The sequence below is a fragment of the Lathyrus oleraceus genome, chromosome 1 (genome assembly GCF_024323335.1).
Source record: "Lathyrus oleraceus cultivar Zhongwan6 chromosome 1, CAAS_Psat_ZW6_1.0, whole genome shotgun sequence".
NCBI lineage: Eukaryota > Viridiplantae > Streptophyta > Magnoliopsida > Fabales > Fabaceae > Lathyrus > Lathyrus oleraceus.
The window spans coordinates 155,884,077-156,028,255 of NC_066579.1; the positions used below are offsets into that span (position 1 = coordinate 155,884,077).

Here is a 144,179-nt window from a genome sequence, read left to right on the forward strand (position 1 = left end):
AGCTGACAAAGCGAGATGATGTACAGATAACTCAGCCTGTAGCCTTCGCTTTAATCCCTCTTTTGGCTGGATCGCCCTTTCAGGTTTTCAATCCACCAGAATACCCATTTTTGCCTAAGTCGCCCTTGCGGGTTTTCGACTTACCGGGTGTACCAATTCTTTTCATTTATATCCCTAATTTTTGCCCGAACCTTTTCTTTCTGTTTTTTGGTTCGCCGGGATGCCCTTTTTTGCCTGGACTCTTTTGTTCTTTTTGTCCAGCGGGTCAATTTACGCGAAGTATTTTTTGACTACATCTGAGTTAACAGGGGACGGAAAATCTTCACCGTCCATTGTTGTAAGCATCAAGGCTCCACCGGAGAAAACCTTCTTCACAACATATGGACCTTCATAATTAGGAGTCCACTTGCCCCTGTTGTCGGTACCGGGAGGAAGGATCCTCTTCAAAACTAGATCTCCAGTTTGAAATGTCCGAGGACGCACCTTCTGATCAAAGGCTCGCTTCATCCTTCTCTGATATAACTGCCCATGGCACACAGCTGCTAGCCGTCTCTCTTCGATAAGGCTTAACTCATTAAACCTTGTACGAATCCACTCGGCTTCGTCCAGCTTGACATCCAATAATACCCTTAGAGAAGGGATCTCCACTTCAACTGGTAGGACTGCTTCCATACCATACACAAGGGAGTACGGGGTTGCCCCGGTCGACGTACGTACTGAAGTACGGTACCCATGCAAAGCGAAAGGCAACATCTCATGCCAATCCTTGTACGTAACGACCATCTTCTGCACAATCTTCTTGATGTTCTTGTTAGCTGCCTCTACAGCACCATTCATCTTTGGTCTGTAGGGAGAAGAGTTGTGATGTTCAATCTTGAAATCTCTGCAAAGTTCTTTCATCATCTTGTTATTGAGATTCGAACCATTGTCAGTAATGATTCTCTCGGGAACCCCATAACGACAGATGATCTCTTTCTTGATGAACCGGGCAACCACTTGTTTGGTAACATTAGCATAGGAAGCTGCTTCCACCCATTTGGTGAAGTAATCAATCGCAACCAAAATGAAGCGATGTCCATTTGAAGCAGTTGGTTCAATCTTCCCAATCATGTCAATGCCCCACATGGCAAACGGCCAAGGCGAGTTCATGACATTCAACGGGCTTGGTGGTACATGCATCTTGTCAGCATAAATTTGGCACTTATGGCATTTCCGAGCGTATTTGAAGCAATCGGATTCCATAGTCATCCAGTAATATCCGGCTCTCAATAGTTTCTTGGACATTGCATGACCACCAGCGTGGGTACCAAACGAACCCTCGTGCACTTCTTGCATCAACATGTCTGCTTCGTGTCTATCCACGCATCTGAGCAAGACCATGTCAAAGTTCCGCTTGTACAGCACATCATCCTGATTCAAATAAAAGCTTCCAGCTAGCCTTCTCAGGGTTTTCTTGTCATTCTTCGATGCACCTTCAGGATACTCTTGAGTCTTGAGGAAGTTCTTGATGTCATAATACCACGGTTTCTCATCAATCGCAACAACAGACTCGGCTGCAAACACATACGCAGGCCTCTCGAGTCGATTCACAGCAATATGTGGCACATGATTCCACCAATGAACTTTTATCATGGAAGATAAAGTAGCCAAAGCGTCGGCCATCTGATTCTCATCCCGGGGGACATGATACAATTTCACCTTCTTGAAGAACGTCAGTATTCTTCTGGTGTAATCTCTATACGGAATCAAATGCGGCTGGTTCGTATTCCAATCTCCATTGACCTGATTGATCACTAGAGCAGAATCTCCAAATATGTCAAGCGTTTTGATTCTCAAATCAATGGCTTCTTCTATCCCCATGATACAAGCCTCATACTCAGCTTCGTTGTTGGTGACATCAAACGTCAATCTGGCAGAAAAAGGCATATGAGCACCTTTAGGATTGATCAACACTGCACCAACACCATTACCATTCACATTGACAGCCCCGTCAAACATCAGGGTCCACTTGTCGTCCGGATCTGGTCCTTCCTCGACAAGAGGCTCGTCACAATCTTTCATCTTAAGATACATGATGTCTTCATCAGGGAATTCAAACATCATAGGCTGATAGTCGTCGATCGGTTGTTCGGCGAGATAGTCTGACAAAACACTACCTTTGATAGCCTTCTGTGACGTGTACTGAATATCATACTCTGTTAAGATCATCTGCCAACGGGCAACACATCCAGTGAGAGCCGGCTTCTCAAAGATGTATTTGACTGGATCCATCTTAGAAATCAACAAGGTAGTATGATTCAGCATATACTGCCTCAGTCGGCGAGCAGCCCAGGCCAAAGCACAGCAAGTTTTCTCAAGCTGTGAATATTTGATTTCACAGTCGGTAAACTTTTTGCTAAGGTAGTATATGGCATGCTCTTTTCGACCAGACTCGTCATGCTGCCCCAATACACACCCCATCGAAGTCTCTGTGACTGATAGGTACATTATCAGCGGTCTCCCTGGAACTGGAGGGATCAGGATTGGAGGTTTCTGTAAATACTCTTTTATCTTGTCAAAAGCTTTCTGACAATCATCATTCCACTTGATCGCCTGATTCTTTCTAAGCAATTTGAATATCGGTTCACACGTGGCAGTTAGGTGAGATACAAACCTTGCAATGTAGTTCAATCTCCCTAAGAACCCACGAACCTGCTTTTCTGTTCTCGGTTCAGGCATCTCCTGAATAGCTTTGACTTTAGCTGGATCAACCTCAATCCCTTTCTCACTGACGATGAAGCCTAACAGCTTCCCTGATCTTACACCAAACGTACACTTGTTTGGATTCAGCCTCAGTTTGAACTTGACCAACCTGTCAAACAACTTCTGCAGATTTACCAGGTGCTCCTCTTCGGTCTGCGACTTCGCAATCATATCATCCACGTACACTTCAATCTCTTTGTGCATCATGTCATGAAAGAGAGTCGTCATTGCCCTCTGATAGGTAGCACCGGCATTCTTCAGCCCAAATGGCATCACCTTATAGCAGAACGTGCCCCAAGGTGTAATGAATGTCGTCTTTTCCATGTCTTCTGGCGCCATCTTAATCTGATTATAGCCCGAGAAACCGTCCATGAAAGAGAATACCGAGGATTGAGCCGTATTATCCACCAATACATCAATGTGAGGTAATGGGAAATCATCTTTCGGACTCGCCCTGTTCAAGTCCCGGTAATCGACACACATCCTGACTTTGCCATCCTTCTTCGGCACAGGAACGATGTTGGCTACCCACGGCGGGTAAGTTGTTACTGACAAGAAACCAGCATCGAACTGCTTCTGAACCTCTTCCTTGATCTTCACTGCCATATCAGGACTCGTTCTACGAAGCTTCTGCTTGACCGAAGGACAATCATCTCTGAGAGGTAGTCTGTGAACCACAATATCAGTATTCAGCCCAGGCATATCTTGATAAGACCAGGCAAATATCTCCATGTACTCTCTCAGCATCTCAATCAACCTGCTCTTGACCTCAGGTTTCAAAGCAGCCCCAATTTTGATCTCTCTTCTGGCGTCCTCAGTACCAAGATTCACAATCTCCAATTCCTCCTGATGAGGTTGGATGACCCTTTCCTCCTGCTTCAACAATCTAGCCAATTCTTTCGGGAGTTCACTGTCTTCATCACTCTCCTCTTCGGCTTGGTAGATGGGATTGTCGAAATCATACTGAGCCATAACAGATTTGTTCATAGCGGATGCCATAAGATCATTTCTGCATGTTGATGCTTTATTTTAGAAAAAGAGTTCAAGAAAGTCACAAAAACAAAAACATTGCCATTTTTATTTTTTTGAAAAATGAAAAACAAAATAGAAAGACAGGGATCACAAAATTGTTTGCAAAACGTCCTTTATTAGTGATAAACAATGAAAACATGTGGCCCTACAATGAACCACTACGTCTTGGGCAGAACGTAGGGTTATGTGCAGAATGAAAAAACAAAAGAAAATTACTCTGTCTGAATAGTAACTTGGACTATATCCTCTGTCGTCCAGTTGTTGATCACTTCCCCTGGCGCACTCGGGCGGACCCAGCAGTCGAGATCACAATCGCTGTCGACATCTTCACCCTCAGTAGCAAAGACATCACCATGATTCATCAGCCCAGCGCTGGTGAAGGTACTTGGACCTGCTGCCCCCTGTTCCGCTCGGAGAGGCTCATAACCGATGCCAAACTTATCTTCTTTGACAGGCAAGTCCACCATCTTGCCCCAACCCTCAGCTCTACCAGAGTTAACCACTTCCTTAGCTTGCTTGTAAGAAGTGATTGAAGCACCCGGCTTCCTCTGCTCAGCGTAGGCCACCTTCTCAATAGCCACCGTCTCGAACGCCTGGCACAATGTTTCGTGGATCTCGCCATCCACCTCAACATATTTGAATGAGGACAGATGACTCACCAGAATGTCCTCTTCGCCACACACGGTCACAATCTGACCGTTCCAGACGTATTTGAGCTTCTGGTGGAGAGTCGATGAGACTGCTCCTGCTGCATGGATCCATGGACGTCCCAGAAGACAACTGTAAGCAGGCTGGATGTCCATGACATAGAAGACAATGTCAAACTCCTCCGGACCTATCCTTATAGGCAAAGTGATTTCACCAAAGACAGAACGCTTGGATCCATCAAATGCACGAACCACTAGGTCACTTGGCGTCAGTACAACCCCTTCAACCGGTATCTTCTTCAGGATTTGCTTCGGCAGCACGTTCAACGAAGAACCGGTGTCCACCAGGACATGAGACAGCACAGCCCCCTTGCACTCCATGGTGATGTGCAAGGCCTTGTTGTGATTCCGCCCCTCAGGTGTTAAATCAAGATCTGTGAACCCCACGCCGTGTCGGGTAGTCACGTTAGCAATTACACCTTCAAGCTGATTGACAGAAATCTCCTGAGGTACATACGCCATATTTAACATCTTCAGCAAGGCGTCTCTATGTGCCTCAGAACACAACAGCAGAGAAAGAATGGAGATTTTGGAGGGAGTTTGATTGAGCTGATCTACAATCTTGTAGTCACTCTTCTTTATTATCCTCATGAATTCCTCCACGTCCTTTTCAAACGAGCCACCAGGCACATTCGCTTGAGCAGGAACTTCATCAACAACGGCCTGTTTGCCCTTAGCTTTAGCAGATGCCTCAGCATTGGCATCCCTCAACTGTTGAGGCGCAAACAGCCGACCACTACGGGTAAAGCCTCCGGGTCCACCCACGTTGTCCACAGCAGGACTCACAACGACCGGAGCTTTACTAACAGGTGCATAAATCGTCACAGGCGCTTGACTCGGAGGCTTAACCTTGTTCTCAGCTCTCCTGTTGCTTCGATAGGCATTATCATACCTCCAAGGCACAGCATTATTATTCTCGGCCCTTCTAACCGGAGCGACGATTGTTGTCGGAATATTGGTGGAAACTGGTGTGGAGATGGTAACTGGATTACCACTGGTCGTAGGCGCACGCCCTTCAGCTGGCTTGAAGAAAATAGTGACAGTAGACACTGCCCCATGATCTCTGTTATCAGCCCTACCAAACTGAACACGGCCCTGATCCATCAAACCCTGGATGCTAGCCCTCAGTAATTCACACCCATCCTCTGACTCTTCACAGCCCAAACAGTCTCTATCACAGCCCGGATGAACTCCACTATTCAGCAGACGGTCTTTAATTACCAACAGAGAGGTCTGAATCTCATCCACACTGATTACCAGATCTTCAGATTCAACCCCTTCAATACAGTTTACCCGGTGAGCGCCATGCGCGGGCATGGGATTGTTCACAACATTCGGCATAGGGGAGAAATTGATCGTCTTAGAATCGATCAGATCTTGGACTTTATGCTGAAAAGCCCGACATTTCTCAATATGATGTCCTGGTGCCCCTGAATGGAAATCGCACCGAACATTTGCATCGTACCCAGGTGGCAAAACGGTTGGTGGAGCCATGGTTCTCAACTCCACGAAACCCAATCTGAGCAACTCAGGTAGAAGCTCAGCATATGACATAGGTAGCGGGTCAAACCTTCTATCCGGTTGCAGCCTCTGCCTCGGCTGATACGGACGTTGTTGCTGTTGTTGTTGTTGTCTTGGTTGTTGAGGAGGTGGACGTTGTTGCGGTGCAGGGATGGTCACTGCAGCAACCTGTCTATACTGATGCTGATTTCTGTTCGGCCCTCGGCGATGCTGAACAGCACTGGTTTCACCTTCTCTACGGCGAGGTGCCCCAGAGAAAGGTTTCTTTGATGAAGAGGAACCCACGTCATTGATCTTCCCGGCCTTGATCAAGCTCTCGGTTCTTTCACCGCAGATTACCACATCAGAGAAGCTTCCGAATGGGAAACTCCCCATTCGGTCCATGAACACTCCCTGCAGTGTGCCAATGAACATATCAGTCAACTCCCTCTCCAGCATAGGGGGTTGAACTCTGGCAGCAAGCTCACGCCACCTCTGGGCGTATTCTTTGAAGCTCTCATTATTCCTCTGGCACAGACTCTGCAGCTGAGTCCTGCTCGGTGCCATATCCATATTGTGTTTGTATTGTCTGAGAAAAGCTTCTCCCAGATCCCTCCAGCATCGGATAGAGTCTCGTTTGAGTTCCATGTACCAATCCAGAGATGCCCCAGATAGGCTATCTTGAAAGAAGTACATCCACATTTTCTCGTCATCTGTATATGCCGAGATCTTCCGATAGTAGGCCTGCACATGAGTGCGAGGGCAAGAAGTACCGTTGTACTTGTCAAAGGTGGGCGCTTTGAATTTGTGGGGAATCCTCAGACCTTCGACCAACCCCATATTCGCGACATCGAACCCAAGAGAGTTCTGGCATTCCATCGCCCGAATCTTTTCAGCCAGGGCATCGACCTTACGATCTCTATCTTCCATTCTAGCAACATCACCATCGTCCTCTCCCATCATTGTGAACATGTCCTCTTGTCTATCAACAAAAGGAGCTGGATGACGCGCCGGAGCCCTGGTAGCTCTGGCATTAACCTCTGCAGCAAGAGGCTGACCATCAACCCTTATACCCCTGAGTTCTTCTCCAGTGGCGTAACCATAAACAGGAGCAGCAGCAACGTTGACATTCTCATAACCGGGTGGAGCAACGGGTGAACCACGGTTAGACGCCGGAATAACCGTTTCCTGTCTCTGAACCAAAGCACGGAGCTCCTCCTGACCCTGAGCAACCCCTTGCATCATCGTCAAAAATTGGGCCATGTTCGCCCTCATCTCAGCCATCTCAGCCTGAACCTGATCCATGCTTCTTCGCTGATTGAGTCTTGTAGAATACCGGTGCGGTCTCTGATCAGCTATCCTGCCTGACACAGGAACCAGAGTGAGAAGTCCGAACCAGAACACCTGTTATGCAACATGTTATGATTATGATGTTAATGCATATGATGCACATGATAATGATCATTTCTCAGGCCTTCAAAGAGTCTGATTCATCTTCGAAAAAAAGCGATCTGCAGCAACGGCACAGTATACAAGAGCAATGAGTACCGAGTGAAACCAACAATTTCATCTGTAAATGAGCACCTGGATCTATCAGTGAACAGACTCCGGAATGTACCTGAGAAATGATATGCATGCAGAGATCATTTTTTTCTTTTTTTTTTTCAAATTTTTTATTGATTCTTTTTTTTTTGTTGATTGCGTTTCTTTTGAAAAAATAAACATGCTATGATGCACATGATGCAGACACGACTGGCAAGCTGTGCATATCTGGACACAGGACCGCAGCTTCGGCTCGAACTCTGATCACAACCCTCTGAAACCCCAAAGTCAACTGGTCAACTGCCATCTGAACCCAATCTGAGGAACCGAGTCACCAACGGAGCAACCTTAAATTCAGCCCAAGGGTTCGAAATAAACGGAACCCTCTGATCAATACCGGGGTCAAACCTCCGGCGTCCCGAAATAACGATCCATAAATCCGACTTATAAATATGACTCTGATCAACGGAACCAAAAGTCACCATCAAAGTCACCATTAGAACATGCATCTGTAAGAATCACCCTCCCCTCACAGGTAAATTCTAATCAGGTCACCCTAAGGCGGATAATAGTCTCAACAATCGGGCAGAGATACTCAATGGGTTTGCCCTTTCGGGTGTGCCATTGTAGCTCTCCTGAGATCGTCTAGACCAAAGATCCGGGAAATGATCGGTCACCAGAGTCAACAGCCCAAAAGAGATAACCCAACCAAAGTGGAAAATCCCACTGGAAGAGCATTTCTCAGATGAACCTCGTCCGGCTTGTGGTATGTCACGTCGCAACATCATGCCCAACCGACATGTGAGCGACGCGAGACCACGCTAATCCTAGGTGTATACTCGGGCCTGGGTTTTAGCCCCACTCAGAACACCCACCCCAAACAGAGGAACCACCTGCACAGAGAACAACTCAATGATAGTATGATGCATGCAAACATAAATGCAAACAATAAATGCAAACAATAAATGAAATGAATGCAATAAATAACAGCAAAAAGCAACCAAGGCCCTAACCTAGAGAGCGCTAGGAGAGACTCGCTTAGGGAAGATGGACCAGCACAGGTCAACTTCTTAATAGTCCCCAGCAGAGTCGCCAGCTGTCGCATTACGCGAAAAACCGGCGGGAAAACAAGAACAACAGAGCCGCCACCGTGCGTTATTTATCCCAAAAGAGGGAAAGGAAACGCTCAGAGTAAACCTGGAAAAAGTGTGGTCTCGCGACCAAAGAGAATGGGATCGGGAGTCGGTTATGCGAAGGGAAGGTATTAGCACCCCTACGCATCCGTCGTACTCGACGGGATCCACGCAAAATAGGAAGGGAAATGGTTGCTAAAACACTGCTCACACACACTCACACACTGGCTGAAGGAGACACAAGAAAACAGACTGAAACTGACTCGGCAGGATATCGCATCCTGGGCCTACTTAGTCTATCAAGCATAGACATCAGAGTCTAAGTAGTTCGGACTGAGGAAACGACACATGCTCGCTAGGATATCGCATCCTATGCATACGTATCTCCTTTGGACGAAGGAGAATCAGAGCATTCGTAGCTCGGCTAACACGCACACAAACAAACACAGGCAAAGGCAAACGTGGAGCCTGAATGCCAATCGCTGGACTTACATCAGCATCCGAACCAAAAACGCACTCAAAAGGGCAAACATGGAGCCCGACAACCAATTGATGGGATTATGTCGGCATCCGAACCCAAAACGCACTCGAAAGGGCAGACATGGAGCCCGACAACCAATTGATGGAATTATGTCGGCATCCGAACCCAAAACACACAACAACATGCAACAAGAAGAAGGGTCTCGATTGCAACTAGGGCAAGAGAATGGGAAGGTCTCAATCGCAACGAGGGCGAGAGAAAAGGATTAGTGTTAGTCGTTAGTCAAAACTCGGCAAGACATCGCGTCTCGTGCCTACGTATCTCATCTGGACATGAGAATCAGAGTTGCCGTAGTTCGGCCAAACTATTCCTGTTGGTTTGTGTTTTTTAAGTGGACAACGTCACTACGCAATCTACCTGATGCTCGACCTTTGGAGACTTACTCACCTGTAGCAGAAGGAGTTGACGTATCCTTAAGAGGGGATAATGTTTGTTTGTGTTTTAGGAAAGCTCAAGCAAGAAAGGAAGTCCTATACGAAGGAACCGTGCTACCTTAATTGACATGCGAACGAGACTACGCGGAGTCTAGCAAACCTAGGGGATACAATCACACCACACAAACATATACAACATGAAATAAACACACCAACAAGGGGCTCAAACATCAGGGTTAGGCTTTAGTCGAGGGGTCATATCAACCTCAACAAACAAGCCTCTGTATCGGGGTCAAGTTAGCTCTTAACCTTGCCATTGAGAGGCTAAGGTGAAGCTAGATGAAAGGTGATGAGGGGTGTGCCTCATTGCTTCTATCTCAAGTCAGAGAGAGCATCAGACAAGGGAGCGTGGGTCCAGAATGGGGGGACCCTTCTACGCTCAGGACATAGACTCGACTGTACGATGTACAAGATCTTGGGCTTGGATCTCAATGCTACAACCATGTAATGGGAGCAAGGAGAAGACTCACGGAATAGTGGGGGATAGATTGCTTATCCCTACCTTCCACCAATTGCCTCAAATGAGGACTTTCCCTGCTTAGGACAAATATAAACATACACAAGCATTGCCTCTTAAGGAGGACTTCAGACAGTTTTGCCCGGCCCGGTAACAGCCGGGTCTCCAGACTACATGAAGAAGAAGGTTCTATACCTCAATGCCAATTGCTTATAAGCAAAGCAATGCAAGTTCTTAAGAGAACTGAGCAACTAAGTGTACCTGTACAAAAGTCAAACAGAATCAGTATCTACTTTCACAAACAGACAACAATATAATGACCAATTAACAATCCCAATGATGTGCATAGCACAAGTCCATGTGGACCAACATCCTACAAAACAGATACATTAGTCATATGTGTCAAGTAACACAATCCAAAATGTGGAGCAAATTCCTTAATCATTAACTCCTTAACCTGAAAAGGCACAATCAACTTCAAATGTAAGTAACATGACCACTAGGACTAGCCTAGGGTCAAAAAGATGGAAAAATGTTAAAACAGCAACCAATTCATGATCAAAGTCAAGCTATTTCAATAACAAAGGGATCCCAATTGGTCCCATATCCAAACTATGTACACATTTCAATCTATGCCACATGGAAGGCAAAAGGTGCAATATTAAACCACATACAAGCAACCAGCAAGATCACATCCAAATAAATGCCAAAATGGCACCAAAAAATCCACAAAAATTACATTCTAACCAGAAGGCATTCAGCAAGCCACATGTTAATTTTCAAGTCATTTGGACTAGTAGATCAATAGGAATTAATTACACATAACAAGGCATGCAAAAACAACATCAAATGAAGCCTACAATTATGCACCCACTTCAATCTAATGGTAAACAGTAATGGTGCATTATAAATCAGTAGGACCAAAGCCAAATGCTACATTAATGTGTTGGGAACTATGTCATCAATTTTCATGGTCATTGGACAAGGCATGAGAATATGGCAACATGAATAAGAATGTGTCACTAGCTAGGTTCAAAAATGATAAGCCGCAAGGAAAAATATGAATCAAATCGAAAATGGATTGTAAAAATCCACAAAAATTCACAGGGGATGTTAACATGTTAAACAAGCTTCATGCAAAAATTCAAGGCCATTGGCCAGAGGGAAGCATGGTAAACAATTAGGGGAATATAGCCTATCAAACTATGTCACATATTTACACATCCAAATTCAATAATTCATATATAATAAACCATAGGCCTAAAAATTACCAAACCTATGTCAAAAAATCCAGGAGGATGTCAAGAATCAATATCTCAAATTTCACTTAGTTTGGATTAAGCATGTGGTCTCTATAATTAAAATGGCAAAGCATATGAAAATGGTATACATTAAAGATATCTCTAGGTCAATTTATATTTTTCCAAGCAACATTTTTAATTTTGTATCTATAAAATAGTAGAGAAAAAATGATGATTAACAAAAAATCTTTGAATTTTTTTGGATTAAAGTTGGCCATTTTGTGATTTTTAGAAGTTTTTAAATAATTATTTAATATTTATTTAAGATTTATTTGGATTTATTTTAATTAATTGTGACAACAATGACACAGATGTAATTATTAATACTGTAGCCAAAACGTTGCCGTTTAGTTTTAATGTGGTGGCAGGCTTTGATTGGTTCTGGCAATCCAAAAACACTAAAAAGAATTGAAAACGGATGGAAGCAGATCGAAATGCATGAAATTTCCAGCCAGCTTCTTCTTCTTCGCGCGTGGCCGGTGTGTTCTTCAACGGCAAGAACGGTTTCGAGCGATTCTTAATGAAAATGCATGAACCACATACCGACCGAACCGGCACGATCTCAGGAAGTCAAATATGTAATCGATTTCGTCCATAAATTACTACACAGAGCGAATCGAACAAAGGAAATCAACGCATCTAAACTTAAATTGACAATAACTCATGCAATCTTCCATGAAATTACAATCTATAAATTGATACGCAATCTACAATAAGTGTTCTACAATATCCCTATCACAATTTGACAAATGATGATGAGCGAAACTTGACCTTCTTGAGTGCAGTACCGGCGCCGTTGCGATTTCGAGCTCGAGATGCGGAAACAGACGTTGAATACGGTTGTAGAAGATGAATGATGATCGGAACGCAGCTCGGTAGTGTTCGAATCCGCCGATTTTATCAACTGTTATGGAAGAAAGCAGGTTTCGCCACGGTTGCGATTTCTTGATGCTCTTCCCACGAATTGATGGAACAGGAGTATGATTCCACCTGCAAAAAACAATCTACACCAGAAACTACAGAAGAAATGAGGAATTCTTGATGAATTCTCAAAAATTGTGAAGAAAAATTTGTGAGGTTTTTGAGAGAATTTGCTTTTTGAGAGCTTTTTCTGTTAGATTGAAATTGAGATTGTGAAGGAAAAATGATTAGTTGTGATTAGTCTTCAAATTCTGTTAGAGATTAATATTATATACCAAGCACTTAAACCATTCCTTAATGATGATTAAGCAAAAAATGGTGATTAGTGCAAATGAGCTTATGTCATGCATTTGGAATTTTGGCTCTTGATCATTAGAAGCTTCTTAACAGCAAATTAACACTTTGAGCAAACCACAAATATCATTTGGGAGCTGTTGGTATAGGCCTTATTTTCAAATTCCCAATATTTTCCAATTTCACCATGTGATGGCTTATGTGTCCATTTTTTCCAATTCATTTTCAAACCCAATTCTCAAACCACAAGGCCTAGGCATGTTGTGAATATTCCAACAAATTTCAAATGCCATTTGTGAGGTGTTGTAAAAATCCCCTCTCAAAAATTCCAATTATTTCACAAGTTGGACGATTTTGCCCCTGGTTCAATTAACAGTCCAGTTGAAAAGTGACTTTTTGCATTGGCCATTTTTGGAAAAAATCCAATGATGCACCCTTGAAGTACATGTCAAATGGAGTTTGTGCATATAAAGAACTTGCAATTTGGACAAAGTATGTGGTAGTTATGGCCTCCTGATTACGGGTCTTTTCTGAAATTCACTGAGCCATATCTTGCAAACCGTACATTGGATTTTCAAGTTCTTGGACTTTTTGGAAAGGTGAGAGCAAGATCTACAACTGTCATGTTGAACAATTTTTCATTTGAAGCTTCCTTGGACTTCTGTTTTTGAGGTCAAAACTTTCCATTTTTGGAAACTTCAGTTACAGGTCACCTGCTATTTTTGGCAGTTTTTGTCCTGACTTCAATTCCTTCAACCTTGGTCTTTGATATGCCAAATGAGACTTATATGGACATGAATGAGGCCTTTCAAACCATTTCCCACCTTCCAATCCATAAAATCAGGCACAGTTGACCACAGTTGACTTTCTAAGGTTTCTGGTTGACTGAACAATGACTGGTGACTCCTGAGCATCCAATCTTTGGCCAAACCACTTCAAAATGATCCTTGGACCATATGAGCTTGAGAAATCAACCCTAGGGCCTTGTCTCAATGAAAATGGCACTTGCTTGTTTGACTGACTGATTCTCCTGATCAGTTGACCTGATTCATCAACTGAGCTTGCACTTGGGCAAATGGACAATGCAATGTTATGCAGTGGACATTGTTAATGCTATGACCTAATATGAAATGAATGTACAAAATGGTAGGGTGCAAATTTGAGGTGCTACACCCACCAACAACAAAAAACAAATACAAAGAAATAAATAAAGTGAGGAACAGAGACAAAGAATGATATAAAAAAGAATTATAGAGGTTAATTGTTTTATTTTTGAAGAGAGGGATACATGATTTCTTGAAAACAAACTTGATATGATTTTTCTTTATTTTGAGAAAAATATATGTAAATTGTTTAGCTCATATGTAATATTGAGAAGATTATTTACCACTTACAAACTAATAAAACATGGGTCAATATTTTTAATGAATCGAGTAAGCGTTTGTAGTCCAACGGTTAGGATAATTGCCTTCCAAGCAATAGACCCGGGTTCGACTCGCGGCAAACGCAATGTGTTGTTTTGGTGTATCACAAACGTCCCCCAAATTAAACCTGGTCGCAAACTCATTGCTTAGTAATCACATACTTTTATTCTAAAGTCCATGTTATATTTTTGTGAAGAAAATCTTACCATGAAAAATAAGATGACACCTTAGTTATCTCTTGCGTCCAAAAAAGATAAGACAATGCAAGGCATATGACTTATTACCTTTTTTCATAAATATTGGTAATCATTATAATTCTATTTAGAAAAATATTCTTCCTAATCCAAAATCTTTTCCCAGTTATAATCAAGATTACTTAAAGGCTTTAACATCCATGCATTGCTTAGTAATCACATGCTTTTATTCTAAAGTCCATGTTATATTTTTGTGAAGAAAATCTTACCAAGAAAAATAAGATGACACCTTAGTTATCTCTTGCGTCCAAAAAAGATAAGACAATGCATGACATATGACTTATTACCTTCTTTCATAAATATTGGTAATCATTATAATTCTATTTAGAAAATTATGTATGTTGTTTAAGCAATCAATCAGTAACCTTAACATTAAGTGTTTTCACCTTCTGCATTCTGATACACGCTCATAAATCTTGACATTATCAAAAAATAACCTAACTCTTTGGATAAAGTTTTTTCTTATTTTCTTTCTTATAGCACATACCAATTTATATATGTAGGACACGTATTTAATGATGCATACACATTTTAAAATAAAATGCAATCTTTAGTACAAACAACTATCTTATTATAATTAATGCCAATGAATTGCAAAAAAAAAAAGTTGAGCTTCATACGTTTTACGAGGGAACATATTATTGTCGGTTAAAAAATTTCTTACCAAAGTTAACAAGTTGTTAAAGTTCTCTTTAGAAGATCCATTTTTTAGGTTGATGTTTTACAATATAAAGAACGATTACAATCACGTGAACTTAAAATACCTAGCATGCAACATTTTATAAACATTACTTCCAACCTCTCAAATTTTTATAGACAATCAAAAGTTCCTTATCAACTACATGCACAAGCTTATTAAAACGATCAAATTCATGCATATCTTTTTTAGAAAATATTAGATGTATATATCTTCTTTTATTGTTGGATCTAGTTTTTTCTTATGAATAGTGTATCCACCAATATTTGTATAACAACACTCTAAAAAAAGAGCAAATAGTTTCAACGGACCTGCTTTTCTATGCATGATCAACAACAAACATAAAGAATTCTCTCAACCCATCTTCGTATTCTTATACATAAATAAGACATGATACCTACCAACAACAAAAAACAAATACAAAGAAATAAATAAAGTGAGGAACAAAGACAAATAATGATATAAAAAAGAATTATAGAGGTTAATTGTTTTTTTTTTAAGAGAGGGATACATGATTTCTTGAAAACAAACGTGATATGATTTTTCTTTATTTTGAGAAAAATATATGTAAATTGTTTAGCTCATATGTAATATTGAGAAGATTATTTACCACTTACAAACTAATAATACATCGGTCAATATTTTTAATGAATCGAGTAAGCGTTTGTAGTCCAACGGTTAGGATAATTGCCTTCCAAGCAATAGACCTGGGTTCGACTCGCGGCAAACACAATGTGTTGTTTTGGTGTATCACAAACGTCCCCCAAATTAAACCTGGTCGCAAACTCATTGTTTATTAATCACATACTTTTATTCTAAAGTCCATGTTATATTTTTGTGAAGAAAACCTTACCATGAAAAATAAGATGACACCTTAGTTATCTCTTGCGTCCAAAAAAGATAAGACAATGCAAGGCATATGACTTATTACCTTTTTTCATAAATATTGGTAATCATTATAATTCTATTTAGAAAAATATTCTTCCTAATCCAAAATCTTTTCCCAGTTATAATCAAGATTACTTAAAGGATTTAACATCCATGCATTGCTTAGTAATCACATACTTTTATTCTAAAGTCCATGTTATATTTTTGTGAAGAAAATCTTACCAAGAAAAATAAGATGACACCTTAGTTATCTCTTGCCTCCAAAAAAGATAAGACAATGCATGACATATGACTTATTACCTTCTTTCATAAATATTGGTAATCATTATAATTCTATTTAGAAAATTATGTATCTTGTTTAAGCAATCAATCAGTAACCTTAACATTAAGTGTTTTCACCTTCTGCATTTTGATACACGCTCATAAATCTTGACATTATCAAAAAATAACCTAACTCTTTGGATAAAGTTTTTTCTTATTTTCTTTCTTATAGCACATACCAATTTATATATGTAGGACACGTATTTAATGATGCATACACATTTTAAAATAAAATGCAATCTTTAGTACAAACAACTATCTTCTTATAATTCATGCCAATGAATTGCAAAAAAAAAAGTTGAGCTTCATACGTTTTACGAGGGAACATATTATTGTCGGTTAAAAATTTCTTACCAAAGTTAACAAGTTGTTAAAGTTCTCTTTAGAAGATCCATTTTTTAGGTTGATGTTTTACAATATAAAGAACGATTACAATCACATGAACTTAAAATACCTAGCATGCAACATTTTATAAACATTACTTCCAACCTCTCAAATTTTTATAGACAATCAAAAGTTCCTTATCAACTACATGCACAAGCTTATTAAAACGATAAAATTCATGCATATCTTTTTTAGAAAATATTAGATGTATATATCTTCTTTTATTGTTGGATCTAGTTTTTTCTTGTGAATAGTGTATCCACCAATATTTGTATAACAACACTCTAAAAAAAGAGCAAATAGTTTCAACGGACCTGCTTTTCTATGCATGATCAACAACAAACTTAAAGAATTCTCTCAACCCATCTTCGTATTCTTATACATAAATAAGACATGATACCCACCAACAACAAAAACCAAATACAAAGAAACAAATAAAGTGAGGAACAGAGACAAAGAATGATATAAAAAAGAATTATAGAGGTTAATTGTTTTATTTTTGAAGAGAGGGATACGTGATTTCTTGAAAACAAACGTGATATGATTTTTCTTTATTTTGAGAAAAATATATGTAAATTGTTTAGCTCATATGTAATATTGAGAAGATTATTTACCACTTACAAACTAATAATACATCGGTCAATATTTTTAATTAATCGAGTAAGCGTTTGTAGTCCAACGGTTAGGATAATTGCCTTCCAAGCAATAGACCTGGGTTCGACTCGCGGCAAACACAATGTGTTGTTTTGGTGTATCACAAACGTCCCCCAAATTAAACCTGGTCGCAAACTCATTGTTTAGTAATCACATACTTTTATTCTAAAGTCCATGTTATATTTTTGTGAAGAAAACCTTACCATGAAAAATAAGATGACACCTTAGTTATCTCTTGCGTCCAAAAAAGATAAGACAATGCAAGGCATATGACTTATTACCTTTTTTCATAAATATTGGTAATCATTATAATTCTATTTAGAAAAATATTCTTCCTAATCCAAAATCTTTTCCCAGTTATAATCAAGATTACTTAAAGGCTTTAACATCCATGCATTGCTTAGTAATCACATGCTTTTATTCTAAAGTCCATGTTATATTTTTGTGAAGAAAATCTTACCAAGAAAAATAAGATGACACTTTAGTTATCTCTTGCCTCCAAAAAAGATAAGACAATGCATGACATATGACTTATTACCTTCTTTCATAAATATTGGTAATCATTATAATTCTATTTAGAAAATTATGTATGTTGTTTAAGCAATCAATCAGTAACCTTAACATTAAGTGTTTTCACCTTCTGCATTCTGATACACGCTCATAAATCTTGACATTATCAAAAAATAACCTAACTCTTTGGATAAAGTTTTTTCTTATTTTCTTTCTTATAGCACATACCAATTTATATATGTAGGACACGTATTTAATGATGCATACACATTTTAAAATAAAATGCAATCTTTAGTACAAACAACTATCTGATTATAATTAATGCCAATGAATTGCAAAAAAAAAAGTTGAGCTTCATACGTTTTACGAGGGAACATATTATTGTCGGTTAAAAAATTTCTTACCAAAGTTAACAAGTTGTTAAAGTTCTCTTTAGAAGATCCATTTTTTAGGTTGATGTTTTACAATATAAAGAACGATTACAATCACGTGAACTTAAAATACCTAGCATGCAACATTTTATAAACATTACTTCCAACCTCTCAAATTTTTATAGACAATCAAAAGTTCCTTATCAACTACATGCACAAGCTTATTAAAACGATCAAATTCATGCATATCTTTTTTAGAAAATATTAGATGTATATATCTTCTTTTATTGTTGGATCTAGTTTTTTCTTATGAATAGTGTATCCACCAATATTTGTATAACAACACTCTAAAAAAAGAGCAAATAGTTTCAACGGACCTGCTTTTCTATGCATGATCAACAACAAACATAAAGAATTCTCTCAACCCATCTTCGTATTCTTATACATAAATAAGACATGATACCTACCAACAACAAAAAACAAATACAAAGAAATAAATAAAGTGAGGAACAGAGACAAATAATGATATAAAAAAGAATTATAGAGGTTAATTGTTTTTTTTTTAAGAGAGGGATACATGATTTCTTGAAAACAAACGTGATATGATTTTTCTTTATTTTGAGAAAAATATATGTAAATTGTTTAGCTCATATGTAATATTGAGAAGATTATTTACCACTTACAAACTAATAATACATCGGTCAATATTTTTAATGAATCGAGTAAGCGTTTGTAGTCCAACGGTTAGGATAATTGCCTTCCAAGCAATAGACCCGGGTTCGACTCCCGGCAAACGCAATGTGTTGTTTCGGTGTATCACAAACGTCCCCCAAATTAAACCTGGTCGCAAATTCATTGCTTAGTAATCACATACTTTTATTCTAAAGTCCATGTTATATTTTTGTGAAGAAAATCTTACCATGAAAAATAAGATGACACCTTAGTTATCTCTTGCGTCCAAAAAAGGTAAGACAATGCAAGGCATATGACTTATTACCTTTTTTCATAAATATTGGTAATCATTATAATTCTATTTAGAAAAATATTCTTCCTAATCCAAAATCTTTTCCCAGTTATAATCAAGATTACTTAAAGGATTTAACATCCATGCATTGCTTAGTAATCACATACTTTTATTCTAAAGTCCATGTTATATTTTTGTGAAGAAAATCTTACCAAGAAAAATAAGATGACACCTTAGTTATCTCTTGCCTCCAAAAAAGATAAGACAATGCATGACATATGACTTATTACCTTCTTTCATAAATATTGGTAATCATTATAATTCTATTTAGAAAATTATGTATCTTGTTTAAGCAATCAATCAGTAACCTTAACATTAAGTGTTTTCACCTTCTGCATTTTGATACACGCTCATAAATCTTGACATTATCAAAAAATAACCTAACTCTTTGGATAAAGTTTTTTCTTATTTTCTTTCTTATAGCACATACCAATTTATATATGTAGGACACGTATTTAATGATGCATACACATTTTAAAATAAAATGCAATCTTTAGTACAAACAACTATCTTCTTATAATTCATGCCAATGAATTGCAAAAAAAAAGTTGAGCTTCATACGTTTTACGAGGGAACATATTATTGTCGGTTAAAAAATTTCTTACCAAAGTTAACAAGTTGTTAAAGTTCTCTTTAGAAGATCCATTTTTTAGGTTGATGTTTTACAATATAAAGAACGATTACAATCACATGAACTTAAAATACCTAGCATGCAACATTTTATAAACATTACTTCCAACCTCTCAAATTTTTATAGACAATCAAAAGTTCCTTATCAACTACATGCACAAGCTTATTAAAACGATAAAATTCATGCATATCTTTTTTAGAAAATATTAGATGTATATATCTTCTTTTATTGTTGGATCTAGTTTTTTCTTGTGAATAGTGTATCCACCAATATTTGTATAACAACACTCTAAAAAAAGAGCAAATAGTTTCAACGGACCTGCTTTTCTATGCATGATCAACAACAAACTTAAAGAATTCTCTCAACCCATCTTCGTATTCTTATACATAAATAAGACATGATACCCACCAACAACAAAAACCAAATACAAAGAAACAAATAAAGTGAGGAACAGAGACAAAGAATGATATAAAAAAGAATTATAGAGGTTAATTGTTTTATTTTTATTCTAAAGTCCATGTTATATTTTTGTGAAGAAAATCTTACCAAGAAAAATAAGATGACACCTTAGTTATCTCTTGCCTCCAAAAAAGATAAGACAATGCATGACATATGACTTATTACCTTCTTTCATAAATATTGGTAATCATTATAATTCTATTTAGAAAATTATGTATCTTGTTTAAGCAATCAATCAGTAACCTTAACATTAAGTGTTTTCACCTTCTGCATTCTGATACACGCTCATAAATTTTGACATTATCAAAAAATAACCTAACTCTTTGGATAAAGTTTTTTCTTATTTTCTTTCTTATAGCACATACCAATTTATATATGTAGGACACGTATTTAATGATGCATACACATTTTAAAATAAAATGCAATCTTTAGTACAGACAACTATCTTCTTATAATTCATGCCAATGAATTGCAAAAGAAAAAGTTGAGCTTCATACGTTTTACGAGGGAACATATTATTGTCGGTTAAAAAATTTCTTACCAAAGTTAACAAGTTGTTAAAGTTCTCTTTAGAAGATCCATTTTTTAGGTTGATGTTTTACAATATAAAGAACGATTACAATCACGTGAACTTAAAATACCTAGCATGCAACATTTTATAAACATTACTTCCAACCTCTCAAATTTTTATAGACAATCAAAAGTTCCTTATCAACTACATGCACAAGCTTATTAAAACGATAAAATTCATGCATATCTTTTTTAGAAAATATTAGATGTATATATCTTCTTTTATTGTTGGATCTAGTTTTTTCTTGTGAATAGTGTATCCACCAATATTTGTATAACAACACTCTAAAAAAAGAGAAATAGTTTCAACGGACCTGCTTTTCTATGCATGATCAACAACAAACTTAAAGAATTCTCTCAACCCATCTTCGTATTCTTATACATAAATAAGACATGATACCCACCAACAACAAAAAACAAATACAAAGAAATAAATAAAGTGAGGAACAAAGACAAATAATGATATAAAAAAGAATTATAGAGGTTAATTGTTTTATTTTTGAAGAGAGGGATACATGATTTCTTGAAAACAAACGTGATATGATTTTTATTTATTTTGAGAAAAATATATGTAAATTCTTTAGCTCATATGTAATATTGAGAAGATTATTTACCACTTACAAACTAATAATACATCGGTCAATATTTTTAATGAATCGAGTAAGCGTTTGTAGTCCAACGGTTAGGATAATTGCCTTCCAAGCAATAGACCCGGGTTCGACTCCCGGCAAAAACCTGGTCGCAAATTCATTGCTTAGTAATCACATACTTTTATTCCAAAAAAGGTAAGACAATGCAAGGCATATGACTTATTACCTTTTTTCATAAATATTGGTAATCATTATAATTCTATTTAGAAAAATATTCTTCCTAATCCAAAATCTTTTCCCAGTTATAATCAAGATTACTTAAAGGCTTTAACATCCATGCATTGCTTAGTAATCACATACTTTTATTCTAAAGTCCATGTTATATTTTTGTGAAGAAAATCTTACCAAGAAAAATAAGATGACACTTTAGTTATCTCTTGCCTCCAAAAAAGATAAGACAATGCATGACATATGACTTATTACCTTCTTTCATAAATATTGGTAATCATTATAATTCTATTTAGAAAATTATGTATGTTGTTTAAGCAATCAATCAGTAACCTTAACATTAAGTGTTTTCACCTTCTGCATTCTGATACACGCTCATAAATTTTGACATTATCAAAAAATCACCTAACTCTTTGGATAAAGTTTTTTCTTATTTTCTTTCTTATAGCACACACCAATTTATATATGTAGGACACGTATTTAATGATGCATACACATTTTAAAATAAAATGCAATCTTTAGTACAGACAACTATCTTCTTATAATTCATGCCAATGAATTGCAAAAGAAAAAGTTGAGCTTCATACGTTTTACGAGGGAACATATTATTGTCGGTTAAAAAATTTCTTACCAAAGTTAACAAGTTGTTAAAGTTCTCTTTAGAAGATCCATTTTTTAGGTTGATGTTTTACAATATAAAGAACGATTACAATCACGTGAACTTAAAATACCTAGCATGCAACATTTTATAAACATTACTTCCAACCTCTCAAATTTTTATAGACAATCAAAAGTTCCTTATCAACTACATGCACAAGCTTATTAAAACGATAAAATTCATGCATATCTTTTTTAGAAAATATTAGATGTATATATCTTCTTTTATTGTTGGATCTAGTTTTTTCTTGTGAATAGTGTATCCACCAATATTTGTATAACAACACTCTAAAAAAAGAGCAAATAGTTTCAACGGACCTGCTTTTCTATGCATGATCAACAACAAACTTAAAGAATTCTCTCAACCCATCTTCGTATTCTTATACATAAATAAGACATGATACCCACCAACAACAAAAAACAAATACAAAGAAATAAATAAAGTGAGGAACAGAGACAAATAATGATATAAAAAAGAATTATAGAGGTTAATTGTTTTATTTTTGAAGAGAGGGATACATGATTTCTTGAAAACAAACGTGATATGATTTTTCTTTATTTTGAGAAAAATATATGTAAATTGTTTAGCTCATATGTAATATTGAGAAGATTATTTACCACTTACAAACTAATAATACATCGGTCAATATTTTTAATGAATCAAGTAAGCGTTTGTAGTCCAACGGTTAGGATAATTGCCTTCCAAGCAATAGACCCCGGTTCGACTCGCAGTAAACGCAATGTGTTGTTTTGGTGTATCACAAACGTCCCCCAAATTAAACCTGGTCGCAAATTCATTGTTTAGTAATCACATACATTTATTCTAAAGTCCATGTTATATTTTTGTGAAGAAAATCTTACCATGAAAAATAAGATGACACCTTAGTTATCTCTTGCGACCAAAAAAGATAAGACAATGCAAGGCATATGACTTATTACCTTTTTTCATAAATATTGGTAATCATTATAATTCTATTTAGAAAAATATTCTTCCTAATCCAAAATCTTTTCCCAGTTATAATCAAGATTACTTAAAGGCTTTAACATCCATGCATTGCTTAGTAATCACATACTTTTATTCTAAAGTCCATGTTATATTTTTGTGAAGAAAATCTTACCAAGAAAAATAAGATGACACCTTAGTTATCTCTTGCCTCCAAAAAAGATAAGACAATGCATGACATATGACTTATTACCTTCTTTCATAAATATTGGTAATCATTATAATTCTATTTAGAAAATTATGTATGTTGTTTAAGCAATCAATCAGTAACCTTAACATTAAGTGTTTTCACCTTCTGCATTCTGATACACGCTCATAAATCTTGACATTATCAAAAAATAACCTAACTCTTTGGATAAAGTTTTTTCTTATTTTCTTTCTTATAGCACATACCAATTTATATATGTAGGACACGTATTTAATGATGCATACACATTTTAAAATAAAATGCAATCTTTAGTACAAACAACTATCTTCTTATAATTCATGCCAATGAATTGCAAAAAAAAAAGTTGAGCTTCATACGTTTTACGAGGGAACATATTATTGTCGGTTAAAAAATTTCTTACCAAAGTTAACAAGTTGTTAAAGTTCTCTTTAGAAGATCCATTTTTTAGGTTGATGTTTTACAATATAAAGAACGATTACAATCACGTGAACTTAAAATACCTAGCATGCAACATTTTATAAACATTACTTCCAACCTCTCAAATTTTTATAGACAATCAAAAGTTCCTTATCAACTACATGCACAAGCTTATTAAAACGATCAAATTCATGCATATCTTTTTTAGAAAATATTAGATGTATATATCTTCTTTTATTGTTGGATCTAGTTTCTTCTTGTGAATAGTGTATCCACCAATATTTGTATAACAACACTCTAAAAAAAGAGCAAATAGTTTCAACGGACCTGCTTTTCTATGCATGATCAACAACAAACTTAAAGAATTCTCTCAACCCATCTTCGTATTCTTATACATAAATAAGACATGATACCCACCAACAACAAAAAACAAATACAAAGAAATAAATAAAGTGAGGAACAGAGACAAATAATGATATAAAAAAGAATTATAGAGGTTAATTGTTTTGTTTTTGAAGAGAGGCATACATGATTTCTTGAAAACAAACGTGATATGATTTTTCTTTATTTTGAGAAAAATATATGTAAATTGTTTAGCTCATATGTAATATTGAGAAGATTATTTACCACTTACAAACTAATAATACATCGGTCAATATTTTTAATGAATCGAGTAAGCGTTTGTAGTCCAACGGTTAGGATAATTGCCTTCCAAGCAATAGACCCCGGTTCGACTCGTGGCAAACGCAATGCGTGTTTTGGTGTATCACAAACGTCCCCCAAATTAAACCTGGTCGCAAATTCATTGTTTAGTAATCACATACATTTATTCTAAAGTCCATGTTATATTTTTGTGAAGAAAATCTTACCATGAAAAATAAGATGACACCTTAGTTATCTCTTGCGACCAAAAAAGATAAGACAATGCAAGGCATATGACTTATTACCTTTTTTCATAAATATTGGTAATCATTATAATTCTATTTAGAAAAATATTCTTCCTAATCCAAAATCTTTTCCCAGTTATAATCAAGATTACTTAAAGGCTTTAACATCCATGCATTGCTTAGTAATCACATACTTTTATTCTAAAGTCCATGTTATATTTTTGTGAAGAAAATCTTACCAAGAAAAATAAGATGACACCTTAGTTATCTCTTGCCTCCAAAAAAGATAAGACAATGCATGACATATGACTTATTACCTTCTTTCATAAATATTGGTAATCATTATAATTCTATTTAGAAAATTATGTATGTTGTTTAAGCAATCAATCAGTAACCTTAACATTAAGTGTTTTCACCTTCTGCATTCTGATACACGCTCATAAATCTTGACATTATCAAAAAATAACCTAACTCTTTGGATAAAGTTTTTTCTTATTTTCTTTCTTATAGCACATACCAATTTATATATGTAGGACACGTATTTAATGATGCATACACATTTTAAAATAAAATGCAATCTTTAGTACAAACAACTATCTTCTTATAATTCATGCCAATGAATTGCAAAAAAAAAGTTGAGCTTCATACGTTTTACGAGGGAACATATTATTGTCGGTTAAAAAATTTCTTACCAAAGTTAACAAGTTGTTAAAGTTCTCTTTAGAAGATCCATTTTTTAGGTTGATGTTTTACAATATAAAGAACGATTACAATCACGTGAACTTAAAATACCTAGCATGCAACATTTTATAAACATTACTTCCAACCTCTCAAATTTTTATAGACAATCAAAAGTTCCTTATCAACTACATGCACAAGCTTATTAAAACGATCAAATTCATGCATATCTTTTTTAGAAAATATTAGATGTATATATCTTCTTTTATTGTTGGATCTAGTTTTTTCTTGTGAATAGTGTATCCACCAATATTTGTATAACAACACTCTAAAAAAAGAGCAAATAGTTTCAACGGACCTGCTTTTCTATGCATGATCAACAACAAACTTAAAGAATTCTCTCAACCCATCTTCGTATTCTTATACATAAATAAGACATGATACCCACCAACAACAAAAAACAAATACAAAGAAATAAATAAAGTGAGGAACAGAGACAAATAATGATATAAAAAAGAATTATAGAGGTTAATTGTTTTGTTTTTGAAGAGAGGCATACATGATTTCTTGAAAACAAACGTGATATGATTTTTCTTTATTTTGAGAAAAATATATGTAAATTGTTTAGCTCATATGTAATATTGAGAAGATTATTTACCACTTACAAACTAATAATACATCGGTCAATATTTTTAATGAATCGAGTAAGCGTTTGTAGTCCAACGGTTAGGATAATTGCCTTCCAAGCAATAGACCCTGGTTCGACTCGTGGCAAACGCAATGCGTGTTTTGGTGTATCACAAACGTCCCCCAAATTAAACCTGGTCGCAAACTCATTGTTTATTAATCACATACTTTTATTCTAAAGTCCATGTTATATTTTTGTGAAGAAAATCTTACCATGAAAAATAAGATGACACCTTAGTTATCTCTTGCGACCAAAAAAGATAAGACAATGCAAGGCATATGACTTATTACCTTTTTTCATAAATATTGGTAATCATTATAATTCTATTTAGAAAAATATTCTTCCTAATCCAAAATCTTTTCCCAGTTATAATCAAGATTACTTAAAGGCTTTAACATCCATGCATTGCTTAGTAATCACATACTTTTATTCTAAAGTCCATGTTATATTTTTGTGAAGAAAATCTTACCAAGAAAAATAAGATGACACCTTAGTTATCTCTTGCCTCCAAAAAAGATAAGACAATGCATGACATATGACTTATTACCTTCTTTCATAAATATTGGTAATCATTATAATTCTATTTAGAAAATTATGTATGTTGTTTAAGCAATCAATCAGTAACCTTAACATTAAGTGTTTTCACCTTCTGCATTCTGATACACGCTCATAAATCTTGACATTATCAAAAAATAACCTAACTCTTTGGATAAAGTTTTTTCTTATTTTCTTTCTTATAGCACATACCAATTTATATATGTAGGACACGTATTTAATGATGCATACACATTTTAAAATAAAATGCAATCTTTAGTACAAACAACTATCTTCTTATAATTCATGCCAATGAATTGCAAAAAAAAAAGTTGAGCTTCATACGTTTTACGAGGGAACATATTATTGTCGGTTAAAAAATTTCTTACCAAAGTTAACAAGTTGTTAAAGTTCTCTTTAGAAGATCCATTTTTTAGGTTGATGTTTTACAATATAAAGAACGATTACAATCACGTGAACTTAAAATACCTAGCATGCAACATTTTATAAACATTACTTCCAACCTCTCAAATTTTTATAGACAATCAAAAGTTCCTTATCAACTACATGCACAAGCTTATTAAAACGATCAAATTCATGCATATCTTTTTTAGAAAATATTAGATGTATATATCTTCTTTTATTGTTGGATCTAGTTTTTTCTTGTGAATAGTGTATCCACCAATATTTGTATAACAACACTCTAAAAAAAGAGCAAATAGTTTCAACGGACCTGCTTTTCTATGCATGATCAACAACAAACTTAAAGAATTCTCTCAACCCATCTTCGTATTCTTATACATAAATAAGACATGATACCCACCAACAACAAAAAACAAATACAAAGAAATAAATAAAGTGAGGAACAGAGACAAAGAATGATATAAAAAAGAATTATAGAGGTTAATTGTTTTATTTTTGAAGAGAGGGATACATGATTTCTTGAAAACAAACGTGATATGATTTTTCTTTATTTTGAGAAAAATATATGTAAATTGTTTAGCTCATATGTAATATTGAGAAGATTATTTACCACTTACAAACTAATAATACATCGGTCAATATTTTTAATGAATCGAGTAAGCGTTTGTAGTCCAACGGTTAGGATAATTGCCTTCCAAGCAATAGACCCCGGTTCGACTCGTGGCAAACGCAATGCGTGTTTTGGTGTATCACAAACGTCCCCCAAATTAAACCTGGTCGCAAATTCATTGTTTAGTAATCACATACATTTATTCTAAAGTCCATGTTATATTTTTGTGAAGAAAATCTTACCATGAAAAATAAGATGACACCTTAGTTATCTCTTGCGTCCAAAAAAGTTAAGACAATGCAAGGCATATGACTTATTACCTTCTTTCATAAATATTGGTAATCATTATAATTCTATTTAGAAAAATATTCTTCCTAATCCAAAATCTTTTCCCAGTTATAATCAAGATTACTTAAAGGCTTTAACATCCATGCATTGCTTAGTAATCACATACTTTTATTCTAAAGTCCATGTTATATTTTTGTGAAGAAAATCTTACCAAGAAAAATAAGATGACACCTTAGTTATCTCTTGCCTCCAAAAAAGATAAGACAATGCATGGCATATGACTTATTACCTTATTTCATAAATATTGGTAATCATTATAATTCTATTTAGAAAATTATGTATGTTGTTTAAGCAATCAATCAGTAACCTTAACATTAAGTGTTTTCACCTTCTGCATTCTGATACACGCTCATAAATCTTGACATTATCAAAAAATAACCTAACTCTTTGGATAAAGTTTTTTCTTATTTTCTTTCTTATAGCACATACCAATTTATATATGTAGGACACGTATTTAATGATGCATACACATTTTAAAATAAAATGCAATCTTTAGTACAAACAACTATCTTCTTATAATTCATGCCAATGAATTGCAAAAAAAAAAGTTGAGCTTCATACGTTTTACGAGGGAACATATTATTGTCGGTTAAAAAATTTCTTACCAAAGTTAACAAGTTGTTAAAGTTCTCTTTAGAAGATCCATTTTTTAGGTTGATGTTTTACAATATAAAGAACGATTACAATCACGTGAACTTAAAATACCTAGCATGCAACATTTTATAAACATTACTTCCAACCTCTCAAATTTTTATGGACAATCAAAAGTTCCTTATCAACTACATGCACAAGCTTATTGAAACGATCAAATTCATGCATATCTTTTTTAGAAAATATTAGATGTATATATCTTTTTTATTGTTGGATCTAGTTTTTTCTTGCGAATAGTGTATCCACTAATATTTGTATAACAACACTCTAAAAAAAGAGCAAATAGTTTCAACGGACCTGCTTTTCTATGCATGATCAACAACAAACTTAAAGAATTCTCTCAATCCATCTTCGTATTCTTATACATAAATAAGACATGATACCCACCAACAACAAAAAAAAAATACAAAGAAATAAATAAAGTGAGGAACAGAGACAAAGAATGATATAAAAAAGAATTATAGAGGTTAATTGTTTTATTTTTGAAGAGAGGGATACATGATTTCTTGAAAACAAACGTGATATGATTTTTCTTTATTTTGAGAAAAATATATGTAAATTGTTTAGCTCATATGTAATATTGAGAAGATTATTTACCACTTACAAACTAATAATACATCGGTCAATATTTTTAATGAACCGAGTAAGCGTTTGTAGTCCAACGGTTAGGATAATTGCCTTCCAAGCAATAGACCCGGGTTCGACTCCCGGCAAACGCAATGTTGTTGTTTTGGTGTGTCACAAACGTCCCCCAAATTAAACCTGGTCGCAAATTCATTGCTTAGTAATCACATACTTTATTCTAAAGTCCATGTTATATTTTTGTGAAGAAAATCTTACCAAGAAAAATAAGATGACACCTTAGTTATCTCTTGCGTCCAAAAAAGTTAAGACAATGCAAGACATATGACTTATTACCTTCTTTCATAAATATTGGTAATCATTATAATTCTATTTAGAAAAATATTCTTCCTAATCCAAAATCTTTTCCCAGTTATAATCAAGATTACTTAAAGGCTTTAACATCCATGCATTGCTTAGTAATCACATGCTTTTATTCTAAAGTCCATGTTATATTTTTGTGAAGAAAATCTTACCAAGAAAAATAAGATGACACCTTAGTTATCTCTTGCCTCCAAAAAAGATAAGACAATGCATGGCATATGACTTATTACCTTATTTCATAAATATTGGTAATCATTATAATTCTATTTAGAAAATTATGTATGTTGTTTAAGCAATCAATCAGTAACCTTAACATTAAGTGTTTTCACCTTCTGCATTCTGATACACGCTCATAAATCTTGACATTATCAAAAAATAACCTAACTCTTTGGATAAAGTTTTTTCTTATTTTCTTTCTTATAGCACATACCAACTTATATATGTAGGACACGTATTTAATGATGCATACACATTTTAAAATAAAATGCAATCTTTAGTACAAACAACTATCTTCTTATAATTCATGCCAATGAATTGCAAAAAAAAAAGTTGAGCTTCATACGTTTTACGAGGGAACATATTATTGTCGGTTAAAAAATTTCTTACCAAAGTTAACAAGTTGTTAAAGTTCTCTTTAGAAGATCCATTTTTTAGGTTGATGTTTTACAATATAAAGAACGATTACAATCACGTGAACTTAAAATACCTAGCATGCAACATTTTATAAACATTACTTCCAACCTCTCAAATTTTTATGGACAATCAAAAGTTCCTTTTCAACTACATGCACAAGCTTATTGAAACGATCAAATTCATGCATATCTTTTTTAGAAAATATTAGATGTATATATCTTTTTTATTGTTGGATCTAGTTTTTTCTTGCGAATAGTGTATCCACTAATATTTGTATAACAACACTCTAAAAAAAGAGCAAATAGTTTCAACGGACCTTTTTCTATGCATGATCAACAACAAACTTAAAGAATTCTCTCAATCCATCTTCGTATTCTTATACATAAATAAGACATGATACCCACCAACAACAAAAAAAAATACAAAGAAATAAATAAAGTGAGGAACAGAGACAAAGAATGATATAAAAAAGAATTATAGAGGTTAATTGTTTTATTTTTGAAGAGAGGGATACATGATTTCTTGAAAACAAACGTGATATGATTTTTCTTTATTTTGAGAAAAATATATGTAAATTGTTTAGCTCATATGTAATATTGAGAAGATTATTTACCACTTACAAACTAATAATACATCGGTCAATATTTTTAATGAATCGAGTAAGCGTTTGTAGTCCAACGGTTAGGATAATTGCCTTCCAAGCAATAGACCCGGGTTCGACTCCCGGCAAACGCAATGTTGTTGTTGGTGTGTCACAAACGTCCCCCAAATTAAACCTGGTCGCAAATTCATTGCTTAGTAATCACATACTTTTATTCTAAAGTCCATGTTATATTTTTGTGAAGAAAATCTTACCAAGAAAAATAAGATGACACCTTAGTTATCTCTTGCGTCCAAAAAAGTTAAGACAATGCAAGACATATGACTTATTACCTTCTTTCATAAATATTGGTAATCATTATAATTCTATTTAGAAAAATATTCTTCCTAATCCAAAATCTTTTCCCAGTTATAATCAAGATTACTTAAAGGCTTTAACATCCATGCATTGCTTAGTAATCACATGCTTTTATTCTAAAGTCCATGTTATATTTTTGTGAAGAAAATCTTACCAAGAAAAATAAGATGACACCTTAGTTATCTCTTGCCTCCAAAAAAGATAAGACAATGCATGGCATATGACTTATTACCTTATTTCATAAATATTGGTAATCATTATAATTCTATTTAGAAAATTATGTATGTTGTTTAAGCAATCAATCAGTAACCTTAACATTAAGTGTTTTCACCTTCTGCATTCTGATACACGCTCATAAATCTTGACATTATCAAAAAATAACCTAACTCTTTGGATAAAGTTTTTTCTTATTTTCTTTCTTATAACACATACCAACTTATATATGTAGGACACGTATTTAATGATGCATACACATTTTAAAATAAAATGCAATCTTTAGTACAAACAACTATCTTCTTATAATTCATGCCAATGAATTGCAAAAAAAAAGTTGAGCTTCATACGTTTTACGAGGGAACATATTATTGTCGGTTAAAAAATTTCTTACCAAAGTTAACAAGTTGTTAAAGTTCTCTTTAGAAGATCCATTTTTTAGGTTGATGTTTTACAATATAAAGAACGATTACAATCACGTGAACTTAAAATACCTAGCATGCAACATTTTATAAACATTACTTCCAACCTCTCAAATTTTTATGGACAATCAAAAGTTCCTTTTCAACTACATGCACAAGCTTATTGAAACGATCAAATTCATGCATATCTTTTTTAGAAAATATTAGATGTATATATCTTTTTTATTGTTGGATCTAGTTTTTTCTTGCGAATAGTGTATCCACTAATATTTGTATAACAACACTCTAAAAAAAGAGCAAATAGTTTCAACGGACCTGCTTTTCTATGCATGATCAACAACAAACTTAAAGAATTCTCTCAATCCATCTTCGTATTCTTATACATAAATAAGACATGATACCCACCAACAACAAAAAACAAATACAAAGAAATAAATAAAGTGAGGAACAGAGACAAAGAATGATATAAAAAAGAATTATAGAGGTTAATTGTTTTATTTTTGAAGAGAGGGATACATGATTTCTTGAAAACAAACGTGATATGATTTTTCTTTATTTTGAGAAAAATATATGTAAATTGTTTAGCTCATATGTAATATTGAGAAGATTATTTACCACTTACAAACTAATAATACATCGGTCAATATTTTTAATGAACCGAGTAAGCGTTTGTAGTCCAACGGTTAGGATAATTGCCTTCCAAGCAATAGACCCGGGTTCGACTCCCGGCAAACGCAATGTTGTTGTTTTGGTGTGTCACAAACGTCCCCCAAATTAAACCTGGTCGCAAATTCATTGCTTAGTAATCACATACTTTTATTCTAAAGTCCATGTTATATTTTTGTGAAGAAAATCTTACCAAGAAAAATAAGATGACACCTTAGTTATCTCTTGCGTCCAAAAAAGTTAAGACAATGCAAGACATATGACTTATTACCTTCTTTCATAAATATTGGTAATCATTATAATTCTATTTAGAAAAATATTCTTCCTAATCCAAAATCTTTTCCCAGTTATAATCAAGATTACTTAAAGGCTTTAACATCCATGCATTGCTTAGTAATCACATGCTTTTATTCTAAAGTCCATGTTATATTTTTGTGAAGAAAATCTTACCAAGAAAAATAAGATGACACCTTAGTTATCTCTTGCCTCCAAAAAAGATAAGACAATGCATGGCATATGACTTATTACCTTATTTCATAAATATTGGTAATCATTATAATTCTATTTAGAAAATTATGTATGTTGTTTAAGCAATCAATCAGTAACCTTAACATTAAGTGTTTTCACCTTCTGCATTCTGATACACGCTCATAAATCTTGACATTATCAAAAAATAACCTAACTCTTTGGATAAAGTTTTTTCTTATTTTCTTTCTTATAACACATACCAACTTATATATGTAGGACACGTATTTAATGATGCATACACATTTTAAAATAAAATGCAATCTTTAGTACAAACAACTATCTTCTTATAATTCATGCCAATGAATTGCAAAAAAAAAGTTGAGCTTCATACGTTTTACGAGGGAACATATTATTGTCGGTTAAAAAATTTCTTACCAAAGTTAACAAGTTGTTAAAGTTCTCTTTAGAAGATCCATTTTTTAGGTTGATGTTTTACAATATAAAGAACGATTACAATCACGTGAACTTAAAATACCTAGCATGCAACATTTTATAAACATTACTTCCAACCTCTCAAATTTTTATGGACAATCAAAAGTTCCTTTTCAACTACATGCACAAGCTTATTGAAACGATCAAATTCATGCATATCTTTTTTAGAAAATATTAGATGTATATATCTTTTTTATTGTTGGATCTAGTTTTTTCTTGCGAATAGTGTATCCACTAATATTTGTATAACAACACTCTAAAAAAAGAGCAAATAGTTTCAACGGACCTGCTTTTCTATGCATGATCAACAACAAACTTAAAGAATTCTCTCAATCCATCTTCGTATTCTTATACATAAATAAGACATGATACCCACCAACAACAAAAAACAAATACAAAGAAATAAATAAAGTGAGGAACAGAGACAAAGAATGATATAAAAAAGAATTATAGAGGTTAATTGTTTTATTTTTGAAGAGAGGGATACATGATTTCTTGAAAACAAACGTGATATGATTTTTCTTTATTTTGAGAAAAATATATGTAAATTGTTTAGCTCATATGTAATATTGAGAAGATTATTTACCACTTACAAACTAATAATACATCGGTCAATATTTTTAATGAACCGAGTAAGCGTTTGTAGTCCAACGGTTAGGATAATTGCCTTCCAAGCAATAGACCCGGGTTCGACTCCGGCAAACGCAATGTTGTTGTTTTGGTGTGTCACAAACGTCCCCCAAATTAAACCTGGTCGCAAATTCATTGCTTAGTAATCACATACTTTTATTCTAAAGTCCATGTTATATTTTTGTGAAGAAAATCTTACCAAGAAAAATAAGATGACACCTTAGTTATCTCTTGCGTCCAAAAAAGTTAAGACAATGCAAGACATATGACTTATTACCTTCTTTCATAAATATTGGTAATCATTATAATTCTATTTAGAAAAATATTCTTCCTAATCCAAAATCTTTTCCCAGTTATAATCAAGATTACTTAAAGGCTTTAACATCCATGCATTGCTTAGTAATCACATGCTTTTATTCTAAAGTCCATGTTATATTTTTGTGAAGAAAATCTTACCAAGAAAAATAAGATGACACCTTAGTTATCTCTTGCCTCCAAAAAAGATAAGACAATGCATGGCATATGACTTATTACCTTATTTCATAAATATTGGTAATCATTATAATTCTATTTAGAAAATTATGTATGTTGTTTAAGCAATCAATCAGTAACCTTAACATTAAGTGTTTTCACCTTCTGCATTCTGATACACGCTCATAAATCTTGACATTATCAAAAAATAACCTAACTCTTTGGATAAAGTTTTTTCTTATTTTCTTTCTTATAACACATACCAACTTATATATGTAGGACACGTATTTAATGATGCATACACATTTTAAAATAAAATGCAATCTTTAGTACAAACAACTATCTTCTTATAATTCATGCCAATGAATTGCAAAAAAAAAGTTGAGCTTCATACGTTTTACGAGGGAACATATTATTGTCGGTTAAAAAATTTCTTACCAAAGTTAACAAGTTGTTAAAGTTCTCTTTAGAAGATCCATTTTTTAGGTTGATGTTTTACAATATAAAGAACGATTACAATCACGTGAACTTAAAATACCTAGCATGCAACATTTTATAAACATTACTTCCAACCTCTCAAATTTTTATGGACAATCAAAAGTTCCTTTTCAACTACATGCACAAGCTTATTGAAACGATCAAATTCATGCATATCTTTTTTAGAAAATATTAGATGTATATATCTTTTTTATTGTTGGATCTAGTTTTTTCTTGCGAATAGTGTATCCACTAATATTTGTATAACAACACTCTAAAAAAAGAGCAAATAGTTTCAACGGACCTGCTTTTCTATGCATGATCAACAACAAACTTAAAGAATTCTCTCAATCCATCTTCGTATTCTTATACATAAATAAGACATGATACCCACCAACAACAAAAAACAAATACAAAGAAATAAATAAAGTGAGGAACAGAGACAAAGAATGATATAAAAAAGAATTATAGAGGTTAATTGTTTTATTTTTGAAGAGAGGGATACATGATTTCTTGAAAACAAACGTGATATGATTTTTCTTTATTTTGAGAAAAATATATGTAAATTGTTTAGCTCATATGTAATATTGAGAAGATTATTTACCACTTACAAACTAATAATACATCGGTCAATATTTTTAATGAACCGAGTAAGCGTTTGTAGTCCAACGGTTAGGATAATTGCCTTCCAAGCAATAGACCCGGGTTCGACTCCCGGCAAACGCAATGTTGTTGTTTTGGTGTGTCACAAACGTCCCCCAAATTAAACCTGGTCGCAAATTCATTGCTTAGTAATCACATACTTTTATTCTAAAGTCCATGTTATATTTTTGTGAAGAAAATCTTACCAAGAAAAATAAGATGACACCTTAGTTATCTCTTGCGTCCAAAAAAGTTAAGACAATGCAAGACATATGACTTATTACCTTCTTTCATAAATATTGGTAATCATTATAATTCTATTTAGAAAAATATTCTTCCTAATCCAAAATCTTTTCCCAGTTATAATCAAGATTACTTAAAGGCTTTAACATCCATGCATTGCTTAGTAATCACATGCTTTTATTCTAAAGTCCATGTTATATTTTTGTGAAGAAAATCTTACCAAGAAAAATAAGATGACACCTTAGTTATCTCTTGCCTCCAAAAAAGATAAGACAATGCATGGCATATGACTTATTACCTTATTTCATAAATATTGGTAATCATTATAATTCTATTTAGAAAATTATGTATGTTGTTTAAGCAATCAATCAGTAACCTTAACATTAAGTGTTTTCACCTTCTGCATTCTGATACACGCTCATAAATCTTGACATTATCAAAAAATAACCTAACTCTTTGGATAAAGTTTTTTCTTATTTTCTTTCTTATAACACATACCAACTTATATATGTAGGACACGTATTTAATGATGCATACACATTTTAAAATAAAATGCAATCTTTAGTACAAACAACTATCTTCTTATAATTCATGCCAATGAATTGCAAAAAAAAAGTTGAGCTTCATACGTTTTACGAGGGAACATATTATTGTCGGTTAAAAAATTTCTTACCAAAGTTAACAAGTTGTTAAAGTTCTCTTTAGAAGATCCATTTTTTAGGTTGATGTTTTACAATATAAAGAACGATTACAATCACGTGAACTTAAAATACCTAGCATGCAACATTTTATAAACATTACTTCCAACCTCTCAAATTTTTATGGACAATCAAAAGTTCCTTTTCAACTACATGCACAAGCTTATTGAAACGATCAAATTCATGCATATCTTTTTTAGAAAATATTAGATGTATATATCTTTTTTATTGTTGGATCTAGTTTTTTCTTGCGAATAGTGTATCCACTAATATTTGTATAACAACACTCTAAAAAAAGAGCAAATAGTTTCAACGGACCTGCTTTTCTATGCATGATCAACAACAAACTTAAAGAATTCTCTCAATCCATCTTCGTATTCTTATACATAAATAAGACATGATACCCACCAACAACAAAAAACAAATACAAAGAAATAAATAAAGTGAGGAACAGAGACAAAGAATGATATAAAAAAGAATTATAGAGGTTAATTGTTTTATTTTTGAAGAGAGGGATACATGATTTCTTGAAAACAAACGTGATATGATTTTTCTTTATTTTGAGAAAAATATATGTAAATTGTTTAGCTCATATGTAATATTGAGAAGATTATTTACCACTTACAAACTAATAATACATCGGTCAATATTTTTAATGAACCGAGTAAGCGTTTGTAGTCCAACGGTTAGGATAATTGCCTTCCAAGCAATAGACCCGGGTTCGACTCCCGGCAAACGCAATGTTGTTGTTTTGGTGTGTCACAAACGTCCCCCAAATTAAACCTGGTCGCAAATTCATTGCTTAGTAATCACATACTTTTATTCTAAAGTCCATGTTATATTTTTGTGAAGAAAATCTTACCAAGAAAAATAAGATGACACCTTAGTTATCTCTTGCGTCCAAAAAAGTTAAGACAATGCAAGACATATGACTTATTACCTTCTTTCATAAATATTGGTAATCATTATAATTCTATTTAGAAAAATATTCTTCCTAATCCAAAATCTTTTCCCAGTTATAATCAAGATTACTTAAAGGCTTTAACATCCATGCATTGCTTAGTAATCACATGCTTTTATTCTAAAGTCCATGTTATATTTTTGTGAAGAAAATCTTACCAAGAAAAATAAGATGACACCTTAGTTATCTCTTGCCTCCAAAAAAGATAAGACAATGCATGGCATATGACTTATTACCTTATTTCATAAATATTGGTAATCATTATAATTCTATTTAGAAAATTATGTATGTTGTTTAAGCAATCAATCAGTAACCTTAACATTAAGTGTTTTCACCTTCTGCATTCTGATACACGCTCATAAATCTTGACATTATCAAAAAATAACCTAACTCTTTGGATAAAGTTTTTTCTTATTTTCTTTCTTATAACACATACCAACTTATATATGTAGGACACGTATTTAATGATGCATACACATTTTAAAATAAAATGCAATCTTTAGTACAAACAACTATCTTCTTATAATTCATGCCAATGAATTGCAAAAAAAAAGTTGAGCTTCATACGTTTTACGAGGGAACATATTATTGTCGGTTAAAAAATTTCTTACCAAAGTTAACAAGTTGTTAAAGTTCTCTTTAGAAGATCCATTTTTTAGGTTGATGTTTTACAATATAAAGAACGATTACAATCACGTGAACTTAAAATACCTAGCATGCAACATTTTATAAACATTACTTCCAACCTCTCAAATTTTTATGGACAATCAAAAGTTCCTTTTCAACTACATGCACAAGCTTATTGAAACGATCAAATTCATGCATATCTTTTTTAGAAAATATTAGATGTATATATCTTTTTTATTGTTGGATCTAGTTTTTTCTTGCGAATAGTGTATCCACTAATATTTGTATAACAACACTCTAAAAAAAGAGCAAATAGTTTCAACGGACCTGCTTTTCTATGCATGATCAACAACAAACTTAAAGAATTCTCTCAATCCATCTTCGTATTCTTATACATAAATAAGACATGATACCCACCAACAACAAAAAACAAATACAAAGAAATAAATAAAGTGAGGAACAGAGACAAAGAATGATATAAAAAAGAATTATAGAGGTTAATTGTTTTATTTTTGAAGAGAGGGATACATGATTTCTTGAAAACAAACGTGATATGATTTTTCTTTATTTTGAGAAAAATATATGTAAATTGTTTAGCTCATATGTAATATTGAGAAGATTATTTACCACTTACAAACTAATAATACATCGGTCAATATTTTTAATGAACCGAGTAAGCGTTTGTAGTCCAACGGTTAGGATAATTGCCTTCCAAGCAATAGACCCGGGTTCGACTCCCGGCAAACGCAATGTTGTTGTTTTGGTGTGTCACAAACGTCCCCCAAATTAAACCTGGTCGCAAATTCATTGCTTAGTAATCACATACTTTTATTCTAAAGTCCATGTTATATTTTTGTGAAGAAAATCTTACCAAGAAAAATAAGATGACACCTTAGTTATCTCTTGCGTCCAAAAAAGTTAAGACAATGCAAGACATATGACTTATTACCTTCTTTCATAAATATTGGTAATCATTATAATTCTATTTAGAAAAATATTCTTCCTAATCCAAAATCTTTTCCCAGTTATAATCAAGATTACTTAAAGGCTTTAACATCCATGCATTGCTTAGTAATCACATGCTTTTATTCTAAAGTCCATGTTATATTTTTGTGAAGAAAATCTTACCAAGAAAAATAAGATGACACCTTAGTTATCTCTTGCCTCCAAAAAAGATAAGACAATGCATGGCATATGACTTATTACCTTATTTCATAAATATTGGTAATCATTATAATTCTATTTAGAAAATTATGTATGTTGTTTAAGCAATCAATCAGTAACCTTAACATTAAGTGTTTTCACCTTCTGCATTCTGATACACGCTCATAAATCTTGACATTATCAAAAAATAACCTAACTCTTTGGATAAAGTTTTTTCTTATTTTCTTTCTTATAACACATACCAACTTATATATGTAGGACACGTATTTAATGATGCATACACATTTTAAAATAAAATGCAATCTTTAGTACAAACAACTATCTTCTTATAATTCATGCCAATGAATTGCAAAAAAAAAGTTGAGCTTCATACGTTTTACGAGGGAACATATTATTGTCGGTTAAAAAATTTCTTACCAAAGTTAACAAGTTGTTAAAGTTCTCTTTAGAAGATCCATTTTTTAGGTTGATGTTTTACAATATAAAGAACGATTACAATCACGTGAACTTAAAATACCTAGCATGCAACATTTTATAAACATTACTTCCAACCTCTCAAATTTTTATGGACAATCAAAAGTTCCTTTTCAACTACATGCACAAGCTTATTGAAACGATCAAATTCATGCATATCTTTTTTAGAAAATATTAGATGTATATATCTTTTTTTATTGTTGGATCTAGTTTTTTCTTGCGAATAGTGTATCCACTAATATTTGTATAACAACACTCTAAAAAAAGAGCAAATAGTTTCAACGGACCTGCTTTTCTATGCATGATCAACAACAAACTTAAAGAATTCTCTCAATCCATCTTCGTATTCTTATACATAAATAAGACATGATACCCACCAACAACAAAAAACAAATACAAAGAAATAAATAAAGTGAGGAACAGAGACAAAGAATGATATAAAAAAGAATTATAGAGGTTAATTGTTTTATTTTTGAAGAGAGGGATACATGATTTCTTGAAAACAAACGTGATATGATTTTTCTTTATTTTGAGAAAAATATATGTAAATTGTTTAGCTCATATGTAATATTGAGAAGATTATTTACCACTTACAAACTAATAATACATCGGTCAATATTTTTAATGAACCGAGTAAGCGTTTGTAGTCCAACGGTTAGGATAATTGCCTTCCAAGCAATAGACCCGGGTTCGACTCCCGGCAAACGCAATGTTGTTGTTTTGGTGTGTCACAAACGTCCCCCAAATTAAACCTGGTCGCAAATTCATTGCTTAGTAATCACATACTTTTATTCTAAAGTCCATGTTATATTTTTGTGAAGAAAATCTTACCAAGAAAAATAAGATGACACCTTAGTTATCTCTTGCGTCCAAAAAAGTTAAGACAATGCAAGACATATGACTTATTACCTTCTTTCATAAATATTGGTAATCATTATAATTCTATTTAGAAAAATATTCTTCCTAATCCAAAATCTTTTCCCAGTTATAATCAAGATTACTTAAAGGCTTTAACATCCATGCATTGCTTAGTAATCACATGCTTTTATTCTAAAGTCCATGTTATATTTTTGTGAAGAAAATCTTACCAAGAAAAATAAGATGACACCTTAGTTATCTCTTGCCTCCAAAAAAGATAAGACAATGCATGGCATATGACTTATTACCTTATTTCATAAATATTGGTAATCATTATAATTCTATTTAGAAAATTATGTATGTTGTTTAAGCAATCAATCAGTAACCTTAACATTAAGTGTTTTCACCTTCTGCATTCTGATACACGCTCATAAATCTTGACATTATCAAAAAATAACCTAACTCTTTGGATAAAGTTTTTTCTTATTTTCTTTCTTATAACACATACCAACTTATATATGTAGGACACGTATTTAATGATGCATACACATTTTAAAATAAAATGCAATCTTTAGTACAAACAACTATCTTCTTATAATTCATGCCAATGAATTGCAAAAAAAAAGTTGAGCTTCATACGTTTTACGAGGGAACATATTATTGTCGGTTAAAAAATTTCTTACCAAAGTTAACAAGTTGTTAAAGTTCTCTTTAGAAGATCCATTTTTTAGGTTGATGTTTTACAATATAAAGAACGATTACAATCACGTGAACTTAAAATACCTAGCATGCAACATTTTATAAACATTACTTCCAACCTCTCAAATTTTTATGGACAATCAAAAGTTCCTTTTCAACTACATGCACAAGCTTATTGAAACGATCAAATTCATGCATATCTTTTTTAGAAAATATTAGATGTATATATCTTTTTTTATTGTTGGATCTAGTTTTTTCTTGCGAATAGTGTATCCACTAATATTTGTATAACAACACTCTAAAAAAAGAGCAAATAGTTTCAACGGACCTGCTTTTCTATGCATGATCAACAACAAACTTAAAGAATTCTCTCAATCCATCTTCGTATTCTTATACATAAATAAGACATGATACCCACCAACAACAAAAAACAAATACAAAGAAATAAATAAAGTGAGGAACAGAGACAAAGAATGATATAAAAAAGAATTATAGAGGTTAATTGTTTTATTTTTGAAGAGAGGGATACATGATTTCTTGAAAACAAACGTGATATGATTTTTCTTTATTTTGAGAAAAATATATGTAAATTGTTTAGCTCATATGTAATATTGAGAAGATTATTTACCACTTACAAACTAATAATACATCGGTCAATATTTTTAATGAACCGAGTAAGCGTTTGTAGTCCAACGGTTAGGATAATTGCCTTTCAAGCAATAGACCCGGGTTCGACTCCCGGCAAACGCAATGTGTTGTTTTGGTGTATCACAAACGTCCCCCAAATTAAAATAACCTAACTCTTTGGATAAAGTTTTTTCTTATTTTCTTTCTTATAACACATACCAATTATATATGTAGGACACGTATTTAATGATGCATACACATTTTAAAATAAAATGCAATCTTTAGTACAAACAACTATCTTCTTATAATTCATGCCAATGAATTGCAAAAAAAAAGTTGAGCTTCATACGTTTTACGAGGGAACATATTATTGTCGGTTAAAAAATTTCTTACCAAAGTTAACAAGTTGTTAAAGTTCTCTTTAGAAGATCCATTTTTTAGGTTGATGTTTTACAATATAAAGAACGATTACAATCACGTGAACTTAAAATACCTAGCATGCAACATTTTATAAACATTACTTCCAACCTCTCAAATTTTTATGGACAATCAAAAGTTCCTTTTCAACTACATGCACAAGCTTATTGAAACGATCAAATTCATGCATATCTTTTTTAGAAAATATTAGATGTATATATCTTTTTTTATTGTTGGATCTAGTTTTTTCTTGCGAATAGTGTATCCACTAATATTTGTATAACAACACTCTAAAAAAAGAGCAAATAGTTTCAACGGACCTGCTTTTCTATGCATGATCAACAACAAACTTAAAGAATTCTCTCAATCCATCTTCGTATTCTTATACATAAATAAGACATGATACCCACCAACAACAAAAAACAAATACAAAGAAATAAATAAAGTGAGGAACAGAGACAAAGAATGATATAAAAAAGAATTATAGAGGTTAATTGTTTTATTTTTGAAGAGAGGGATACATGATTTCTTGAAAACAAACGTGATATGATTTTTCTTTATTTTGAGAAAAATATATGTAAATTGTTTAGCTCATATGTAATATTGAGAAGATTATTTACCACTTACAAACTAATAATACATCGGTCAATATTTTTAATGAACCGAGTAAGCGTTTGTAGTCCAACGGTTAGGATAATTGCCTTCCAAGCAATAGACCGGGTTCGACTCCCGGCAAACGCAATGTGTGTTTTTGGTGTATCACAAACGTCCCCCAAATTAAACTGGTCGCAAATTCATTGCTTAGTAATCACATACTTTTATTCTAAAGTCCATGTTATATTTTTGTGAAGAAAATCTTACCAAGAAAAATAAGATGACACCTTAGTTATCTCTTGCGTCCAAAAAAGTTAAGACAATGCAAGACATATGACTTATTACCTTCTTTCATAAATATTGGTAATCATTATAATTCTATTTAGAAAATATTCTTCCTAATCCAAAATCTTTTCCCAGTTATAATCAAGATTACTTAAAGGCTTTAACATCCATGCATTGCTTAGTAATCACATGCTTTTATTCTAAAGTCCATGTTATATTTTTGTGAAGAAAATCTTACCAAGAAAATAAGATGACACCTTAGTTATCTCTTGCCTCCAAAAAAGATAAGACAATGCATGGCATATGACTTATTACCTTATTTCATAAATATTGGTAATCATTATAATTCTATTTAGAAAATTATGTATGTTGTTTAAGCAATCAATCAGTAACCTTAACATTAAGTGTTTTCACCTTCTGCATTCTGATACACGCTCATAAATCTTGACATTATCAAAAAATAACCTAACTCTTTGGATAAAGTTTTTTCTTATTTTCTTTCTTATAACACATACCAACTTATATATGTAGGACACGTATTTAATGATGCATACACATTTTAAAATAAAATGCAATCTTTAGTACAAACAACTATCTTCTTATAATTCATGCCAATGAATTGCAAAAAAAAAGTTGAGCTTCATACGTTTTACGAGGGAACATATTATTGTCGGTTAAAAAATTCTTACCAAAGTTAACAAGTTGTTAAAGTTCTCTTTAGAAGATCCATTTTTTAGGTTGATGTTTTACAATATAAAGAACGATTACAATCACGTGAACTTAAAATACCTAGCATGCAACATTTTATAAACATTACTTCCAACCTCTCAAATTTTTATGGACAATCAAAAGTTCCTTTTCAACTACATGCACAAGCTTATTGAAACGATCAAATTCATGCATATCTTTTTTAGAAAATATTAGATGTATATATCTTTTTTTATTGTTGGATCTAGTTTTTTCTTGCGAATAGTGTATCCACTAATATTTGTATAACAACACTCTAAAAAAAGAGCAAATAGTTTCAACGGACCTGCTTTTCTATGCATGATCAACAACAAACTTAAAGAATTCTCTCAATCCATCTTCGTATTCTTATACATAAATAAGACATGATACCCACCAACAACAAAAAACAAATACAAAGAAATAAATAAAGTGAGGAACAGAGACAAAGAATGATATAAAAAAGAATTATAGAGGTTAATTGTTTTATTTTTGAAGAGAGGGATACATGATTTCTTGAAAACAAACGTGATATGATTTTTCTTTATTTTGAGAAAAATATATGTAAATTGTTTAGCTCATATGTAATATTGAGAAGATTATTTACCACTTACAAACTAATAATACATCGGTCAATATTTTTAATGAACCGAGTAAGCGTTTGTAGTCCAACGGTTAGGATAATTGCCTTCCAAGCAATAGACCCGGGTTCGACTCCCGGCAAACGCAATGTTGTTTTGGTGTGTCACAAACGTCCCCCAAATTAAACCTGGTCGCAAATTCATTGCTTAGTAATCACATACTTTTATTCTAAAGTCCATGTTATATTTTTGTGAAGAAAATCTTACCAAGAAAAATAAGATGACACCTTAGTTATCTCTTGCGTCCAAAAAAGTTAAGACAATGCAAGACATATGACTTATTACCTTCTTTCATAAATATTGGTAATCATTATAATTCTATTTAGAAAAATATTCTTCCTAATCCAAAATCTTTTCCCAGTTATAATCAAGATTACTTAAAGGCTTTAACATCCATGCATTGCTTAGTAATCACATGCTTTTATTCTAAAGTCCATGTTATATTTTTGTGAAGAAAATCTTACCAAGAAAAATAAGATGACACCTTAGTTATCTCTTGCCTCCAAAAAGATAAGACAATGCATGGCATATGACTTATTACCTTATTTCATAAATATTGGTAATCATTATAATTCTATTTAGAAAATTATGTATGTTGTTTAAGCAATCAATCAGTAACCTTAACATTAAGTGTTTTCACCTTCTGCATTCTGATACACGCTCATAAATCTTGACATTATCAAAAAATAACCTAACTCTTTGGATAAAGTTTTTTCTTATTTTTTTCTTATAACACATACCAACTTATATATGTAGGACACGTATTTAATGATGCATACACATTTTAAAATAAAATGCAATCTTTAGTACAAACAACTATCTTCTTATAATTCATGCCAATGAATTGCAAAAAAAAAGTTGAGCTTCATACGTTTTACGAGGGAACATATTATTGTCGGTTAAAAAATTTCTTACCAAAGTTAACAAGTTGTTAAAGTTCTCTTTAGAAGATCCATTTTTTAGGTTGATGTTTTACAATATAAAGAACGATTACAATCACGTGAACTTAAAATACCTAGCATGCAACATTTTATAAACATTACTTCCAACCTCTCAAATTTTTATGGACAATCAAAAGTTCCTTTTCAACTACATGCACAAGCTTATTGAAACGATCAAATTCATGCATATCTTTTTTAGAAAATATTAGATGTATATATCTTTTTTTATTGTTGGATCTAGTTTTTTCTTGCGAATAGTGTATCCACTAATATTTGTATAACAACACTCTAAAAAAAGAGCAAATAGTTTCAACGGACCTGCTTTTCTATGCATGATCAACAACAAACTTAAAGAATTCTCTCAATCCATCTTCGTATTCTTATACATAAATAAGACATGATACCCACCAACAACAAAAAACAAATACAAAGAAATAAATAAAGTGAGGAACAGAGACAAAGAATGATATAAAAAAGAATTATAGAGGTTAATTGTTTTATTTTTGAAGAGAGGGATACATGATTTCTTGAAAACAAACGTGATATGATTTTCTTTATTTTGAGAAAAATATATGTAAATTGTTTAGCTCATATGTAATATTGAGAAGATTATTTACCACTTACAAACTAATAATACATCGGTCAATATTTTTAATGAACCGAGTAAGCGTTTGTAGTCCAACGGTTAGGATAATTGCCTTCCAAGCAATAGACCCGGGTTCGACTCCCGGCAAACGCAATGTTGTTGTTTTGGTGTGTCACAAACGTCCCCCAAATTAAACCTGGTCGCAAATTCATTGCTTAGTAATCACATACTTTTATTCTAAAGTCCATGTTATATTTTTGTGAAGAAAATCTTACCAAGAAAAATAAGATGACACCTTAGTTATCTCTTGCGTCCAAAAAAGTTAAGACAATGCAAGACATATGACTTATTACCTTCTTTCATAAATATTGGTAATCATTATAATTCTATTTAGAAAAATATTCTTCCTAATCCAAAATCTTTTCCCAGTTATAATCAAGATTACTTAAAGGCTTTAACATCCATGCATTGCTTAGTAATCACATGCTTTTATTCTAAAGTCCATGTTATATTTTTGTGAAGAAAATCTTACCAAGAAAAATAAGATGACACCTTAGTTATCTCTTGCCTCCAAAAAAGATAAGACAATGCATGGCATATGACTTATTACCTTATTTCATAAATATTGGTAATCATTATAATTCTATTTAGAAAATTATGTATGTTGTTTAAGCAATCAATCAGTAACCTTAACATTAAGTGTTTTCACCTTCTGCATTCTGATACACGCTCATAAATCTTGACATTATCAAAAAATAACCTAACTCTTTGGATAAAGTTTTTTCTTATTTTCTTTCTTATAACACATACCAACTTATATATGTAGGACACGTATTTAATGATGCATACACATTTTAAAATAAAATGCAATCTTTAGTACAAACAACTATCTTCTTATAATTCATGCCAATGAATTGCAAAAAAAAAGTTGAGCTTCATACGTTTTACGAGGGAACATATTATTGTCGGTTAAAAAATTTCTTACCAAAGTTAACAAGTTGTTAAAGTTCTCTTTAGAAGATCCATTTTTTAGGTTGATGTTTTACAATATAAAGAACGATTACAATCACGTGAACTTAAAATACCTAGCATGCAACATTTTATAAACATTACTTCCAACCTCTCAAATTTTTATGGACAATCAAAAGTTCCTTTTCAACTACATGCACAAGCTTATTGAAACGATCAAATTCATGCATATCTTTTTTAGAAAATATTAGATGTATATATCTTTTTTTATTGTTGGATCTAGTTTTTTCTTGCGAATAGTGTATCCACTAATATTTGTATAACAACACTCTAAAAAAAGAGCAAATAGTTTCAACGGACCTGCTTTTCTATGCATGATCAACAACAAACTTAAAGAATTCTCTCAATCCATCTTCGTATTCTTATACATAAATAAGACATGATACCCACCAACAACAAAAAACAAATACAAAGAAATAAATAAAGTGAGGAACAGAGACAAAGAATGATATAAAAAAGAATTATAGAGGTTAATTGTTTTATTTTTGAAGAGAGGGATACATGATTTCTTGAAAACAAACGTGATATGATTTTTCTTTATTTTGAGAAAAATATATGTAAATTGTTTAGCTCATATGTAATATTGAGAAGATTATTTACCACTTACAAACTAATAATACATCGGTCAATATTTTTATGAACCGAGTAAGCGTTTGTAGTCCAACGGTTAGGATAATTGCCTTCCAAGCAATAGACCCGGGTTCGACTCCCGGCAAACGCAATGTTGTTGTTTTGGTGTGTCACAAACGTCCCCCAAATTAAACCTGGTCGCAAATTCATTGCTTAGTAATCACATACTTTTATTCTAAAGTCCATGTTATATTTTTGTGAAGAAAATCTTACCAAGAAAAATAAGATGACACCTTAGTTATCTCTTGCCTCCAAAAAAGATAAGACAATGCATGGCATATGACTTATTACCTTATTTCATAAATATTGGTAATCATTATAATTCTATTTAGAAAATTATGTATGTTGTTTAAGCAATCAATCAGTAACCTTAACATTAAGTGTTTTCACCTTCTGCATTCTGATACACGCTCATAAATCTTGACATTATCAAAAAATAACCTAACTCTTTGGATAAAGTTTTTTCTTATTTTCTTTCTTATAACACATACCAACTTATATATGTAGGACACGTATTTAATGATGCATACACATTTTAAAATAAAATGCAATCTTTAGTACAAACAACTATCTTCTTATAATTCATGCCAATGAATTGCAAAAAAAAAGTTGAGCTTCATACGTTTTACGAGGGAACATATTATTGTCGGTTAAAAAATTTCTTACCAAAGTTAACAAGTTGTTAAAGTTCTCTTTAGAAGATCCATTTTTTAGGTTGATGTTTTACAATATAAAGAACGATTACAATCACGTGAACTTAAAATACCTAGCATGCAACATTTTATAAACATTACTTCCAACCTCTCAAATTTTTATGGACAATCAAAAGTTCCTTTTCAACTACATGCACAAGCTTATTGAAACGATCAAATTCATGCATATCTTTTTTAGAAAATATTAGATGTATATATCTTTTTTTATTGTTGGATCTAGTTTTTTCTTGCGAATAGTGTATCCACTAATATTTGTATAACAACACTCTAAAAAAAGAGCAAATAGTTTCAACGGACCTGCTTTTCTATGCATGATCAACAACAAACTTAAAGAATTCTCTCAATCCATCTTCGTATTCTTATACATAAATAAGACATGATACCCACCAACAACAAAAAACAAATACAAAGAAATAAATAAAGTGAGGAACAGAGACAAAGAATGATATAAAAAAGAATTATAGAGGTTAATTGTTTTATTTTTGAAGAGAGGGATACATGATTTCTTGAAAACAAACGTGATATGATTTTTCTTTATTTTGAGAAAAATATATGTAAATTGTTTAGCTCATATGTAATATTGAGAAGATTATTTACCACTTACAAACTAATAATACATCGGTCAATATTTTTAATGAACTGAGTAAGCGTTTGTAGTCCAACGGTTAGGATAATTGCCTTCCAAGCAATAGACCCGGGTTCGACTCCCGGCAAACGCAATGTTGTTGTTTTGGTGTGTCACAAACGTCCCCCAAATTAAACCTGGTCGCAAATTCATTGCTTAGTAATCACATACTTTCATTCTAAAGAAAAATAAGATGACACCTTAGTTATCTCTTGCGTCCAAAAAAGTTAAGACAATGCAAGACATATGACTTATTACCTTCTTTCATAAATATTGGTAATCATTATAATTCTATTTAGAAAAATATTCTTCCTAATCCAAAATCTTTTCCCAGTTATAATCAAGATTACTTAAAGGCTTTAACATCCATGCATTGCTTAGTAATCACATGCTTTTATTCTAAAGTCCATGTTATATTTTTGTGAAGAAAATCTTACCAAGAAAAATAAGATGACACCTTAGTTATCTCTTGCCTCCAAAAAAGATAAGACAATGCATGGCATATGACTTATTACCTTATTTCATAAATATTGGTAATCATTATAATTCTATTTAGAAAATTATGTATGTTGTTTAAGCAATCAATCAGTAACCTTAACATTAAGTGTTTTCACCTTCTGCATTCTGATACACGCTCATAAATCTTGACATTATCAAAAAATAACCTAACTCTTTGGATAAAGTTTTTTCTTATTTTCTTTCTTATAACACATACCAACTTATATATGTAGGACACGTATTTAATGATGCATACACATTTTAAAATAAAATGCAATCTTTAGTACAAACAACTATCTTCTTATAATTCATGCCAATGAATTGCAAAAAAAAAGTTGAGCTTCATACGTTTTACGAGGGAACATATTATTGTCGGTTAAAAAATTTCTTACCAAAGTTAACAAGTTGTTAAAGTTCTCTTTAGAAGATCCATTTTTTAGGTTGATGTTTTACAATATAAAGAACGATTACAATCACGTGAACTTAAAATACCTAGCATGCAACATTTTATAAACATTACTTCCAACCTCTCAAATTTTTATGGACAATCAAAAGTTCCTTTTCAACTACATGCACAAGCTTATTGAAACGATCAAATTCATGCATATCTTTTTTAGAAAATATTAGATGTATATATCTTTTTTTATTGTTGGATCTAGTTTTTTCTTGCGAATAGTGTATCCACTAATATTTGTATAACAACACTCTAAAAAAAGAGCAAATAGTTTCAACGGACCTGCTTTTCTATGCATGATCAACAACAAACTTAAAGAATTCTCTCAATCCATCTTCGTATTCTTATACATAAATAAGACATGATACCCACCAACAACAAAAAACAAATACAAAGAAATAAATAAAGTGAGGAACAGAGACAAAGAATGATATAAAAAAGAATTATAGAGGTTAATTGTTTTATTTTTGAAGAGAGGGATACATGATTTCTTGAAAACAAACGTGATATGATTTTTCTTTATTTTGAGAAAAATATATGTAAATTGTTTAGCTCATATGTAATATTGAGAAGATTATTTACCACTTACAAACTAATAATACATCGGTCAATATTTTAATGAACCGAGTAAGCGTTTGTAGTCCAACGGTTAGGATAATTGCCTTCCAAGCAATAGACCCGGGTTCGACTCCCGGCAAACGCAATGTTGTTGTATTGGTGTGTCACAAACGTCCAAAAAAGTTAAGACAATGCAAGACATATGACTTATTACCTTCTTTCATAAATATTGGTAATCATTATAATTCTATTTAGAAAAATATTCTTCCTAATCCAAAATCTTTTCCCAGTTATAATCAAGATTACTTAAAGGCTTTAACATCCATGCATTGCTTAGTAATCACATGCTTTTATTCTAAAGTCCATGTTATATTTTTGTGAAGAAAATCTTACCAAGAAAAATAAGATGACACCTTAGTTATCTCTTGCCTCCAAAAAAGATAAGACAATGCATGGCATATGACTTATTACCTTATTTCATAAATATTGGTAATCATTATAATTCTATTTAGAAAATTATGTATGTTGTTTAAGCAATCAATCAGTAACCTTAACATTAAGTGTTTTCACCTTCTGCATTCTGATACACGCTCATAAATCTTGACATTATCAAAAAATAACCTAACTCTTTGGATAAAGTTTTTTTTATTTTCTTTCTTATAACACATACCAACTTATATATGTAGGACACGTATTTAATGATGCATACACATTTTAAAATAAAATGCAATCTTTAGTACAAACAACTATCTTCTTATAATTCATGCCAATGAATTGCAAAAAAAAAGTTGAGCTTCATACGTTTTACGAGGGAACATATTATTGTCGGTTAAAAAATTTCTTACCAAAGTTAACAAGTTGTTAAAGTTCTCTTTAGAAGATCCATTTTTTAGGTTGATGTTTTACAATATAAAGAACGATTACAATCACGTGAACTTAAAATACCTAGCATGCAACATTTTATAAACATTACTTCCAACCTCTCAAATTTTTATGGACAATCAAAAGTTCCTTTTCAACTACATGCACAAGCTTATTGAAACGATCAAATTCATGCATATCTTTTTTAGAAAATATTAGATGTATATATCTTTTTTATTGTTGGATCTAGTTTTTTCTTGCGAATAGTGTATCCACTAATATTTGTATAACAACACTCTAAAAAAAGAGCAAATAGTTTCAACGGACCTGCTTTTCTATGCATGATCAACAACAAACTTAAAGAATTCTCTCAATCCATCTTCGTATTCTTATACATAAATAAGACATGATACCCACCAACAACAAAAAACAAATACAAAGAAATAAATAAAGTGAGGAACAGAGACAAAGAATGATATAAAAAAGAATTATAGAGGTTAATTGTTTTATTTTGAAGAGAGGGATACATGATTTCTTGAAAACAAACGTGATATGATTTTTCTTTATTTTGAGAAAAATATATGTAAATTGTTTAGCTCATATGTAATATTGAGAAGATTATTTACCACTTACAAACTAATAATACATCGGTCAATATTTTTAATGAACCGAGTAAGCGTTTGTAGTCCAACGGTTAGGATAATTGCCTTCCAAGCAATAGACCCGGTTCGACTCCCGGCAAACGCAATGTTGTTGTATTGGTGTGTCCCAAACGTCCAAAAAAAGTTAAGACAATGCAAGACATATGACTTATTACCTTCTTTCATAAATATTGGTAATCATTATAATTCTATTTAGAAAAATATTCTTCCTAATCCAAAATCTTTTCCCAGTTATAATCAAGATTACTTAAAGGCTTTAACATCCATGCATTGCTTAGTAATCACATGCTTTTATTCTAAAGTCCATGTTATATTTTTGTGAAGAAAATCTTACCAAGAAAAATAAGATGACACCTTAGTTATCTCTTGCCTCCAAAAAAGATAAGACAATGCATGGCATATGACTTATTACCTTATTTCATAAATATTGGTAATCATTATAATTCTATTTAGAAAATTATGTATGTTGTTTAAGCAATCAATCAGTAACCTTAACATTAAGTGTTTTCACCTTCTGCATTCTGATACACGCTCATAAATCTTGACATTATCAAAAAATAACCTAACTCTTTGGATAAAGTTTTTTCTTATTTTCTTTCTTATAACACATACCAACTTATATATGTAGGACACGTATTTAATGATGCATACACATTTTAAAATAAAATGCAATCTTTAGTACAAACAACTATCTTCTTATAATTCATGCCAATGAATTGCAAAAAAAAAGTTGAGCTTCATACGTTTTACGAGGGAACATATTATTGTCGGTTAAAAAATTTCTTACCAAAGTTAACAAGTTGTTAAAGTTCTCTTTAGAAGATCCATTTTTTAGGTTGATGTTTTACAATATAAAGAACGATTACAATCACGTGAACTTAAAATACCTAGCATGCAACATTTTATAAACATTACTTCCAACCTCTCAAATTTTTATGGACAATCAAAAGTTCCTTTTCAACTACATGCACAAGCTTATTGAAACGATCAAATTCATGCATATCTTTTTTAGAAAATATTAGATGTATATATCTTTTTTTATTGTTGGATCTAGTTTTTTCTTGCGAATAGTGTATCCACTAATATTTGTATAACAACACTCTAAAAAAAGAGCAAATAGTTTCAACGGACCTGCTTTTCTATGCATGATCAACAACAAACTTAAAGAATTCTCTCAATCCATCTTCGTATTCTTATACATAAATAAGACATGATACCCACCAACAACAAAAAACAAATACAAAGAAATAAATAAAGTGAGGAACAGAGACAAAGAATGATATAAAAAAGAATTATAGAGGTTAATTGTTTTATTTTGAAGAGAGGGATACATGATTTCTTGAAAACAAACGTGATATGATTTTTCTTTATTTTGAGAAAAATATATGTAAATTGTTTAGCTCATATGTAATATTGAGAAGATTATTTACCACTTACAAACTAATAATACATCGGTCAATATTTTTAATGAACCGAGTAAGCGTTTGTAGTCCAACGGTTAGGATAATTGCCTTCCAAGCAATAGACCCGGGTTCGACTCCCGGCAAACGCAATGTTGTTGTTTTGGTGTGTCACAAACGTCCCCCAAATTAAACCTGGTCGCAAATTCATTGCTTAGTAATCACATACTTTTATTCTAAAGTCCATGTTATATTTTTGTGAAGAAAATCTTACCAAGAAAAATAAGATGACACCTTAGTTATCTCTTGCGTCCAAAAAAGTTAAGACAATGCAAGACATATGACTTATTACCTTCTTTCATAAATATTGGTAATCATTATAATTCTATTTAGAAAAATATTCTTCCTAATCCAAAATCTTTTCCCAGTTATAATCAAGATTACTTAAAGGCTTTAACATCCATGCATTGCTTAGTAATCACATGCTTTTATTCTAAAGTCCATGTTATATTTTTGTGAAGAAAATCTTACCAAGAAAAATAAGATGACACCTTAGTTATCTCTTGCCTCCAAAAAAGATAAGACAATGCATGGCATATGACTTATTACCTTATTTCATAAATATTGGTAATCATTATAATTCTATTTAGAAAATTATGTATGTTGTTTAAGCAATCAATCAGTAACCTTAACATTAAGTGTTTTCACCTTCTGCATTCTGATACACGCTCATAAATCTTGACATTATCAAAAAATAACCTAACTCTTTGGATAAAGTTTTTTCTTATTTTCTTTCTTATAACACATACCAACTTATATATGTAGGACACGTATTTAATGATGCATACACATTTTAAAATAAAATGCAATCTTTAGTACAAACAACTATCTTCTTATAATTCATGCCAATGAATTGCAAAAAAAAAGTTGAGCTTCATACGTTTTACGAGGGAACATATTATTGTCGGTTAAAAAATTTCTTACCAAAGTTAACAAGTTGTTAAAGTTCTCTTTAGAAGATCCATTTTTTAGGTTGATGTTTTACAATATAAAGAACGATTACAATCACGTGAACTTAAAATACCTAGCATGCAACATTTTATAAACATTACTTCCAACCTCTCAAATTTTTATGGACAATCAAAAGTTCCTTTTCAACTACATGCACAAGCTTATTGAAACGATCAAATTCATGCATATCTTTTTTAGAAAATATTAGATGTATATATCTTTTTTTATTGTTGGATCTAGTTTTTTCTTGCGAATAGTGTATCCACTAATATTTGTATAACAACACTCTAAAAAAAGAGCAAATAGTTTCAACGGACCTGCTTTTCTATGCATGATCAACAACAAACTTAAAGAATTCTCTCAATCCATCTTCGTATTCTTATACATAAATAAGACATGATACCCACCAACAACAAAAAACAAATACAAAGAAATAAATAAAGTGAGGAACAGAGACAAAGAATGATATAAAAAAGAATTATAGAGGTTAATTGTTTTATTTTTGAAGAGAGGGATACATGATTTCTTGAAAACAAACGTGATATGATTTTTCTTTATTTTGAGAAAAATATATGTAAATTGTTTAGCTCATATGTAATATTGAGAAGATTATTTACCACTTACAAACTAATAATACATCGGTCAATATTTTTAATGAACCGAGTAAGCGTTTGTAGTCCAACGGTTAGGATAATTGCCTTCCAAGCAATAGACCCGGGTTCGACTCCCGGCAAACGCAATGTTGTTGTTTTGGTGTGTCACAAACGTCCCCCAAATTAAACCTGGTCGCAAATTCATTGCTTAGTAATCACATACTTTTATTCTAAAGTCCATGTTATATTTTTGTGAAGAAAATCTTACCAAGAAAAATAAGATGACACCTTAGTTATCTCTTGCGTCCAAAAAAGTTAAGACAATGCAAGACATATGACTTATTACCTTCTTTCATAAATATTGGTAATCATTATAATTCTATTTAGAAAAATATTCTTCCTAATCCAAAATCTTTTCCCAGTTATAATCAAGATTACTTAAAGGCTTTAACATCCATGCATTGCTTAGTAATCACATGCTTTTATTCTAAAGTCCATGTTATATTTTTGTGAAGAAAATCTTACCAAGAAAAATAAGATGACACCTTAGTTATCTCTTGCCTCCAAAAAAGATAAGACAATGCATGGCATATGACTTATTACCTTATTTCATAAATATTGGTAATCATTATAATTCTATTTAGAAAATTATGTATGTTGTTTAAGCAATCAATCAGTAACCTTAACATTAAGTGTTTTCACCTTCTGCATTCTGATACACGCTCATAAATCTTGACATTATCAAAAAATAACCTAACTCTTTGGATAAAGTTTTTTCTTATTTTCTTTCTTATAACACATACCAACTTATATATGTAGGACACGTATTTAATGATGCATACACATTTTAAAATAAAATGCAATCTTTAGTACAAACAACTATCTTCTTATAATTCATGCCAATGAATTGCAAAAAAAAAGTTGAGCTTCATACGTTTTACGAGGGAACATATTATTGTCGGTTAAAAAATTTCTTACCAAAGTTAACAAGTTGTTAAAGTTCTCTTTAGAAGATCCATTTTTTAGGTTGATGTTTTACAATATAAAGAACGATTACAATCACGTGAACTTAAAATACCTAGCATGCAACATTTTATAAACATTACTTCCAACCTCTCAAATTTTATGGACAATCAAAAGTTCCTTTTCAACTACATGCACAAGCTTATTGAAACGATCAAATTCATGCATATCTTTTTTAGAAAATATTAGATGTATATATCTTTTTTTATTGTTGGATCTAGTTTTTTCTTGCGAATAGTGTATCCACTAATATTTGTATAACAACACTCTAAAAAAAGAGCAAATAGTTTCAACGGACCTGCTTTTCTATGCATGATCAACAACAAACTTAAAGAATTCTCTCAATCCATCTTCGTATTCTTATACATAAATAAGACATGATACCCACCAACAACAAAAAACAAATACAAAGAAATAAATAAAGTGAGGAACAGAGACAAAGAATGATATAAAAAAGAATTATAGAGGTTAATTGTTTTATTTTTGAAGAGAGGGATACATGATTTCTTGAAAACAAACGTGATATGATTTTTCTTTATTTTGAGAAAAATATATGTAAATTGTTTAGCTCATATGTAATATTGAGAAGATTATTTACCACTTACAAACTAATAATACATCGGTCAATATTTTTAATGAACCGAGTAAGCGTTTGTAGTCCAACGGTTAGGATAATTGCCTTCCAAGCAATAGACCCGGGTTCGACTCCCGGCAAACGCAATGTTGTTGTTTTGGTGTGTCACAAACGTCCCCCAAATTAAACCTGGTCGCAAATTCATTGCTTAGTAATCACATACTTTTATTCTAAAGTCCATGTTATATTTTTGTGAAGAAAATCTTACCAAGAAAAATAAGATGACACCTTAGTTATCTCTTGCGTCCAAAAAAGTTAAGACAATGCAAGACATATGACTTATTACCTTCTTTCATAAATATTGGTAATCATTATAATTCTATTTAGAAAAATATTCTTCCTAATCCAAAATCTTTTCCCAGTTATAATCAAGATTACTTAAAGGCTTTAACATCCATGCATTGCTTAGTAATCACATGCTTTTATTCTAAAGTCCATGTTATATTTTTGTGAAGAAAATCTTACCAAGAAAAATAAGATGACACCTTAGTTATCTCTTGCCTCCAAAAAAGATAAGACAATGCATGGCATATGACTTATTACCTTATTTCATAAATATTGGTAATCATTATAATTCTATTTAGAAAATTATGTATGTTGTTTAAGCAATCAATCAGTAACCTTAACATTAAGTGTTTTCACCTTCTGCATTCTGATACACGCTCATAAATCTTGACATTATCAAAAAATAACCTAACTCTTTGGATAAAGTTTTTTCTTATTTTCTTTCTTATAACACATACCAACTTATATATGTAGGACACGTATTTAATGATGCATACACATTTTAAAATAAAATGCAATCTTTAGTACAAACAACTATCTTCTTATAATTCATGCCAATGAATTGCAAAAAAAAAGTTGAGCTTCATACGTTTTACGAGGGAACATATTATTGTCGGTTAAAAAATTTCTTACCAAAGTTAACAAGTTGTTAAAGTTCTCTTTAGAAGATCCATTTTTTAGGTTGATGTTTTACAATATAAAGAACGATTACAATCACGTGAACTTAAAATACCTAGCATGCAACATTTTATAAACATTACTTCCAACCTCTCAAATTTTTATGGACAATCAAAAGTTCCTTTTCAACTACATGCACAAGCTTATTGAAACGATCAAATTCATGCATATCTTTTTTAGAAAATATTAGATGTATATATCTTTTTTATTGTTGGATCTAGTTTTTTCTTGCGAATAGTGTATCCACTAATATTTGTATAACAACACTCTAAAAAAAGAGCAAATAGTTTCAACGGACCTGCTTTTCTATGCATGATCAACAACAAACTTAAAGAATTCTCTCAATCCATCTTCGTATTCTTATACATAAATAAGACATGATACCCACCAACAACAAAAAACAAATACAAAGAAATAAATAAAATGAGGAACAGAGACAAAGAATGATATAAAAAAGAATTATAGAGGTTAATTGTTTTATTTTTGAAGAGAGGGATACATGATTTCTTGAAAACAAACGTGATATGATTTTTCTTTATTTTGAGAAAAATATATGTAAATTGTTTAGCTCATATGTAACATTGAGAAGATTATTTACCACTTACAAACTAATAATACATCGGTCAATATTTTTAATGAACCGAGTAAGCGTTTGTAGTCCAACGGTTAGGATAATTGCCTTCCAAGCAATAGACCCGGGTTCGACTCCAGGCAAACGCAATGTTGTTGTATTGGTGTGTCACAAACGTCCCCCAAATTAAACCTGGTCGCAAATTCATTGCTTAGTAATCACATACTTTTATTCTAAAGTCCATGTTATATTTTTGTGAAGAAAATCTTACCAAGAAAAATAAGATGACACCTTAGTTATCTCTTGCGTCCAAAAAAGTTAAGACAATGCAAGACATATGACTTATTACCTTCTTTCATAAATATTGGTAATCATTATAATTCTATTTAGAAAAATATTCTTCCTAATCCAAAATCTTTTCCCAGTTATAATCAAGATTACTTAAAGGCTTTAACATCCATGCATTGCTTAGTAATCACATGCTTTTATTCTAAAGTCCATGTTATATTTTTGTGAAGAAAATCTTACCAAGAAAAATAAGATGACACCTTAGTTATCTCTTGCCTCCAAAAAAGATAAGACAATGCATGGCATATGACTTATTACCTTATTTCATAAATATTGGTAATCATTATAATTCTATTTAGAAAATTATGTATGTTGTTTAAGCAATCAATCAGTAACCTTAACATTAAGTGTTTTCACCTTCTGCATTCTGATACACGCTCATAAATCTTGACATTATCAAAAAATAACCTAACTCTTTGGATAAAGTTTTTTCTTATTTTCTTTCTTATAACACATACCAACTTATATATGTAGGACACGTATTTAATGATGCATACACATTTTAAAATAAAATGCAATCTTTAGTACAAACAACTATCTTCTTATAATTCATGCCAATGAATTGCAAAAAAAAAGTTGAGCTTCATACGTTTTACGAGGGAACATATTATTGTCGGTTAAAAAATTTCTTACCAAAGTTAACAAGTTGTTAAAGTTCTCTTTAGAAGATCCATTTTTTAGGTTGATGTTTTACAATATAAAGAACGATTACAATCACGTGAACTTAAAATACCTAGCATGCAACATTTTATAAACATTACTTCCAACCTCTCAAATTTTTATGGACAATCAAAAGTTCCTTTTCAACTACATGCACAAGCTTATTGAAACGATCAAATTCATGCATATCTTTTTTAGAAAATATTAGATGTATATATCTTTTTTATTGTTGGATCTAGTTTTTTCTTGCGAATAGTGTATCCACTAATATTTGTATAACAACACTCTAAAAAAAGAGCAAATAGTTTCAACGGACCTGCTTTTCTATGCATGATCAACAACAAACTTAAAGAATTCTCTCAATCCATCTTCGTATTCTTATACATAAATAAGACATGATACCCACCAACAACAAAAAACAAATACAAAGAAATAAATAAAGTGAGGAACAGAGACAAAGAATGATATAAAAAAGAATTATAGAGGTTAATTGTTTTATTTTTGAAGAGAGGGATACATGATTTCTTGAAAACAAACGTGATATGATTTTTCTTTATTTTGAGAAAAATATATGTAAATTGTTTAGCTCATATGTAATATTGAGAAGATTATTTACCACTTACAAACTAATAATACATCGGTCAATATTTTTAATGAACCGAGTAAGCGTTTGTAGTCCAACGGTTAGGATAATTGCCTTCCAAGCAATAGACCCGGGTTCGACTCCCGGCAAACGCAATGTTGTTGTTTTGGTGTGTCACAAACGTCCCCCAAATTAAACCTGGTCGCAAATTCATTGCTTAGTAATCACATACTTTTATTCTAAAGTCCATGTTATATTTTTGTGAAGAAAATCTTACCAAGAAAAATAAGATGACACCTTAGTTATCTCTTGCGTCCAAAAAAGTTAAGACAATGCAAGACATATGACTTATTACCTTCTTTCATAAATATTGGTAATCATTATAATTCTATTTAGAAAAATATTCTTCCTAATCCAAAATCTTTTCCCAGTTATAATCAAGATTACTTAAAGGCTTTAACATCCATGCATTGCTTAGTAATCACATGCTTTTATTCTAAAGTCCATGTTATATTTTTGTGAAGAAAATCTTACCAAGAAAAATAAGATGACACCTTAGTTATCTCTTGCCTCCAAAAAAGATAAGACAATGCATGGCATATGACTTATTACCTTATTTCATAAATATTGGTAATCATTATAATTCTATTTAGAAAATTATGTATGTTGTTTAAGCAATCAATCAGTAACCTTAACATTAAGTGTTTTCACCTTCTGCATTCTGATACACGCTCATAAATCTTGACATTATCAAAAAATAACCTAACTCTTTGGATAAAGTTTTTTCTTATTTTCTTTCTTATAACACATACCAACTTATATATGTAGGACACGTATTTAATGATGCATACACATTTTAAAATAAAATGCAATCTTTAGTACAAACAACTATCTTCTTATAATTCATGCCAATGAATTGCAAAAAAAAAGTTGAGCTTCATACGTTTTACGAGGGAACATATTATTGTCGGTTAAAAAATTTCTTACCAAAGTTAACAAGTTGTTAAAGTTCTCTTTAGAAGATCCATTTTTTAGGTTGATGTTTTACAATATAAAGAACGATTACAATCACGTGAACTTAAAATACCTAGCATGCAACATTTTATAAACATTACTTCCAACCTCTCAAATTTTTATGGACAATCAAAAGTTCCTTTTCAACTACATGCACAAGCTTATTGAAACGATCAAATTCATGCATATCTTTTTTAGAAAATATTAGATGTATATATCTTTTTTATTGTTGGATCTAGTTTTTTCTTGCGAATAGTGTATCCACTAATATTTGTATAACAACACTCTAAAAAAAGAGCAAATAGTTTCAACGGACCTGCTTTTCTATGCATGATCAACAACAAACTTAAAGAATTCTCTCAATCCATCTTCGTATTCTTATACATAAATAAGACATGATACCCACCAACAACAAAAAACAAATACAAAGAAATAAATAAAATGAGGAACAGAGACAAAGAATGATATAAAAAAGAATTATAGAGGTTAATTGTTTTATTTTTGAAGAGAGGGATACATGATTTCTTGAAAACAAACGTGATATGATTTTTCTTTATTTTGAGAAAAATATATGTAAATTGTTTAGCTCGTATGTTATATTGAGAAGATTATTTACCACTTACAAACTAATAATACATCGGTCAATATTTTTAATTAACCGAGTAAGCGTTTGTAGTCCAACGGTTAGGATAATTGCCTTCCAAGCAATAGACCCGGGTTCGACTCCGGCAAACGCAATGTGTTGTTTTGGTGTATCACAAACGTCCCCCAAATTAAACCTGGTCGCAAATCATTGCTTAGTAATGACATACTTTTATTCTAAAGTCCATGTTATATTTTTGTGAAGAAAATCTTACCAAGAAAAATAAGATGACACCTTAGTTATCTCTTGCGTCCAAAAAAGTTAAGACAATGCAAGACATATGACTTATTACCTTCTTTCATAAATATTGGTAATCATTATAATTCTATTTAGAAAAATATTCTTCCTAATCCAAAATCTTTTCCCAGTTATAATCAAGATTACTTAAAGGCTTTAACATCCATGCATTGCTTAGTAATCACATGCTTTTATTCTAAAGTCCATGTTATATTTTTGTGAAGAAAATCTTACCAAGAAAAATAAGATGACACCTTAGTTATCTCTTGCCTCCAAAAAAGATAAGACAATGCATGGCATATGACTTATTACCTTATTTCATAAATATTGGTAATCATTATAATTCTATTTAGAAAATTATGTATGTTGTTTAAGCAATCAATCAGTAACCTTAACATTAAGTGTTTTCACCTTCTGCATTCTGATACACGCTCATAAATCTTGACATTATCAAAAAATAACCTAACTCTTTGGATAAAGTTTTTTCTTATTTTCTTTCTTATAACACATACCAACTTATATATGTAGGACACGTATTTAATGATGCATACACATTTTAAAATAAAATGCAATCTTTAGTACAAACAACTATCTTCTTATAATTCATGCCAATGAATTGCAAAAAAAAAGTTGAGCTTCATACGTTTTACGAGGGAACATATTATTGTCGGTTAAAAAATTTCTTACCAAAGTTAACAAGTTGTTAAAGTTCTCTTTAGAAGATCCATTTTTTAGGTTGATGTTTTACAATATAAAGAACGATTACAATCACGTGAACTTAAAATACCTAGCATGCAACATTTTATAAACATTACTTCCAACCTCTCAAATTTTTATGGACAATCAAAAGTTCCTTTTCAACTACATGCACAAGCTTATTGAAACGATCAAATTCATGCATATCTTTTTTAGAAAATATTAGATGTATATATCTTTTTTATTGTTGGATCTAGTTTTTTCTTGCGAATAGTGTATCCACTAATATTTGTATAACAACACTCTAAAAAAAGAGCAAATAGTTTCAACGGACCTGCTTTTCTATGCATGATCAACAACAAACTTAAAGAATTCTCTCAATCCATCTTCGTATTCTTATACATAAATAAGACATGATACCCACCAACAACAAAAAACAAATACAAAGAAATAAATAAAGTGAGGAACAGAGACAAAGAATGATATAAAAAAGAATTATAGAGGTTAATTGTTTTATTTTTGAAGAGAGGGATACATGATTTCTTGAAAACAAACGTGATATGATTTTTCTTTATTTTGAGAAAAATATATGTAAATTGTTTAGCTCATATGTAATATTGAGAAGATTATTTACCACTTACAAACTAATAATACATCGGTCAATATTTTTAATGAACCGAGTAAGCGTTTGTAGTCCAACGGTTAGGATAATTGCCTTCCAAGCAATAGACCTGGGTTCGACTCACGGCAAACGCAATGTGTTGTTTTGGTGTATCACAAACGTCCCCCAAATTAAACCTGGTCGCAAATTCATTGCTTAGTAATCACATACTTTTATTCTAAAGTCCATGTTATATTTTTGTGAAGAAAATCTTACCAAGAAAAATAAGATGACACCTTAGTTATCTCTTGCGTCCAAAAAAGTTAAGACAATGCAAGACATATGACTTATTACCTTCTTTCATAAATATTGGTAATCATTATAATTCTATTTAGAAAAATATTCTTCCTAATCCAAAATCTTTTCCCAGTTATAATCAAGATTACTTAAAGGCTTTAACATCCATGCATTGCTTAGTAATCACATGCTTTTATTCTAAAGTCCATGTTATATTTTTGTGAAGAAAATCTTACCAAGAAAAATAAGATGACACCTTAGTTATCTCTTGCCTCCAAAAAAGATAAGACAATGCATGGCATATGACTTATTACCTTATTTCATAAATATTGGTAATCATTATAATTCTATTTAGAAAATTATGTATGTTGTTTAAGCAATCAATCAGTAACCTTAACATTAAGTGTTTTCACCTTCTGCATTCTGATACACGCTCATAAATCTTGACATTATCAAAAAATAACCTAACTCTTTGGATAAAGTTTTTTCTTATTTTCTTTCTTATAACACATACCAATTTATATATGTAGGACACGTATTTAATGATGCATACACATTTTAAAATAAAATGCAATCTTTAGTACAAACAACTATCTTCTTATAATTCATGCCAATGAATTGCAAAAAAAAAGTTGAGCTTCATACGTTTTACGAGGGAACATATTATTGTCGGTTAAAAAATTTCTTACCAAAGTTAACAAGTTGTTAAAGTTCTCTTTAGAAGATCCATTTTTTAGGTTGATGTTTTACAATATAAAGAACGATTACAATCACGTGAACTTAAAATACCTAGCATGCAACATTTTATAAACATTACTTCCAACCTCTCAAATTTTTATGGACAATCAAAAGTTCCTTTTCAACTACATGCACAAGCTTATTGAAACGATCAAATTCATGCATATCTTTTTTAGAAAATATTAGATGTATATATCTTTTTTTATTGTTGGATCTAGTTTTTTCTTGCGAATAGTGTATCCACTAATATTTGTATAACAACACTCTAAAAAAAGAGCAAATAGTTTCAACGGACCTGCTTTTCTATGCATGATCAACAACAAACTTAAAGAATTCTCTCAATCCATCTTCGTATTCTTATACATAAATAAGACATGATACCCACCAACAACAAAAAACAAATACAAAGAAATAAATAAAGTGAGGAACAGAGACAAAGAATGATATAAAAAAGAATTATAGAGGTTAATTGTCTTATTTTTGAAGAGAGGGATACATGATTTCTTGAAAACAAACGTGATATGATTTTTCTTTATTTTGAGAAAAATATATGTAAATTTTTTAGCTCATATGTAATATTGAGAAGATTATTTACCACTTACAAACTAATAATACATCGGTCAATATTTTTAATGAAACGAGTAAGCGTTTGTAGTCCAACGGTTAGGATAATTGCCTTCCTAGCAATAGACCCGGGTTCGACTCCCGGCAAACGCACTGTGTTGTTTTGGTGTATCACAAACGTCCCCCAAATTAAAAATAACCTAACTCTTTGGATAAATTTTTTTCTTATTTTCTTTCTTATAACACATACCAATTTATATATGTAGGACACGTATTTAATGATGCATACACATTTTAAAATAAAATGCAATCTTTAGTACAAACAACTATCTTCTTATAATTCATGCCAATGAATTGCAAAAAAAAAGTTGAGCTTCATACGTTTTACGAGGGAACATATTATTGTCGGTTAAAAAATTTCTTACCAAAGTTAACAAGTTGTTAAAGTTCTCTTTAGAAGATCCATTTTTTAGGTTGATGTTTTACAATATAAAGAACGATTACAATCACGTGAACTTAAAATACCTAGCATGCAACATTTTATAAACATTACTTCCAACCTCTCAAATTTTTATTGACAATCAAAAGTTCCTTTTCAACTACATGCACAAGCTTATTGAAACGATCAAATTCATGCATATCTTTTTTAGAAAATATTAGATGTATATATCTTTTTTATTGTTGGATCTAGTTTTTTCTTGCGAATAGTGTATCCACTAATATTTGTATAACAACACTCTAAAAAAAGAGCAAATAGTTTCAACGGACCTGCTTTTCTATGCATGATCAACAACAAACTTAAAGAATTCTCTCAATCCATCTTCGTATTCTTATACATAAATAAGACATGATACCCACCAACAACAAAAAACAAATACAAAGAAATAAATAAAGTGAGGAACAGAGACAAAGAATGATATAAAAAAGAATTATAGAGGTTAATTGTTTTATTTTTGAAGAGAGGGATACATGATTTCTTGAAAACAAACGTGATATGATTTTTCTTTATTTTGAGAAAAATATATGTAAATTTTTAGCTCATATGTAATATTGAGAAGATTATTTACCACTTACAAACTAATAATACATCAGTCAATATTTTTAATGAACCGAGTAAGCGTTTGTAGTCCAACGGTTAGGATAATTGCCTTCCAAGCAATAGACCCGGGTTCGACTCCCGGCAAACGCAATGTTGTTGTATTGGTGTGTCCCAAACGTCCAAAAAAGTTAAGACAATGCAAGACATATGACTTATTACCTTCTCTCATAAATATTGGTAATCATTATAATTCTATTTAGAAAAATATTCTTCCTAATCCAAAATCTTTTCCCAGTTATAATCAAGATTACTTAAAGGCTTTAACATCCATGCATTGCTTAGTAATCACATGCTTTTATTCTAAAGTCCATGTTATATTTTTGTGAAGAAAATCTTACCAAGAAAAATAAGATGACACCTTAGTTATCTCTTGCCTCCAAAAAAGATAAGACAATGCATGGCATATGACTTATTACCTTATTTCATAAATATTGGTAATCATTATAATTCTATTTAGAAAATTATGTATGTTGTTTAAGCAATCAATCAGTAACCTTAACATTAAGTGTTTTCACCTTCTGCATTCTGATACACGCTCATAAATCTTGACATTATCAAAAAATAACCTAACTCTTTGGATAAAGTTTTTTCTTATTTTCTTTCTTATAACACATACCAACTTATATATGTAGGACACGTATTTAATGATGCATACACATTTTAAAATAAAATGCAATCTTTAGTACAAACAACTATCTTCTTATAATTCATGCCAATGAATTGCAAAAAAAAAGTTGAGCTTCATACGTTTTACGAGGGAACATATTATTGTCGGTTAAAAAATTTCTTACCAAAGTTAACAAGTTGTTAAAGTTCTCTTTAGAAGATCCATTTTTTAGGTTGATGTTTTACAATATAAAGAACGATTACAATCACGTGAACTTAAAATACCTAGCATGCAACATTTTATAAACATTACTTCCAACCTCTCAAATTTTTATGGACAATCAAAAGTTCCTTTTCAACTACATGCACAAGCTTATTGAAACGATCAAATTCATGCATATCTTTTTTAGAAAATATTAGATGTATATATCTTTTTTTATTGTTGGATCTAGTTTTTTCTTGCGAATAGTGTATCCACTAATATTTGTATAACAACACTCTAAAAAAAGAGCAAATAGTTTCAACGGACCTGCTTTTCTATGCATGATCAACAACAAACTTAAAGAATTCTCTCAATCCATCTTCGTATTCTTATACATAAATAAGACATGATACCCACCAACAACAAAAAACAAATACAAAGAAATAAATAAAGTGAGGAACAGAGACAAAGAATGATATAAAAAAGAATTATAGAGGTTAATTGTTTTATTTTTGAAGAGAGGGATACATGATTTCTTGAAAACAAACGTGATATGATTTTTCTTTATTTTGAGAAAAATATATGTAAATTGTTTAGCTCATATGTAATATTGAGAAGATTATTTACCACTTACAAACTAATAATACATCGGTCAATATTTTTAATGAACCGAGTAAGCGTTTGTAGTCCAACGGTAAGGATAATTGCCTTCCAAGCAATAGACCCGGGTTCGACTCCTGGCAAACGCAATGTTGTTGTTTTGGTGTGTCACAAACGTCCCCCAAATTAAACCTGGTCGCAAATTCATTGCTTAGTAATCACATACTTTTATTCTAAAGTCCATGTTATATTTTTGTGAAGAAAATCTTACCAAGAAAAATAAGATGACACCTTAGTTATCTCTTGCGTCCAAAAAAGTTAAGACAATGCAAGACATATGACTTATTACCTTCTTTCATAAATATTGGTAATCATTATAATTCTATTTAGAAAAATATTCTTCCTAATCCAAAATCTTTTCCCAGTTATAATCAAGATTACTTAAAGGCTTTAACATCCATGCATTGCTTAGTAATCACATGCTTTTATTCTAAAGTCCATGTTATATTTTTGTGAAGAAAATCTTACCAAGAAAAATAAGATGACACCTTAGTTATCTCTTGCCTCCAAAAAAGATAAGACAATGCATGGCATATGACTTATTACCTTATTTCATAAATATTGGTAATCATTATAATTCTATTTAGAAAATTATGTATGTTGTTTAAGCAATCAATCAGTAACCTTAACATTAAGTGTTTTCACCTTCTGCATTCTGATACACGCTCATAAATCTTGACATTATCAAAAAATAACCTAACTCTTTGGATAAAGTTTTTTCTTATTTTCTTTCTTATAACACATACCAACTTATATATGTAGGACACGTATTTAATGATGCATACACATTTTAAAATAAAATGCAATCTTTAGTACAAACAACTATCTTCTTATAATTCATGCCAATGAATTGCAAAAAAAAAGTTGAGCTTCATACGTTTTACGAGGGAACATATTATTGTCGGTTAAAAAATTTCTTACCAAAGTTAACAAGTTGTTAAAGTTCTCTTTAGAAGATCCATTTTTTAGGTTGATGTTTTACAATATAAAGAACGATTACAATCACGTGAACTTAAAATACCTAGCATGCAACATTTTATAAACATTACTTCCAACCTCTCAAATTTTTATGGACAATCAAAAGTTCCTTTTCAACTACATGCACAAGCTTATTGAAACGATCAAATTCATGCATATCTTTTTTAGAAAATATTAGATGTATATATTTTTTTATTGTTGGATCTAGTTTTTTCTTGCGAATAGTGTATCCACTAATATTTGTATAACAACACTCTAAAAAAAGAGCAAATAGTTTCAACGGACCTGCTTTTCTATGCATGATCAACAACAAACTTAAAGAATTCTCTCAATCCATCTTCGTATTCTTATACATAAATAAGACATGATACCCACCAACAACAAAAAACAAATACAAAGAAATAAATAAAGTGAGGAACAGAGACAAAGAATGATATAAAAAAGAATTATAGAGGTTAATTGTTTTATTTTTGAAGAGAGGGATACATGATTTCTTGAAAACAAACGTGATATGATTTTTCTTTATTTTGAGAAAAATATATGTAAATTGTTTAGCTCATATGTAATATTGAGAAGATTATTTACCACTTACAAACTAATAATACATCGGTCAATATTTTTAATGAACCGAGTAAGCGTTTGTAGTCCAACGGTTAGGATAATTGCCTTCCAAGCAATAGACCCGGGTTCGACTCCCGGCAAACGCAATGTTGTTGTTTGGTGTGTCACAAACGTCCCCCAAATTAAACCTGGTCGCAAATTCATTGCTTAGTAATCACATACTTTTATTCTAAAGTCCATGTTATATTTTTGTGAAGAAAATCTTACCAAGAAAAATAAGATGACACCTTAGTTATCTCTTGCGTCCAAAAAAGTTAAGACAATGCAAGACATATGACTTATTACCTTCTTTCATAAATATTGGTAATCATTATAATTCTATTTAGAAAAATATTCTTCCTAATCCAAAATCTTTTCCCAGTTATAATCAAGATTACTTAAAGGCTTTAACATCCATGCATTGCTTAGTAATCACATGCTTTTATTCTAAAGTCCATGTTATATTTTTGTGAAGAAAATCTTACCAAGAAAAATAAGATGACACCTTAGTTATCTCTTGCCTCCAAAAAAGATAAGACAATGCATGGCATATGACTTATTACCTTATTTCATAAATATTGGTAATCATTATAATTCTATTTAGAAAATTATGTATGTTGTTTAAGCAATCAATCAGTAACCTTAACATTAAGTGTTTTCACCTTCTGCATTCTGATACACGCTCATAAATCTTGACATTATCAAAAAATAACCTAACTCTTTGGATAAAGTTTTTTCTTATTTTCTTTCTTATAACACATACCAACTTATATATGTAGGACACGTATTTAATGATGCATACACATTTTAAAATAAAATGCAATCTTTAGTACAAACAACTATCTTCTTATAATTCATGCCAATGAATTGCAAAAAAAAAGTTGAGCTTCATACGTTTTACGAGGGAACATATTATTGTCGGTTAAAAAATTTCTTACCAAAGTTAACAAGTTGTTAAAGTTCTCTTTAGAAGATCCATTTTTTAGGTTGATGTTTTACAATATAAAGAACGATTACAATCACGTGAACTTAAAATACCTAGCATGCAACATTTTATAAACATTACTTCCAACCTCTCAAATTTTTATGGACAATCAAAAGTTCCTTTTCAACTACATGCACAAGCTTATTGAAACGATCAAATTCATGCATATCTTTTTTAGAAAATATTAGATGTATATATCTTTTTTTATTGTTGGATCTAGTTTTTTCTTGCGAATAGTGTATCCACTAATATTTGTATAACAACACTCTAAAAAAAGAGCAAATAGTTTCAACGGACCTGCTTTTCTATGCATGATCAACAACAAACTTAAAGAATTCTCTCAATCCATCTTCGTATTCTTATACATAAATAAGACATGATACCCACCAACAACAAAAAACAAATACAAAGAAATAAATAAAGTGAGGAACAGAGACAAAGAATGATATAAAAAAGAATTATAGAGGTTAATTGTTTTATTTTTGAAGAGAGGGATACATGATTTCTTGAAAACAAACGTGATATGATTTTTCTTTATTTTGAGAAAAATATATGTAAATTGTTTAGCTCATATGTAATATTGAGAAGATTATTTACCACTTACAAACTAATAATACATCGGTCAATATTTTTAATGAACCGAGTAAGCGTTTGTAGTCCAACGGTTAGGATAATTGCCTTCCAAGCAATAGACCCGGGTTCGACTCCCGGCAAACGCAATGTTGTTGTTTTGGTGTGTCACAAACGTCCCCCAAATTAAACCTGGTCGCAAATTCATTGCTTAGTAATCACATACTTTTATTCTAAAGTCCATGTTATATTTTTGTGAAGAAAATCTTACCAAGAAAAATAAGATGACACCTTAGTTATCTCTTGCGTCCAAAAAAGTTAAGACAATGCAAGACATATGACTTATTACCTTCTTTCATAAATATTGGTAATCATTATAATTCTATTTAGAAAAATATTCTTCCTAATCCAAAATCTTTTCCCAGTTATAATCAAGATTACTTAAAGGCTTTAACATCCATGCATTGCTTAGTAATCACATGCTTTTATTCTAAAGTCCATGTTATATTTTTGTGAAGAAAATCTTACCAAGAAAAATAAGATGACACCTTAGTTATCTCTTGCCTCCAAAAAAGATAAGACAATGCATGGCATATGACTTATTACCTTATTTCATAAATATTGGTAATCATTATAATTCTATTTAGAAAATTATGTATGTTGTTTAAGCAATCAATCAGTAACCTTAACATTAAGTGTTTTCACCTTCTGCATTCTGATACACGCTCATAAATCTTGACATTATCAAAAAATAACCTAACTCTTTGGATAAAGTTTTTTCTTATTTTCTTTCTTATAACACATACCAACTTATATATGTAGGACACGTATTTAATGATGCATACACATTTTAAAATAAAATGCAATCTTTAGTACAAACAACTATCTTCTTATAATTCATGCCAATGAATTGCAAAAAAAAAGTTGAGCTTCATACGTTTTACGAGGGAACATATTATTGTCGGTTAAAAAATTTCTTACCAAAGTTAACAAGTTGTTAAAGTTCTCTTTAGAAGATCCATTTTTTAGGTTGATGTTTTACAATATAAAGAACGATTACAATCAAGTGAACTTAAAATACCTAGCATGCAACATTTTATAAACATTACTTCCAACCTCTCAAATTTTTATGGACAATCAAAAGTTCCTTTTCAACTACATGCACAAGCTTATTGAAACGATCAAATTCATGCATATCTTTTTTAGAAAATATTAGATGTATATATCTTTTTTATTGTTGGATCTAGTTTTTTCTTGCGAATAGTGTATCCACTAATATTTGTATAACAACACTCTAAAAAAGAGCAAATAGTTTCAACGGACCTGCTTTTCTATGCATGATCAACAACAAACTTAAAGAATTCTTTCAATCCATCTTCGTATTCTTATACATAAATAAGACATGATACCCACCAACAACAAAAAACAAATACAAAGAAATAAATAAAGTGAGGAACAGAGACAAAGAATGATATAAAAAAGAATTATAGAGGTTAATTGTTTTATTTTTGAAGAGAGGGATACATGATTTCTTGAAAACAAACGTGATATGATTTTTCTTTATTTTGAGAAAAATATATGTAAATTGTTTAGCTCATATGTAATATTGAGAAGATTATTTACCACTTACAAACTAATAATACATCGGTCAATATTTTTAATGAACCGAGTAAGCGTTTGTAGTCCAACGGTTAGGATAATTGCCTTCCAAGCAATAGACCTGGGTTCGACTCACGGCAAACGCAATGTGTTGTTTTGGTGTATCACAAACGTCCCCCAAATTAAACCTGGTCGCAAATTCATTGCTTAGTAATCACATACTTTTATTCTAAAGTCCATGTTATATTTTTGTGAAGAAAATCTTACCAAGAAAAATAAGATGACACCTTAGTTATCTCTTGCGTCCAAAAAAGTTAAGACAATGCAAGACATATGACTTATTACCTTCTTTCATAAATATTGGTAATCATTATAATTCTATTTAGAAAAATATTCTTCCTAATCCAAAATCTTTTCCCAGTTATAATCAAGATTACTTAAAGGCTTTAACATCCATGCATTGCTTAGTAATCACATGCTTTTATTCTAAAGTCCATGTTATATTTTTGTGAAGAAAATCTTACCAAGAAAAATAAGATGACACCTTAGTTATCTCTTGCCTCCAAAAAAGATAAGACAATGCATGGCATATGACTTATTACCTTATTTCATAAATATTGGTAATCATTATAATTCTATTTAGAAAATTATGTATGTTGTTTAAGCAATCAATCAGTAACCTTAACATTAAGTGTTTTCACCTTCTGCATTCTGATACACGCTCATAAATCTTGACATTATCAAAAAATAACCTAACTCTTTGGATAAAGTTTTTTCTTATTTTCTTTCTTATAACACATACCAATTTATATATGTAGGACACGTATTTAATGATGCATACACATTTTAAAATAAAATGCAATCTTTAGTACAAACAACTATCTTCTTATAATTCATGCCAATGAATTGCAAAAAAAAAGTTGAGCTTCATACGTTTTACGAGGGAACATATTATTGTCGGTTAAAAAATTTCTTACCAAAGTTAACAAGTTGTTAAAGTTCTCTTTAGAAGATCCATTTTTTAGGTTGATGTTTTACAATATAAAGAACGATTACAATCACGTGAACTTAAAATACCTAGCATGCAACATTTTATAAACATTACTTCCAACCTCTCAAATTTTTATGGACAATCAAAAGTTCCTTTTCAACTACATGCACAAGCTTATTGAAACGATCAAATTCATGCATATCTTTTTTAGAAAATATTAGATGTATATATCTTTTTTTATTGTTGGATCTAGTTTTTTCTTGCGAATAGTGTATCCACTAATATTTGTATAACAACACTCTAAAAAAAGAGCAAATAGTTTCAACGGACCTGCTTTTCTATGCATGATCAACAACAAACTTAAAGAATTCTCTCAATCCATCTTCGTATTCTTATACATAAATAAGACATGATACCCACCAACAACAAAAAACAAATACAAAGAAATAAATAAAGTGAGGAACAGAGACAAAGAATGATATAAAAAAGAATTATAGAGGTTAATTGTTTTATTTTTGAAGAGAGGGATACATGATTTCTTGAAAACAAACGTGATATGATTTTTCTTTATTTTGAGAAAAATATATGTAAATTTTTAGCTCATATGTAATATTGAGAAGATTATTTACCACTTACAAACTAATAATACATCGGTCAATATTTTTAATGAAACGAGTAAGCGTTTGTAGTCCAACGGTTAGGATAATTGCCTTCCAAGCAATAGACCCGGGTTCGACTCCCGGCAAACGCAATGTGTTGTTTTGGTGTATCACAAACGTCCCCCAAATTAAAAATAACCTAACTCTTTGGATAAATTTTTTTCTTATTTTCTTTCTTATAACACATACCAATTTATATATGTAGGACACGTATTTAATGATGCATACACATTTTAAAATAAAATGCAATCTTTAGTACAAACAACTATCTTCTTATAATTCATGCCAATGAATTGCAAAAAAAAAGTTGAGCTTCATACGTTTTACGAGGGAACATATTATTGTCGGTTAAAAAATTTCTTACCAAAGTTAACAAGTTGTTAAAGTTCTCTTTAGAAGATCCATTTTTTAGGTTGATGTTTTACAATATAAAGAACGATTACAATCACGTGAACTTAAAATACCTAGCATGCAACATTTTATAAACATTACTTCCAACCTCTCAAATTTTTATTGACAATCAAAAGTTCCTTTTCAACTACATGCACAAGCTTATTGAAACGATCAAATTCATGCATATCTTTTTTAGAAAATATTAGATGTATATTTCTTTTTTTATTGTTGGATCTAGTTTTTTCTTGCGAATAGTGTATCCACTAATATTTGTATAACAACACTCTAAAAAAAGAGCAAATAGTTTCAACGGACCTGCTTTTCTATGCATGATCAACAACAAACTTAAAGAATTCTCTCAATCCATCTTCGTATTCTTATACATAAATAAGACATGATACCCACCAACAACAAAAAACAAATACAAAGAAATAAATAAAGTGAGGAACAGAGACAAAGAATGATATAAAAAAGAATTATAGAGGTTAATTGTCTTATTTTTGAAGAGAGGGATACATGATTTCTTGAAAACAAACGTGATATGATTTTTCTTTATTTTGAGAAAAATATATGTAAATTTTTTAGCTCATATGTAATATTGAGAAGATTATTTACCACTTACAAACTAATAATACATCGGTCAATATTTTTAATGAAACGAGTAAGCGTTTGTAGTCCAACGGTTAGGATAATTGCCTTCCTAGCAATAGACCCGGGTTCGACTCCCGGCAAACGCACTGTGTTGTTTTGGTGTATCACAAACGTCCCCCAAATTAAAATAACCTAACTCTTTGGATAAATTTTTTTCTTATTTTCTTTCTTATAACACATACCAATTTATATATGTAGGACACGTATTTAATGATGCATACACATTTTAAAATAAAATGCAATCTTTAGTACAAACAACTATCTTCTTATAATTCATGCCAATGAATTGCAAAAAAAAAGTTGAGCTTCATACGTTTTACGAGGGAACATATTATTGTCGGTTAAAAAATTTCTTACCAAAGTTAACAAGTTGTTAAAGTTCTCTTTAGAAGATCCATTTTTTAGGTTGATGTTTTACAATATAAAGAACGATTACAATCACGTGAACTTAAAATACCTAGCATGCAACATTTTATAAACATTACTTCCAACCTCTCAAATTTTTATTGACAATCAAAAGTTCCTTTTCAACTACATGCACAAGCTTATTGAAACGATCAAATTCATGCATATCTTTTTTAGAAAATATTAGATGTATATATCTTTTTTTATTGTTGGATCTAGTTTTTTCTTGCGAATAGTGTATCCACTAATATTTGTATAACAACACTCTAAAAAAAGAGCAAATAGTTTCAACGGACCTGCTTTTCTATGCATGATCAACAACAAACTTAAAGAATTCTCTCAATCCATCTTCGTATTCTTATACATAAATAAGACATGATACCCACCAACAACAAAAAACAAATACAAAGAAATAAATAAAGTGAGGAACAGAGACAAAGAATGATATAAAAAAGAATTATAGAGGTTAATTGTTTTATTTTTGAAGAGAGGGATACATGATTTCTTGAAAACAAACGTGATATGATTTTTCTTTATTTTGAGAAAAATATATGTAAATTGTTTAGCTCATATGTAATATTGAGAAGATTATTTACCACTTACAAACTAATAATACATCGGTCAATATTTTTAATGAACTGAGTAAGCGTTTGTAGTCCAACGGTTAGGATAATTGCCTTCCAGGCAATAGACCCTGGTTCGACTCCCGGCAAACGCGATGTGTTGTTTTGGTGTATCACAAACGTCCCCCAAATTAAAAATAACCTAACTCTTTGGATAATTTTTTTTCTTATTTTCTTTCTTATAACACATACCAATTTATATATGTAGGACACGTATTTAATGATGCATACACATTTTAAAATAAAATGCAATCTTTAGTACAAACAACTATCTTCTTATAATTCATGCCAATGAATTGCAAAAAAAAAGTTGAGCTTCATACGTTTTACGAGGGAACATATTATTGTCGGTTAAAAAATTTCTTACCAAAGTTAACAAGTTGTTAAAGTTCTCTTTAGAAGATCCATTTTTTAGGTTGATGTTTTACAATATAAAGAACGATTACAATCACGTGAACTTAAAATACCTAGCATGCAACATTTTATAAACATTACTTCCAACCTCTCAAATTTTTATGGACAATCAAAAGTTCCTTTTCAACTACATGCACAAGCTTATTGAAACGATCAAATTCATGCATATCTTTTTTAGAAAATATTAGATGTATATATCTTTTTTTATTGTTGGATCTAGTTTTTTCTTGCGAATAGTGTATCCACTAATATTTGTATAACAACACTCTAAAAAAAGAGCAAATAGTTTCAACGGACCTGCTTTTCTATGCATGATCAACAACAAACTTAAAGAATTCTCTCAATCCATCTTCGTATTCTTATACATAAATAAGACATGATACCCACCAACAACAAAAAACAAATACAAAGAAATAAATAAAGTGAGGAACAGAGACAAAGAATGATATAAAAAAGAATTATAGAGGTTAATTGTTTTATTTTTGAAGAGAGGGATACATGATTTCTTGAAAACAAACGTGATATGATTTTTCTTTATTTTGAGAAAAATATATGTAAATTGTTTAGCTCATATGTAATATTGAGAAGATTATTTACCACTTACAAACTAATAATACATCGGTCAATATTTTTAATGAACCGAGTAAGCGTTTGTAGTCCAACGGTTAGGATAATTGCCTTCCAAGCAATAGACCCGGGTTCGACTCCCGGCAAACGCAATGTTGTTGTATTGGTGTGTCACAAACGTCCCCCAAATTAAACCTGGTCGCAAATTCATTGCTTAGTAATCACATACTTTTATTCTAAAGTCCATGTTATATTTTTGTGAAGAAAATCTTACCAAGAAAAATAAGATGACACCTTAGTTATCTCTTGCGTCCAAAAAAGTTAAGACAATGCAAGACATATGACTTATTACCTTCTTTCATAAATATTGGTAATCATTATAATTCTATTTAGAAAAATATTCTTCCTAATCCAAAATCTTTTCCCAGTTAATCAAGATTACTTAAAGGCTTTAACATCCATGCATTGCTTAGTAATCACATGCTTTTATTCTAAAGTCCATGTTATATTTTTGTGAAGAAAATCTTACCAAGAAAAATAAGATGACACCTTAGTTATCTCTTGCCTCCAAAAAAGATAAGACAATGCATGGCATATGACTTATTACCTTATTTCATAAATATTGGTAATCATTATAATTCTATTTAGAAAATTATGTATGTTGTTTAAGCAATCAATCAGTAACCTTAACATTAAGTGTTTTCACCTTCTGCATTCTGATACACGCTCATAAATCTTGACATTATCAAAAAATAACCTAACTCTTTGGATAAAGTTTTTTCTTATTTTCTTTCTTATAACACATACCAACTTATATATGTAGGACACGTATTTAATGATGCATACACATTTTAAAATAAAATGCAATCTTTAGTACAAACAACTATCTTCTTATAATTCATGCCAATGAATTGCAAAAAAAAAGTTGAGCTTCATACGTTTTACGAGGGAACATATTATTGTCGGTTAAAAAATTTCTTACCAAAGTTAACAAGTTGTTAAAGTTCTCTTTAGAAGATCCATTTTTTAGGTTGATGTTTTACAATATAAAGAACGATTACAATCACGTGAACTTAAAATACCTAGCATGCAACATTTTATAAACATTACTTCCAACCTCTCAAATTTTTATGGACAATCAAAAGTTCCTTTTCAACTACATGCACAAGCTTATTGAAACGATCAAATTCATGCATATCTTTTTTAGAAAATATTAGATGTATATATCTTTTTTTATTGTTGGATCTAGTTTTTTCTTGCGAATAGTGTATCCACTAATATTTGTATAACAACACTCTAAAAAAAGAGCAAATAGTTTCAACGGACCTGCTTTTCTATGCATGATCAACAACAAACTTAAAGAATTCTCTCAATCCATCTTCGTATTCTTATACATAAATAAGACATGATACCCACCAACAACAAAAAACAAATACAAAGAAATAAATAAAGTGAGGAACAGAGACAAAGAATGATATAAAAAAGAATTATAGAGGTTAATTGTTTTATTTTTGAAGAGAGGGATACATGATTTCTTGAAAACAAACGTGATATGATTTTTCTTTATTTTGAGAAAAATATATGTAAATTGTTTAGCTCATATGTAATATTGAGAAGATTATTTACCACTTACAAACTAATAATACATCGGTCAATATTTTTAATGAACCGAGTAAGCGTTTGTAGTCCAACGGTTAGGATAATTGCCTTCCAAGCAATAGACCCGGGTTCGACTCCCGGCAAACGCAATGTTGTTGTTTTGGTGTGTCACAAACGTCCCCCAAATTAAACCTGGTCGCAAATTCATTGCTTAGTAATCACATACTTTTATTCTAAAGTCCATGTTATATTTTTGTGAAGAAAATCTTACCAAGAAAAATAAGATGACACCTTAGTTATCTCTTGCGTCCAAAAAAGTTAAGACAATGCAAGACATATGACTTATTACCTTCTTTCATAAATATTGGTAATCATTATAATACTATTTAGAAAAATATTCTTCCTAATCCAAAATCTTTTCCCAAGTATAATCAAGATTACTTAAAGGCTTTAACATCCATGCATTGCTTAGTAATCACATGCTTTTATTCTAAAGTCCATGTTATATTTTTGTGAAGAAAATCTTACCAAGAAAAATAAGATGACACCTTAGTTATCTCTTGCCTCCAAAAAAGATAAGACAATGCATGGCATATGACTTATTACCTTATTTCATAAATATTGGTAATCATTATAATTCTATTTAGAAAATTATGTATGTTGTTTAAGCAATCAATCAGTAACCTTAACATTAAGTGTTTTCACCTTCTGCATTCTGATACACGCTCATAAATCTTGACATTATCAAAAAATAACCTAACTCTTTGGATAAAGTTTTTTCTTATTTTCTTTCTTATAACACATACCAACTTATATATGTAGGACACGTATTTAATGATGCATACACATTTTAAAATAAAATGCAATCTTTAGTACAAACAACTATCTTCTTATAATTCATGCCAATGAATTGCAAAAAAAAAGTTGAGCTTCATACGTTTTACGAGGGAACATATTATTGTCGGTTAAAAAATTTCTTACCAAAGTTAACAAGTTGTTAAAGTTCTCTTTAGAAGATCCATTTTTTAGGTTGATGTTTTACAATATAAAGAACGATTACAATCACGTGAACTTAAAATACCTAGCATGCAACATTTTATAAACATTACTTCCAACCTCTCAAATTTTTATGGACAATCAAAAGTTCCTTTTCAACTACATGCACAAGCTTATTGAAACGATCAAATTCATGCATATCTTTTTTAGAAAATATTAGATGTATATATCTTTTTTTATTGTTGGATCTAGTTTTTTCTTGCGAATAGTGTATCCACTAATATTTGTATAACAACACTCTAAAAAAAGAGCAAATAGTTTCAACGGACCTGCTTTTCTATGCATGATCAACAACAAACTTAAAGAATTCTCTCAATCCATCTTCGTATTCTTATACATAAATAAGACATGATACCCACCAACAACAAAAAACAAATACAAAGAAATAAATAAAGTGAGGAACAGAGACAAAGAATGATATAAAAAAGAATTATAGAGGTTAATTGTTTTATTTTTGAAGAGAGGGATACATGATTTCTTGAAAACAAACGTGATATGATTTTTCTTTATTTTGAGAAAAATATATGTAAATTGTTTAGCTCATATGTAATATTGAGAAGATTATTTACCACTTACAAACTAATAATACATCGGTCAATATTTTTAATGAACCGAGTAAGCGTTTGTAGTCCAACGGTTAGGATAATTGCCTTCCAAGCAATAGACCCGGGTTCGACTCCCGGCAAACGCAATGTTGTTGTTTTGGTGTGTCACAAACGTCCCCCAAATTAAACCTGGTCGCAAATTCATTGCTTAGTAATCACATACTTTTATTCTAAAGTCCATGTTATATTTTTGTGAAGAAAATCTTACCAAGAAAAATAAGATGACACCTTAGTTATCTCTTGCGTCCAAAAAAGTTAAGACAATGCAAGACATATGACTTATTACCTTCTTTCATAAATATTGGTAATCATTATAATTCTATTTAGAAAAATATTCTTCCTAATCCAAAATCTTTTCCCAGTTATAATCAAGATTACTTAAAGGCTTTAACATCCATGCATTGCTTAGTAATCACATGCTTTTATTCTAAAGTCCATGTTATATTTTTGTGAAGAAAATCTTACCAAGAAAAATAAGATGACACCTTAGTTATCTCTTGCCTCCAAAAAAGATAAGACAATGCATGGCATATGACTTATTACCTTATTTCATAAATATTGGTAATCATTATAATTCTATTTAGAAAATTATGTATGTTGTTTAAGCAATCAATCAGTAACCTTAACATTAAGTGTTTTCACCTTCTGCATTCTGATACACGCTCATAAATCTTGACATTATCAAAAAATAACCTAACTCTTTGGATAAAGTTTTTTCTTATTTTCTTTCTTATAACACATACCAACTTATATATGTAGGACACGTATTTAATGATGCATACACATTTTAAAATAAAATGCAATCTTTAGTACAAACAACTATCTTCTTATAATTCATGCCAATGAATTGCAAAAAAAAAGTTGAGCTTCATACGTTTTACGAGGGAACATATTATTGTCGGTTAAAAAATTTCTTACCAAAGTTAACAAGTTGTTAAAGTTCTCTTTAGAAGATCCATTTTTTAGGTTGATGTTTTACAATATAAAGAACGATTACAATCACGTGAACTTAAAATACCTAGCATGCAACATTTTATAAACATTACTTCCAACCTCTCAAATTTTTATGGACAATCAAAAGTTCCTTTTCAACTACATGCACAAGCTTATTGAAACGATCAAATTCATGCATATCTTTTTTAGAAAATATTAGATGTATATATCTTTTTTTATTGTTGGATCTAGTTTTTTCTTGCGAATAGTGTATCCACTAATATTTGTATAACAACACTCTAAAAAAAGAGCAAATAGTTTCAACGGACCTGCTTTTCTATGCATGATCAACAACAAACTTAAAGAATTCTCTCAATCCATCTTCGTATTCTTATACATAAATAAGACATGATACCCACCAACAACAAAAAACAAATACAAAGAAATAAATAAAGTGAGGAACAGAGACAAAGAATGATATAAAAAAGAATTATAGAGGTTAATTGTTTTATTTTTGAAGAGAGGGATACATGATTTCTTGAAAACAAACGTGATATGATTTTTCTTTATTTTGAGAAAAATATATGTAAATTGTTTAGCTCATATGTAATATTGAGAAGATTATTTACCACTTACAAACTAATAATACATCGGTCAATATTTTTAATGAACCGAGTAAGCGTTTGTAGTCCAACGGTTAGGATAATTGCCTTCCAAGCAATAGACCCGGGTTCGACTCCCGGCAAACGCAATGTTGTTGTTTTGGTGTGTCACAAACGTCCCCCAAATTAAACCTGGTCGCAAATTCATTGCTTAGTAATCACATACTTTTATTCTAAAGTCCATGTTATATTTTTGTGAAGAAAATCTTACCAAGAAAAATAAGATGACACCTTAGTTATCTCTTGCGTCCAAAAAAGTTAAGACAATGCAAGACATATGACTTATTACCTTCTTTCATAAATATTGGTAATCATTATAATTCTATTTAGAAAAATATTCTTCCTAATCCAAAATCTTTTCCCAGTTATAATCAAGATTACTTAAAGGCTTTAACATCCATGCATTGCTTAGTAATCACATGCTTTTATTCTAAAGTCCATGTTATATTTTTGTGAAGAAAATCTTACCAAGAAAAATAAGATGACACCTTAGTTATCTCTTGCCTCCAAAAAAGATAAGACAATGCATGGCATATGACTTATTACCTTATTTCATAAATATTGGTAATCATTATAATTCTATTTAGAAAATTATGTATGTTGTTTAAGCAATCAATCAGTAACCTTAACATTAAGTGTTTTCACCTTCTGCATTCTGATACACGCTCATAAATCTTGACATTATCAAAAAATAACCTAACTCTTTGGATAAAGTTTTTTCTTATTTTCTTTCTTATAACACATACCAACTTATATATGTAGGACACGTATTTAATGATGCATACACATTTTAAAATAAAATGCAATCTTTAGTACAAACAACTATCTTCTTATAATTCATGCCAATGAATTGCAAAAAAAAAGTTGAGCTTCATACGTTTTACGAGGGAACATATTATTGTCGGTTAAAAAATTTCTTACCAAAGTTAACAAGTTGTTAAAGTTCTCTTTAGAAGATCCATTTTTTAGGTTGATGTTTTACAATATAAAGAACGATTACAATCACGTGAACTTAAAATACCTAGCATGCAACATTTTATAAACATTACTTCCAACCTCTCAAATTTTTATGGACAATCAAAAGTTCCTTTTCAACTACATGCACAAGCTTATTGAAACGATCAAATTCATGCATATCTTTTTTAGAAAATATTAGATGTATATATCTTTTTTTATTGTTGGATCTAGTTTTTTCTTGCGAATAGTGTATCCACTAATATTTGTATAACAACACTCTAAAAAAAGAGCAAATAGTTTCAACGGACCTGCTTTTCTATGCATGATCAACAACAAACTTAAAGAATTCTCTCAATCCATCTTCGTATTCTTATACATAAATAAGACATGATACCCACCAACAACAAAAAACAAATACAAAGAAATAAATAAAGTGAGGAACAGAGACAAAGAATGATATAAAAAAGAATTATAGAGGTTAATTGTTTTATTTTTGAAGAGAGGGATACATGATTTCTTGAAAACAAACGTGATATGATTTTTCTTTATTTTGAGAAAAATATATGTAAATTGTTTAGCTCATATGTAATATTGAGAAGATTATTTACCACTTACAAACTAATAATACATCGGTCAATATTTTTAATGAACAGAGTAAGCGTTTGTAGTCCAACGGTTAGGATAATTGCCTTCCAAGCAATAGACCCGGGTTCGACTCCCGGCAAACGCAATGTTGTTGTTTTGGTGTGTCACAAACGTCCCCCAAATTAAACCTGGTCGCAAATTCATTGCTTAGTAATCACATACTTTTATTCTAAAGTCCATGTTATATTTTTGTGAAGAAAATCTTACCAAGAAAAATAAGATGACACCTTAGTTATCTCTTGCGTCCAAAAAAGTTAAGACAATGCAAGACATATGACTTATTACCTTCTTTCATAAATATTGGTAATCATTATAATTCTATTTAGAAAAATATTCTTCCTAATCCAAAATCTTTTCCCAGTTATAATCAAGATTACTTAAAGGCTTTAACATCCATGCATTGCTTAGTAATCACATGCTTTTATTCTAAAGTCCATGTTATATTTTTGTGAAGAAAATCTTACCAAGAAAAATAAGATGACACCTTAGTTATCTCTTGCCTCCAAAAAAGATAAGACAATGCATGGCATATGACTTATTACCTTATTTCATAAATATTGGTAATCATTATAATTCTATTTAGAAAATTATGTATGTTGTTTAAGCAATCAATCAGTAACCTTAACATTAAGTGTTTTCACCTTCTGCATTCTGATACACGCTCATAAATCTTGACATTATCAAAAAATAACCTAACTCTTTGGATAAAGTTTTTTCTTATTTTCTTTCTTATAACACATACCAACTTATATATGTAGGACACGTATTTAATGATGCATACACATTTTAAAATAAAATGCAATCTTTAGTACAAACAACTATCTTCTTATAATTCATGCCAATGAATTGCAAAAAAAAAGTTGAGCTTCATACGTTTTACGAGGGAACATATTATTGTCGGTTAAAAAATTTCTTACCAAAGTTAACAAGTTGTTAAAGTTCTCTTTAGAAGATCCATTTTTTAGGTTGATGTTTTACAATATAAAGAACGATTACAATCACGTGAACTTAAAATACCTAGCATGCAACATTTTATAAACATTACTTCCAACCTCTCAAATTTTTATGGACAATCAAAAGTTCCTTTTCAACTACATGCACAAGCTTATTGAAACGATCAAATTCATGCATATCTTTTTTAGAAAATATTAGATGTATATATCTTTTTTTATTGTTGGATCTAGTTTTTTCTTGCGAATAGTGTATCCACTAATATTTGTATAACAACACTCTAAAAAAAGAGCAAATAGTTTCAACGGACCTGCTTTTCTATGCATGATCAACAACAAACTTAAAGAATTCTCTCAATCCATCTTCGTATTCTTATACATAAATAAGACATGATACCCACCAACAACAAAAAACAAATACAAAGAAATAAATAAAGTGAGGAACAGAGACAAAGAATGATATAAAAAAGAATTATAGAGGTTAATTGTTTTATTTTTGAAGAGAGGGATACATGATTTCTTGAAAACAAACGTGATATGATTTTTCTTTATTTTGAGAAAAATATATGTAAATTGTTTAGCTCATATGTAATATTGAGAAGATTATTTACCAATTACAAACTAATAATACATCGGTCAATATTTTTAATGAACCGAGTAAGCGTTTGTAGTCCAACGGTTAGGATAATTGCCTTCCAAGCAATAGACCCGGGTTTGACTCCCGGCAAACGCAATGTGTTGTTTTGGTGTATCACAAACGTCCCCCAAATTAAAAATAACCTAACTCTTTGGATAAAGTTTTTTCTTATTTTCTTTCTTATAACACATACCAATTTATATATGTAGGACACGTATTTAATGATGCATACACATTTTAAAATAAAATGCAATCTTTAGTACAAACAACTATCTTCTTATAATTCATGCCAATGAATTGCAAAAAAAAAGTTGAGCTTCATACGTTTTACGAGGGAACATATTATTGTCGGTTAAAAAATTTCTTACAAAAGTTAACAAGTTGTTAAAGTTCTCTTTAGAAGATCCATTTTTTAGGTTGATGTTTTACAATATAAAGAACGATTACAATCACGTGAACTTAAAATACCTAGCATGCAACATTTTATAAACATTACTTCCAACCTCTCAAATTTTTATGGACAATCAAAAGTTCCTTTTCAACTACATGCACAAGCTTATTGAAACGATCAAATTCATGCATATCTTTTTTAGAAAATATTAGATGTATATATCTTTTTTTATTGTTGGATCTAGTTTTTTCTTGCGAATAGTGTATCCACTAATATTTGTATAACAACACTCTAAAAAAAGAGCAAATAGTTTCAACGGACCTGCTTTTCTATGCATGATCAACAACAAACTTAAAGAATTCTCTCAATCCATCTTCGTATTCTTATACATAAATAAGACATGATACCCACCAACAACAAAAAACAAATACAAAGAAATAAATAAAGTGAGGAACAGAGACAAAGAATGGTATAAAAAAGAATTATAGAGGTTAATTGTTTTATTTTTGAAGAGAGGGATACATGATTTCTTGAAAACAAACGTGATATGATTTTTCTTTATTTTGAGAAAAATATATGTAAATTGTTTAGCTCATATGTAATATTGAGAAGATTATTTACCACTTACAAACTAATAATACATCGGTCAATATTTTTAATGAACCGAGTAAGCGTTTGTAGTCCAACGGTTAGGATAATTGCTTCCAAGCAATAGACCCGGGTTCGACTCCCGGCAAACGCAATGTTGTTGTATTGGTGTGTCACAAACGTCCCCCAAATTAAACCTGGTCGCAAATTCATTGCTTAGTAATCACATACTTTTATTCTAAAGTCCATGTTATATTTTTGTGAAGAAAATCTTACCAAGAAAAATAAGATGACACCTTAGTTATCTCTTGCGTCCAAAAAAGTTAAGACAATGCAAGACATATGACTTATTACCTTCTTTCATAAATATTGGTAATCATTATAATTCTATTTAGAAAAATATTCTTCCTAATCCAAAATCTTTTCCCAGTTATAATCAAGATTACTTAAAGGCTTTAACATCCATGCATTGCTTAGTAATCACATGCTTTTATTCTAAAGTCCATGTTATATTTTTGTGAAGAAAATCTTACCAAGAAAAATAAGATGACACCTTAGTTATCTCTTGCCTCCAAAAAAGATAAGACAATGCATGGCATATGACTTATTACCTTATTTCATAAATATTGGTAATCATTATAATTCTATTTAGAAAATTATGTATGTTGTTTAAGCAATCAATCAGTAACCTTAACATTAAGTGTTTTCACCTTCTGCATTCTGATACACGCTCATAAATCTTGACATTATCAAAAAATAACCTAACTCTTTGGATAAAGTTTTTTCTTATTTTCTTTCTTATAACACATACCAACTTATATATGTAGGACACGTATTTAATGATGCATACACATTTTAAAATAAAATGCAATCTTTAGTACAAACAACTATCTTCTTATAATTCATGCCAATGAATTGCAAAAAAAAAGTTGAGCTTCATACGTTTTACGAGGGAACATATTATTGTCGGTTAAAAAATTTCTTACCAAAGTTAACAAGTTGTTAAAGTTCTCTTTAGAAGATCCATTTTTTAGGTTGATGTTTTACAATATAAAGAACGATTACAATCACGTGAACTTAAAATACCTAGCATGCAACATTTTATAAACATTACTTCCAACCTCTCAAATTTTTATGGACAATCAAAAGTTCCTTTTCAACTACATGCACAAGCTTATTGAAACGATCAAATTCATGCATATCTTTTTTAGAAAATATTAGATGTATATATCTTTTTTTATTGTTGGATCTAGTTTTTTCTTGCGAATAGTGTATCCACTAATATTTGTATAACAACACTCTAAAAAAAGAGCAAATAGTTTCAACGGACCTGCTTTTCTATGCATGATCAACAACAAACTTAAAGAATTCTCTCAATCCATCTTCGTATTCTTATACATAAATAAGACATGATACCCACCAACAACAAAAAACAAATACAAATAAATAAATAAAGTGAGGAACAGAGACAAAGAATGATATAAAAAAGAATTATAGAGGTTAATTGTTTTATTTTTGAAGAGAGGGATACATGATTTCTTGAAAACAAACGTGATATGATTTTTCTTTATTTTGAGAAAAATATATGTAAATTGTTTAGCTCATATGTAATATTGAGAAGATTATTTACCACTTACAAACTAATAATACATCGGTCAATATTTTTAATGAACAGAGTAAGCTTTTGTAGTCCAACGGTTAGGATAATTGCCTTTCAAGCAATAGACCCGGGTTCGACTCCCGGCAAACGCAATGTTGTTGTATTGGTGTGTCACAAACGTCCCCCAAATTAAACCTGGTCGCAAATTCATTGCTTAGTAATCACATACTTTTATTCTAAAGTCCATGTTATATTTTTGTGAAGAAAATCTTACTAAGAAAAATAAGATGACACCTTAGTTATCTCTTGCGTCCAAAAAAGTTAAGACAATGCAAGACATATGACTTATTACCTTCTTTCATAAATATTGGTAATCATTATAATTCTATTTAGAAAAATATTCTTCCTAATCCAAAATCTTTTCCCAGTTATAATCAAGATTACTTAAAGGCTTTAACATCCATGCATTGCTTAGTAATCACATGCTTTTATTCTAAAGTCCATGTTATATTTTTGTGAAGAAAATCTTACCAAGAAAAATAAGATGACACCTTAGTTATCTCTTGCCTCCAAAAAAGATAAGACAATGCATGGCATATGACTTATTACCTTATTTCATAAATATTGGTAATCATTATAATTCTATTTAGAAAATTATGTATGTTGTTTAAGCAATCAATCAGTAACCTTAACATTAAGTGTTTTCACCTTCTGCATTCTGATACACGCTCATAAATCTTGACATTATCAAAAAATAACCTAACTCTTTGGATAAAGTTTTTTCTTATTTTCTTTCTTATAACACATACCAACTTATATATGTAGGACACGTATTTAATGATGCATACACATTTTAAAATAAAATGCAATCTTTAGTACAAACAACTATCTTCTTATAATTCATGCCAATGAATTGCAAAAAAAAAGTTGAGCTTCATACGTTTTACGAGGGAACATATTATTGTCGGTTAAAAAATTTCTTACCAAAGTTAACAAGTTGTTAAAGTTCTCTTTAGAAGATCCATTTTTTAGGTTGATGTTTTACAATATAAAGAACGATTACAATCACGTGAACTTAAAATACCTAGCATGCAACATTTTATAAACATTACTTCCAACCTCTCAAATTTTTATGGACAATCAAAAGTTCCTTTTCAACTACATGCACAAGCTTATTGAAACGATCAAATTCATGCATATCTTTTTTAGAAAATATTAGATGTATATATCTTTTTTTATTGTTGGATCTAGTTTTTTCTTGCGAATAGTGTATCCACTAATATTTGTATAACAACACTCTAAAAAAAGAGCAAATAGTTTCAACGGACCTGCTTTTCTATGCATGATCAACAACAAACTTAAAGAATTCTCTCAATCCATCTTCGTATTCTTATACATAAATAAGACATGATACCCACCAACAACAAAAAACAAATACAAAGAAATAAATAAAGTGAGGAACAGAGACAAAGAATGATATAAAAAAGAATTATAGAGGTTAATTGTTTTATTTTTGAAAGAGGGATACATGATTTCTTGAAAACAAACGTGATATGATTTTTCTTTATTTTGAGAAAAATATATGTAAATTGTTTAGCTCATATGTAATATTGAGAAGATTATTTACCACTTACAAACTAATAATACATCGGTCAATATTTTTAATGAACCGAGTAAGCGTTTGTAGTCCAACGGTTAGGATAATTGCCTTCCAAGCAATAGACCCGGGTTCGACTCCCGGCAAACGCAATGTGTTGTTTTGGTGTATCACAAACGTCCCCCAAATTAAAAATAACCTAACTCTTTGGATAAAGTTTTTTCTTATTTTCTTCTTATAACACATACCAATTTATATATGTAGGACACGTATTTAATGATGCATACACATTTTAAAATAAAATGCAATCTTTAGTACAAACAACTATCTTCTTATAATTCATGCCAATGAATTGCAAAAAAAAAGTTGAGCTTCATACGTTTTACGAGGGAACATATTATTGTCGGTTAAAAAATTTCTTACCAAAGTTAACAAGTTGTTAAAGTTCTCTTTAGAAGATCCATTTTTTAGGTTGATGTTTTACAATATAAAGAACGATTACAATCACGTGAACTTAAAATACCTAGCATGCAACATTTTATAAACATTACTTCCAACCTCTCAAATTTTTATGGACAATCAAAAGTTCCTTTTCAACTACATGCACAAGCTTATTGAAACGATCAAATTCATGCATATCTTTTTTAGAAAATATTAGATGTATATATCTTTTTTTATGGTTGGATCTAGTTTTTTCTTGCGAATAGTGTATCCACTAATATTTGTATAACAACACTCTAAAAAAAGAGCAAATAGTTTCAACGGACCTGCTTTTCTATGCATGATCAACAACAAACTTAAAGAATTCTCTCAATCCATCTTCGTATTCTTATACATAAATAAGACATGATACCCACCAACAACAAAAAACAAATACAAAGTAATAAATAAAGTGAGGAACAGAGACAAAGAATGGTATAAAAAAGAATTATAGAGGTTAATTGTTTTATTTTTGAAGAGAGGGATACATGATTTCTTGAAAACAAACGTGATATGATTTTTCTTTATTTTGAGAAAAATATATGTAAATTGTTTAGCTCATATGTAATATTGAGAAGATTATTTACCACTTACAAACTAATAATACATCGGTCAATATTTTTAATGAACCGAGTAAGCGTTTGTAGTCCAACGGTTAGGATAATTGCTATCCAAACAATAGACCCGGGTTCGACTCCCGGCAAACGCAATGTTGTTGTATTGGTGTGTCACAAACGTCCCCCAAATTAAACCTGGTCGCAAATTCATTGCTTAGTAATCACATACTTTTATTCTAAAGTCCATGTTATATTTTTGTGAAGAAAATCTTACTAAGAAAAATAAGATGACACCTTAGTTATCTCTTGCGTCCAAAAAAGTTAAGACAATGCAAGACATATGACTTATTACCTTATTTCATAAATATTGGTAATCATTATAATTCTATTTAGAAAAATATTCTTCCTAATCCAAAATCTTTTCCCAGTTATAATCAAGATTACTTAAAGGCTTTAACATCCATGCATTGCTTAGTAATCACATGCTTTTATTCTAAAGTCCATGTTATATTTTTGTGAAGAAAATCTTACCAAGAAAAATAAGATGACACCTTAGTTATCTCTTGCCTCCAAAAAAGATAAGACAATGCATGGCATATGACTTATTACCTTATTTCATAAATATTGGTAATCATTATAATTCTATTTAGAAAATTATGTATGTTGTTTAAGCAATCAATCAGTAACCTTAACATTAAGTGTTTTCACCTTCTGCATTCTGATAGACGCTCATAAATCTTGACATTATCAAAAAATAACCTAACTCTTTGGATAAAGTTTTTTCTTATTTTCTTTCTTATAACACATACCAACTTATATATGTAGGACACGTATTTAATGATGCATACACATTTTAAAATAAAATGCAATCTTTAGTACAAACAACTATCTTCTTATAATTCATGCCAATGAATTGCAAAAAAAAAGTTGAGCTTCATACGTTTTACGAGGGAACATATTATTGTCGGTTAAAAAATTTCTTACCAAAGTTAACAAGTTGTTAAAGTTCTCTTTAGAAGATCCATTTTTTAGGTTGATGTTTTACAATATAAAGAACGATTACAATCACGTGAACTTAAAATACCTAGCATGCAACATTTTATAAACATTACTTCCAACCTCTCAAATTTTTATGGACAATCAAAAGTTCCTTTTCAACTACATGCACAAGCTTATTGAAACGATCAAATTCATGCATATCTTTTTTAGAAAATATTAGATGTATATATCTTTTTTTATTGTTGGATCTAGTTTTTTCTTGCGAATAGTGTATCCACTAATATTTGTATAACAACACTCTAAAAAAAGAGCAAATAGTTTCAACGGACCTGCTTTTCTATGCATGATCAACAACAAACTTAAAGAATTCTCTCAATCCATCTTCGTATTCTTATACATAAATAAGACATGATACCCACCAACAACAAAAAACAAATACAAAGAAATAAATAAAGTGAGGAACAGAGACAAAGAATGATATAAAAAAGAATTATAGAGGTTAATTGTTTTATTTTTGAAAAGAGGGATACATGATTTCTTGAAAACAAACGTGATATGATTTTTCTTTATTTTGAGAAAAATATATGTAAATTGTTTAGCTCATATGTAATATTGAGAAGATTATTTACCACTTACAAACTAATAATACATCGGTCAATATTTTTAATGAACCGAGTAAGCGTTTGTAGTCCAACGGTTAGGATAATTGCCTTCCAAGCAATAGACCCGGGTTCGACTCCCGGCAAACGCAATGTGTTGTTTTGGTGTATCACAAACGTCCCCCAAATTAAAAATAACCTAACTCTTTGGATAAAGTTTTTTCTTATTTTCTTTCTTATAACACATACCAATTTATATATGTAGGACACGTATTTAATGATGCATACACATTTTAAAATAAAATGCAATCTTTAGTACAAACAACTATCTTCTTATAATTCATGCCAATGAATTGCAAAAAAAAGTTGAGCTTCATACGTTTTACGAGGGAACATATTATTGTCGGTTAAAAAATTTCTTACCAAAGTTAACAAGTTGTTAAAGTTCTCTTTAGAAGATCCATTTTTTAGGTTGATGTTTTACAATATAAAGAACGATTACAATCACGTGAACTTAAAATACCTAGCATGCAACATTTTATAAACATTACTTCCAACCTCTCAAATTTTTATGGACAATCAAAAGTTCCTTTTCAACTACATGCACAAGCTTATTGAAACGATCAAATTCATGCATATCTTTTTTAGAAAATATTAGATGTATATATCTTTTTTTATGGTTGGATCTAGTTTTTTCTTGCGAATAGTGTATCCACTAATATTTGTATAACAACCCTCTAAAAAAAGAGCAAATAGTTTCAACGGACCTGCTTTTCTATGCATGATCAACAACAAACTTAAAGAATTCTCTCAATCCATCTTCGTATTCTTATACATAAATAAGACATGATACCCACCAACAACAAAAAACAAATACAAAGTAATAAATAAAGTGAGGAACAGAGACAAAGAATGGTATAAAAAAGAATTATAGAGGTTAATTGTTTTATTTTTGAAGAGAGGGATACATGATTTCTTGAAAACAAACGTGATATGATTTTTCTTTATTTTGAGAAAAATATATGTAAATTGTTTAGCTCATATGTAATATTGAGAAGATTATTTACCACTTACAAACTAATAATACATCGGTCAATATTTTTAATGAACCGAGTAAGCGTTTGTAGTCCAACGGTTAGGATAATTGCTATCCAAACAATAGACCCGGGTTCGACTCCCGGCAAACGCAATGTTGTTGTATTGGTGTGTCACAAACGTCCCCCAAATTAAACCTGGTCGCAAATTCATTGCTTAGTAATCACATACTTTTATTCTAAAGTCCATGTTATATTTTTGTGAAGAAAATCTTACTAAGAAAAATAAGATGACACCTTAGTTATCTCTTGCGTCCAAAAAAGTTAAGACAATGCAAGACATATGACTTATTACCTTATTTCATAAATATTGGTAATCATTATAATTCTATTTAGAAAAATATTCTTCCTAATCCAAAATCTTTTCCCAGTTATAATCAAGATTACTTAAAGGCTTTAACATCCATGCATTGCTTAGTAATCACATGCTTTTATTCTAAAGTCCATGTTATATTTTTGTGAAGAAAATATTACCAAGAAAAATAAGATGACACCTTAGTTATCTCTTGCCTCCAAAAAAGATAAGACAATGCATGGCATATGACTTATTACCTTATTTCCTAAATATTGGTAATCATTATAATTCTATTTAGAAAATTATGTATGTTGTTTAAGCAATCAATCAGTAACCTTAACATTAAGTGTTTTCACCTTCTGCATTCTGATACACGCTCATAAATCTTGACATTATCAAAAAATAACCTAACTCTTTGGATAAAGTTTTTTCTTATTTTCTTTCTTATAACACATACCAACTTATATATGTAGGACACGTATTTAATGATGCATACACATTTTAAAATAAAATGCAATCTTTAGTACAAACAACTATCTTCTTATAATTCATGCCAATGAATTGCAAAAAAAAAGTTGAGCTTCATACGTTTTACGAGGGAACATATTATTGTCGGTTAAAAAATTTCTTACCAAAGTTAACAAGTTGTTAAAGTTCTCTTTAGAAGATCCATTTTTTAGGTTGATGTTTTACAATATAAAGAACGATTACAATCACGTGAACTTAAAATACCTAGCATGCAACATTTTATAAACATTACTTCCAACCTCTCAAATTTTTATGGACAATCAAAAGTTCCTTTTCAACTACATGCACAAGCTTATTGAAACGATCAAATTCATGCATATCTTTTTTAGAAAATATTAGATGTATATATCTTTTTTTATTGTTGGATCTAGTTTTTTCTTGCGAATAGTGTATCCACTAATATTTGTATAACAACACTCTAAAAAAAGAGCAAATAGTTTCAACGGACCTGCTTTTCTATGCATGATCAACAACAAACTTAAAGAATTCTCTCAATCCATCTTCGTATTCTTATACATAAATAAGACATGATACCCACCAACAACAAAAAACAAATACAAAGAAATAAATAAAGTGAGGAACAGAGACAAAGAATGATATAAAAAAGAATTATAGAGGTTAATTGTTTTATTTTTGAAGAGAGGGATACATGATTTCTTGAAAACAAACGTGATATGATTTTTCTTTATTTTGAGAAAAATATATGTAAATTGTTTAGCTCATATGTAATATTGAGAAGATTATTTACCACTTACAAACTAATAATACATCGGTCAATATTTTTAATGAACCGAGTAAGCGTTTGTAGTCCAACGGTTAGGATAATTGCCTTCTAAGCAATAAACCCGGGTTCGACTCCCGGCAAACGCAATGTGTTGTTTTGGTGTATCACAAACGTCCCCCAAATTAAAAATAACCTAACTCTTTGGATAAAGTTTTTTCTTATTTTCTTTCTTATAACACATACCAATTTATATATGTAGGACACGTATTTAATGATGCATACACATTTTAAAATAAAATGCAATCTTTAGAACAAACAACTATCTTCTTATAATTCATGCCAATGAATTGCAAAAAAAAGTTGAGCTTCATACGTTTTACGAGGGAACATATTATTGTCGGTTAAAAAATTTCTTACCAAAGTTAACAAGTTGTTAAAGTTCTCTTTAGAAGATCCATTTTTTAGGTTGATGTTTTACAATATAAAGAACGATTACAATCATGTGAACTTAAAATACCTAGCATGCAACATTTTATAAACATTACTTCCAACCTCTCAAATTTTTATGGACAATCAAAAGTTCCTTTTCAACTACATGCACAAGCTTATTGAAACGATCAAATTCATGCATATCTTTTTTAGAAAATATTAGATGTATATATCTTTTTTTATGGTTGGATCTAGTTTTTTCTTGCGAATAGTGTATCCACTAATATTTGTATAACAACACTCTAAAAAAAGAGCAAATAGTTTCAACGGACCTGCTTTTCTATGCATGATCAACAACAAACTTAAAGAATTCTCTCAATCCATCTTCGTATTCTTATACATAAATAAGACATGATACCCACCAGCAACAAAAAACAAATACAAAGTAATAAATAAAGTGAGGAACAGAGACAAAGAATGGTATAAAAAAGAATTATAGAGGTTAATTGTTTTATTTTTGAAGAGAGGGATACATGATTTCTTGAAAACAAACGTGATATGATTTTTCTTTATTTTGAGAAAAATATATGTAAATTGTTTAGCTCATATGTAATATTGAGAAGATTATTTACCACTTACAAACTAATAATACATCGGTCAATATTTTAATGAACCGAGTAAGCGTTTGTAGTCCAACGGTTAGGATAATTGCTATCCAAACAATAGACCCGGGTTCGACTCCCGGCAAACGCAATGTTGTTGTATTGGTGTGTCACAAACGTCCCCCAAATTAAACCTGGTCGCAAATTCAATGCTTAGTAATCACATACTTTTATTCTAAAGTCCATGTTATATTTTTGTGAAGAAAATCTTACTAAGAAAAATAAGATGACACCTTAGTTATCTCTTGCGTCCAAAAAAGTTAAGACAATGCAAGACATATGACTTATTACCTTCTTTCATAAATATTGGTAATCATTATAATTCTATTTAGAAAAATATTCTTCCTAATCCAAAATCTTTTCCCAGTTATAATCAAGATTACTTAAAGGCTTTAACATCCATGCATTGCTTAGTAATCACATGCTTTTATTCTAAAGTCCATGTTATATTTTTGTGAAGAAAAGCTTAGTAATCACATGCATGATCAACAACAAACTTAAAGAATTATCTCAATCCAACTTCGTATTCTTATACATAAATAAGACATGATACCCACCAACAACAAAAAACAAATACAAAGAAATAAATAAAGTGAGGAACAGAGACAAAGAATAATATAAAAAAGAATTATAGAGGTTAATTGTTTTATTTTTGAAGAGAGGGATACATGATTTCTTGAAAACAAATGTGATATGATTTTTCTTTATTTTGAGAAAAATATATGTAAATTGTTTAGTTCATATGTAATATTGAGAAGATTATTTACCATTTACAAACTAATAATACATCGGTCAATATTTTTAGTGAACCGAGTAAGCGTTTGTAGTCCAACGGTTAGGATAATTGTCTTCCAAGCAATAGACCTGGGTTCGACTCCCGGCAAATGCAACGTGTTGTTTCCCAGTTATAATCAAGATTTCTTAAAGGCTTTAACATCCATGCATTGCAATAAGATGACACCTTAGTTATCTCTTGCCTCCAAAAAAGATAAGACAATGCAAGGCATATGACTTATTACCTTCTTTCATAAATATTGGTAATCATTATAATTCTATTTAGAAAGTTATGTATGTTGTTTAAGCAATCAATCAGTAACCTTAACATTAAGTGTTTTCACCTTCTGCATTCTGATACACGCTCATAAATCTTGACATTATCAAAAAATAACGATACTCTTTGTATAAAGTTTTTTCTTATTTTCTTTTTATAGCACATACCAATTTATATATGTAGGACACGTATTTAATGATGCATACACATTTTAAAATAAAATGCAATCTTTAGTACACACAACTATTTTCTTATAATTCATGCCAATGAATTGCAAAAAAAAAGTTGAGCTTCATACGTTTTACGAGGGAACATATTATTGTCGGTTAAAAAATTTCTTACCAAAGTTAACAACTTGTGAAAGTTCTCTTTAGAAGATCCATTTTTTAGGTTGATGTTTTACAATATAAAGAACGATTACAATCACGTGAACTTAAAATACCTACATGCATCATTTTATAAACATTACTTCCAACCTCTCAAATTTTTATGGACAATCAAAAGTTCATTTTCAACTACGTGCACAAGCTTATTAAAACGATCAAATTCATGCATAACTTTTTTAGAAAATATTAGATGTGTATATATTTTTTTATTGTTGGATCTAGTATTTTCTTGCGAATAGTGTATCCACTAATATTTGTATAACAACACTCTAAAAAAAGAGCAAATAGTTTCAACCGACCTGCTTTTCTATGCATGATCAACAACAAACTTAAAGAATTATCTCAATCCAACTTCGTATTCTTATACATAAATAAGACATGATACCCACCAACAACAAAAAACAAATACAAAGAAATAAATAAAGTGAGGAACAAAGACAAAGAATAATATAAAAAAGAATTATAGAGGTTAATTGTTTTATTTTTGAAGAGAGGGATACATGATTTCTTGAAAACAAACGTGATATGATTTTTCTTTATTTTGAGAAAAATATATGTAAATTGTTTAGCTCATATGTAATATTGAGAATATTATTTACCATTTACAAACTAATAATACATCGGTCAATATTTTTAGTGAACCGAGTAAGCGTTTGTAGTCCAACGGTTAGGATAATTGCCTTCCAAGCAATAGACCTGGGTTCGACCCCTTAGTTATCTCTTGCCTCCAAAAAAGATAAGACAATGCAAGGCATATGACTTATTACCTTCTTTCATAAATATTGGTAATCTTTATAATTCTATTTAGAAAATTATGTATGTTGTTTAAGCAATCAATCAGTAACCTTAACATTAAGTGTTTTCACCTTCTGCATTCTGATACACGCTCATAAATCTTGACATTATCAAAAAATAACGATACTCTTTGTATAAAGTTTTTTCTTATTTTCTTTTTATAGCACATACCAATTTATATATGTAGGAAACGTATTTAATGATGCATACACATTTTAAAATAAAATGCAATCTTTAGTACACACAACTATTTTCTTATAATTCATGCCAATGAATTGCAAAAAAAAAGTTGAGCTTCATACGTTTTACGAGGGAACATATTATTGTCGGTTAAAAAATTTCTTACCAAAGTTAACAACTTGTGAAAGTTCTCTTTAGAAGATCCATTTTTTAGGTTGATGTTTTACAATATAAAGAACGATTACAATCACGTGAACTTAAAATACCTAACATGCATCATTTTATAAACATTACTTCCAACCTCTCAAATTTTTATGGACAATCAAAAGTTCCTTTTCAACTACGTGCACAAGCTTATTAAAACGATCAAATTCATGCATAACTTTTTTAGAAAATATTAGATGTGTATATATTTTTTTATTGTTGGATCTAGTATTTTCTTGCGAATAGTGTATCCACTAATATTTGTATAACAACACTCTAAAAAAAGAGCAAATAGTTTCAACGGACCTGCTTTTCTATGCATGATCAACAACAAACTTAAAGAATTATCTCAATCCAACTTCGTATTCTTATACATAAATAAGACATGATACCCACCAACAACAAAAAACAAATACAAAGAAATAAATAAAGTGAGGAACAGAGACAAAGAATAATATAAAAAAGAATTATAGAGGTTAATTGTTTTATTTTTGAAGAGAGGAATACATGATTTCTTGAAAACAAATGTGATATGATTTTTCTTTATTTTGAGAAAAATATATGTAAATTGTTTAGCTCATATGTAATATTGAGAAGATTATTTACCATTTACAAACTAATAATACATCGGTCAATATTTTTAGTGAACCGAGTAAGCGTTTGTAGTCCAACGGTTAGGATAATTGCCTTCCAAGCAATAGACCTGGGTTCGACTCCCGGCAAATGCAACGTGTTGTTTCCCAGTTATAATCAAGATTTCTTAAAGGCTTTAACATCCATGCATTGCAATAAGATGACACCTTAGTTATCTCTTGCCTCCAAAAAAGATAAGACAGTTATTACCTTCTTTCATAAATATTGGTAATCATTATAATTCTATTTAGAAAATTATGTATGTTGTTTAAGCAATCAATCAGTAACCTTAACATTGATACACGCTCATAAATCTTGACATTATCAAAAAATAACGATACTCTTTGTATAAAGTTTTTTCTTATTTTCTTTTTATAGCACATACCAATTTATATATGTAGGACACGTATTTAATGATGCATACACATTTTAAAATAAAATGCAATCTTTAGTACACACAACTATTTTCTTATAATTCATGCCAATGAATTGCAAAAAAAAAGTTGAGCTTCATACGTTTTACGAGGGAACATATTATTGTCGGTTAAAAAATTTCTTACCAAAGTTAACAACTTGTGAAAGTTCTCTTTAGAAGATCCATTTTTTAGGTTGATGTTTTACAATATAAAGAACGATTACAATCACGGGAACTTAAAATACCTACATGCATCATTTTATAAACATTACTTCCAACCTCTCAAATTTTTATGGACAATCAAAAGTTCCTTTTCAACTACGTGCACAAGCTTATTAAAACGATCAAATTCATGCATAACTTTTTTAGAAAATATTAGATGTGTATATATTTTTTTATTGTTGGATCTAGTATTTTCTTGCGAATAGTGTATCCACTAATATTTGTATAACAACACTCTAAAAAAAGAGCAAATAGTTTCAACGGACCTGCTTTTCTATGCATGATCAACAACAAACTTAAAGAATTATCTCAATCCAACTTCGTATTCTTATACATAAATAAGACATGATACCCACCAACAACAAAAAACAAATACAAAGAAATAAATAAAGTGAGGAACAGAGACAAAGAATAATATAAAAAAGAATTATAGAGGTTAATTGTTTTATTTTTGAAGAGAGGGATACATGATTTCTTGAAAACAAACGTGATATGATTTTTCTTTATTTTGAGAAAAATATATGTAAATTGTTTAGCTCATATGTAATATTGAGAAGATTATTTACCATTTACAAACTAATAATACATCGGTCAATATTTTTAGTGAACCGAGGAAGCGTTTGTAGTCCAACGGTTAGGATAATTGCATTCCAAGCAATAGACCTGGGTTCGACTCCCGGCAAATGCAACGTGTTGTTTCCCAGTTATAATCAAGATTTCTTAAAGGCTTTAACATCCATGCATTGCAATAAGATGACACCTTAGTTATCTCTTGCCTCCAAAAAAGATAAGACAATGCAAGGCATATGACTTATTACCTTCTTTCATAAATATTGGTAATCATTATAATTCTATTTAGAAAATTATGTATGTTGTTTAAGCAAAAAATCAGTAACCTTAACATTACATTATCAAAAAATAACGATACTCTTTGTATAAAGTTTTTTCTTATTTTCTTTTTATAGCACATACCAATTTATATATGTAGGACACGTATTTAATGAGGCATACACATTTTAAAATAAAATGCAATCTTTAGTACACACAACTATCTTCTTATAATTCATGCCAATGAATTGCAAAAAAAAAGTTGAGCTTCATACGTTTTACGAGGGAACATATTATTGTCGGTTATAAAATTTCTTACCAAAGTTAACAACTTGTGAAAGTTCTCTTTAGAAGATCCATTTTTTAGGTTGATGTTTTACAATATAAAGAACGATTACAATCACGTGAACTTAAAATACCTAACATGCATCATTTTATAAACATTACTTCCAACCTCTCAAATTTTTATGGACAATCAAAAGTTCCTTTTCAACTACATGCACAAGCTTATTAAAACGATCAAATTCATGCATATCTTTTTTAGAAAATATTAGATGTATATATATTTTTTTATTGTTGGATCTAGTTTTCTTGCGAATAGTGTATCCACTAATATTTGTATAACAAAACTCTAAAAAAATAGCAAATAGTTTCAACGGACCTGCTTTTCTATGCATGATCAACAACAAACTTAAAGAATTCTCTCAATCCATCTTCGTATTCTTATACATAAATAAGACATGATACCCACCAACAATAAAAAACAAATACAAAGAAATAAATAAAGTGAGGAACAGAGACAAAGAATAATATAAAAAAGAATTATAGAGGTTAATTGTTTTATTTTTGAAGAGAGGGATACATGATTTCTTGAAAACAAATGTGAAATGATTTTTCTTTATTTTGAGAAAAATATATGTAAATTGTTTAGCTCATATGTAATATTGAGAAGATTATTTACCATTTACAAACTAATAATAAATCGGTTAATATTTTTAGTCAACCGAGTAAGCGTTTGTAGTCCAACGGTTAGGATAATTGCCTTCCAAGCAATAGACCTTGGTTCGACTCCCGGCAAACCCAATGTGTTGTTTCCCAATTACAATTGAGATTTCTTAAATATTGGTAATCATTATAATTCTATTTAGAAAATTATGTATGTTGTTTAAGCAATCAATCAGTAACCTTATCCTTAAGTGTTTTCACCTTCTGCATTCTGATAGACGCTCATAAATCTTGACATTATCAAAAAATAACCTAACTCTTTGGATAAAGTTTTTTCTTATTTTCTTTCTTATAGAACATACCAATTTATATATGTAGGACACATATTTAATGATGCATACACATTTTAAAATAAAATGCAATCTTTAGTACAAACAACTATCTACTTATAATTCATGCAATTGAATTGCAAAAAAAAAGTTGAGCTTCATACGTTTTACGAGGGAACATATTATTGTGGGTTAAAAAATTTCTTACCAAAGTAACAAGTTGTTAAAGTTCTCTTTAGAAGATCCATTTTTTAGATTGATGTTTTATAATATAAAGAACAATTATAATCACATGAACTTAAAATACATAGCATGCAACATTTTATAAACAATCACAAGTTCCTCTTCAACTACATGCACAAGCAAATTAAAACGATCAAATTCATGTATATCTTTTTTAGAAAATATTACATGTATATATATTTTTTTATTGTTGGATCTAGTTTTTTCTTGCGAATAGTGTATCCACTAATATTTGTATAACAACACTCTAAAAAAAGAGCAAATAGTTTCAACCGATCTGCTTTTCTATGCATGATTAACAACAAACTTAAAGAATTCTCTCAATCCATCTTCGTATTCTTATACATAAATAAGACATGATACCCACCAACAACAAAAAACAAATACAAAGAAATAAGTAAAGTGAGGAACAGAGACAAAGAATGATATAAAAAAGAATTATAGAGGTTAATTGTTTTATTTTTGAAGAGAGGGATACATGACTTCTTGAAAACAAACGTGATATGATTTTTCTTTATTTTGAGAAAGATATATGTAAATTGTTTAGCTCATATGTAATATTGAGAAGATTATTTACCACTTACAAACTAATAATACATCGGTCAATATTTTTAGTGAATCGAGTAAGCGTTTGTAGTCCAACGGTAGGATAATTGCCTTCCAAGCAATAGAACCGGGTTCGAGACCCGGAAAAGGAAACATGTTGTTTTGGTGTATGTCGCATCTCGAAAAATACGATTCCTCGCGATGGTCGCGGAAAAATTTGTTCGAACAGAGTCGCCACCGAACTTTATTTATTCCAATTAAGGAATAGGAAAATATCGATAAAACCTTTAAGAAAAATAGAATAATGGTCGTCGCAACCATATTCGGGTTCGGGAGTCGATTACGCAAGGGGAAGGTATTAGCACCCCTCACGTCCGTTGTACTCAACGGGAACCTTTTAGTCCAATTTGCTATTTGAATATTAGTTTACTGTTATTTGTTTTTCTTTGGGTAATTAGAATTGATGATAGATATGGGTGAAGACCTCAGGAGGGGGAAATGGGAGTTTTTTTATTAGTGTGCTCGCGAAGATACAGCAATCTCCTGCCTACGTATCCTTATGGTGCAATAAGGAAATCAGAGCATTCGTAGTTCGGGCTACTACGAATATTTGGTGTGTTTTGTTTTGATGAACGACTGTGTAGATCGCGTTCTAAAGGCTAAACGCTGGCTTGTCTACTCTCGGCGGAGGCTCAAGCGTTGGTTTGTTGTGCGCATTAGAAAGGACTAATAGTGTTCTTTTGAAGAGGTTTTTGGTCACGCGGGGGTGACAAGTTGAATTGATGTGTTTGGGTGTTTGATTGGTTTCGATCGCTCGGGGGCGAGAAGTTTGATTTGATTTGTTTTAGATGTTTTTGGAGAACGGCGAAAGATTGAGCAATGTGGTGTTCACCAATCGTCCAATTCTTTCGAGGAATAACAAGGCGTCCGCCTTCTAGTCCCTTTTTCGTTTGAATTATTATCGAAAGTTGTTTGTGGATGTTGAATATGCACGGTAGTGAGGCGTACGCCCCCTACTTGCTTATTCAAGGAATAATGAGGCGTACGCCACCTATTCCCTTATCCAAGTTTAATTAACGTGTTTTAGTCGGAAGTCGATAATTTGTGCAATATGGCGTACGCCAATTATCCAAATAATCGAGAGATGGTGAGGCGTACGCCTCCCTTCTTTTATCATCCGAAGGTTTAAATTAAGAAAGATATGTTTGGATATTGTATTTGATTCGCGAGAAGAGTTTGAATTTGAATTGGTAGGTTTGGATTTGGTATGATTTGAGTTTATTCGATTGTGGTTTTGAATTGATGACGAAGATTCGAGCGATATGGCGTACGCCAATTATTCGAATAATCGAAAGATAGTGAGGCGTACGCCTCCTATCCTCTTTTCATCTGAAATAGAATTAAATGGTTGTAGGATTTGTAGTTGATTTAAAAAATGTGATTTGAATGTATATAATCAAGGTTTTAATTTGATGACAAAAATTCGAGCAATATGGCGTACGCCAATTATTCGAATAACCGAAAGATAGTGAGGCGTACGCCTCCTATCCTCTTTTCATCTGAAATGTAGAATAAAAAGGATTTGGGATTTGTAGAAATGATTTGAAATATTATGATTTGGAAATTATGTTTGATTTTGAAAAGTGATTTGAAATTGTGTGATTTAAGATTTAATCGGGTGACAAGAACTCGCGCAATATGGCGTACGCCAATTATTCGAGTACTTGAGAAATAATGAAGCGTACGCTTCCTATCTCCTTTTCATCCCAAATTTATATTTGAAAGAGAAAAACTTTTAGAAGTTATATTTAATTTGAAAAATGATTTGAATTATTTGAATTTGGAAATGATTTGAAATATTATGATTTGAAATTTATATGGTTAAGGTTTAATCGGGTGACAAGAACTTGCGCAATATGGCGTACGCCAATTATTCAAGTGCTTGAGAAATAGTGAAGCGTACGCTCCCTATCTCCTTTTCATCCCAAGTTATATTTAAAAGAGAAAACTTTTAGAAGTTATATTTAATTTGAAAAATGATTTGAATTATTTGAATTTGGAAATGATTTGAAATATTATGATTTGAAATTTATATGGTTAAGGTTTAATCGGGTGACAAGAACTTGCGCAATATGGCGTACGCCAATTATTCAAGTGCTTGAGAAATAGTGAAGCGTACGCTCCCTATCTCCTTTTCATCCCAAGTTATATTTAAAAGAGAAAAAACTTTTAGAAGTTGAATTTGATTTGGAAGATGATTTGAATTTGTGTGATTAGACTTGATTTTGAAAAGTGATTTGAAAGTTGTATGATTTAAGATTTAGTCGGGTGACAAGAACTCGCGCAATATGGCGTACGCCAATTATTCGAGTACTTGAGAAATAATGAAGCGTACGCTTCCTATCTCCTTTTCATCCCAAGTTTATGCTTAAGAGAAAATTTCTTTTAAAATTGAGTTGGTTTGGAAAAAAAAGATTTGAATTTGTGCGATGAATGAAATGAGTTTTGTTTTGTGTATTATTTCATCTACTCGATTAATCAATAATCAAGTAGATTTCATTGTAAGAAAGCCCAAGAGTAAGCTATGTGAGGTTGATGGCGATGTGAAGAGCAATCGACTTACAAGGGTGTTTTGAAATGGGCTCGATGTTTAAATCGAGAATTGTATGATTTGTGCTTTTTTGAAATTGGTTTTGATGGATAAATTGAAATGATATTGAAATTCAAAATGATTTATGAAGTGATGAAATAGTTTTTTTTTTGTTTGAAATGTGGAGTTTGTGAGAGTGGGAGATATTAATCCAATTTCTTTTTAACAAAATTAATTTATTAAAATTTGATTAAATTGATTAATTAAATTAATTAAAATTAATTATCAAAATTATTTAATTAAATTAAATAATTAAGCTAATTAAAATTGATTAATAGAAATTAAACTAATTAAAGATTTTAATCAATTAATTAAGTTCAAAGAGAAAACAATTGGATATTAACATTGATTTATTCAATGGAGTCGGTGTTAAGCATGATATGACCCAAACTTTACGGACCAATTAGGAATTTTGGAAAAGCCTATTAAAAGGATACTCAGTATGCTAGCATTGCTACAGACGGTATCAATCCAAGCGAAAATCAAAAGAAACGTTGGATCATGGGAAATAAGTACCACCTTTACCATCCTAAAAGCCATCCCAGGAATCACAATAGTAATTACAAAATTCAAATACACATATTATAAAAAATAAAAATTCCTAAACAAAGCAAACAAACAAATGGGATTCTTGACGGTACAGCGGCAGCAACCTTATCTATATTGTTTGAAAATAATCACAAAATTACTATACAAAGTTAAATATATCAAAATTGACGGTTTTAAATCTTCATTACAAAACATCCGGTTTCGATATCACGAATGCAACTAGCAGTAACTCAAAAAAATATGCTGCATTATTAACAACTTTTACCACAGGATTTTGAAATCTAACCATGATGTAATGAATCCAAATCAATAATTATGACCAGAAACCAATAAGTAAAAACGGGGATGCAATGCAGAATAAAACCGAATAACAACATTTTCCGGTAACAACTTATCTAAAAGACAATCGGCAACAATCCTGATAGAAAATAACCGCAGCAACTTCACCAATCAGCCAGTACCAAATTACACCGCGAACGAGCAATATAATCAAAAAATATGAGCATTGAACAATAGCTTATTCTAAGGAAAAAATAAGTAACGCAGAGTAACAACTTATTGCTTTTTTCTCTTATTTACCAGTGAGGTTATACCAAAACATGAACACACCGAAATACAGGAAAAAGAAATGAAACTTACATACATCAAAGCGCAAGGTATTTAACCGAACACGAATTTCACAAAGGATTAACAATAATTTTGAGTTTATCTGGGTCAATCACCGAACTTGAAATCAAAAATTATCCAACCAAATACTGTTTTCAACATGTTCTTGCAATTGTCATAAGTATACAAAATCGAAACCAAAACTGAATCTATTTGTTGGAGTAAAACAAGAAAAGGTTCGTTTCAAAGTGTTACCGTCGTGGCGTCGTTGTCCAGGTTTTGGCTGTTGCTGTGCGTTGAGGGAAACCCGTACGGATGGTGTGTTGGCGTTGAGATGAGTGAAGGTTAACAGAGTTCACCGGCGGCGGATGCGTCGACGAAGGAAGACGATGGGTTATTGACGGAGACGATCTGGGGTCGCGAGGAAAGAGCGCCGAAGGATGCTGCTTGGAAATCACGAAGCTTGATGGCGGTCTGGGTATGGTGGTGGTTTTGACGGTGAATGGAGTTTATGTGGTGACGGCGGCTTGGGAGAGACGAGGGTTAAAGGGTTTGGGTAGGTGACGATGTTGGCGAGCTCGCGGTTGAGATGGAGGAATGGGTTTCGGTTATTTTGACGGCGGCGAAGACATGGATGGTGGCGGATGAAGGTAAGGGTGATGGTTTTGTGGATGTGATTGAGAAGAGATTATGATGGTGGAGGTTGTGACGGAGCTTGACGGTGGCGTTTCCGGATGGAAATGAAAGATTTGTGGAGAGGTTTTTTGAGGATTTGAGAGAAAGAGGGCTTTTGTGTGAGAGTGACTGCGAGGGATTTTTCAGAGAGAGATGTGAGTAGTGAATGGTGTCTGCGAGAGTGAGGGAGCTGGGTGATTCAAATAGGGATTCTCCTTTTTCTTTTTTTCTTTTTTTCTTTTCTTTCGTACAGTAGAGAGAGGAGAGGTAGTGGAGAGTGAGTGGAGCAGACAGAAATTGTAGTGGAGAGAGACGTTAGGATTAGAGAGATTTTTTTGTTTTTTATGTGGAGGGAATCCAATGCAACAATAATATATTTTAATTGCTATAATAAATAAAAACTAACTAATAATTAATTTAAACTATAAAATAAAACTCTAACTAATGTTTTAAAAACTAACTAATATTTTAAAACTAACTAATAAAAAAACTAATTAATATCTAAATTAACTAATATTTAAAAACTAACTTAATATTTAAAAAACTATTCTAATTTCTTTTAAAAAAATATCAAAAAAAATATTTGATCAATTACAAAAAGAAATCGAATGCAAATTTTGTTCGAAAAAGAAATCGAACTGGTCACACTAAAATTGTCAGGACAAAATATACTTATTAAAAATACAGTCTTTCCTCAAATTTTAACGATTCAACCGATTTTTCTGTATTCTCAAATAAATTCATTCTGACTGACGTTTTAGGTGTTATTTATGATGCAATGTATGTCATGCTATGCATGTAATGCAAAAATAAAAAATGAAATCAATCCTATGAAAATTTAAATATGCCCGGACAAAATTGGGGTATGACAGTTGCCCCTATTTAATTATCTTGAACTAGAAAGTAAGAATGACGACAGTCTTCATACATTCGTGGTGGAAGATAATTAAATACGAAAAGACCCGAATTTTGTCCTTCGAAATGCAATGGAGAAATGCAGAAAGAAAAATGCAGTGAGAAATACAGTAAGAAAAGTTATTAGTAGGTAAAATGAAACAGTCAAGACTCTCTGGGAATTGTCAGAACAGTATCTTGGATGTCATAATCGAGATATTCCAATAATGGAATGATACCTCAACTGTATCTAAGACTTTCTGATAATTAGCAGATCAGTGTCTCGATTTGAACGCACGAGATTCTCTGAGGATCAACGAAGCAGTACCTTATGTGATATAATTGAGATATTCCGACAAGGGAATGATACCTCAACCGTATCTAAGATTCTCCGAGGATACCTAGAGCAGTATCTCTAAAAAGGAATGAGACTCTTCATATTGATGAAGCAGCATCTCAAACAACAGAAATGAGATTCTTTGTATCGAGTCGAAGCAGCATCTTATACGATAGAATTAAGATATTCCGAATAAGGGAATGATACCTTAATTAAATCTAAGACTCTTCGAGGATACCAGAGCAGTATCTCTAAAAACTGAATGAGACTCTTCATATTGATGAAGCAGCATCTCAAACAGACAACTAAGATTCTCCATATAAATGAAGCAGTATCTCAGATGTTTATCTGTTGGGGGAAATATTTTGGAAAAGACTCCTTTTGGAAGAGATTTACTATAAATGCTCTGCAGTGGAAAAGCTCATAAGAGACTTTTTAGGGTAACCTCTGCTTGGGGAGCAATGATAGCAAAGATGTTGGGGAATATCATTATTAATCACAAAGTTGAAGAAAGACTGGCTGGGAAATAATTCCACGAGCACATGCAGGGTAATAACTTTATTGAATTAAATGAGGAAAGTCCGGGATACATATGGACGACCCTGGATCTTGATATTTTATGTTTGATGTTTGTATTATGTTCCACTTTGGGTGGCAATGCCATGCATGGGATGATGCATTAGATGCATGAAGGGATGCAATTGTTGGGGATATTTAGGATGTGTATGTATGAATGCGAGTAATTTTATTCATTTTTTATGAAATTTCCGTTTTGACGGGAGTGCTTATGCATGGGTATGCTGATGATTGATAGGATTGGGTTTGATGAATCTTCCTAATTGGCAGGAAAGTTATGCATGGAATGATGCGTGTGATGCATGTGGGAATGCAATTGGGTAATTGGATGTTTTTGTAGGGTTTTATTTTTTTAGATTATTGGGGAATATCATCACCAAAGAGTTGATGGAAAGGCAACTAAAGGATGTCGTCACCAAAGGGTTGGTGGAAAAGAAACCTCACTAGGGAGTGGCATCACCAAAGGGTTGGTGGAAAAGAAACCTCACTAGGGAGTGGCATCACCAAAGGGTTGGTGGAAAAGAACTTCACTAGGGAGTGGCATCACCAAAGGGTTGGTGGGAAAGAAACCTCACTAGGGAGTGGCATCACCAAAGGGTTGGTGGAAAGGATGTGTCATCGTCAAAGGGTTGACGGAACGAAACTTCACTAGGGAGTGGCATCACCAAAGGGTTGGTGGAAAGGATGATCATCATCAGAGGGCTGATGGAAAAGAAAGATTAGGTTATGTCCATCAAAGGGTTGATGAAAAAAAAATTATGATGTTGTGTATGCATGTGATGCATGTTAATGAAAATTTCTTATTTTTGTGAGAGAGATCTTTGATATGCGACTTCCTTATTTGGAAGGAAAGTGATGTGTGTTTATTGTATGCAGTGCATGTGGTAACGCAAGATGAATATTGCTTATTTCTGGATTGATCTCCCTTTTTTGAAGGTGAGATTTTCTAGGTACCAATGTTGTTTGGATTTGAGTTTATGAAGATGCCAACAAAGTGGACTTTCAGTGGTTGTCAACATGGATTTGACTTTGGTTTAGGAGATGTCGATAGGGGTTGGACTTTGGTTTTGGAGATGCCAATAAAGTGGACTCTTATTTTTGGTAGCTGCCAATATGGATTGGACTTTGGTTGGTGAAAGGTTTTGACTTCCCGACACTCGATATTTTGACTATGTGATGATTGGGAGATAGATGTGGATGCTTTTGGTGCCCAAGGTTTGATCATTTGCTTGATAGACTGTGTATTTGTTCTTGAGAGAACCTTAACTTCTTTACCTGATATGCCATGACGGCTTGCAAATGATTTAATGAGCGTAGCGACATAATTAATGCATGATGATTGTGCTTTTGCTCTGCCCAAAGGCTCTTTGGAACTTGTCTGCCCCAGTGTGCAGGGATCTTTTAAGGAATTCGCCTTTGAAAGGAAACTCTGGGAATGATTATACCATGGACTGAACCAAATTTTGTCCCAGTGTATGAGTCTTGTAGTGTTTTGCCCCTGATTGAGCTTTTGAATGACTTGCCCCAGATGGACTGAATATTTTGAAATTATTTGCCTCCTTGATTAACTGATGCTTGGAGTTTTTTTTTATTGACCAATTCATAGTCATTGGATACCATGCCCCTAATCCATAGGGTTAGGAAGCAGTCTTGATTCAGGTCAGCACCGACGAATGATCAAGTTCTTCTCCGATTTCTTCTTTGAAGTTTCCTTGATGTTAAGTACATTACTTGCAGTTAAAATTGTTTATTTAATCAATGGTAATTTTAATGCGACGTTCATGCAGGTTTGAAAAATCATGTATTGAAGTGATAGTGGTAGTGTGTGACGAATGAACCATTAGTTCAAACACATTGCTGATTTAGCTAGTGTGTGAAAGATACAGTGAGAATATGATGCCAATACAGGTGATTAGCAAATATTTAGGAGTCAGTTTACGCCACTTTGCTGTAGTACGCTTTCAGAATAAACCCTACCTCAATTAGGTCTTTTAGGGGTTGTAACGTGGTTTGGTTCATGGTTATTGAAACAAAGGATGTAAGGCTCAAATTTTGTTTTAACCCACCCCTTCTTCATGATGATCTCCAATCCTATATTCAGTTAAGTCAAAACAACCATTCAACTTTTAAGAGAGTTTGGCAGTGTAAAGATGAGGGTTCAAGATTCACTTGAAATGGCAGTCACCTTATTTTGCTCTTTATGAATGTTGGTGACCCTTTGATTTTTGACATGGTGGTCACTGAATCTTGCTTTATTTTGTTGAGGTTTTTCAAGACCTCTTTTGATTTTTCTTTGATCCCTAACTTTTTCCTGGACCGCTTTTTGAAGCTTTTTAGTCCACCGGGATTGCCCTAATTTTTGCCTAAGTCTCCTCTTTGGGTGTTCGACTTAGCGGGCTCTTCTTTTGACTTTTTTTTTGAAAATTGTGACTGCCAAGTCATTGGTCACTGAAGGACAACCGACATAAAATTTGGATTTGTATGGTTTCTTCGACACTTCAAGATGTGTGCGAAGAATATCATGTGGTTGATCCACAAACGGGATGCTTCGTCTTGTAATTTGAATGTGTAGTTAGATTAACTGAACATTACCCTGCCCCAGGTTAAATGTAAGGTTTTTTAAATCCGAAAGAAACTCCTACTTCTAGGCTTGAAGTGGTTGACTAGGGATTAACTCCTTATGTCTCCAGTGTTTGGGGATTTGAAACAATGCCTGTACATCATCAGCAAGGTTTTATCCGAAAGCATACAATCAGCAATTATGAGTATTGTGTTTTCGTCATCCTCCCTTCAATCTTTGCTAAAACAACAGTTTGATAAGTGAATGGGAGAAATATTTTTTTTATATCAATGGAAAAGATGAGTGAATACGAAAGGATTCGTTCAAAACATGCATAATCATTTCATTAATATTACCATTAAAGGAAATCAACAATACTCGAAAGCAGATAAGTACTTAACATGCAAAGAAAAATACAAATGAAATGCGAGGAGTAGCCAAATGGTTGCCAGTGTAGAGGAAACTCTCTCGTGTTTGGTTCACTGTTGGGCTTATCCTTCTTCATAGTGGTGGTAGTTCTGCTCGTCGAGACTAGTATGATAATCATCTTCAGACTTACTCTCGGAAATCTCCTCCACCGTTTGGACTGATGGACTCGCACAGCTAGGCGAAGTAGTATTACTGATTTGCAAGCTTCGAGGCGCAAATGAGAACATCTTGGAATCAAGCAGGGTTTGTACTTTACTCTTAAGCACTTTGCAACCTTCAGTTGAATGCCCCTGTGCCCCAGCATGGAAGTCACATCGAGCATTGGCGTCAAAGCCTGGTGGATATGGAGGACTGACTGGTTTTAGCTCCTCTGGCACTATCAATCCCCTCTTAATCAAATATGGAAGTAATTGACTGTATGGCATTGGAAGCGGATCGATGTGTCTCTCTGGCTTCCTTGGCCTTTGTTGAGCATGCTGACGATGCTGATGCGGAGTATTCTGCCATTTGTATGGCTGTTGAGGTGGAGTCTGTTGTTGATATTGAGGAGGTCCTTGAGTTGTAGGATACTGATCATGTAGAGAGAATGATGTCTGGTGTGAAGCTTGTGGAGTTTCCCAGACTGCGTTAATTTCAGCCTCTTCTTCCTTTGGGGAATTGGCAATAGATTCACTCTCAATGCTCTGGCTATTTGAGGCGCATTGGATTTTTCCACTTTTGAGGCCATTCTCGATGCGTTCTCCAATTGACACCAAGTGAGTGAAGTCTGATGCGGCACTGCTAATCATTCTTTCGAAGTAAGGACTTTGCAAGGTATCCCTGAATAATTCCATCACTTCTTTGTCTAAGAGTGGTGGTTCAACACGAGCTGCAAACTCTTTCCATCTTTGGGCATACCCTCTGAAGGATTCGTTGCTTTCCTGAGACAAGGCTCTCAACTGCATGCGATCGGGAGCCATGTCCAAATTGTATTTGTACTGCTTCAAAAAGGCATTAGCTAGGTCTATCCATGACTGAACATGGTTCCTTTCTAACTTCATATACCAACTCAATGATGCCCCAGTCAAACTGTCTTGAAAACAGTGAATCATTAACTTATCAATGTGGGCATGAGAGGTCATTTTTCGACAAAACATTACCAAATGGTGCTTTGGACAGCTATCCCCTTTGTACTTCTCAAATTCTGGTACTTTAAATTTTGGGGGTATAACTAGGCCAGGTACCAAACACATGTCTAAGGCACTCTGTTCAACAGTATCTTGTCCTTCTATGGCCTTGAGCTTTTTCTCTAGCACGCGGCATCTTTTAGCAATCTCATCATCTTGTGGTTGTTCAGTATTAACCAATAGACTTGTTCCATGTGAATTTGGCACGGAGAATGCAAAGCTGTGATATTCAACATCATCATGGTAAGAGGAATCTCGAATGATATGACGTTCCTGTACAACAGAGTTATCAACTGGGGTTCGCGCAAGCTGAGGTTGGGTAGGACTATTTACTGGAGCTAACACCACATTCTCAACCACTGCAACCTGTTGAATGTTGTCCTCCCTCTTTGCTAAATCTATCATAGCCTCCACAAGTTGGTCTATCTGGTTTTTTATTGAGTCCACATCTCCTCTCAATGCAATATGGTTTTGCTCCAACAGATCCATAATCTTTTCAGAGCCACTTCAAGTCTGATACGAATGTCGGGAATTCAACTGCGGGTTATGGACAAAGGATGGGATGAGTTTTTTTTATTTATGAAAATGATATGCAATTCATGCTGATGAGATGAGAATGCATGAAATTTTGTATTTAGGTATGCAAAGGAAATGTAATTCAGGTATAGTTAGGATCCAGGATAACATGGGTATCATGTGGTACACTCTATAAAGAGGTTCTATGTTCTCTACCCCACACACAAAGGATGGCTCCTAAGGTTATCCATTTTCATGATAAGAACTTAGAGTCATGGACCAAGTTCAGTCTTCCATCGCAATAATGGGCTAGCCACATTGAAATGGAAGTTCTGAATCGGTCTACTCTAAGTGGGATCCTCGTATTGTTCGAACAGGGTGTACACCCTTCGGTTCAATACTACACGATCGCCAATCATGAAGATGGACTTCAGTTTAAGGCGAGGTTCCTAGAGTCATGGACCATGTTCAGCATTTCCTCGCAATAATGGGCTAGCCATATTATGATGGAAATTCTGAACAGATCTACTCTAGGTGGAGTTCTCGTATTGTCCCAATGAGGTGTACACCCCTCGGTTCAATACTACACAACTCCGGGTTCTAAGTTCTTCTCAAAGCTCGGGTACGGAGCTTATCTCACAACATGTGTCAAACACCATAGATCACCCAACATTATAGCAGAACAAATTACATAGCATAAATAATACATCAAGATATACATAAGCAAATAAAAAGTGGTATTCTAACATTCATAGCAAATTGACTAAGTTAGGCTTGACTCTCTCTTGCTTGGAGCAGTAATCCCCAGCAGAGTCGCCATCTGTCGCATCTCGAAAAATACGATTCCTCGCGATGGTCGCGGAAAAATTTGTTCGAACAGAGTCGCCACCGAACTTTATTTATTCCAATTAACGAATAGGAAAATATCGATAAAACCTTTAAGAAAAATAGAATAATGGTCGTCGCAACCATATTCGGGTTCGGGAGTCGATTACGCAAGGGGAAGGTATTAGCACCCCTCACGTCCGTTGTACTCAACGGGAACCTTTTAGTCCAATTTGCTATTTGAATATTAGTTTACTGTTATTTGTTTTTCTTTGGGTAATTAGAATTGATGATAGATATGGGTGAAGACCTCAGGAGGGGGAAATGGGAGTTTTTTTATTAGTGTGCTCGCGAAGATACAGCAATCTCCTGCCTACGTATCCTTATGGTGCAATAAGGAAATCAGAGCATTCGTAGTTCGGGCTACTACGAATATTTGGTGTGTTTTGTTTTGATGAACGACTGTGTAGATCGCGTTCTAAAGGCTAAACGCTGGCTTGTCTACTCTCGGCGGAGGCTCAAGCGTTGGTTTGTTGTGCGCATTAGAAAGGACTAATAGTGTTCTTTTGAAGAGGTTTTTGGTCACGCGGGGGTGACAAGTTGAATTGATGTGTTTGGGTGTTTGATTGGTTTCGATCGCTCGGGGGCGAGAAGTTTGATTTGATTTGTTTTAGATGTTTTTGGAGAACGACGAAAGATTGAGCAATGTGGTGTTCACCAATCGTCCAATTCTTTCGAGGAATAACAAGGCGTCCGCCTTCTAGTCCCTTTTTCGTTTGAATTATTATCGAAAGTTGTTTGTGGATGTTGAATATGCACGGTAGTGAGGCGTACGCCCCCTACTTGCTTATTCAAGGAATAATGAGGCGTACGCCACCTATTCCCTTATCCAAGTTTAATTAACGTGTTTTAGTCGGAAGTCGATAATTTGTGCAATATGGCGTACGCCAATTATCCAAATAATCGAGAGATGGTGAGGCGTACGCCTCCCTTCTTTTATCATCCGAAGGTTTAAATTAAGAAAGATATGTTTGGATATTGTATTTGATTCGCGAGAAGAGTTTGAATTTGAATTGGTAGGTTTGGATTTGGTATGATTTGAGTTTATTCGATTGTGGTTTTGAATTGATGACGAAGATTCGAGCGATATGGCGTACGCCAATTATTCGAATAATCGAAAGATAGTGAGGCGTACGCCTCCTATCCTCTTTTCATCTGAAATAGAATTAAATGGTTGTAGGATTTGTAGTTGATTTAAAAAATGTGATTTGAATGTATATAATCAAGGTTTTAATTTGATGACAAAAATTCGAGCAATATGGCGTACGCCAATTATTCGAATAACCGAAAGATAGTGAGGCGTACGCCTCCTATCCTCTTTTCATCTGAAATGTAGAATAAAAAGGATTTGGGATTTGTAGAAATGATTTGAAATATTATGATTTGGAAATTATGTTTGATTTTGAAAAGTGATTTGAAATTGTGTGATTTAAGATTTAATCGGGTGACAAGAACTCGCGCAATATGGCGTACGCCAATTATTCGAGTACTTGAGAAATAATGAAGCGTACGCTTCCTATCTCCTTTTCATCCCAAATTTATATTTGAAAGAGAAAAACTTTTAGAAGTTATATTTAATTTGAAAAATGATTTGAATTATTTGAATTTGGAAATGATTTGAAATATTATGATTTGAAATTTATATGGTTAAGGTTTAATCGGGTGACAAGAACTTGCGCAATATGGCGTACGCCAATTATTCAAGTGCTTGAGAAATAGTGAAGCGTACGCTCCCTATCTCCTTTTCATCCCAAGTTATATTTAAAAGAGAAAAACTTTTAGAAGTTATATTTAATTTGAAAAATGATTTGAATTATTTGAATTTGGAAATGATTTGAAATATTATGATTTGAAATTTATATGGTTAAGGTTTAATCGGGTGACAAGAACTTGCGCAATATGGCGTACGCCAATTATTCAAGTGCTTGAGAAATAGTGAAGCGTACGCTCCCTATCTCCTTTTCATCCCAAGTTATATTTAAAAGAGAAAAAACTTTTAGAAGTTGAATTTGATTTGGAAGATGATTTGAATTTGTGTGATTAGACTTGATTTTGAAAAGTGATTTGAAAGTTGTATGATTTAAGATTTAGTCGGGTGACAAGAACTCGCGCAATATGGCGTACGCCAATTATTCGAGTACTTGAGAAATAATGAAGCGTACGCTTCCTATCTCCTTTTCATCCCAAGTTTATGCTTAAGAGAAAATTTCTTTTAAAATTGAGTTGGTTTGGAAAAAAAAGATTTGAATTTGTGCGATGAATGAAATGAGTTTTGTTTTGTGTATTATTTCATCTACTCGATTAATCAATAATCAAGTAGATTTCATTGTAAGAAAGCCCAAGAGTAAGCTATGTGAGGTTGATGGCGATGCGAAGAGCAATCGACTTACAAGGGTGTTTTGAAATGGGCTCGATGTTTAAATCGAGAATTGTATGATTTGTGCTTTTTTGAAATTGGTTTTGATGGATAAATTGAAATGATATTGAAATTCAAAATGATTTATGAAGTGATGAAATAGTTTTTTTTTTTGTTTGAAATGTGGAGTTTGTGAGAGTGGGAGATATTAATCCAATTTCTTTTTAACAAAATTAATTTATTAAAATTTGATTAAATTGATTAATTAAATTAATTAAAATTAATTATCAAAATTATTTAATTAAATTAAATAATTAAGCTAATTAAAATTGATTAATAGAAATTAAACTAATTAAAGATTTTAATCAATTAATTAAGTTCAAAGAGAAAACAATTGGATATTAACATTGATTTATTCAATGGAGTCGGTGTTAAGCATGATATGACCCAAACTTTACGGACCAATTAGGAATTTTGGAAAAGCCTATTAAAAGGATACTCAGTATGCTAGCATTGCTACAGACGGTATCAATCCAAGCGAAAATCAAAAGAAACGTTGGATCATGGGAAATAAGTACCACCTTTACCATCCTAAAAGCCATCCCAGGAATCACAATAGTAATTACAAAATTCAAATACACATATTATAAAAAATAAAAATTCCTAAACAAAGCAAACAAACAAATGGGATTCTTGACGGTACAGCGGCAGCAACCTTATCTATATTGTTTGAAAATAATCACAAAATTACTATACAAAGTTAAATATATCAAAATTGACGGTTTTAAATCTTCATTACAAAACATCCGGTTTCGATATCACGAATGCAACTAGCAGTAACTCAAAAAAATATGCTGCATTATTAACAACTTTTACCACAGGATTTTGAAATCTAACCATGATGTAATGAATCCAAATCAATAATTATGACCAGAAACCAATAAGTAAAAACGGGGATGCAATGCAGAATAAAACCGAATAACAACATTTTCCGGTAACAACTTATCTAAAAGACAATCGGCAACAATCCTGATAGAAAATAACCGCAGCAACTTCACCAATCAGCCAGTACCAAATTACACCGCGAACGAGCAATATAATCAAAAAATATGAGCATTGAACAATAGCTTATTCTAAGGAAAAAATAAGTAACGCAGAGTAACAACTTATTGCTTTTTTCTCTTATTTACCAGTGAGGTTATACCAAAACATGAACACACCGAAATACAGGAAAAAGAAATGAAACTTACATACATCAAAGCGCAAGGTATTTAACCGAACACGAATTTCACAAAGGATTAACAATAATTTTGAGTTTATCTGGGTCAATCACCGAACTTGAAATCAAAAATTATCCAACCAAATACTGTTTTCAACATGTTCTTGCAATTGTCATAAGTATACAAAATCGAAACCAAAACTGAATCTATTTGTTGGAGTAAAACAAGAAAAGGTTCGTTTCAAAGTGTTACCGTCGTGGCGTCGTTGTCCAGGTTTTGGCTGTTGCTGTGCGTTGAGGGAAACCCGTACGGATGGTGTGTTGGCGTTGAGATGAGTGAAGGTTAACAGAGTTCACCGGCGGCGGATGCGTCGACGAAGGAAGACGATGGGTTATTGACGGAGACGATCTGGGGTCGCGAGGAAAGAGCGCCGAAGGATGCTGCTTGGAAATCACGAAGCTTGATGGCGGTCTGGGTATGGTGGTGGTTTTGACGGTGAATGGAGTTTATGTGGTGACGGCGGCTTGGGAGAGACGAGGGTTAAAGGGTTTGGGTAGGTGACGATGTTGGCGAGCTCGCGGTTGAGATGGAGGAATGGGTTTCGGTTATTTTGACGGCGGCGAAGACATGGATGGTGGCGGATGAAGGTAAGGGTGATGGTTTTGTGGATGTGATTGAGAAGAGATTATGATGGTGGAGGTTGTGACGGAGCTTGACGGTGGCGTTTCCGGATGGAAATGAAAGATTTGTGGAGAGGTTTTTTGAGGATTTGAGAGAAAGAGGGCTTTTGTGTGAGAGTGACTGCGAGGGATTTTTCAGAGAGAGATGTGAGTAGTGAATGGTGTCTGCGAGAGTGAGGGAGCTGGGTGATTCAAATAGGGATTCTCCTTTTTCTTTTTTTTTTTTTTTCTTTTCTTTCGTACAGTAGAGAGAGGAGAGGTAGTGGAGAGTGAGTGGAGCAGACAGAAATTGTAGTGGAGAGAGACGTTAGGATTAGAGAGATTTTTTTGTTTTTTATGTGGAGGGAATCCAATGCAACAATAATATATTTTAATTGCTATAATAAATAAAAACTAACTAATAATTAATTTAAACTATAAAATAAAACTCTAACTAATGTTTTAAAAACTAACTAATATTTTAAAACTAACTAATAAAAAAACTAATTAATATCTAAATTAACTAATATTTAAAAACTAACTTAATATTTAAAAAACTATTCTAATTTCTTTTAAAAAAATATCAAAAAAAATATTTGATCAATTACAAAAAGAAATCGAATGCAAATTTTGTTCGAAAAAGAAATCGAACTGGTCACACTAAAATTGTCAGGACAAAATATACTTATTAAAAATACAGTCTTTCCTCAAATTTTAACGATTCAACCGATTTTTCTGTATTCTCAAATAAATTCATTCTGACTGACGTTTTAGGTGTTATTTATGATGCAATGTATGTCATGCTATGCATGTAATGCAAAAATAAAAAATGAAATCAATCCTATGAAAATTTAAATATGCCCGGACAAAATTGGGGTATGACAGTGTATCACAAACGTCCGCCAAATAAGTGTATCACAAACGTCCCCCAAATTAAACCTGATCGTAAATTCATATATTTTTCATGCATTCTTAGTAATCACAGATGACACCTTCGTTATCTCTTGCCTCCAAAAAAGATAAGACAATGCAAGGCATATGACTTATTACCTCCTTTCATAAATATTGGAAATCATTAAAATTCTATTGAAAAAAATATTCTTCCTAATCCAAATTCTTTTCCCAGTTATAATCAAGATTTCTTAAAGGCTTTAACATCCATGCATTGCTTAGTAATCACATACTTTAATTCTAAAGTCCATGCTATATTTTTGTGATGAAAATCTTACCAAGAAAAATAAGATGACACCTTATTTATCTCTTGCCTCCAAAAAAGATAAGACAATGCAAGGCATATGACTTATTACCTTCTTTCATAAATAATGGTAATCATTATAATTCTATTTAGAAAATTATGTATGTTGTTTAAGCAATCAATCAGTAACCTTAACATTAAGTGTTTTCACCTTCTGCATTCTGATACACACTCATAAATCTTGACATTATCAAAAAATAACCTAACTCTTTGGATAAAGTTTTTTCTTATTTTCTTTCTTATAGCACCTACCAATATATATATGTAGGTCACGTATTTATTGATGCATACACATTTTAAAATAAAATGCAATCATTAGTACAAACAACTATCTTCTTGTAATTCATGCCAATGGATTGCAAAAAAAAAAGGTTGAGCTTCATACGTTTTACGAAAGAACATGTTATTGTCGGTTAAAAAATTTCTTACCAAATTTAACAAGTTGTTAATGTTCTCTTTAGAAGATCAATTTTTTAGGTTGATGATTTACAATATAAAGAACGATTACAATCACGTGAAATTAAAATACCTAGCATGCAACATTTTATAAACATTAATTCCAAATAGTTTCAAGGGACCTGCTTTTCTATGCATGATCAACAACAAACTTAAAGAATCTCTCAATCCATCTTCGTATTCTTATACATAAATAAGACATGATACCCACCAACAACAGAAAACAAATACAAAGAAATAAATAAAGTGATTAACAGAAACACAGAATGATAGAAAAAAGAATTATAGAGGTTAATTATTTTATTTTTGAAGAGAGGGATACATGATTTCTTGAAAACAAAAGTGATATGATTTTTCTTTATTTTGAGAAAGATATATGTAAATTGTTTAGCTCATATGTAATATTGAGAAAATTATTTACCACTTACAAACTAATAATACATCGGTCAATATTTTTAGTGAACCGAGTAAGCGTTTGTAGTCCAACGGTTAGGATAATTGCCTTCCAAGCGGTACAACCGGGCTCGACTCTTAGCAAACGCAACGTGTCGTTTTGGTGTATCACAAACGTCCCCCAAATTAAATTGTAAATTCATATATTTTTCATTAGGTAGAGAAATTTAATAACCTCTTTGAAAGATATACGAGATTAGACCAAAAATATTCTTCCTAATCCAAAATCTTTTCCTAGTTATAATCAAGCTTTCTTAAAGGCTTTAACATTCGTGCGTTGCTTAGTAATCACACTTTTATTCTAAAGCCCATGTTATATTTTTGTGAAGACAATCTTACCAAGAAAAATAAGATGACACCTTAGTTATCTCTTGCCTCTATAAAATATAAGACAATGCAAGGCATATGACTTATTACCTTCTTTCATAAATATTGTTAATCATTATAATTCTATTTAGAAAAATATTCTTCCTAAACCAAAATCTTTTCCCAGTTATAATCAAGATTTCTTAAAGGCTTTAACATCCATGCACTGCTTAGTAATCACATACTTTTATTCTAAAGTCCATGTTATATTTTTGGGAAGAAAATCTTACCAAGAAAAATAAGATGACGCCTTAGTTATCTCTTTCCTCCAAAAAAGATAAGACAATGCAAGGCATATGACTTATTACCTTCTTTCATAAATATTGGTCATCATTATAATTCTATTTAGAAAAATATTCTTCCTAATCCAAAATCTTTTCCCAGTTATAATCAAGATTTCTTAAAGGCTTTAACAACCATGCATTGTTTAGTAATCACATACTTTTATTCAAAAGTCCATGTTATATTTTTGTGAAGAAATTTTTTGCATTAAAAATAAGATGACACCTTAGTTATCTCTTGCCTCCAAAAAAGATAAGACAATGCAAGGCATATGACTTATTACCTTCTTTCATAAATATTGGTAATCATTATAATTCTATGTAGAAAATTATGTATGTTGTTTAAGCCATCAATCAGTAACCTTAACATTAAGTGTTCTCACCTTCTGCATTCTGATACACTCTCATTAATCTTGACATTATAAAAAAATAACCTAACTCTTTGTAAAGAGTTTTTTCTTATTTTCTTTCTTATAGCACATACCCATATATATATCTATGTAGAACACGTATTTAATGATGCATACACATTTTAAAATAAAATGCAATCTTTAGTACAAACAAGTATCTTCTTATAATTCATGCTAATGAATTGCGAAACAAAAAGGTTGAGCTTCATACGTTTTACGAGGGAACATGTTATTGTCGGTTAAAAAATTTCTTACAAAGATAACAAGTTGTTAAAGTTCTCTTTAGACGATCCATTTTTTAGGTTGATGTTTTACAATATATAGAACGATTACAATATTGAGAAGATTATTTACCACTTACAAACTAATAATACATCGGTCAATATTTTTAGTGAACCGGGTAAGCGTTTGTAGTCCAACGGTTATGATAATTTCCTTCCAAGCAGTAGAACCGAGTTCGACTCAAGGCAAACGCAACGTGTTGTTTTGGTGTATCACAAACGTCCCCCAAATTAAACCTGGTCATAAATTCATATATTTTTCATTAGCTATAGAAATCTAATAACCTCTTTGAAAGAGATACCAGATTAGACCAAAAATATTCTTCCTAATCCAAAATCTTTTCCTAGTTATAATCAAGATTTCTTAAAGGCTTTAACATCCGTGCATTGCTTAGTAATCACACTTTTATTCTAAAGTCCATGTTATATTTTTGTGAAGAAAATCTTACCAAGAAAAATAAGATGACACCTTAATGATCTCTTCCCTCCAAAAAACATAAGACAATGCAAGTCATATGACTTATTACCTTCTTTCATAAATATTAGTAATCAATATAATTCTATTTAAAAAAATATTCTTCCTAATCCAAAATCTTTTCCCAATTATAATCAAGATTTCTTAAAGGCTTTAACATCCATGCATTGCTTAGTAATCACATACTTTTATTCTAAAGTCCATGTTATATTTTTGTGAAGAAAATCTTACCAAGAAAAATAAGATGACACCTTAGTTATCTCTTGCCTCCAAAAAAGATAAGACAATGCAAGGCATATGACTTATTACCTTCTTTCATAAATATTGGTAATCATTATAATTGAAATTCTGGTATAGTCAGAGTTCAGATGTTCTACACGAAGTCATGACATCTGATCCAACATTGTTACTAATACAGCAAGACAGTTATACAAATTAAACCCCAATACTCTTATGCACTCAGTCACAGATGTCAAGACATCTGCTAATATACCACCATGGAAAGAAGACCATCCAGTGTTGTCCATCTAGTGCAAAGACACAGTAGAGATCAAACATAGCCCTTATGTTTATTGATCCTGCCCAGTTATCAGAATGATGTCTCAACATTGATTTGAACATCACCTGTTCCAATCAATACAGATGGGTGAACTGTAACAGACCAACCAGACTATCAGTATCAGCAGTCAATGATGAATGTCACAACATTATGTTTTACATTCAGACTGCAGGCTATGTGTTAGGTCTGTTATTCCCTTCATAAACAGACTCAAAACAGACTAAATTATAACAGACAAAATATACTGTGCAGAAGGTAAAAACACCAGCAATTGTTAACCCAATTCGGTACAACATTACCTACTCTAGGGGCATACCAAGCCAGGAAGAAGATCCATTATTAGCAGTATTAATTCAGAGTTAAACTCCCCCGTTTACAACTCCTCACTTAATCCCTACCCAATGCAATCTATACCTAGGCACTCCTAGATAGAAACCTCCAGTTTCCATTCCTATCATTACAAGTACCATGTAATGTTTAAACAACTTGAACTTGCTTCACAGCTTTGTTCAAGAACATAATCACTCTTGCCTACAGGCTATGAGTTACAACTAATCTCATGCTTTCAAGCACTGAGAAACACCTGGTAACCTTCCCACAAGTTGGGAGGTTTACCTCACACACACACCTCTAATTTTTACATTGTTTGAGGCTTACAAAACCTAGGTTACAATCTCCTATTTATAACCTAATCACCCAACTGGATTTGGGCCTTCATAAATCGCAGCAAATCTTCTTCTTTGCTGTTACAGAGCTGGCAGATTTCTTCTGCTTCAATCAAGGTCTTCAATCTTTTATTTTCCTAAAAGATCTTACCATATCTTCATATTTAGAAACTCTATATTCACCATATATATTTCCAAATCTTCCGATTGAATCTTCAAGATCTTCACATAGGAGATAGGATATTCACCAGATCTCCTAATTAATCACAAACCAAACCAGAATTAACTGATTCAGTTTGATACACATGTGAGATGTCACAGTCCCGATGTCGTGACATCTTACATGACATGTTGGTCCAGATGTTGAATTTCTTCAACCCAACATATTAAAACAACAGAGGTGATTACATTATTTGTTTTACAAAATTAATGCCAATCTTAAGGTACTAACAATCTCCCCCTTTGGCAAATTTTAGCTAAAACAAATATCCTCTTTGTCTTTGACAGCTCCAATGCCACCACCACTGTTGGTGTACACGAGGAAGAAGATGTACAAGGATCAACTCCACCACAACCCTTCCCCTCAACAGTAGGGCTTCCTAAAGAATATGTAATGCTGAGTACATAGATAATGTAACTCAGATCACAAGACACAACTGTCTTCTTAACTCAGATCACAAGACACAACTGATAAACCCAGTTAGTGACTTTTGTGTCTGAATCCATCTTCTCCTTGCTACCAGATATTACTTGCTTCTGGTGCATCCTCAGGACAATGTTTCTCTCCCCCTTTTTAGCTAAACATTTAACAATGACACCTTCAAAAAACCAGATCCAGGAGCAGTATGCCTAGATCTTAACAAACCCCATTGTTTAGTGGGAAAGAAATGTCGCTCTTGTGAGAAGAGGAGTGCTGATACATCCTTTAAATAGGCCAGACCATGCTTAGGAATTAACGGTAGGAGTAAATGCTTGGTCAAGATCCATAAATATTTGCTGAGAAACAGTCAGAGAATCACCACCAATATCCCAAACAATCTTTGAATACCTTTTACAGCTCTTGACTGTTTCCAGAAACAACAGTTCCAAGACTATTTCATAAATGCTGTCAGACACGTTACAAGTTATGTCTTAACATTTGATCCTGCTTTTGTCTGCATTCTCCATGTCACCCTTCCCTAAGACCACTTTCTTACCTCCAGTGGTAGTTTGACACCTAGCACCACACATCCATATTTCCTTAAATAACTTCCAGCAGGAACATAGGATAACTTATGTTAAGACATCACATATGACATCTTGTTAACACGCTGTCCTCTTTGTTCACAAGGCAAACTATCAGCAGTTAAACAACTTAACAGTAGTTTAATCAGCAGCAGAAGCAAAACAATTACTAGCTATGGCTACTAGTAATACACATATGCACAAGGGTACTTCTCCTCCCCCTTAATCTGTGCAATAATCAATCAGAATTACTAGTTATGGATGCAACTAGTAAGACACACAAATGCACAATACACCAGGGTACTTCTTCTCCCCCTAAATCTGTGCATTCACCAACCATAAAAGCTACTGAACTCTAGTACCTGTACCAGCCAGAATGCCACACTGACATCTGCTATATCAACATCACTTGTGCACCTCTTCCATTTTTCCTTCTGACTAAAGATTCAGAAGGAAATAACAATATTGTCCAAGGCAGTGTCATGACATTCGGTCAGACATCCTTCTGCTCATTCAGCCTTGAAACACACCCCATCATCTCACTAACTAACAAGGTTCCATACCTTGTTATCTGAGGACACATAGACCAGAAGCTTGATGATTACTTGCAGTGCAAAGACAGAACTCTCCCTGTCATGAACAACTAACTCTCCTCTTGAAACATGGAGATCACAAATGAGCATATCCAACACCCCAAGGTTGGACCTTTACAAACTTCCTGATTAAAAAAGAGAATTCAGACCACTTGATGAATGGAAAACATAAGACGCATCTTCATGTCTTCAAGAGCACCCCCTCTGTTCAACCCTCTTGGCTGAACACATCCATACTATGTGTCAATCTCTCTTCTAACCAGAGCAGAAGACCACTTCCCAAGATGTTCTAACATGAGTTAGGACATCCTTCACAACGTAACACCAGTTGATAATCTTCAGCTATCACTGAGTCATTAGCTTGATCCACAGGAAACCAGACATAACACCTAGCTCTCTCTCTATATTTTGCTCAGTATTGGTTGTGTGTACAATCAGGTTTTCTAAGTCCCTTTTTATAGAAGTAATGGACACCTTGAAAACCCTAGATATATTTTCCAATCAAATATTTTCATATCAGCTGCAAAGATCTCCTTGGAAAATAAACAAATCTAGTTGATATCCCTAATAGAATGCGCCAGCTAGCCATATCTTCAATCAACCAATGATTGCAACTAATTGTGCAATCACAAAACACCAGAAATTTATACTGAATGTTCTGTGTACGAGATGTCAAGACATCGGGTCTGACATCTGGAAAAATCCTGCATAATCCAGTTTCCTTTTATAGCAGGTACAACCATATCAGTTACCATGACAATGAGTATGTCAACTGAAACAATCCTGCAGCATATGTCTTCCATTCAAGCTCCAGCAGGTACATCCAATATCAGAAGCCTTGTCAATGTATGTGGCATTCTGAAACAATCCTGCTTGCATAAGTTCTTCATCTTCAGCAGGTACATAGTCCAGGAGATGACTAGAAAACACCTCATTTTGTCTTCAACTCACTACTTTTCTGCTCAAAAGTAACTTGTCTCAGACTATCCTCAAGAATAATCAGTTGCCATATGTAGAATATCTTGAGTCTTCGAACTCACTCCTGAGATAGACCAAGTGCTACTGGTTGATTACCTCCTTCATGAATCCTCATATGAAAAGGTCAAATGCCATTCTTTTGACCTCTCCACGTTTATCAGACTTCTCCCAAAGATATTCTGACCTTCCAAGTGAGACTTGAACTTCAAGCTTTTTGAAGTATCCAATCTACAACCCTGTAGGCCTTTCTATCTCAAGTTGATGTGCCACTTCACCAACTAAGATTCTGAAGTTGAACCAAATGTCATAACATTGTGTTTTGACATCTAGCTGTTGAATTCAGCTCCTTCTTCTGCCACTTGAAGGAACTTCCTCCCTTCACAGAACAAGAGTTTAACATTCTCATAGACTTGACTGTGGAACCAAGTTTGAGTAAACATCCTCCATCCTGCAGGTTTGCAGTTAAGTCATCCAAGCTCACACCTTGATGAATCCCTGCTTCTTCTCCAAAGACATCAGACACTCTGATGCATGAGTCTTTAGAAGGATCAGTTAGAAACTATCCCTTCAGCTATACCAAGGATTCCACTTCCTAAAGCAAAGTTGTTTCCATGATGTCAAGACTGCTGCCACCTGTTCTTGACTCCATAGTGTGCATTAGCTAATTCACTTCCTTACCTAGATCAAAAGTAAACTAATCCAAGTAACCATCATCAGGACTATGATGTTTTCTTCTTCTTGTACACACCAAGGCTGAACATGTTTCTTGCCCGGAAACCTTTTCAGAGATCATATGCTTTTGCTGCCACCAAAGTGATAGATCATTAACCAATGTACTATCCTTCCTGTGAATCTGCACAGGATCTTGAAGATGAGATGTTCCAACATCTTTTTAAAACATCATTTATCTTGAGCTCCAAGGATAATCAATTAAATACTTGCACTTGGCATAAGTAGACATTGATCTTAAATCCTTTCCCAATATTCCTTTCAGATACGTCCACCATAAGAATGCTTTGAAAGTACTCTTCTAGTGTCAACATCTTCTGCTTGCAAGCACCTCAACAAATTTGAAAGTCTTCCTAGATTAAATTCACCCTTAGGAATGAGAGAGATGAATTCTTCCTTGCAAATGTGTCACACACCTACCAGAACCCATGTGACACAGGTCAACAGCCAACCAGACCCTAGGCTTGACCGAACGTGAGGAGGTTAACTAAAACTCCCCCTCAAATTAACAATCATGGAAACTCCACACCAATATCCATTCATTGTGCAGACATGTCTCAACATGACATACACCATCTCTACCAGTGGCAACTAACTCTATGAGTTATACCTATTCATACTCCAATCACACCGATTAGACTCCAGCTGATCATCAGCACTAGTGAAAGAGAACAACACCAGTCAATAGTAGATATGCATTGCCAGAGCATACTACCTCAACCAACCTCTGAATCTTCATATTCTCACTCCTTGAAAGACCTGCCACTTCTGAGCTTGGTGTTTGAATAACAAGATTCATGGTCCCAATTTTCTTAAATGAATTATCAATCAGGTTACCCCATTATTGACTTCTGACGTCCATGGGACATGTCTTCCAACACAAAATAGTACTTCCAGGAGCAACTATCCAAGACAGACAGCATGAGGTTGCACACTGTTCACATTTCAACCAGCTCCACTTCTAGAGATCAAACTTCTAAAAGTGACCTTCTTGAGCATACTCATAGTTGACCCTGCCCTTGTCAACTTAGCTCCCACAGATGTCTCCTCTTCCAGGTCAGGAGTAGGTTCCAAACACAGGTATCCCTTTGTTTGTCACCTAAAAACCTCAGCTCTTAACCAGTAGCTGCATACATGTTGAACACCATGTTCTAACATCGCATAGAACATTAGTTTCACCTCCTTGGAACAAATCCTCCTTGAAAGTCTTCAAAGTCTTCATATACCCTACCCAAGAGAGTAAAAGAATCAGTGATCAGGTGATTCTTACCATCCTGAAGTGAGAATGTCATCATGAGTGGACTTGAGGAGACTCAAGTATCTTTGACATCTTCAGTAGATTATGATGTAATCTTGAGTACAGCAGCCTTTCATCCACATGAGGGGAAACTACATCAGAGTTTGAGTTTAGCCAGGTATTATGCAGCGGAAATCATAATACAACTCAACCTATGACCACACACTTCACCAGATCAGCCTCCAAGAACATACCAAGTTTGAATATGTTTCAATATTAGCACAACTGTTCCACACAAAGGCCAATTGCCAACCACCAGAGACAGGTATACACAGTTCCTGTCATGAATAGTCCAACCACCTACTTCAAGGGACCATTCAGGGGAAACACAGAACCTTCCAAAGGTTCCAACAACAGTACTGACATAACTCCTTGCAAGATACCAGAAAGTATCACCCATGGATCTCATCCAGAAACAGAACAGGATGCCTGCTCTGATACCAATTGAAATTCTGGTATAGTCAGAGTTCAAATGTTCTACACGAAGTCATGACATCTGATCCAACATTGTTACTAATACAGCAAGACAATTATACAAATTAAACCCCAGTACTCTTATGCACTCAGTCACAGATGTCAAGACATCTGCTAATATACCACCATGGAAAGAAGACCATCCAAATTTGTCCATCTAGTGCAAAGACACAGTAGAGATCAAACATAGCCCTTATGTTTATTGATCCTGCCCAGTTATCAGAATGATGTCTCAACATTGATTTGAACATCACCTGTCCCAATCAATACAGATGGGTGAACTGTAACAGACCAACCAGACTATCAGTATCAACAGTCAATGATGAATGTTACAACATTCTGTTTTACATTCAGACTGCAGGCTATGTGTTAGGTCTATTATTCCCTTCATAAACAGACTCAAAACAGACTGAATTATAACAAACAAAATATACTGTGCAGAAGGTAAAAACACCAGTAATTGTTAACCCAGTTCGGTACAACATTACCTACTCTAGGGGCATACCAAGCCAGGAAGAAGATCCATTATTAGCAGTATTAATTCAGAGTTAAACTCCCCCGTTTACAACTCCTCACTTAATCCCTACCCAATGCAATCTATACCTAGGCACTCCTAGATAGAAACCTCCAGTTTCCATTCCTATCATTACAAGTACCATGCAATGTTTAAACAACTTGAACTTGCTTCACAGCTTTGTTCAAGAACATAATCACTCTTGCCTACAGGCTATGAGTTACAACTAATCTCATGCTTTCAAGCACTGAGAAACACCTGGTAACCTTCCCACAGATTGGGAGGTTTACCTCACACACACACCTCTAATTTTTACATTGTTTGAGGCTTACAAAACCTAGGTTACAATCTCCTATTTATAACCTAATCACCCAACTGGATTTGGGCCTTCATAAATCGCAGCAAATCTTCTTCTTTGCTGTTACAGAGCTGGCAGATTTCTTCTGCTTCAATCAAGGTCTTCAATCTTTTATTTTCCTAAAAGATCTTACCATATCTTCATATTTAGAAACTCTATATTCACCATATATATTTCCAAATCTTCCGATTGAATCTTCAAGATCTTCACATAGGAGATAGGATATTCACCAGATCTTCTAATTAATCACAAACCAAACCAGAATTAACTGATTCAGTTTGATACACATGTGAGATGTCACAGTCCCGATGTCGTGACATCTTACATGACATGTTGGTCCATATGTTGAATTTCTTCAAACCAACATATTAAAACAACAGAGGTGATTACATTATTTGTTTTACAAAATTAATGCCAATCTTAAGGTACTAACAATAATACTATTTAGAAAATTATGTAGGTTGTTTAAGCAATCAATCAGTAACCTTAACATTAAGTGTTTTCACCTTCTGCATTCTGATACACGCTCATAAATCCTGAAATTATCAAAAAATAACCTAACTCTTTGGATAAAGTTTTTTCTTATTTTCTTTCTTATAGCACATACCAATATATATATGTAGGACACGTATTTAATGATGCATACACATTTTAAAATAAAATGCAATCTTTAGTACAAACAACTATATTCTTATAATTCATGCCAATGAATTGCAAAAAAAAAGGTTGAGCTTCATACGTTTTACGAGGGAACATATTATTGCCGGTTAAAAAATTTCTTACTAAAGTTAACAAGTTGTTAAAGTTCTCTTTAGAAGATCCACTTTTTAGGTTGATGTTGTAAATATAAAGAACGATTACAATCACGTGAACTTAAAATACCTAGCATGCAAAATTTTATAAACATTACTTCCAACCTCTCAAATTTTTATGGACAATCACAAGTTCCTCTTCAACTACATGCACAAGCTAATTAAAACGATCAAATTCATGCATATCTTTTTTAGAAAATATTAGATGTATATATATTTTTTTATTGTTGGATCTAGTTTTTTCTTGCGAATAGTGTATCCAAAAAATATTTGTATAATAACACTCTAAAAAAAGAGTAAATAGTTTCAACGGACCTGCTTTTCTATGCCTGATCAACAACAAACTTAAAGAATTCTTTCAATCCATCTTCGTATTCTTATACATAAATAAGACATGATACCCACCAACAACAAAAAACAAATACAAAGAAATAAATAAAGTGAGGAACAGAGACAAAGAATGATATAAAAAAGAATTATAGAGGTTAATTGTTTTATTTTTGAAGAGAGGGATACATGATTTCTTGAAAGCAAACGTGATATGATTTTTCTTTATTTTGAGAAAGATATATGTAAATTGTTTAGCTCTTATGTAATATTGAGAATATTATTTACCACTAACAAACTAATAATACATCGATCAATATTTTTAGTGAACCGAGTAAGCGTTTGTAGTCCAACGGTTAGGAAAATTGCCTTCCAAGCAATAGAACCGAGTTCGACTTCCGGCAAACGCAACGTGTTGTTTTGGTGTATTACAAACGTCCCCCAAATTAAACCTGGTCGTAAATTCATATATTTTTCATTAGCTATAGAAATCTAATAACCTCTTTGAAAGAGATCCGAGATTAGACCAAAAATATTCTTCCTAATCCAAAATCTTTTCCTAGTTATAATCAAGATTTCTTGAAGGCTTTAACATCCGTGCATTGCTTAGTAATCAAACTTTTATTCTAAAGTCCATGTTATATTTTTGTGAAGAAAATCTTACCAAGGAAAATAAGATGACACCTTAGTTATCTCTTCTGTAACACCCACATATGATATATGTCTAGAATACATATTATACATAGTGTAAAACTGGTACTGAAATACATAAGTGCCTAGCAGCACATCATACATATACAATACATGCCCAAAATAACATAATATGGCATAAATATACATAAGAGTGCCCAAAATAAAACTACTGATCTAGATCATTAGACAATGATCTCAAAAATATCTACACAGCAGAAGAAAAGCCATCAGTCCTCAGGTAAGCAGGACATCTCTCTATCTTGCCCTTACCCTTATCCTGCTCAGAACCACCTGAAAAATAATCAACAACTTGGGGTGAGATAATAATCTCAGTGAGTTCCCTATCTTATGGGTCCACTCGACTCTACAGGGTTTTCTAATAAATATTCAGCTCATATCCAACTCAAGTCAACAAGGGAATGAAGACTTGAGCGATGGGGAACTAACTCGCAATTGTATGGCAACATGCATCTGAGTTCTCATAACTCAACCACGATCATTATTCAGATCACGACGCATCAATTCCCGAACAGACTTACGTCTAAGCCAGGCTCGGTTCATGCATGCTCGTATGATTCGACTTTCGCGGTGGATATCGGGTCCTCTATGAGGCTTAATCCCCAAATCAAGCGACCGTCACCCGTATGGGACTCTAACCCACCTAGGGTATCTTTCACCGTATGGGACTCTAACCCACATAGGTATCCACCTTTCCCCCATGTCCACCATGGTTGGGGCTCAAACCCAATTGAGGCTCGAATCATTGGTCCCACATCCCAATGCTTACTCATCTAAGTATACCAATGGAGATGTGTACCACCACAGAAAAAAAACATTCTGAATACATGATCGGTTCCAAAACCATTGGTTCCATGAACCATAACAAAATTCATCAATCACAGGTGACTTCATTCACCACATTAAACAAATAATAACATGACATGTTCCATACAATGCGTCTCATACACATAACTCACATAAGTTCCATAACCTAGATTATCCTTCTAAGTTATTAATCATATTATACTCCTAGATTTCCTCACTCTCCTTTGTAAGGTTTTTAATCATGTTATTTCACAATTAAACATATCAACCATGTTTAACACCCATCAAAATAAAATTCATAGAATTTGTAAGACGCATAATATACTATAATATGATATCATAATAATAGCCTTTTTCATTATCTTACTAACGCATCCGTCCGCATCCAAAACGGAGTTATAACGCTCGATTAATTCATTAATCTATCTTAATCAAGATTTAGATTAATATTTATTCATTGCAAAAATATTCAACAACAACCTCTCTAGCCTAGTGGTAAGGCTTGTACAATTTCAAGGAGGTCTTTGGTTCGAACCCCCTTAGTGACATATTCTATATAGAAAATTAAATTCTGTTTCCATGTTAACCGGTTAACCTAAAACGTTAACCGGTTAACACGCACAAAATCTGCCCAGAAAGTGAATTAGCTAATGGTTATCTGGTTAACACGTACATTTTCATTGTTTTCCACCTCTCAAAACACCATTTTCCTTTGTAACTCCATTTCCAATCAAACCCACACTCCTTCTTCCAACACTTCCACCTCACTACATGTTCATATACCCATGTACAACAAGAATCCCAAGTTCATAACAACAAGGATTTCAACATCATAACATAACCATAGCAAATCAAATTATCATACCAATCACAAAACACAACAAAACACATGTTCATGAAAATCAACAAGAGCAAGAACATATTCATCTCATAGCATGGATATTCATGATTTATTTAACATTCTACAACCCTAATTTTTCTAGAAAGCTAAAGTTTCTAACTAGAACCCACCTCAAGAAATTGAAGAGGAGAATTTGTTGAAGATGAGGATGAGGATGATGGTGTTGATTTCAAGTTTCCCTTCTTCTTCTTCACTAACCTTGTTTTCCTTCTTCTCCTAAGCTTCCTCTTTCTTTCTATGCTTTCCTTTCTCTCTACTTATCCTTTCTGATACATAGAAAAGCAAATGGCAAGTGGTAGGTAGTATAAGACACAAACATGTGGTGGTGAGTGGGTCAAGGTTACTAACAAGTGACCATGCTTATTTTGTGTGGTTAGGAAGTGGTGAAGTGGTAGTAACAAATATCTCAAGTGGCACTAACTTGTAATATTTGTTCTATCAGAGCTATTGACCCATTATTAGTGTTACCAAATGTCCCAATTAATAAAAGGTCAATTCCAAATAATATTAATTAAGTCAACCTGAACTCACTATTTGCTCTATTTATCCCAATTGACAACTTTTAGAGCACATAGGAACTCAGTTTATCTCAATTAATAGGAATTTAGACATTTAAGAAAAAATACGGGGTATTACATCTTCCCTCCAAAAAAGATAAGACAATGCAAGGCATATGACTTATTACCTTCTTTCATAAATATTGGTAATCATTATAATTCTATTTAGAAAAATATTTTTCCTAATCCAAAATCTTTTCCTAGTTATAATCAAGATTTCTTAAAGGCTTTAACATCCATGCATTGCTTAGTAGTCACATAATTTTATTCTAAAGTCCATGTTATGTTTTTGTGAAGAAAATCTTACCAAGAAAAACAAGATGACACCTTAGTTATCTCTTGCCTCCAAAAAAGATAAGACAATGCAAGGCATATGACTTATTACCTTCTATAACAAATATTTGTAATCATTATAATTCTATTTAGAAAATTATGTATGTTGTTTAAGCAATCAATCAGTAACCTTAACATTAAGTGTTTTCACCTTCTGCATTCTGATACACGCTCATAAATCTTGACATTATCAAAAAATAACCTAACTCTTTGGATAAAAAAATTTATTATTTTCTTTCTTATAGATCATACCAATATATATATGTAGGACACGTATTTAATGATGCATACACATTTTAAAATAAAATGCAATCTTTAGTACAAACAACTATCTTCTTATAATTCATGCCAATGAATTGCAAAAAAAAGGGTTGAGCTTCATACGTTTTACGAGGGAACATGGTATTGTCGGTTAAAAAATTTCTTACCAAAGTTAACAAGTTGTTAAAGTTCTCTTTAGAAGATCCATTTTTTAGGTTGATGTTTTACAATATAAAGAACGATTACAATCACGTGAACTTAAAATACCTAGCATGCAAAATTTTATAAACATTACTTCCAACCTCTCAAATTTTTACGGACAATCACAAGTTCCTTTTCAACTACATGCACAAGCTAATTAAAACGATCAAATTCATGCATATCTTTTTTAGAAAATATTAGATGTATATATCTTTTTTTATTGTTGGATCTAGTTTTTTCTTGCGAATAGTGTATCCACTAATATTTGTATAACAACACTCTAAAAAAAGAGCAAATAGTTTCAACGGACCTGCTTTTCTATGCATGATCAACAACAAACTTAAAGAATTCTCTCAATCCATCTTCGTATTCTTATACATAAATAAGACATGATACCCACCAAAAACAAAAAACAAATACAAAGAAATAAATAAAGTGAGGAACAGAGACAAAGAAGGATATAAAAAAGATTTATAGAGGTTAATTGTTTTATTCTTGAACAGAGGGATACATGATTTCTTTAAAACAAACGTGATATGGTTTTTATTTATTTTGAGAAAAATATATGTAAATTGTTTAGCTCATATGTAATATTGTTTAGCTCATATGCTTCCTAATCCAAAATCTTTTCCTAGTTATAGTCAAGATTTCTTAAAGGCTTTAACATCTGTGCATTGCTTATTAATCACACTTTTATTCTAAAGTCCATGTTATATTTTTGTGAAGAATATCTTACCAAGAAAAATAAGTTGACACCTTAGTTATCTCTTCCCTCCAAAAAAGACAAGACAATGCAAGGCATATGACTTATTACCTTCTTTCATAAATATTGGTAATCATTATAATTCTATTTAGAAAAATAATTTTCCTAATCCAAAATCTTTTCCCAGTTATAATCAAGATTTCTTAAAGGCTTTAACATCCATGCATTGCTTAGTAGTCACATAATTTTATTCTAAAGTCCATGTTATGTTTTTGTGAAGAAAATCTTACCCAGAAAAATAAGATGACACCTTAGTTATCTCTTGCCTCCAAAAAAGATAAGACAATGCAAGGCATGTGACTTATTACCTTCTATAATAAATATTTGTAATCATTATAATTCTATTTAGAAAATTATGTATGTTGTTTAAGCAATCAATCAGTAACCTTAACATTAAGTGTTTTCACCTTCTGCATTCTGATACACGCTTATAAATCTTGACATTATCAAAAAATAACCTAACTCTTTGGATAAAAAAATTTATTATTTTCTTTCTTATAGCTCATACCAATATATATATATGTAGGACACGTATTTAATGATGCATACACATTTTAAAATAAAATGCAATCTTTAGTACAAACAACTATCTTCTTATAATTCATGCCAATGAATTGCAAAAAAAAGGGTTGAGCTTCATACGTTTTACGAGGGAACATGTTATTGTCGGTTAAAAAATTTCTTACCAAAGTTAACAAGTTGTTAAAGTTCTCTTTAGAAGATCCATTTTTTAGGTTGATGTTTTACAATATAAAGAACGATTACAATCACGTGAACTCAAAATACCTAGCATGCAAAATTTTATAAACATTACTTCCAACCTCTCAAATTTTTACGGACAATCACAAGTTCCTTTTCAACTACATCCACAAGCTAATTAAAATGATCAAATTCATGCATATCTTTTTTTAGAAAATATTAGATGTATATATCTTTTTTTATTGTTGGATGTAGTTTTTTTATGCGAATAGTGTATCCACTAATATTTGTATAACAACACTCTAAAAAAAGAGCAAATAGTTTCAACGGACCTGCTTTTCTATGCATGATCAAAAACAAACTTAAAGAATTCTCTCAATCCATCTTCGTATTCTTATACATAAATAAGACATGATACCCACCAAAAACAAAAAACAAATACAAAGAAATAAATAAAGTGAGGAACAGAGACAAAGAATGATATAAAAAAGATTTATAGAGGTTAATTCTTTTATTCTTGAACATAGGGATACATGATTTCTTGAAAACAAATGTGATATGATTTTTCTTTATTTTGAGAAAAATATATGTAAATTGTTTAGCTCATATGTAATATTGTTTAGCTCATATGCTTCCTAATCCAAAATCTTTTCCTAGTTATAGGCAAGATTTCTTAAAGGCTTTAACATCTCTACATTGCTTAGTAATCACACTTTTATTCTAAAGTCCATGTTATATTTTTGTGAAGAAAATCTTACCAAGAAAAATAAGATGACACCTTAGTTATCTCTTCCCTCCAAAAAAGATAAGACAATGCAAGACATATGACTTATTACCTTCTTTCATAAATATTGGTAATCATTATAATTCTATTTAGAAAAATAATTTTCCTAATCCAAAACCTTTTCCCAGTTATAATCAAGATTTCTTAAAGGCTTTAACATCCATGCATTGCTTAGTAGTCACATAATTTTATTCTAAAGTCCATGTTATGTTTTTGTGAAGAAAATCTTACCGAGAAAAATAAGATGACACCTTAGTTATCTCTTGCCTCCAAAAAAGATAAGACAATGCAAGGCATATGACTTATTACCTTCTATAATAAATATTTGTAATCATTATAATTCTATTTATAAAATTATGTATGTTGTTTAAGCAATCAATCAGTAACCTTAACATTAAGTGTTTTCACCTTCTGCATTCTGATACACGCTCATAAATCTTGACATTATCAAAAAATAACCTAACTCTTTGGATAAAAAAATTTATTATTTTCTTTCTTATGCTCATACCAATATATATATATGTAGGACACGCATTTAATGATGCATACACATTTTAAAATAAAATGCAATCTTTAGTACAAACAACTATCTTCTTATAATTCATGCCAATGAATTGCAAAATAAAGGGTTGAACTTCATACGTTTTACGAGGGAACATGTTATTGTCGGTTAATAAATTTCTTACCAAAGTTAACAAGTTGTTAAAGTTCTCTTTAGAAGATCCATTTTTTAGGTTGATGTTTTACAATATAAAGAACGATTACAATCACATGAACTTAAAATACCTAGCATGCAAAATTTTATAAACATTACTTCCAACCTCTCAAATTTTTACGGACAATCACAAGTTCCTTTTCAACTACATGCACAAGCTAATTAAAATGATCAAATTCATGCATATCTTTTTTTAGAAAATATTAGATGTATATATCTTTTTTTATTGTTGGATCTAGTTTTTTCTTGCGAATAGTGTATCCACTAATATTTGTATAACAACACTCTAAAAAAAGAGCAAATAGTTTCAACGGACCTGCTTTTCTATGCATGATCAACAACAAACTTAAAGAATTCTCTCAATCCATCTTCGTATTCTTATACATAAATAAGACATGATACCCACCAAAAACAAAAAACAAATACAAAGAAATAAATAAAGTGAGGAACAGAGACAAAGAGTGATATAAAAAAGATTTATAGAGGTTAATTGTTTTATTCTTGAAGAGAGGGATACATGATTTCTTGAAAACAAACGTGATCTAATTTTTCTTTATTTTGAGAAAAATATATGTAAATTGTTTAGCTCACATGTAATATTGTTTAGCTCATATGCTTCCTAATCCAAAATCTTTTCCTAGTTATAGTCAAGATTTCTTAAAGGCTTTAACATCTGTGCATTGCTTAGTAATCATACTTTTATTCTAAAGTCCATGTTATATTTTTGTGAAGAAAATCTTACCAAGAAAAATAAGATGACACCTTATTTATCTCTTCCCTCCAAAAAAGATAAGACAATGCAAGACATATGACTTATTACCTTCTTTCATAAATATTGGTAATCATTATAATTCTATTTAGAAAAATAATTTTCCTAATCCAAAACCTTTTCCCAGTTATAATCAAGATTTCTTAAAGGCTTTAACATCCATGCATTGCTTAGTAGTCACATAATTTTATTCTAAAGTCCATGTTATGTTTTTGTGAAGAAAATCTTACCGAGAAAAATAAGATGACACCTTAGTTATCTCTTGCCTCCAAAAAAGATAAGACAATGCAAGGCATATGACTTATTACCTTCTATAATAAATATTTGTAATCATTATAATTCTATTTAGAAAATTATGTATGTTGTTTAAGCAATCAATCAGTAACCTTAACATTAAGTGTTTTCACCTTCTGCATTCTGATACACGCTCATAAATCTTGACATTATCAAAAAATAACCTAACTCTTTGGATAAAAAAATTTATTATTTTCTTTCTTATAGCTCATACCAATATATATATATGTAGGACACGCATTTAATGATGCATACACATTTTAAAATAAAATGCAATCTTTAGTACAAACAACTATCTTCTTATAATTCATGCCAATGAATTGCAAAATAAAGGGTTGAACTTCATACGTTTTACGAGGGAACATGTTATTGTCGGTTAATAAATTTCTTACCAAAGTTAACAAGTTGTTAAAGTTCTCTTTAGAAGATCCATTTTTTAGGTTGATGTTTTACAATATAAAGAACGATTACAATCACATGAACTTAAAATACCTAGCATGCAAAATTTTATAAACATTACTTCCAACCTCTCAAATTTTTACGGACAATCACAAGTTCCTTTTCAACTACATGCACAAGCTAATTAAAATGATCAAATTCATGCATATCTTTTTTTAGAAAATATTAGATGTATATATCTTTTTTTATTGTTGGATCTAGTTTTTTCTTGCGAATAGTGTATCCACTAATATTTGTATAACAACACTCTAAAAAAAGAGCAAATAGTTTCAACGGACCTGCTTTTCTATGCATGATCAACAACAAACTTAAAGAATTCTCTCAATCCATCTTCGTATTCTTATACATAAATAAGACATGATACCCACCAAAAACAAAAAACAAATACAAAGAAATAAATAAAGTGAGGAACAGAGACAAAGAGTGATATAAAAAAGATTTATAGAGGTTAATTGTTTTATTCTTGAAGAGAGGGATACATGATTTCTTGAAAACAAACGTGATCTGATTTTTCTTTATTTTGAGAAAAATATATGTAAATTGTTTAGCTCACATGTAATATTGTTTAGCTCATATGCTTCCTAATCCAAAATCTTTTCCTAGTTATAGTCAAGATTTCTTAAAGGCTTTAACATCTGTGCATTGCTTAGTAATCATACTTTTATTCTAAAGTCCATGTTATATTTTTGTGAAGAAAATCTTACCAAGACAAATAAGATGACACCTTAGTTATCTCTTCCCTCCAAAAAAGATAAGACAATGCAAGGCATATGACTTATTACCTTCTTTCATAAATATTGGTAATCATTATAATTCTATTTAGAAAAATAATTTTCCTAATCCAAAATCTTTTCCAAGTTATAATCAAGATTTCTTAAAGGCTTTAACATCCATGCATTGCTTAGTAGTCACATAATTTTATTCTAAAGTCCATGTTATGTTTTTGTGAAGAAAATCTTACCGAGAAAAATAAGATGACACCTTAGTTATCTCTTGCCTCCAAAAAAGATAAGACAATGCAAGGAATATGACTTATTACCTTCTATAATAAATATTTGTAATCATTATAATTCTATTTAGAAAATTATGTATGTTGTTTAAGCAATCAATCAGTAACCTTAACATTAAGTGTTTTCACCTTCTGCATTCTGATACATGCTCATAAATCTTGACATTATCAAAAAATAACCTAACTCTTTGGGTAAATTTTTTTATTATTTTCTTTCTTATAGCTCATACCAATATATATATACGTAGGACACGTATTTAATGATGCATACACATTTTAAAATAAAATGCAATCTTTAGTACAAACAACTATCTTTTTATAATTCATGCCAATGAATTGCAAAATAAAGGGTTGAGCTTCATACGTTTTACGAGGGAACATGTTATTGTCGGTTAAAAAATTTCTTACCAAAGTTAACAAGTTGTTAAAGTTCTCTTTAGAAGATCCATTTTTTAGGTTGATGTTTTACAATATAAAGAACGATTACAATCACATGAACTTAAAATACCTAGCATGCAAAATTTTATAAACATTACTTCCAACCTCTCAAATTTTTACGGACAATCACAAGTTCCTTTTCAACTACATGCACAAGCTAATTAAAATGATCAAATTCATGCATATCTTTTTTTAGAAAATATTAGATGTATATATCTTTTTTTATTGTTGGATCTAGTTTTTTCTTGCGAATAGTGTATCCACTAATATTTGTATAACAACACTCTAAAAAAAGAGCAAATAGTTTCAACGGACCTGCTTTTCTATGCATGATCAACAACAAACTTAAAGAATTCTCTCAATCCATCTTCGTATTCTTATACATAAATAAGACATGATACCCACCAAAAACAAAAAACAAATACAAAGAAATAAATAAAGTGAGGAACAGAGACAAAGAGTGATATAAAAAAGATTTATAGAGGTTAATTGTTTTATTCTTGAAGAGAGGGATACATGATTTCTTGAAAACAAACGTGATCTGATTTTTCTTTATTTTGAGAAAAATATATGTAAATTGTTTAGCTCACATGTAATATTGTTTAGCTCATATGCTTCCTAATCCAAAATCTTTTCCTAGTTATAGTCAAGATTTCTTAAAGGCTTTAACATCTGTGCATTGCTTAGTAATCATACTTTTATTCTAAAGTCCATGTTATATTTTTGTGAAGAAAATCTTACCAAGAAAAATAAGATGACACCTTAGTTATCTCTTCCCTCCAAAAAAGATAAGACAATGCAAGGCATATGACTTATTACCTTCTTTCATAAATATTGGTAATCATTATAATTCTATTTAGAAAAATAATTTTCCTAATCCAAAATCTTTTCCAAGTTATAATCAAGATTTCTTAAAGGCTTTAACATCCATTCATTGCTTAGTAGTCACATAATTTTATTCTAAAGTCCATGTTATGTTTTTGTGAAGAAAATCTTACCGAGAAAAATAAGATGACACCTTAGTTATCTCTTGCCTCCAAAAAAGATAAGACAATGCAAGGAATATGACTTATTAGCTTCTATAATAAATATTTGTAATCATTATAATTCTATTTAGAAAATTATGTATGTTGTTTAAGCAATCAATCAGTAACCTTAACATTAAGTGTTTTCACCTTCTGCATTCTGATACACGCTCATAAATCTTGACATTATCAAAAAATAACCTAACTCTTTGGGTAAATTTTTTTATTATTTTCTTTCTTATAGCTCATACCAATATATATATACGTAAGACACGTATTTAATGATGCATACACATTTTAAAATAAAATGCAATCTTTAGTACAAACAACTATCTTTTTATAATTCATGCCAATGAATTGCAAAATAAAGGGTTGAGCTTCATACGTTTTACGAGGGAACATGTTATTATCGGTTAAAAAATTTCTTACCAAAGTTAACAAGTTGTTAAAGTTCTCTTTAGAAGATCCATTTTTTAGGTTGATGTTTTACAATATAAAGAACGATTACAATCACGTGAACTTAAAATACCTAGCATGCAAAATTTTATAAACATTACTTCCAACCTCTCAAATTTTTACGGACAATCACAAGTTCCTTTTCAACTACATGCACAAGCTAATTAAAATGATCAAATTCATGCATATCTTTTTTTAGAAAATATTAGATGTATATATCTTTTTTTATTGTTGGATCTAGTTTTTTCTTGCGAATAGTGTATCCACTAATATTTGTATAACAACACTCTAAAAAAAGAGCAAATAGTTTCAACGGACCTGCTTTTCTATGCATGATCAACAACAAACTTAAAGAATTCTCTCAATCCATCTTCGTATTCTTATACATAAATAAGACATGATACCCACCAACAACAAAAAACAAATACAAAGAAATAAATAGAGTGAGGAACAGAGACAAAGAATGATATAAAAAAGATTTATAGAGGTTAATTGTTTTATTCTTGAAGAGAGGGATACCTGATTTCTTGAAAACAAACGTGATCTGATTTTTCTTTATTTTGAGAAAAATATATGTAAATTGTTTAGCTCATATGTAATATTGTTCAGCTCATATGCTTCCTAATCCAAAATCTTTTCCTAGTCATAGTCAAGATTTCTTAAAGGCTTTAACATCTCTGCATTGCTTAGTAATCACACTTTTATTCTAAAGTCCATGTTATATTTTTGTGAAGAAAATCTTACCAAGAAAAATAAGATGACACCTTAGTTATCTCTTCCCTCCAAAAAAGATAAGACAATGCAAGACATATGACTTATTACCTTCTTTCATAAATATTGGTAATCATTATAATTCTATTTAGAAAAATAATTTTCCTAATCCAAAATCTTTTCCCAGTTATAATCAAGATTTCTTAAAGGCTTTAACATCCATGCATTCCTTAGTAGTCACATAATTTTATTCTAAAGTCCATGTTATGTTTTTGTGAAGAAAATCTTACCGAGAAAAATAAGATGACACCTTAGTTATCTCTTGCCTCCAAAAAAGATAAGACAATGCAAGGCATATGACTTATTACCTTCTATAATAAATATTTGTAATCATTATAATTCTATTTAGAAAATTATGTATGTTGTTTAAGCAATCAATCAGTAACCTTAACATTAAGTATTTTCACCTTCTGCATTCTAATACACGCTCATAAATCTTGACATTATCAAAAAATAACCTAACTCTTTGGGTAAATTTTTTTATTATTTTCTTTCTTATAGCTCATACCAATATATATATACGTAGGACACGTATTTAATGATGCATACACATTTTAAAATAAAATGCAATCTTTAGTACAAACAACTATCTTCTTATAATTCATGCCAATGAATTGCAAAATAAAGGGTTGAACTTCATACGTTTTACGAGGGAACATGTTATTGTCGGTTAATAAATTTCTTACCAAAGTTAACAAGTTGTTAAAGTTCTCTTTAGAAGATCCATTTTTTAGGTTGATGTTTTACAATATAAAGAACGATTACAATCACATGAACTTAAAATACCTAGCATGCAAAATTTTATAAACATTACTTCCAACCTCTCAAATTTTTACGGACAATCACAAGTTCCTTTTCAACTACATGCACAAGCTAATTAAAATGATCAAATTCATGCATATCTTTTTTTAGAAAATATTAGATGTATATATCTTTTTTTATTGTTGGATCTAGTTTTTTCTTGCGAATAGTGTATCCACTAATATTTGTATAACAACACTCTAAAAAAAGAGCAAATAGTTTCAACGGACCTGCTTTTCTATGCATGATCAACAACAAACTTAAAGAATTCTCTCAATCCATCTTCGTATTCTTATACATAAATAAGACATGATACCCACCAACAACAAAAAACAAATACAAAGAAATAAATAGAGTGAGGAACAGAGACAAAGAATGATATAAAAAAGATTTATAGAGGTTAATTGTTTTATTCTTGAAGAGAGGGATACCTGATTTCTTGAAAACAAACGTGATCTGATTTTTCTTTATTTTGAGAAAAATATATGTAAATTGTTTAGCTCATATGTAATATTGTTCAGCTCATATGCTTCCTAATCCAAAATCTTTTCCTAGTCATAGTCAAGATTTCTTAAAGGCTTTAACATCTCTGCATTGCTTAGTAATCACACTTTTATTCTAAAGTCCATGTTATAT

General features: G+C 31.7%; 41 non-coding genes across 41 annotated transcripts; all 41 read left to right on the top strand.

The window, feature by feature from the left end:
• The first annotated feature begins 18,833 nt into the window (after window positions 1-18,833).
• On the top strand, window positions 18,834-18,905 carry TRNAG-UCC (transfer RNA glycine (anticodon UCC)). Its single transcript has one exon. It is a non-coding gene; the product is annotated as a tRNA-Gly (tRNA).
• A 10,416-nt stretch (window positions 18,906-29,321) lies between these two features.
• On the top strand, window positions 29,322-29,393 carry TRNAG-UCC (transfer RNA glycine (anticodon UCC)). Its single transcript has one exon. It is a non-coding gene; the product is annotated as a tRNA-Gly (tRNA).
• A 1,522-nt stretch (window positions 29,394-30,915) lies between these two features.
• TRNAG-UCC (transfer RNA glycine (anticodon UCC)) lies at window positions 30,916-30,987 on the top strand. Its single transcript has one exon. It is a non-coding gene; the product is annotated as a tRNA-Gly (tRNA).
• A 1,523-nt stretch (window positions 30,988-32,510) lies between these two features.
• On the top strand, window positions 32,511-32,582 carry TRNAG-UCC (transfer RNA glycine (anticodon UCC)). The gene has a single exon. It is a non-coding gene; the product is annotated as a tRNA-Gly (tRNA).
• Window positions 32,583-35,703: 3,121 nt separating this feature from the next.
• Window positions 35,704-35,775, top strand: TRNAG-UCC (transfer RNA glycine (anticodon UCC)). Its single transcript has one exon. It is a non-coding gene; the product is annotated as a tRNA-Gly (tRNA).
• A 1,525-nt stretch (window positions 35,776-37,300) lies between these two features.
• TRNAG-UCC (transfer RNA glycine (anticodon UCC)) lies at window positions 37,301-37,372 on the top strand. Its single transcript has one exon. It is a non-coding gene; the product is annotated as a tRNA-Gly (tRNA).
• Window positions 37,373-38,897: 1,525 nt separating this feature from the next.
• On the top strand, window positions 38,898-38,969 carry TRNAG-UCC (transfer RNA glycine (anticodon UCC)). Its single transcript has one exon. It is a non-coding gene; the product is annotated as a tRNA-Gly (tRNA).
• Window positions 38,970-40,495: 1,526 nt separating this feature from the next.
• On the top strand, window positions 40,496-40,567 carry TRNAG-UCC (transfer RNA glycine (anticodon UCC)). The gene has a single exon. It is a non-coding gene; the product is annotated as a tRNA-Gly (tRNA).
• A 1,526-nt stretch (window positions 40,568-42,093) lies between these two features.
• Window positions 42,094-42,165, top strand: TRNAE-UUC (transfer RNA glutamic acid (anticodon UUC)). Its single transcript has one exon. It is a non-coding gene; the product is annotated as a tRNA-Glu (tRNA).
• A 964-nt stretch (window positions 42,166-43,129) lies between these two features.
• Window positions 43,130-43,200, top strand: TRNAG-UCC (transfer RNA glycine (anticodon UCC)). The gene has a single exon. It is a non-coding gene; the product is annotated as a tRNA-Gly (tRNA).
• Window positions 43,201-44,721: 1,521 nt separating this feature from the next.
• Window positions 44,722-44,793, top strand: TRNAG-UCC (transfer RNA glycine (anticodon UCC)). The gene has a single exon. It is a non-coding gene; the product is annotated as a tRNA-Gly (tRNA).
• Window positions 44,794-46,313: 1,520 nt separating this feature from the next.
• On the top strand, window positions 46,314-46,385 carry TRNAG-UCC (transfer RNA glycine (anticodon UCC)). Its single transcript has one exon. It is a non-coding gene; the product is annotated as a tRNA-Gly (tRNA).
• A 1,525-nt stretch (window positions 46,386-47,910) lies between these two features.
• TRNAG-UCC (transfer RNA glycine (anticodon UCC)) lies at window positions 47,911-47,982 on the top strand. Its single transcript has one exon. It is a non-coding gene; the product is annotated as a tRNA-Gly (tRNA).
• A 1,269-nt stretch (window positions 47,983-49,251) lies between these two features.
• TRNAG-UCC (transfer RNA glycine (anticodon UCC)) lies at window positions 49,252-49,323 on the top strand. The gene has a single exon. It is a non-coding gene; the product is annotated as a tRNA-Gly (tRNA).
• A 1,489-nt stretch (window positions 49,324-50,812) lies between these two features.
• On the top strand, window positions 50,813-50,884 carry TRNAG-UCC (transfer RNA glycine (anticodon UCC)). The gene has a single exon. It is a non-coding gene; the product is annotated as a tRNA-Gly (tRNA).
• Window positions 50,885-53,742: 2,858 nt separating this feature from the next.
• On the top strand, window positions 53,743-53,814 carry TRNAG-UCC (transfer RNA glycine (anticodon UCC)). Its single transcript has one exon. It is a non-coding gene; the product is annotated as a tRNA-Gly (tRNA).
• Window positions 53,815-55,340: 1,526 nt separating this feature from the next.
• Window positions 55,341-55,412, top strand: TRNAG-UCC (transfer RNA glycine (anticodon UCC)). Its single transcript has one exon. It is a non-coding gene; the product is annotated as a tRNA-Gly (tRNA).
• Window positions 55,413-56,937: 1,525 nt separating this feature from the next.
• TRNAG-UCC (transfer RNA glycine (anticodon UCC)) lies at window positions 56,938-57,009 on the top strand. The gene has a single exon. It is a non-coding gene; the product is annotated as a tRNA-Gly (tRNA).
• A 1,525-nt stretch (window positions 57,010-58,534) lies between these two features.
• On the top strand, window positions 58,535-58,606 carry TRNAG-UCC (transfer RNA glycine (anticodon UCC)). The gene has a single exon. It is a non-coding gene; the product is annotated as a tRNA-Gly (tRNA).
• Window positions 58,607-60,131: 1,525 nt separating this feature from the next.
• Window positions 60,132-60,203, top strand: TRNAG-UCC (transfer RNA glycine (anticodon UCC)). Its single transcript has one exon. It is a non-coding gene; the product is annotated as a tRNA-Gly (tRNA).
• A 3,119-nt stretch (window positions 60,204-63,322) lies between these two features.
• TRNAG-UCC (transfer RNA glycine (anticodon UCC)) lies at window positions 63,323-63,394 on the top strand. Its single transcript has one exon. It is a non-coding gene; the product is annotated as a tRNA-Gly (tRNA).
• Window positions 63,395-64,919: 1,525 nt separating this feature from the next.
• On the top strand, window positions 64,920-64,991 carry TRNAG-UCC (transfer RNA glycine (anticodon UCC)). The gene has a single exon. It is a non-coding gene; the product is annotated as a tRNA-Gly (tRNA).
• A 964-nt stretch (window positions 64,992-65,955) lies between these two features.
• On the top strand, window positions 65,956-66,027 carry TRNAG-UCC (transfer RNA glycine (anticodon UCC)). The gene has a single exon. It is a non-coding gene; the product is annotated as a tRNA-Gly (tRNA).
• A 1,395-nt stretch (window positions 66,028-67,422) lies between these two features.
• Window positions 67,423-67,494, top strand: TRNAG-UCC (transfer RNA glycine (anticodon UCC)). Its single transcript has one exon. It is a non-coding gene; the product is annotated as a tRNA-Gly (tRNA).
• A 1,524-nt stretch (window positions 67,495-69,018) lies between these two features.
• TRNAG-UCC (transfer RNA glycine (anticodon UCC)) lies at window positions 69,019-69,090 on the top strand. Its single transcript has one exon. It is a non-coding gene; the product is annotated as a tRNA-Gly (tRNA).
• A 1,525-nt stretch (window positions 69,091-70,615) lies between these two features.
• On the top strand, window positions 70,616-70,687 carry TRNAG-UCC (transfer RNA glycine (anticodon UCC)). The gene has a single exon. It is a non-coding gene; the product is annotated as a tRNA-Gly (tRNA).
• A 1,524-nt stretch (window positions 70,688-72,211) lies between these two features.
• On the top strand, window positions 72,212-72,283 carry TRNAG-UCC (transfer RNA glycine (anticodon UCC)). Its single transcript has one exon. It is a non-coding gene; the product is annotated as a tRNA-Gly (tRNA).
• A 1,524-nt stretch (window positions 72,284-73,807) lies between these two features.
• Window positions 73,808-73,879, top strand: TRNAG-UCC (transfer RNA glycine (anticodon UCC)). Its single transcript has one exon. It is a non-coding gene; the product is annotated as a tRNA-Gly (tRNA).
• A 966-nt stretch (window positions 73,880-74,845) lies between these two features.
• Window positions 74,846-74,917, top strand: TRNAG-UCC (transfer RNA glycine (anticodon UCC)). The gene has a single exon. It is a non-coding gene; the product is annotated as a tRNA-Gly (tRNA).
• Window positions 74,918-76,920: 2,003 nt separating this feature from the next.
• Window positions 76,921-76,992, top strand: TRNAG-UCC (transfer RNA glycine (anticodon UCC)). Its single transcript has one exon. It is a non-coding gene; the product is annotated as a tRNA-Gly (tRNA).
• A 1,524-nt stretch (window positions 76,993-78,516) lies between these two features.
• TRNAG-UCC (transfer RNA glycine (anticodon UCC)) lies at window positions 78,517-78,588 on the top strand. The gene has a single exon. It is a non-coding gene; the product is annotated as a tRNA-Gly (tRNA).
• Window positions 78,589-80,114: 1,526 nt separating this feature from the next.
• On the top strand, window positions 80,115-80,186 carry TRNAG-UCC (transfer RNA glycine (anticodon UCC)). The gene has a single exon. It is a non-coding gene; the product is annotated as a tRNA-Gly (tRNA).
• Window positions 80,187-81,712: 1,526 nt separating this feature from the next.
• On the top strand, window positions 81,713-81,784 carry TRNAG-UCC (transfer RNA glycine (anticodon UCC)). The gene has a single exon. It is a non-coding gene; the product is annotated as a tRNA-Gly (tRNA).
• Window positions 81,785-83,310: 1,526 nt separating this feature from the next.
• TRNAG-UCC (transfer RNA glycine (anticodon UCC)) lies at window positions 83,311-83,382 on the top strand. Its single transcript has one exon. It is a non-coding gene; the product is annotated as a tRNA-Gly (tRNA).
• Window positions 83,383-84,908: 1,526 nt separating this feature from the next.
• TRNAG-UCC (transfer RNA glycine (anticodon UCC)) lies at window positions 84,909-84,980 on the top strand. Its single transcript has one exon. It is a non-coding gene; the product is annotated as a tRNA-Gly (tRNA).
• Window positions 84,981-87,543: 2,563 nt separating this feature from the next.
• On the top strand, window positions 87,544-87,615 carry TRNAE-UUC (transfer RNA glutamic acid (anticodon UUC)). Its single transcript has one exon. It is a non-coding gene; the product is annotated as a tRNA-Glu (tRNA).
• Window positions 87,616-89,140: 1,525 nt separating this feature from the next.
• Window positions 89,141-89,212, top strand: TRNAG-UCC (transfer RNA glycine (anticodon UCC)). Its single transcript has one exon. It is a non-coding gene; the product is annotated as a tRNA-Gly (tRNA).
• A 2,563-nt stretch (window positions 89,213-91,775) lies between these two features.
• TRNAG-UCC (transfer RNA glycine (anticodon UCC)) lies at window positions 91,776-91,847 on the top strand. The gene has a single exon. It is a non-coding gene; the product is annotated as a tRNA-Gly (tRNA).
• A 2,563-nt stretch (window positions 91,848-94,410) lies between these two features.
• On the top strand, window positions 94,411-94,482 carry TRNAR-UCU (transfer RNA arginine (anticodon UCU)). The gene has a single exon. It is a non-coding gene; the product is annotated as a tRNA-Arg (tRNA).
• Window positions 94,483-96,244: 1,762 nt separating this feature from the next.
• Window positions 96,245-96,316, top strand: TRNAG-UCC (transfer RNA glycine (anticodon UCC)). The gene has a single exon. It is a non-coding gene; the product is annotated as a tRNA-Gly (tRNA).
• A 2,383-nt stretch (window positions 96,317-98,699) lies between these two features.
• TRNAG-UCC (transfer RNA glycine (anticodon UCC)) lies at window positions 98,700-98,771 on the top strand. Its single transcript has one exon. It is a non-coding gene; the product is annotated as a tRNA-Gly (tRNA).
• The last annotated feature ends 45,408 nt before the right edge of the window (window positions 98,772-144,179 follow it).